The sequence below is a fragment of the Chaetodon auriga genome, chromosome 3 (genome assembly GCF_051107435.1).
Source record: "Chaetodon auriga isolate fChaAug3 chromosome 3, fChaAug3.hap1, whole genome shotgun sequence".
In the NCBI taxonomy this organism is placed as follows: Eukaryota; Metazoa; Chordata; class Actinopteri; order Chaetodontiformes; family Chaetodontidae; genus Chaetodon; species Chaetodon auriga.
The window spans coordinates 27329080-27470924 of record NC_135076.1 but is presented as its reverse complement, the minus strand read 5'-3'; the positions used below and the strand labels follow the sequence as shown (position 1 = coordinate 27470924).

Sequence of the window (141845 nt, the reverse complement as noted above, 5' to 3'; positions counted from 1 at the left end):
GAGCAAGACACTGAACCCCAGAACTGCTCCCAATGGTAGTCCAGCACCTTGCACACTGCCGTTTGTGCCTTCTCCAAAGCTGTGGCGCTAGCATGGCTAAAAAGACAATTTGACATGAAGAGCAAAACTTTGCATCTGAACACCCAAGATATGAGCTTTACCACATGATGACCTGCATTACTTTGTCTCTTTGTCTGAATTTGTTCAGTTTTCCCAGATGTACAGTTTGAATGCTTAATTGAGACATTTGCAATGCCTATTCACAAGCGCTGGGTAAAATATTTGGTCCTTGGGATGAAGCAAACTTGTATGAAAAGAAGCACAAAGGCAGGATTCAGAGGATGTTATATGAGGATATATCTTTCAAAAAATTCACACTTGATGAAAATAAACGGTTAAATAAAACCATTCTCAGTGCACAAAATCTTTGTCATTGGAGTGGGTCGAGGTTTTGTATTGATGTCACCACTGAATAAAACCTCGCTTGTCAGATTTCAACCGCTCCAAAGTTGGTGATGCTGAAAAATAGTAATTGATTTTTGCTTGACATTGTTCTCTACCGCTTCAATATCTCTAAGATACCAAATTTCACTGTAATATTGTTCAAGGCTGGTGTAAATTCATCTGCTGTCTGCTGAATGAAACAACAAAACCAAGTCAGTTGAGTATCTCCATTTAGTATCATTGCCTTTTATTATATGTATTACAATATTCTTTGCATTTTGCACTTTCAGTTATGCAGGTCTGTCAGAGGCATTCAGTGGTGCATGTAACACACTTCGTACATTATGTGTTTAGGAAGCATTCTCTCATTGAATATGATGTAAAAGTAAAGGAGCACTAAACAGTGCTAAGACAAATAGATGTGAGCGAGGTTGGACAGTCAGGCTGCGAAGAAGTCTCAGAACAAGAGGAATTTGCAGAGGTTACAGATCTTTCAGAGAGTGAAGCAGTTTCAAGAGAAGAGTAGGACAAAATGTTGCACATCATCAAGAGGATGCAGAGGAGGAGGTTTCAGAGAGTCAACAACTTCCAAATGATTATGAAATTACAAAAATTTAAGGTGTTTTTGAGGTTGCGGCGGATAAAAGCAGCAAGGCATCAACAGGTTACACAGGCCAGACGAGGTTTCTGAGTGTGAGGAGCTTGCAGAGGATGAGCTTTACAAGAGGATTGGAAAAAATGCAGCATTTTATGTTGTTGAAGCATTACTGTGAGTGCACCCACAGCGCAACAACTCGGCCTTTCTCTGAGGTGTCATGTTATTGCCTTCCAGCCATCACCGTATGTCAATTTTGTATTACAGATCAAGGCTCCTTTTTCGATACAGAGAAAGTGTCGGACAAACAGTTAGACAAAACATTTGACTTAAGACAGACAGCAAATAGAAAAACATTTGTTAATAAGAGATAATCTTAAAGGACAAAATTCCAAGTGCTTAGAACTGTTCATACAGGTTACTTCATACGGATATATTCCTGAATGCACCACTGAAATAATCAGAGCAATGACAACACATTTTGTCATATATTTGTGTGCCTAGAATTGACTCGGAATACCCAACCGCTGAACACAATTATCCTTTGGAGTGAGCTTTTGCAGTTGAGCAAATAACCACTGTCTCAGCAGCAAAACCTGGAGTACTGAGCTCTCAGGATGGAGCTAAAGATGCTTGATGGTTGGGATTGATGGTTGAGAATACAAAATGTGTGATGTGGACACCAGAGGCTGTGATCGCGTCCCATCTCGTATCAACGGTCATGTTGCTTTTTACAACCATGACCACGATCTTTCCCTACCTTTAACACCGTCATTTCATTTGCCCCTCAACGATCTGTGTGGTTGAAGATGTTCCTAGTGAAAGCAGACAATGCACTTCAATGTGCAACGTCCACATTTGTCAAACATGAATGTCACTTTGGGACTGGTGCCCTACTGTCGCACAAAAACAGATACTTGATAATTTTATGCTTGAAGCCAAAGATTTTAGAATTGTTATTTTGTACAAAGTCTGGCAATGGCAACCCAATGGTTCAAACAGCAAAGAACCGGTTATACCTTCAGTTTACATGTCCTGTGCCTTGACTTTTAAGAGAAATGTGTCCCTGTAAAGCGACCATGTTGACTTAAAAACATGATTTCACACAGTGTCAGAACATCAGAAGTCTAATCAATACAGGCTAAAGAGCCAAGTGTTTTATGTTCTTCATTCATTTATGCATTTCAGTGTTTTGTGATTTGGTTGATTTTGTACTCTTGGACACACCAATACAATAAAGATGTTTTTAACAAAAAGGATAGGCCTACTTGGTATATTATTCTGTATCCACCAGTTCTTTTTTTTTTTTTCTGACCTCCAGATCACATCTTTAAAGATACTGTATATGAAGTGCTCTTTGTGCCCAGAATCTATCTCACAATCTAAATGTCCTTTTCCCTCCTGGTATAACAGTCATAGCTCCACGCTTAGATTCCTCCAAGTCAATATTGCCTCTCTTTTCCTCCGAGTGAATCTTGGCATCTTTCACTTTATGGTGCATCAGGATCTGATATGCGACCTAGTGACAGAGGCCTTCTCTGGACTGTGTTCAGTAGCATGTTTCAAACAACTGAGATCAGCTGGAATCAGTGCTGGACGATATATCAAATTCATTTGACTAAACTTGTTTTTGTGTGAGTAAAACGTTCACATTGTGAAAATCAAGTTTTCTTAAACATGCGGAAAAGGTTTGATTTCTGTCTGAAAATAACGTAGATGATAATCGGCTACATGACAGTTGAGTCATGACAGTCCAGTAAACTGCAATGTGATTGGTTCAACAACATGTGTACAATCCTCCTATTTGTAAAGCGTTCTCGTGTTTCCAACAGATTCATCGATTTATGATGGTGTAAGGGATCTATTCCATCCAATACTTTACAGTCAGCAGCTAAACAGCATTTTATTCAACTATCTTGGGATTAGGGAAGTCATTTTATCTCTCAGTCAACACCTACTATAGCGTAGGGTGGACGGTACACCAGGTTCCTCACCGTCATTTTGAAAATACCGGCATTAACATGATAAAAGTTTAGCGTATTAAAAATAATGTGCTGTACTCTGGCTGCATGCAGGTGGAGGCCTACACGCATACTCATAGAACTGGAGTTACATCTAGTAACTACTGTTTTCCTCTGTGTAACGTCAACTCTGTTAACGGGTAAAGATTTGGAAGGTATCATTACAAGAAACGCACGCAATTCATCTGTTGTTGGCTACAAGAACAAACACAAAAGTCTTGATATATTATATATGTGAAGCCCTGATAAACTGTCATCTACTTGCACTTGAGTTCTGTTAATCTTAATCTCTCCTGGATGGCTGTGGCAGCAGTGGAGAGAGCAGCACCAGTTGATCCAGTGAGGTGAGCAGGAAAAGGCAGGAGAGGTGATTAATAACAGAGAACAGATGTGATGTTGTTGGAGGTGGAGGGACGCTTACACGTTAGATCACTCCTCAACATGGTACAAAATGACAGGAGTCAGCAGACACTGCGGGCCGAAGGGATGTTTACTGGGAATGACCCTGATTCATAACGTCACGTCTGAAGTGCTGATGAGCAGGTGAGGCCGTTTGATTAACATTGCAACTATTTCTAAGCAGTAGGTAAGTTATTTTAATGCACCATCTCCAGGTCATAATTGTATTACTTTGGCCTTTTTCAACACTGAATGGAATTTGCTGTGTGTGTTTTTGATTGGTTTATAACGACTAGCTACATTTTGTGCACTACCTTTAATTCATTTCACTCCACAGTGTATTAAATGTACTCATACAGTAGTTTGCAGTAACTGTGCTGTTGATTATCGGCCGTGCGTCCAACAGTGATCATGTGCAACAGCACAACAACAACAGAGGCTGCTGAGAGGACAGCGTTCATTATATGACTTGATTAAAGAGAGTCTTCTTCAGCTTTTATGAGAAATTTATGTGTTTAGTAAATTTATAACTCATAATGTAGTCCAGAGCAGATATAAGGACATTTTAAGTGTTTATGAATGTATTTGTGAACATGTATGAAGCTGTTGTATAAACAGTTAATGAATGAGTAAATGTCATCTGTAATGATACATGAACAAACACAGCCATTTATTGTTCTCATGTACAAATAATTCACAGAATATTTTAGGTTTCTTTTCAAATCTCACGCTGAGTGTGAAGATTTCTTGATTCTGGAAACAGTAGCTTGAGAAAAATGTTTAAACTCAAGGTCCTCTTACTGTATTTGTGTGGAGCTTTACCCAATGGTCTTCACCAGCAGATAATGTTGCTCAGATGTCATGGAGAGTGAAGAAGAAGTATTTATGAATAAATAAATACTGCATGGATAAGTATACTAAACAGATACTTTCATTTCTTTATAAAATATGAAGTATTTTAAATGATTAAAACTGTGTTGTATTATGTTGTCAGTCATTGGAACAGGAGGATAACAACTGTGAATAAACACTTTATGAAGCATTAATTGTAGCTTCTGAATGCTAAAGTGTTACCACAACGAGGGCGTACGTGACAGACAGGATGTGAGATAACCTGACATCACATTACAGGAATACTGTACAAAGTTAGAGGGAAAGTGAGTCCAGTTTGCAGGCTTTCTTGCGGCCTGAATCATCCCGGTGTGCCGGTGGGCTCCGGCTCACCAGGTCCCAGGCTAAGCACTGATCCTCAGTTATTCCACATCTCTCTGAACTTGGCTGTCCTGCGGTGGAGCAGCCGTTATGCCGGTTTGATCGACTTCAGGGGGCCTCAAGGTCGGAGCACAATGCAATTCTGAGGTGGAAATCCTAGGTCTTATCAGCGTGACCTTCAGGACTGCTGATACTACTGATTCCACAAATACTACAATCCTTTGCTTCCAAACACTGCCGCTGTGGCTTATTCTTCAGGAATTCTGTGAAACAAGCCGACACTGTGAGGACTAATGAAATGAGTCCTCTTTTCCACTTTGACTCAACGTGTTTGTCTGTCAGTGAAGGATTCAGCTCCATTTGATTTACATTCTGGCCATTTTTAAACATCGCTTTGGATTGATGATATCAGACTGTTGATACACTTTTGATCATGATCACTGATCCAACACACCTGCTTCAGCAGCCTGATTTAAGATGAACCTCAAAATAGCATTTAATTATAGTAATAAAGCCTGAATCGTCTTTATGCTCATCACTTTCTGTATGCGAGATAGACAGAGAAAGAGACAGATTCAAGAGATTCAAAATTTGCTTTTTGCTGTTTTTTTTTTACTTTTCACTCTAATCTGATTTGACTTTGTAAACTTCATTATTTAGACAGTGTAATAGTACAGCAGGTACTAGAGTACCACAGGTCCATTTAATATTCTAAAAACTGAGACAAATTATTGCCTTTCTTGTGTAAACAGAATCTAAACAACGAGGACTGAAAGCGTTTCCCTGCAGTGGAAGACAACCTTTACATCTTGAGTATTGAATATATTTTGAACTGTGTAACTGCATGAAACAAATGAAATAATCTTCCACTTTTCTAAGAGTTTCGTGACATTATTTCAGGCAGCGCTGACCTCGCATTCCGCTCTCAGCTGCAGTAACGCTTGTGGCAGTACTATAGTCGCAGTAGCAGTAGTATTGTTGGCAGACTCCCATATTTAGCCAGGTATGAACCTCATTTAATGCTCAAGGTCCATTCTTTTGAGGAGTGCAGCCATGGTAAAATACCCCTCCATAAAGCAGCTCCTCCATCCATCAGCCGTGATGGCTGCAGAGCGACTGCTTCGCCTCGTTTTGACCGTCTCTGGAAAACTTTGTCATTGTAGTAACAGTATCAATCCAGCATTTCTGACCGCACAGTAAGGCCTGAGTGCAGATGAATCATGGAACGGACGTTTCAAAGGCCTCCACGCTTACATTAACTGCAGCAGAACGCGACCTGAGGTTGCCACTTCAGCGTCAGCGTAAATGCTGCGTCACCTCAACAGGTGGTTGGATGGATTAGCGGTGGTCCCAGCGTTTGTCTGAGCAGATGTGTAAACGCTGCACAATGACGAGGATTTGCTAATCTGTCATTTGGAAGCTAAAATTCTGCCATATTTTGAAGACTGGCCTCAGGGCAACGCTGGGAACGTGTTGGACGGTCTCTCGCTCATTTGAGAAATGACCCTTGATGGAACAGACCACAGGACAGAGTCAGTGAGCTGCAATCCAGGAAGACATTCACATTCTTTAAACGGTGATTTGATTGATTCATAGCATTTCAGATCAATTATTCCTGAACCGAGTGATTCAATACAGCTACTTCTGTGGAATTTAGACACTTTATAGTTGATTAATTAATGCATGTAGTTGATGAATTGATGCCGGGAATGAATCATTTAACACCTACTAGTTTGCTGGTTTATTTCTTAATTTTGAACAGACAGACCTTCTTAAATGTGAAATTAATCCTCCAACCTACTCACATCAGGAGATGACAAATGTCTGGACGCGTTTGTCTGCTTTTTTAATGTCTTTGTTTGCCTCTTTTAATGTCTAACATAAACATGTCCGGGCACTGCAGAGGGAAATTAGCATTTTGGCTAAATCTGACACATTTATATCACACTGATGTTAATTAATGTCTGTTGTCTCAAAATAAATAAGTACGGTAAAGTGAAGTAAAATTCTCTTCTCTGCTAATGATGCACTCCATTAATCTTTAGATAATTAAATATTTTTGTAATGATTGTCCACATCCATGCATGGGTTAAATATTATTTAGCACATAGCCATGTGTTGCATGCATGACTGCGTTCATATTCTGGGTTTCAATCCAACATGGTGAATTGTTGCACTGATAATGTGGTTATGTTCATTTTTCCACACAGGGCCTTTGTGTCGATGTTAGAGACAGTAATTAATTTGAGAATATTTTCAAGGTCAGAGCAGTGTTTAAAACTCTTATATGACTTGTCAGTTGGCAAAGAGCAGAGCCACAACCTGATAAATCCATTTAATTAAACAAATACAAATGTAAGGTAAGCAAATACTAAATAATTCGGAGACATTGTCAAGAAGATTTAAAATGTGAACATGAACAAGAACATTTGAGATGATTATTCATTTCTTAAAAGGAGCACCAGGTCGCTTCAAACTGACGTAAAAGTTGTGAAATAAACTCATCAAGAATAAAACCTGATTAGCCTGAGTGTGATTTTTAGAAAACGTTCACGTTGTTCCTGTTGCTGTTGAAGTTCTCTCCAAATTTCCCAAAGAGCAAATTGATGAGCCCCTTAAAAAGTAATTAGGCTAGTCATGGCGTGAGGTCCCGCAGTGGACAGGGCTTGATGGCGGCAGTGGCGTCCTAATCCAGGGCAGCAGCTGAGCGGTTGATTTGCAGACGGTGGGCCTTGCATTGTGAGGGCTTTATGGTCCCTTTATGGTACGCCAAGAGACACCTGCATGGGCGATATGTTGCCTGGGACATTTTTCTCTCTCCCACTCTGTGACTCCTTTGCTTTTGTATCATTAGCAGAGCAAGGGAGCCGTGAATCACTCGTCTCACCCCCTTGTCCCCCCCATCTTTTTCAACCTCCTTCCACCCCCCGAACAGCCCCCACCCCTCTTCTAGGGTGCTAAACGGCTTGACAGAAGGGTGCCCAGACCGTTGGCAGTAGCCATCGACTGGAAGGGAGAAGCTGCCAGGAGTCCTTGATGGATAGGCTCATTTTCCAGCCGGCAGCAAGTCTCGGCGAAGCATCCGTGTCATTTGTAATGTCAGCCAACAAAATGTAATCAAACATTCCAGCGGTTTAATCACAGAGGGCTGCTCGAGAGATGATTGTAGTGTCAATATAATGCTATTTCATTATCTGTTTGTATTTTATATTGACAGTGTCAGATAAACAGTGTGGAAAATTAAGATTAAAAATATGGTAATTTCATTTCAATCACCCCGGCTACAGTTGCTGGCCCATTATGCGATTGATTACTTCTGAATTAAATTTGGGGCTGAATGTAAAGTTTAATCTTCTTTCTTCTCTGCAATTCAGCTCCCCAAAGGCCTCTTAGTAAGTAAGTACCCATTTCATTTGATCTTTAATGAAAAGTAATGGCCCAAATGAATTGTATAAATCAGCTGTCGTGTGTACCTAGTTGACATTCTGTTTCTTTTTCCCTTTCATTTTTAATCCAGCTCTTACATGTGCAGTATTATAACCCAAAACTGCAGGCCAGGCCGCTTCTCAGCCATTTATTTTTTCAGTAAATATCAGAAATACTCTCTGTGCTGATAAACTATTAAAATTGCAACGATCCTCATCACACTAGTTTTGTTCAATGAATCACAAACTTGGGCTCTTTTTTCTTTAATCCAGCAAAGTAAGAGCGGATTTTATTTCTATGAAAACACAAAATAAGGTCAAATACAAGCACTCTGCAAGGTGCTTAGCGAAGAAATTAAGAGGAATGTTTTATAGCCTAGAGTGCCACTTTAAGGAGAAAATGCAACCCCTAAACCAGCCGAGGGGTGATAGACATTTTAATTACATGGTAAATTTTGAGATTTTTCTCTGTGCCTGGGCAGAACTCTTAAGCGCTGTCGTGTACTCAAGATTTGGCATCAAATTCTCCCCATTTCTGCAGCTATATATGAAGTGACACAACTGTTAACGAGAGCTCAGCAGAAAAGAAGGGGTTGAAAAAAGGAGCTCTTCTTTGTGAGTCCCATTCAGCGCGATTTGTCCCCCTTTGTAGTCCTAATTATGTGCCAAAGTAGGATAACAGAAGTTCTCAACTCGGCCATTATGCCAGCACAAAAAAAGAGACGCATACAAGAAGCTGATCACTTTGGAATTAGCAAACATGATACTATACGAGGAGAAAAAAAAATCATTAATACCGTCAGGGATTAGAGGTTCTGATTAAAGGGTAGCTTCTACCGTATGCAAATTAGTGATAGGCATTTATCAGCGCCTGGGCAAGCTGTCTTAGCTGCAAAGCCACATATGTTTTTTAGCTGATTAAAAAACTGCTTGAAGTTGCAGGCTTTTTAATGGCGGGGAGAGAGAGGGAGGCAGAAAGAGGGAGAGAGAGAGAGGGAGGCAGGAAGAGGGAGAGAGAGAGGGATAGAGAGGTTGTGAGGCAACTCATTTCCTTTTGGCCAAATTCCCGCAATCGCTCAGAGCATTTGCCTTAATTCCCTCCTTTATTAGCTGCATTCTTTTGTATATAATTAAAACATTTCTCAAGTGAGCATGTGCGTGCTTGTTTCATTTCTGCGCTATATTTTTTCATCAGCAAACATATTGTGTTCCACGCAGCCCTTTTTGCACTGGATCACCATCGCCTTGATGCCTCTCCCTGAAAGAGTTGAGAATGGTGAATATAAGGGCAGAATTAGGTGAGAATTTGTCAGCAGTCTGCCATTGTGTGAGGGTCTCTGTGTTATTATATTTCCTTTCATATGGAGGTGACCCCCTTTGTGTTAACAAAGAACATGAGGATGAAACTGAGCTCTGTGTGCTTCTCACCCGGCGCTGATAATGCCTTGGTAACCCAGCACCCCCTCTTCTCCTTGAGGGAGCGCTTTAATTTATGCTTTTTCATCTCCCTGGGCGCAGGACTGTTAACCTGCTCTGTGCACTACTGATTCAGGGAAGGGAAACCTCTTATGCACAGCAGACTGCTGCGTCAAGTCTCCTCTCTCACTCCGACAGGAGAAAGTTGGTTCTTCATGCACCCTAAAAATTAGCAGTTGTGGGATTACAAGAATTAATGATGTTTCTACGTAAATAAGAAGGTTTTGTTTCTAGGATGGCTCTGCTAACTCCAGTCATCATCACAATTTTAATCCAGCACATTTGTTTTTAGCACAGCAGGTCGCTTTGTGTGGATCAGTCACCAGCAGTGGAAATCTACTAAGTATAATTAGTCGAGCAGTGTTCTTACAGTTATGAGGTACATGTACTTCACTATATTACTTAATATTTCCTCTTGAGTACATTTCAGGGCTAAATATGGTACTTTCTACTCCAAGCCAACATGACTTTGCAGATTCAAATTACACACGCAAAACATTAAGACAAGTGCATAAAATGTCATGCATTGTTACAGGTTAAACTTCCCAACAGTGTATAAAATAGCTAATAAATTAGCCATCTGATCATCTACAACATCCAAATGCTGCAAACATTTTAGTGTATTGATAATAACAACCCAATGATACAATATATAATAATATATTTTGCTGACAGCACTTTTGTACTTTTACTTAAAATTGTGATCTTTAAAATTTGAAAATTAAAGACAGTAACGCTGGATGACACGCTGCACTGTTTCCTGTAAATTCCTTGTGCACAGTTAGGCAAAGGCGGACCCCGCCACCATAATAAAAACAGAGAAATAATTACTGAACAGAACATTGGCGGGCTAGCGCTGAAAAGACAAACCATTCATAATCTAAACAACAGGTTATGATTTGATGAAAAACCTAATTCTAAGTAAAATTTTGAGTGCAGGACTTATTTTTGTCAGAGAGTATTTTTACATTGCGTTATTGTTAGTGTTACTTAAAGGGCCAGCGTGTAGGATTTAGTGGCATCTAGTGATGAGGTTGCACCCATCCGAATATCCGTCGCCTCACCCCTCCCTTGTAGGAGGCGCGAAAAAGCGAAAGGGCCTCTCGAGAGCCAGTGTTTGGTTTGTCCATTCTGGGCTACTGTAGAAACATGGTAGTGTAATATGGTGGACTCAGTGGAAGAGGAGCTGCTCCCTCTGCAGATAGAAAGAGCTCATTCTAGGGTAACAAAAACTCAACAGCTGTTATTTTCAGGTGATTCTACACTAATGAAAACATACTTGATGAAGATTAGACTCCATTTTTGCCAATTATTCTGCCAATAGATCTCCCTAAATATTACACAGTGGCACTTTACGTAAAGACCGTCAGTATTTCTTTGACCATTGTCAGAATAAAGACATTCCTCTTACTGTATGTATTCCAGCTTTGTGGTTTTAGAGCTAATATGTGGGAACTGCACAGATCAGGGACCAGTATGAATGGCAAATAAAGCTACATTATGATGACTGAAATAATGTTCATATTAAAGCACATTGATAACCACATAAAGAATCTGTGATTAGGCTGCATCTCTTCCCGTGAGTGGACCACATACTGTAAGCCTGCAGACGCACAAGTGCTGGCTTTTGTGGTCCGCAAAGCCATTACTTATTCACAGTGGACCAATAATACTGCGCAAACCAGTGATTCAATAAATGACATTGTGGCAGGGAAGCCATGTAATTGAAATATCAAGATAAGGTAACAGTGACTCTAAATGATATAAAATGATGAAGACAAAAAAATGCATGGTCCAAAGATGGACTAGTGGTTGCCTTGAACAGTCTGGCAGGGAAGGCCTAAATAGCAAAGCCATAGAAAATGATGAAAAGATCTATTGTTGCTTTTGAAGGCAACCCCTATCTCTCAAGGACATCTAATTAACAGACAACAGCTGAGTCCATTTCAAATGGTAATATTTTTTCTCTTAAATGCATCATTTTCAATGCCATATTGCTTACTTCAACAGACATTAGGCGGGTTTTTTTCAGAGGGGGTTTTCATGCTTTATTTACTACACTATATATTGTTGGTCCTTGTACAGGCATTTCTCTCTGACCTCTTCAGTATACAATAGTGAATTGGTAGTTAATGAAAAGTAAGCATTTCAACATGCTTTTCAGTCGCTTTCACACTGTTTCAATCAGGTCTAATTTGTCCATAAGGCGGGCTGATTAAAATCAACGACAGTGCGATAGCCAGAAAGATCTGGGTTCATACATTCAAGAGCAGAGCAAGTGCTGTGTGGATGCTTTCAGTTTAGAGGAAAATCATTCTGACAAGTGCATCACGTCTCTACAGAAAACGCTGGCCTGTCCTAAACCTTTGTAAAGTATGCATGGCCCAACACGCACATACCGTGTTTACGCCTGGTATTAACAAGAGTCCTGACAGCGATCCAGTAAAGCTGGAACAGCCTGTGCAGACGCACTGGAGGAGATCACAAAACCACTTCCTGTGCTGGTCTGAGACGCATGAATCCACAAGTCTGTCCGGTTTAAAGTCAAAAACGAAATTCTTTTCACTTTTTGTGAAAAGGTAGTACAAACCATAATCACACTGCAGCTATCCGGCATATTTTGCTATATTTTAAAGGATAAAATAGGTTTTGGATGTATAAGACACAGCAGCAGTTTCAAGCCTCCGGGTCATGATTCCCACGGCGGCGGATGAGGACCTCATATTATCAACCATCAGCATCCTTTAAAACATTCAATATCTGCTGGTAAATCCTGAGAGACTGCAGCTCATTCAAAACCTCTTTCAAAATGTTGGATTTTACCTGATTTGATTCCATTTTTATCTTTATTAAATATTATTTTCACTGAGTTTTATTTTCCATCTTGTGTTATGCATTCTCTTTATTCTATTTTCGTCCTTATTTCTACATTATTGTCACTATTATTCTAAACGGGTTTTATTTTCCTTATTTTTCATCAGTTTTCTATCCCTGTGTTTATGTTCATTCGATGTCTTATTTATGTGAAGCACTTTGAGCTGCATTTCATGTTTGACAGGTGCTATGCAAATACAGTTTATCATTATTATTATTACACTCAGAAAAATGGAAGCTAACTAGCTCTGCCCTGTTAGCCTAGTGTGCTAACATTTCTCATGAAGGCATGAGCAGCTCCTGCACACTCAGTGTCATGTTTGTTTGGCTAACGGCAGCTGTCTCTCCATCATGTGTCCAGTTTTTGTGAAATACAGCAAACGACCAGACTGTCAAAACTCTGGCTGTCCTGTGACCTCAGCACTCCGGAAGTTTCACTGTGATCTGAATCATGGAGTGACGTACGTGTTCAAATCATATATGAGGCTAACGGCTAACAAGGTCAGTCCACTCAGCTGGTTATCTGTTAGAACTGAAGGGATATGACACATCAACCCTAACCCAGGGGGCGCGATCAAGGCAGGAAAATTATTTTTTGGTAATTATTATTTTGACCACACGCTAAACTGATAAAACAAACAACAAATATACTGCGTATATATGTGATTATTTTTAAGCTCAAATTAATGTTGGACTTTAAATGCATCGTTTTTTAAGCCACACACGTACGTCAGGCCTCAAGCTGTCACCTGTCAGCCTCCTATAGGAGACTTCATTAGATATAATATCATAAGTAATGCATACTGTGTTTACCTGATGCTTTCAGTCTGTTGCTGCTTCCACCAACAGCCGACACACACGTTAACACACACCGAGGCGCTAACTACTCGCACTGTGCATCTGACGTTTTGTCTCTCCCGCGGGAGGAATCTAAAATCAATAGCAGCTATGTTAAAGACGTAGCTTGCCATCTGACCTGTCCTCCCCTCGTCTTCATCAGCGCCGTTTTGCCTTTCTCTCCCGATGCCCTTCACCCCTCCCTCCTTACCCCCGTAAATGATGTGCCCACATGCTCTTAACAGGGCGCAAATTGTTTAAGACAGTCGGTCCAGGTGAAGAGAGTCCGTGTCCTCAGGCTGACTGAGATTATGTGCGGGTCGGAGTTCAGACAAAAGACTTGATCCAGCCCTTTAGTTTCCGAGGAGGGGAATTGAGTGCGCTTAAACGTCTTGGGAGTCGTTTGCCTCTCGATTTTGGAATCAATGAAGGGGGTGAAAAGGGAGGGTGGAAGGTTTCTGTAGCAGAAAATGGCATTAGAGTTAATGACCAAGTTCGTCCCAGAGGGGTAGTCCATATTAAAGCTATTTCAGCAGTGACAGCACTCACCACATGACCTGACTGATTAATAACAAAACGGTGCTCAAATAGGAATAACAATAAGTGTCAGTCAGAGTGAAAGGTAAACAGTCGTTCAGCTGAATTTGTTCTGCTTTTGTGGCTTTTTTTCATGCATTTTATGACAAAAGAGCAGGATTTCAGGACTTTGTTTTTCTTCCCACCTGGAAATTTCTTTTAGTTTTAATACATTGATCTTAAATAGATTCATGTTATACAGCAGGGCTGCAACTAATGACTGTTTTCATTATTGATTAATCTGTCTTTTTTTTATTCAGTGATCAATAATTAAATCGTTAAAATGTCAATAAATTGTGAAAAATGCCCAGCATAACTTGAGATAAAGACATTAGATTTATAATTATATAAAATAAGAAAAGGAGCGAATTCTCATAGTTAAGAAATCTGAGTAGGAAAATACTTAAATTATTGTTTATTAAAATTGATTGTTTCAGCTCTGCGACACAGTTACGTCATACAAACTGATAAAAATAGATTTTTGCAATTTTCGGCAATGGATAAATTCTGTGTAACTACAGAAACGTGCTTGAGGCCACAACATCTGCAGTTTGGTCAAAGAAGCCACAACGGTTCTGCAGAAAGTTAGAGTTATGATGTGAGATTCATGAAAGCATGATGCCTTCAGGGGCGGGGAAGGTTCCTGCAGCTGCGATTTTAAGTAAGAAAATCTAAATATTGAAAAGGAAAATGTACTCTTACAACTGCGAGGTCAGAAATAACTTCAACTCCCAAACATGCAACACGCAGGTGCGACAGAAGTTCACAAAATCACAGAATTGCAGGTAAAGTCGATTCAGGTTCTGGTTTCTCTGCGGGATATAAAAGTCAGGGAGGATTTTTATCATCGCTCACGTCTGCTTGTCAGAACGGTCCCTCAGCCCACTTTCAGACCATAACCACCAATTGCAAAACTCATATTATGTGGGTATTGTTCTGAATGCTGATTATATCGTTCCTTTGCTGCAGCAGAGGCCCCATCTGATATTTACCACCACGAGTCTGCTGGGGGTGACAAGGGGGCAAGGCCAAGTCCCACGTGTCCGGCTGGAGAGCAGATTAAAGTGCTCTGAAAAGCCACACACTGCTGCCCGCAATGAGAAAAATAATAATGTGGACATGGCCTTCCCTTTATGACAGTAACAACACATTCTCCAGAGACCAATCTTTTTTTATCAATTCCAAAGAGTGACAAACCGCACACACCCAAAGCCAGAATTGTATGAGAGGATGTATGGAGTATTTATGATGCTTGTGTGTCCTGAAGGCGATGATGACAAAAGCAGTCAAACAAACTTATATTACTATCTGCCGTTTTTTATCCAAACAGGTACATTTTAGCTTGTTATTTCTTTGAAAATGAAAGAGGCACTAGCTGTACCCCACAGAAAATCCTTGAGCAAATGTGACTGAAAGAAAAAAAATGCACAAATCAGATATGACCAAGAATTATGTAAAGTGGTGCTTTGGCCAGGCATCATAATAATGCGATGAAGCTTGCAGTTCACTTTGCTTTTCAGATTTTTTTAAAGACTCAATGACTGAAAACAAAAAAAGTCATTCCACCTGCAAAGAGGACACAAGAAATACTGCAATTCAGTGGTACAACTATGATCTACTATGGTAGACTGTGTGTACTGTGAATGTGGTCACTCTTAGTGATGAACCCACAGAAAAAACAATCCTAATCTGCAGTTTCCCTCAGTTTTATGGATCGTTTCAGCTGTTTGTGTACATAAGAAACTGTTTCCTGACACATACATGTCTATATCAACCTCAAAGCTGACAATATGTCTGCTGTTGGTTATAACAGCTGTTCTTGCTGCCTCCAAGTGGCCAAAAAAACATCAGTTAGTGCAGGTTTAAAGGTGAAATGTGTAGAACTTGCCACCTGTTGAAGTTCACTCCAAACAAACAGGGAGCAGCGTATCACCAGAGTCACCGCTAACGGCTGCTCACTGCACTCTGTGCTCAACCCCAATGGCTGTGACTACCTGTGTCCGTTAGCTAGTTAGCTCAGTTAATCGTGCAGATACTGGTCCTATTGGTCTGCCTGGACCAGGAGCTCGGAGCACCGGGGGATTGTTGGTGTTTGAGCCACAGCCAAAGAAACTGGGCTCATCAGCCTTCCCACAAACACAGCTGGATCAGAAAGAAGTGAGTTTACTAGACAAGACCTTGAGGCTACATTAGCTGCTGCTAGCATAACATACTCTCTGACATGACTGTTGGCACTTGAGTTACATTGTGGGTAACACAGGCGCCAAACATTACTTTCCACCACTGGCACACTTTACTCACTTGGTCATGTGATTAGCATGCAATGCTAAAATGTAGCTTAGGTCTTAGTGAGCCTGCAAACATCAGCAGAGACACACGTCTAACTTTTGTTTCCTCACAAGTAACAAACCTGAGGACATCCAACAATTGAAGTCACATACAGTGATGAAGAAGTTAAACTTCAGCGCACAGGGTCACAAAGAATGACTGATTCTCGTCACATCAGGTGATGTACAGTAACAGCATATTTTCTGAATATTCAAAGTTGTTAAATGTTTGTGTCTGTGTCATTTGTTATCACTGAGATAAGCCCCAAATACATTTTCTATCATAATAGTGCGTGGCAGCTGTGTTGATCTTTACTTTTCATCAGTGATTTGTATCCCTCAAGAAACTGTGTGTGTGTGTGTGTGTGTGTGTGTGTGAGAGAGACTGCCATGCTGCTGTGTGTACAGTAGTCAGATAAAGAGCCTGAAATCACACTTGTAATCTGGTCTGGGGGAAATGCTTGATTTAAATGTTTCATGGTGTGTGCTGTGTTTCTGGACTCAGACTAATGTGACAGTTTGAAGATTACACTGACCACGCATTGCGCAACAACTGACGTTCTTGGGAAGATGAGCACTGGAGGCCACGTGCGCTGCCGACTGCAGAGGGAGCTGAGCAGACGGATGCAGAATGAAGCCACTGTGTTTGTGGGAACGGGGGTAGCATCTCTGCATTAGCTTGATCCACTTCAACATAAAACTGCAAAGCTACACTTTGGCATGACTTTGGTGGAGGAAATAAATTAAGACGGAATAAAAAATATCAATGAAATATACTGTACACGAATGATATTTGAAAGGGGAACGGCCATTTTCTGACTCATTTTAAATGATGTAGGTCCATCTAAACCCAGTGCAGCCACCACATCATTGGACAAGGTGTAAATTAATATTTTGATGTTATTTCTAACAACAATCTATAACAAGGCCTGAATGATGAACGAACATACAAAAAAACCATGTATGCACTGGCCAAAAAGTGAAGCAGCTGCATTTTGAGAAATATTTCTTGCATGTTAACATCAATGAACTTCATCCAGATTTAATCACAGTCATCAAGAAGACAAATGACCTAAACTGCAGGGAACATTTACGAACATTTATATTAAAGTGTTTTCAGTGGGAAATGGCCGCTGTACGTGAGGAACAGAACCACTCTGGTGAGTGTTAGCAGTATATTGAATATTAACTGTGCACGGGCTCCTAAATATTTCAGCACAATAAATGCACATTCAAGACAAAAGCTATAAATCTCTGCGAGATCTCTGCACACTAAACACAAAAGCACTTGATCCTTCTCTCATATCTCGTATTATAGAGCACCGCAGAGTAAAAAGACAGCACATTGAAGGGGTAAAAAAGAGGTATAAATAGATGTTGTTATTCTAAACCATCTAATGTGAAACAACATAATTTTCCTGACAATGCTTCCCAGCTTCTTTTAAACCGAACACAGCGCTTTAATACACGCCTTTGTTTCGCCTGTCTTTCTGTTCTATTATTGCAAAGAATTGTTGCTCCAAATCTACAGAGGAACTCACATGCTCGAGATTAAACTGGTCACCAAAATCAGGCTGCAGAATTTAATTGTAAGAGCTTCTGCTGGCACTGTTTTCTCTCTTTTTCTGTCCTCCTTGACAAAAATCTGACAGTGGCTTTGCATGGCAAACCTGTTTAATGAATGACTAATCCAGGAAGAGCGCATTATGGCAAACTGTCACACACACATTGTACCAATATTAACTTGAATTTACATTATCATCCTCTGGTAATGCTGGAATATTTGGATTTCCATTAATGCATGGCCTTTCTGTGTGAAAAGCAAACAGCAGTGAACTAAATCTGTTTTTCCCCCTCTTTTGATTGGATGTTGGTGTTAACGCTGTACAGAGGAGCTTTCTTTATTGGGATGACAGCTCCAAGGCTTCCCCACTCCTCGCAATCAAGCTCACAAACAAAAGACTCTGCTTGCATTACTCAAAACCTCTTCTCAAGCAGCAAAGCCAAACTCCTATTACACCATTGTACTGATGCTGTAAATCAACAAGAACAATGAGCAGAGGCACAATCACGCAGGCCGGCACCATCATCCATATAAAACATGAACCCAAAGAACAATGAATCAGACACTGGTGTGAAAAAAGTACTTTCCTCCTCCAGTTATTTATTGTGTTTATCTTCCAGCTCTATTCAATGTTTATATTTTTATTATCCTATTTCTGACACACCAGACTCAATGCCAAAATAAATCCAGAAGGCAGACACTGAGTTCTTCTGGGCGGGTACCGTACACGGCCATAAGGTGTCTGCACCAAAGACAGATCTGCAAAGCACACATCACACACATTGTAAATACTTTAATATATTACACATCTGCTGTGAACTTGGTGACACTGTGAACTGCTGATATCAGGAGCTACAGCGTGAGTGGCCTGTTTGGGGACAAAAAAGCTGAGCGGGAAATGTGAGTATTAGCATGTAGATTTAGCTGAGATTAAAATATACTGCGAGAGACAAACTACAGTGTGTAGTGTGATTTAATAAAATGTGTCGCTGCCAGCCTGAATTCCCTGGTGCAGATTTGGCAGCGTGAACTGGTGAATAACGTTTGTTTGGGCCTTCTTTCGTCCATCACGGGCGCACGGGTTTCATTTCATCGTCATTTCTGTACCAGAGCAGTTTGCAAAAAGGTACAAAAGCAACCTCAACACTGTATGTATGCTTGTCACATCAATAAAGAGGAAGGAGACTTATGAAGAGGCCAGTCACTGCTCTGCACCTGCATGCCTATAAAACAAACCTGTGCTGTTTGACATTAATATTGCTGGAGCAGCAGCACACACCGGACTGCCTGAGGGGCAGGGTGTTAATGTAGACTCTGTGAAAATGTTGGCTTAACCTAATAAATACATAGCTCCAAAAAAGTAAAAGAGGAAATATCATTCTGACTTCAGTCATACGTTAGTCGTTTTCCTTAAAGTAAACAAGGAACGGTCTGTGATGCTTTAACAGTCCTGAGGAGAGATGCTTAACATCTTACGTCTTGAAGCAGATGGTCATGAAAGTAGAGGAAATTAAAATTACAGAACAGCATCACGATACCTCCCAGCCCTGACTGTCAGGACGTGAATTCCACAACACGTCTAATGTTATCCTCATAAAACATTGTTTCACATATTCTCATTTGCAAATTTCCTCTTGGCACCATAGAAGTGACTGATCACCACCAGCTATAGAGTTTTATTCATCATTTCATTGTATGCGGTCCCGTAAAGTCCCTGTGTGTATGCAGGGTGTATATATCACAGCTGCACATAAGCCAGCGCTCGTACCCTATATAAATATTTGTCACCATCAATCTACGCTACTTAGTTAATAATGCTTACACTTAGTTTAGTATGGTGGCAGCTTTTCACCAGTCACACATAATGACGAAAGAGGAGGTGTGGAGAGGACATCCATAAGCCCGAGACAAGCGGAGTGGTGCCGGGGAGACGGAAGAGCAAAGCAGCCAGTTTTGAATATTACTGACCCAGCACTTGGAAAAGGCAATGCACAACAAGACGAAAAATGAATGCTTTTTAGTCTGAAAATCCTTTCACCCTCTCACATTCAGCAGATCAGATTAAGAGAGAGGTTTAAGAAGATTTTGACACGCACAAAAAAACTTCTGAGCCATGGGAGGGGGTGAGTCGGGGAAGGTGGTAGGGAGCAGTTTGTAATTCAGTGGCTTCAGGCAATTCATCACAGAAATTGAGTTTCTAATGCAGCATCTTGTGAATCCCTTTTGCCCTGTCAACGTTTTAATACATTACATTGAGAATGTAAATCATGTTTGAAATTTGGCACAAACTACACAGCGCCTACTGCACTCCCTCTCACTGTGTCACACATACTAGCCTCACGTTATACACACATATAGCACGCATAGGCTAACATGCGTGCTCATGTATGCATCATGCAAACATGCACGCTGCAGCCAGGCTCTGCAGGAAGAACATCCCTCATGTTCTGTTGTTATCTGCCTTAAAGAATAACTTCTACGCATCAGATTATTTAATATAAACCAGATATGAAGCTGTGATTTTACATAAAACCTTGCAAAGATTATTGTTTCTTTACCATTTAACTATATAATAACAAGCAACAGCTGTGTTTGTTTACAAGGAGAATGACCGGACCAACATCACCGTCACTGATAGAATATCACTGATTTTTCTGGCAGAATTAGGCTTCATTTTCAGAAAATGTTGCATTCCTAATAAAACATTTTCATATTAGCACATTTTGACCCCACAGTTAGCCTTGTTTTCAATAAAATAATATGCATCTTCTAGGCAGTTCATACATTTCCACCCTTTACACTGAGGCAGCATCGACGGCATGTCATCGCAGTGTGACAGTTCCTTCTGCAGCAAAACTATTTTCCTTGTTTACTTACAGTTATTAAAAAGGGAGGTGAGCGCAAACAGCGACTTTTATCAAAGAGATCTTCAAATTGTTGGGAGGAAGCACAGTAACAGGTGTGCGATGTTTTTGATGGGAAAGATGTAGCACAAACACTTCATTCACACATCAGAACGGGTCAGCCAAAGCTCATTCAGCTCCTCTTGAGCTGAGCGAACGCAGGTCCTTTGGAAAATGTGTGGATGTGTAACAAGTTTGTCAGATGACTAAAGTCAACAGCTTCCTGCTGCAGACGGCTGTGGAGCTTTGGCGGTCATCGGAAATCTACAGTCACATTTCTATACATCCCTGCACTCTGTTTAGCAGTTTGATGTTTGATTACTGTCACATTAGCATGGCCCAATTAGCACTTAGCCATCCAATCACAACAAATTATCAAATGAAACACAAAAACAACTGGACATAAAACCTGATGGCTCTAAACTTCACGAGTTTCAGTCCGCAGTCAGTCAGCGATGCCCTGATGAAGCTGCTTCAGGATCAGGGTCTCTGCATACACTTATGAACTCCTTGAGCTGTGAGTCTTTCATTTAAAAACACCACGTCCTGAATTGCTAATAATGATATGTTTGAATGGGACTACATGAGCAAGGCCGTTACACAAGGTGACTCACTAAACCCAGAACCTGCTGTGCATCATGTAACATGGTGCATGAATGCCTCTACAGCCAGCAGAGAGTTGCTCAAGGAGAAGCTGCTGGATGGACTCAACTCCAGCAAGCCCAATTACTGAATTAGATGTTAATTTGAGGCAAGACGAGAGAGTTTATATCCTGCATTTTTTGGTAATATAAGGCTACAAAAACAGTAAAATAAGGACATATGCAATTATACCAATAAAAAAATCAAGAATAAAAACATATCTGCAACTTCTTGGCTACACTGTAAACATCAAAAGATCACCATTATCGCACACATTCTTCATGTTCTGGAAGAGCGACTTAGCAGGGACTGAAAATCTTTGACTACTGCCCCGTCCCCTCGATGTAGAACTGTACTCCCAGTCAGTACAGCTGCAACATACTTCTGACTACACCCAACCACACCCATCAGTGACACCGGCTGTGGTCAGAGGTAAAAATGACTTGAAGCCTTCAGCCAGCGAGGGCAGTGAGGCCTTTCCTCGACCTGTGCTGCACCCTTTCATGGTCAACCAAGACCAGGTTTTCACAGGTGGATCTAAGAAATGATCAGTTACATGCTTGACTGCGTCTTTCTTTGTGTGTACTGAATATTTTTTATAGTACATATATTGTTTTTTTTATCTGTCACGTCCACACAGCTACATACATTCACCCTGGGAGAGAAATGTACATGCAGTAACCGGTGAGGACCAATTACATACCGAGTTACATACATTTGCTCATGGAAGCAGCACATCACACTCCTCTGTTGTTAGCAATGGAGCTAATCCCCCAGAGCAGCCGGGGTTAAGTGAGAGGTTAAGAGAAACACGACGGTACTGTGGGGCAGAAAGCATTACACATTCACTCCCCTACCCACATTTTTCCATTTCAGTGGCTGCGGCCCAAAGCCTGCTTTGCTAACCTTTAGGCTACTACAGGCCCAATTAAACGTAAGTATAACAACAACTCCTCTAACAGTGGATTTCTCAAGTCATTCTTCATAATGCTTTTTTATATTATCACTTGTGCAAATACGGCACTGCAAGCATGTCTTCTTTGGTGGAGTGTGCCACTCATGCTGCTCCGCAAGGTAAAGTGCACAATGAGCACATTTGCTTCAAATACGGAACTATCATTTTCAGAGTGGGGGATCATAGTATTCAAATCCGTATTTAACCTTTCAAGGCAGGAGGATTATGCAGCAAAGTCTCCATTCCGTGCGGTTTCCTCGCCCCCTACTCCCCTGCCATAATAATGATCATTATCATCATTGTGTGAAAAGAGGATTATCATATCGTTATATAAACCCAGGAACACCCCTACTATTATGAAGTAATTTCACTCTCATCAGTGGACCGGTACTGTGTATGACAGTCAGCTGAGCTGTCACAGGTGACCATGGCAGTCTTCCATCATTCTCTGAGCTGGCAGAGTCTGCTGTGAAGGAGGATCGAGAGGCAGCGTCTCCTTCGAACCGCAAAACGAAAAAGATTAGGAAGCGGAAATCATTGTCTAAAACACGGCGCCGAAAGGAACTTCTTTGATTTCCACAACAACTTTTTCTATGTTTGGTGATAGTAAACAGAAATGATTTATGAGTTTCCTTTTATGTTTAGTCGTTCTATTAATAATGATTATGCCAGAAAGGCTGTTTTCTACTCCACGGTGCTGAAAAAACGGGCTGACCAATTACATTTTTGCAATGTCAAAGCTTTGCAACTCAGGAGAAAGACCAGAAAACACGCACATGGGAGAAGTTAGCTTTTCTGACACGTGGTTAACGCTGTGAGAGAGTCTTTTTTTTTTTAACCCAAACCATGATCTTTGAATTAACCTAACCAGGCAGTCATCCACCATGACCCGCTCATTCTGTGGACTTTGTCACTTTCTGGTCCTTTGCGATGAAGGTCCTGCAGCAACATTAATTATAATGTTGCAGGAGCAATGCCAGCATGGCAGTATCACACAGTGGTAATACAGCATGTGCTCATAACTAAAGTTTACACTGGTGGGGTGGTAGCAATGAGCGTGATTTGTGACTTCACAACTAGTTTGTGAGCCAGTTCTGGTCCAACGTTCAGTGTGTGATGAGGAAACGTGACGCTTCCAGCGCGCACACACACCGAGAATTAACTTTTCAGTGAAGTAGGACACATCTTGTGTCCAACGGTTAAAGTTTGGAATTGAAAAATAATTTCATATTCATAGATTCTTGAATTTTAAATGAGGGAGAAGCAGTAGATGTCATTTTGAGGATTTAAACTGGATAACTGAACCATATCAGGGACAAATTATTATTCAAAGTATTTCATATACATCTTAAAACACATCTGAAGGGGACCTTTAAAGGACCACTGTGTGGGATTTAGTGGCATCTCGCGGTGATTATATACAAATGAAAACATGAGTTTGAATATTATACGCCAATTCTGCCTACAGATCCCAATAAATCCTCCACACTGGACCCTTATTAGGGACATTCAAGAGCTTGTTCTCTCAGTCTGTGAAGATAGAACGTTAGCTAGCATAACGTTAGCTCAGCAGCCAAAGAGGAGACTGTCACCAAATTTAGAGGATGACTAATATCTTCAGCTTTAATTGTTCAACGTGACACACTGGAAGATTGTCTTTATTAGCTCATGTTGAAAACATGGCAGTCATCACTAAATGTAATGCTACTTTTGAACGTAATGATTAATATAATGCCACGTGAGGTATCCTACTGTGGATTACAGTAAACTCGTCTGATTCTTCGATACAGATGAATTTTGACGTTGACTTCAAGTTAAATGCTGCTAAAATATCTGTCAGTAGCAGAGTTAAGTCCCGGTGAAAGGGGATCACTTGATCAACCTTTCTTCATCTATTTGATTTTACAATTTCTCAAAATGCCTAATGTCTTCAGCGTAATCGAAAAAACAAAATGAATTAAAAGTCTAATATCAGTCCTTGTGCCATTCTGTAGCCTTCACTGGATGTGCAGCTGTCACAGGGTTGTTTATTGTGCAGCTCGGATGGAGCAGTGACCCCCCTAGAAAAGGACTAAATGGGCCAGTTTAACTCCTCCCAGACAATTATGGCTAAAACACTACAAGCACAAAGGTTGAGAGGTATTCAGTGTTAATGTAATTGTTTTACATATGGAGGCAGTGTCTTTTCAGAAAGGGACACTAGCACCATATGGTGGATAAAGGCAGCACTACTGGACATTGATTACAAAAACTGCTGGTGACAAACATACAGCCGCTTGATTCAAAGGCTGCTTTTCTTTCACTTTCCTCGTCTAATTATTTAGACTGTGCTGCATGCTGTCATTTGGAAACTCAATAGCAGGGTCAGCTCCGTCACTCCCAGGAACCCCAGTGTTTCTGCATCTCCGTATGTACAGTCTTAAACATATGGACTCTTTTAATTAAATCATACCTTGACTCAGTCCTTCTCAGTCTTACTGACAGCAAGGTCATTAAACTATTAAAGGGAGTCACAGGAAAAATTGTTGTGAGCAGATTGAGGCAGGAAAGGTTAATTAAATGGCCATTGCTTCTCCTTACCTCAAGCAAATCAGCATTCTTCTATCCCAGACAGGCCAACGTGAGAGAATGTGGCTTTTTTTCACGCTGCACACGATGTGTGAGCGCACGGCTATTTTTTCCTGTACCGAGGCTAAAAAATGGTTTATCTCTAAAAAAAATATTTTTTCTCTCACAATGCTGATACAAAACTGTGGCCTCTTCCTGTGAACCCTGCAATACAGTAAAACTAAGGACACCAAAGCGGTGAGATAGCACCTATGTCTCTGGCATGGTTAAGGACAAACCATTTCAGAGTGCCTCAGAGATAATTCTAAAACATCCAGACACTGTATGTGTATCTTTCTTATTACTGTTTGGAGAGAGGGTCAAGACTTGCCATCGCAAACCTCATTTCAAATAATTAGCTTTTAATTGAACTCTGTGTATTATGAAATTAGTCTCATTTTCACTGCGGTTTGTCCATTTGTGCAAAATTTCTAACACGCTGCAAAACATAAACATGGCCTTGCAATCTTCAGGTATGTGGTGAGCTGAACAGCTGAACATCTTTAATGTTAGCCTCACTGTACTGCTGTAGCTTTACAGATCCAAACATTTACTGCAAATCAAAATACTACTGTGAAACATAAAGATATTCATTCCTTTTCAAAGAAGCCAATCACTGAAAAAATGTAATCTCGACATTCTTCTCCACCCTGCAACTTCACCTTCCTGGTACTGTGAAGATTTTGTGGTAGATTAGAGAGAAGATGGAATCTGTATTGTGGCTACAATCACAGCCCACTATTATAACCACCTTTGCATCAGACAATACAGCGTTTTAACTGCAGACAGCTCTGATGGATTTTACAACAGCTGGAAGTGATACTTTACAGATCTGGAGAATTTTATCTTCTCCATACCTGCTGCTGGAATTCCACAACAACCTCTCAGTGTTTTGTCTGTGAGTTATCTCCAAACGCTAACCCAGTCTTTGTGATAATCTGCACATACAGTTTATACTATAAACACCAAAATCTGCAAATTATTTAAGCATATGTGAATTAATTTCACAAAAGGCTGCACAACATCTTGAAGATTAGATCCAACTCGTTAAAGCAACTGTATGTAAAACTACATTCCAAAGCTGTAAGTAAACGTGATAAGAACAACATTTTTGGGCCCTCCAGGATGGTGAGGGGATGTTAAATCTACACTGTCATGTTTTGATTCTCAACACAAAAGAATGGAAGAAATGTAATTTCATTGGCTGAAAACAGACATCTGGATGACATTTCTGTCCAGGTGCAATGTCACTGGCAACTGAGTCTGCTAAATGAACACTTTGATCAAAGAATAAACTAACACGACTAAGAGTCCACAGCCTCACCAGCAGCTCTGTGAGGCTGTACTTTGGTGCAGCGCTGCTTTGAGCATTAACATCCCACAGGTTTTTACCACTGCCACCATCTTAGCTCTGCATGTTAGCATGCTAACATCTGATAATTAGCACTAAACCCAAAGTACAACTGAGGTTGATCAGGATGTCTTTAGTTTTGTTCAGATGAACGTCTGTTTAAAAAGAAAAAAAAAAAAGAAAAAATTGGAGATGTTGAGATATTTCACTGCCAGCTGGTGCTGCAGGGCTTTGGCTCATCACGCCATGGTCAGTGATCCAGCTGTGATAGCTTTAACAAGCTAAACTCAATAAACTCACTCAATAAACTCATCTAAACAACAGACAAACTTTGGCTGCATTGAGCAGTTTATATAACCACAGCGCAGGAAAAACAACATCTAGCTTATGATGTTGTGGTTAGCATGTTAGCAAACAACAGCCTGCTTAAATATGCTGCAGACAGACACCGGCACACACATCATCCAAGTCTTTTTTTCTGCTTACTTATTGAGTTTAGGTCAAATTTAAGCACTGAAGCACGTTTTTGTTAGGTTTTTGCTAAATGTCGAACTATTTCACTGGTCCGGTATGTTCACCTCTTACTTTCTGACCGTCACATCCGTGTTACCATTGCATAGCAGAGGTGTTCTCATGACTTGGATGCTAAGCATGAGTTGGGTCGGGTTTACCATGTTCACGCACGAGTCTGACTTCAGAGGTGGAAATTTTCTGAAAGCTCAGATTTCAAGAGTTGTCACGTGTTGGCTGATGTTTTCAGAAATGGCCAATGCGATGGAAGTTCATTTTCCAGTGGATCTAAGACAAGATGTTGTAACATTAGCCATGTGGGTTTTTTCTTCATAATCTTATTATACTGTGTCTGAGGAATAAGTCAACATTTCTTGGAAAGAAGCGAAGAATGACAAGAGAACAACAAAGAGTCTTCTGGCGTCCTTGTTGCTGTTACCTAGCAGCGGACTCACGACTTAACCACTTGAACATGAAAGACATTGTGTACACGACGTCCCGTGTCATTACCACCAGCTCACGAGTTCCACTTCAAGGCAGCAATGGTATTATATGATGCAGTAGATCTTGCTAGGCAGGTGCCTGACATGCAGACAAAGCTCTGAACGTAATAGCAAGAATCTTGAACCAGATTCTGAATTTTATTGTTTGATTGTAATGGTTTGGGGATGTGCGATGAAAAGGAAGTTGCAGTAATCGCCATCTTGGCTTTTAGCACAATGGACTCAAGTTTAGCATTGTTCCTCAGCTGCTAGAAACAGGAGCAAAGAATTTACAAGCTGGTCAAGACTCAAAAGCCTGGTCCATAACCTTCGGGAATGCAGTCTAACTGTATGTACCAATACTATGACAGCTTCTGTGCAGTGTGTGATTTAGCTAAATCAGCCATTAAACATGCCAACAATGACCAATGAATGGTTAAGTGAAGCTTTGCAGCTATGTGGAGACAACAGTAAAGACAGTGTCAGGTGAGGTGTTAGAACTTGTGCCTGTGTAATTAAAACGGATGAAAGTGCTGGACTCTATTATGAGATACAGCACATTGTTTGAGACACAATGTGGCAGTCTACGATGACTACACTCAGAAGATGAAGTCAGCATGGCCTCATCTTTTGTGTTCACATGGCATGCAAGCATGATCAATGAATTACTTCGTCAGGTGGAGGTGCCGAGTGGGAAAAGAGCTGCAGCATGCAGGAGGCGCAGGTGGAGACTCAGCCTCGGGGTCGATCTCACCGCCGCTCAGACTGTGGTTAAAATGCTTTTTCTGTTTCCTATTTGTAGACTTTTTCAGACTGTTTTCAGGAAATTAGATTCAGGGTCTCCATAATAGAGTAAATGACTGTGTAAGAGGTGGATTTTTGCTGTGTTCACTGGACAAACAGGTAAAAATGCAGCATCTTAATCATGTGCACGCACTCAACATTAACTGGATTGTATTGCGAGTCCTGTTTTTTCATAACGTGACTATTGCCACCTGCATTAGGGTCACACACTGACAAGGCCACTGCAAGGAACTTTAAAAAACACACAGTACGCTTTGTTTTCCTCCTCATTATATGAATTGTAGCTGGTCCATAGCTTCTTTCTCAGCTACTCCTTGACATTGAAAATAATACAGTGATTGTGCATCAGCTTTCTGCGGGTATCTTCTCTATTGTTGGAATGAGACTGGGCCAAGGTACGTCAGATACATTTTAATTACGCCATTCTTTACACGGCTAGAGAATCTATCTATACTGTTATAGAGCTGCAGCATAATTAATCGTCATCAGTTTGCACAGGGGCTCTTTATCCTCCTTTCACCAGGTATGATCATCCTTACTGTATGGAGTGAATCTGCAGCGCTCAATTCATCCTGTGAAACAATAAGCATTGCTTATCTCAGAGCAGAACAGATATGTGCCATTCTGTTGTCTGAGGACAATGTCACACCAAACTCTGTTCAAAAATGTGGCAATTTAAAGTGGCCTTGCTTGACCGCAGAGGTGGATTAATACACCATATATTGTAATAAGACTCCTTGGCCTGTACTGGAGGACAAGCTTTAAAATGGTGAACCACTGCTGCTGCTGGAAGCGGATTCTGGGGAATGCTTGGCTGGCAATGGTTGCTGTAGTAGTAAAGTGTAAAAGCTGAGGATGTTCAGCGTTTATTGCATTTTTAAGTTTGTCCAATAACTGGGGAAAAAAAACATGGGTACTGTCTGTTTTATAGACATTGTGTTTGTTGGTCTTCCTTAGAAATCCTTCAAAAATAACATTTATTTTCTGTTTTTCAAGTTATTGCTTCTCCTCTGACTTCATTAACTTGTATAATTCCTTACTAAGTGGAGTTTAATAGTATATCTATTTCAGGAAATTGTGAACATGGATGAGGCACTTCAGGACAGCAATACCCTGCCTGTGATGGTAGGCACTGTCACGAGTTCGTAGGAGAAAACGGCTGACAGTTTGTGGTGATAAAGCACCTCTACTGCATCTCTGCTGTTCTCAATAGCAACCTTAAAGTTTAGGCCCTGTGGTTTTACTAACTTTAACTTTTAGGTCTTCTGTTTCTAACTCAAGTGTTGTCTCATGCGAGGCAGCGGTTTTTGTTTGCATGGAAGTTCCAAATGAAAGACAAAAATAATCAAATGTGATGAAGTATGGTACGTTATTTTAAAGAAACAGGAAAATGTCTGCTAGGATGTACACCATGTCAACTTCATAAGGTGATAATATGTCAGGGTTTCCAGCTTACTGAGCTGCATAACAGTTTAGCTTCATGTTACAATTGTTAAATACTTCCTATTTTACTAATCTTGTTTTTAGGTGCATAAGTCATGTTCATCAGTACATCTGCCGTATTTTGTTTTTAATGAAGAGGTCACGCAGACTCCTGACTGTCCTCTCAGAGCATGTATAACTTTCTGTGTTAGTGTCAGCCCACAGCGGCGGTGAGTCTTTCATATGCTGTCTGCTGTGACCCACCTAACTTGTGTCTCGTCTGTTATTTGTTGTCTGCAACCAGACTAATCTGTCACACTGCACAGGTTAAAACTAGGTCACTTTGCACATGATTAATATCAACAGGTTACCTCTGAAAGACTACCATAACATCAGCCACACTGACATCTTTTCGGTGTGTTTCAGGTTCAGTTTCTAGTTCAGTTACGGTTGAATGGGTCGTCTTCCGGCAGTGTCTCTCAGATCAGCCTCTTACTACTAAAACAAAAACCATTTGAACATTTTTTTTCTCTCCTGCCAACACATTCACAGAGTTTGGGAAGTTTCAGAAGCAAACAAAGCTCAGGGTCAAGCTGGCAGATAGTGTCAAGTGTGGAGAGGCTGGTAGTTCGCTGTGCTGTACCGCTCGTAATTACATACAACAAAAACTGCTATCCACCTCTTTCTTTGACAGGGGACAGTGGTCGGAGTCAGGGAGTTGAGTTAAATGTGAGGAGGCAAAAATTGCCTTCATTGCTGCCCTGGCATTACCTATGCAGATCTTTATCAGGAGGGCCAGTGACTCTATTGTGACTGTTTTGCTGGCCTTACAATGGCTTTCTGTGCACCCATGCTACCAGGAGATTGGCTGAAATTATATTCTTTTCATGCTTGGCTAGGCTGCAGCTTAGAAACAAGCTGCTTATGGAAGCCAGGGGAAGATTGCTGATAATAGGAGCTTCACATCCAGTTGACCTTTTTCCTACTCTCTTTTCCTCCTTCGCAATAGCTCAATTGCAGTGACAGGAGAAAAGGAAACAATCTGTCCCGTGGAGGACACACAACCTGCACCATCTAAGCCAAAGCCATGGCACTGAATGGCAAGGTCTTGGCTCCTTGCAACCAATACTGTGATTTCCACTGGGCCTAAAAGGGATTGCCCGGGCTTACTCATTATTTATGTCTGTCAATTTCCACATCTCCTTGCATCTTGTTGCCTACAGCTGGGATTCCAGACCATCAGGTCTCGGACCTGCAAGTTGGCCACGAGCTGTTTACCGCAAGGCAGCAAAACATCTGAAAATCCTCAATTTTATCTGCCCTTTGTACAACATATAAATACAACTTTATAGGCTGGGTTACAAAAATATTGCAAAGACTCTGGAAAGCTGTACAAAAAGTTGAAGGAGGCCTTCATACCAAAGATAAATTTGTTTTGGGGAAAACATAATCAGACAGAAGCTAAATATATTTATCTTTATCTTACTTGATTCATTTCTCATATGTGTCACAGTGAAGTGGACTTTGATACAATCTGCTTACTGTCCTCTTAAAGGTAAACCTGTGACGTTTTTGACCACTAGAAGCACTATGGAGCAATGTTTTTAAGAGCAGGTCCTCCTTTGTTGAGAAAATTCTCCTCTTTAAATGAACTCTTGGATTGGCTGGAAAAAACATCGTCACAAAGCTGAAAACAGGCTGTTTTTCTGAGCTCATGAAACTGTTTAGGGAGGACACTCACGCTACAAACATATGACACTCTTATAGAATATGATGCATTACTGTAGATTAAACTAGACAATTTATCCACAAACAACAGACAAAAGAGAAAAACACTGAACATTTTACTGATGAGATTTACATGCTTTCATTAAAGTTCTGAATGCAGGACTTTTACGTGAAGTGGTATTAGTACTTTTACTGGAGTAAAGGATCTGAATACTTCTTTTACTTACCCTTCATTCAGTGCTGCAGCACAGACGTGAGACAGTTTAATAAAACAGTCACACTTTGACAGAAAATGCATTTGCTTGTTTGGGTTGTTCACACTGTCCATGTCTCCAGCTGGTTATAAGAAAAACCCATTTTTGGCACTTCTATCCACAACCTCAGTCAGTCGCCAACATCTCCTTTTACCAACACAGAATATGTGATGCTGTAGCAGTTCAGATGTTACAGCTTCTTACTATAGGTGTTCTTGGGAAATATAGTACGAACTCTTTGAACAGCTCTGCAGGGAGAAACCCACACTGAAGAGGTTATTCTATCAACAGTAGCCTCCGCAGACCGGCATCTAAAGCAACAAGCAAACTAAGGAGCATACGAACATGCACACATGTCCTAATGTTAGCTCACTAGTGGTGCTGTACTTAGCTATGTCGCTGAGCTGTCACACCACCACCAACCCCTCCATCTCCAGATGAGAAAAATCAGCTTATATACATGTCCCCGTCACTTTGATGCCTATAGAAATGTTAACATGATGCATATGAAACATACAAACCTAACGTATCCGTGGTTTACAGAATGTTAACATCAGATTCTGGTGACTGGGCTGGTAAACATGTCTTCATGTCGCAGCCACTCCTTGTCAGCTGGCACTGAACTGCACATGGAGGCCATGAGGGCTCCAGAATATCCAGTCTGAAAATGAATTTGGTGTGTCTACATGCAAACCCTCTCCATGACTGGTGGTCTGGTCTGTCCTTCCGAGCCAGAGGGTAAATTTGCGGGATTGAAAGAGGAGTGAAACGATATGTGTTAAGTCAATTAGAAATATGTATCTATAGAAACATTATTAATTCATCTGGGGGAAGTTGATGAAGTGAAAGTTGTTTTAAAGCGACATTACAAGGCCAACACTGACAAAATAATTCATGGATTTCCTTTCACTTCAATTAGAACTGCACACTCGACTTGACCCAGACTCGGTGCAAACTCACACCATTTTATATTTAAATGTGTCGTTCCTCTGAATGAAATTCTTTTGTCCTATTCATTTAAGTGATTTAGGAATCTCTATTGATGTGAACGATCTACATGCAATGAAGACATGAAATTCCATTCTTGCGCATTATGAGATGAAACCTTGCTGAACAGGCTGGACTGTCATGGCTACCAATGTGCACAAGCTGAAAGGCTTTTAACCTGGGGGAGCTGAAGAAGTCAGGTATGCAAGTGTTTTAGCTGATCGCCCTGAGTAACGTCTGAAAGTGTCAGATTTTGGACCCCAGTAGCTGAAACATACACACCAGCAGCTCTCGTGTCATTTTTCAGGTCAGCTCATGCACCCGCCCCATCACCAATACTCAATTTGGGGGGAGCAGCGAGATTTTACAAACGCTGCAGGATAAATTATATGTAAAACGAAATACTCCCAAATATGTGAAACATTCATTTCTCCCACTTTCAACACTGAACCCGACTCCATGTCAGCTTTAACGTGGAGCAGTGCCTTATCTGCAGCTTCTAAAGCGACCTCACAATAATTCTGCATCAACAACAGCTCCACATTTTACAATGTAAAGACACGACCCATCAGAATTTGGAAAAATATCCTTTCGATTTCCAGTTTGTCGAATCTTACTTTATCTGCAAGAATTTGGACACAAACTCTCAAAGAGTTAAACTGATGATGTCTCACATTTTTCCACCCTTTCAGATAAAAAAGCAGGAATAAAAGTGATCCAGGAGATAGCTCTGGCCCTCATGTGGGGGCCAGTGGTTGCAGGGGATATGTATATCTGCAGATAAAGCCTTCTGTTCCGAAACAGTATTTACCAGGCCTTTTTAGATACACATCAGCTGTGAAGCCATGGGTCCAGCCTTCATTATACTGTGTGAATCTTCCCTCATTTAGCAGGGATAGCATCTCCTTTCTTCCACCTCCAAATACCCCTATCCACATCCCCATTCGCTCTGCACAGCTAACAAGCAAGATGTTGCCATTGATGGTGGCAATATAACCGGAAACAAACGTCTTTGTTCAGTCTTTCTCTGAGACCCCCCAGTCGTTTGTGACAAACCTCGAAAGAGCCAGGCAATCAAAGGTGCTCAAACAGACGATACAAAGTCGGGTGGGGAGACTTGCAAAGGACCACCGGCAGATAAGCACGCGAGATAAGTAAGACAGACCTCTGAGAAGCTATCAGAGGAGCAAAAGACAATAAGTACCAAAAATATCCAGCGGCGATCTTTTAAAAATTGATTCAAAATCTATTCAGCGTTCAGTCTCAGAATCAGGCGGGCTAATATTTGTTTTAAACCACAGAACTGTCCAAACCTTCACATACAATCCTGCATCTACCGTAAGAAAAAAAACGGAAGTTAGGTCTACGAAATCAAACTTCCTGTGTGCTGACGACACACTCCATCACACAGTGAGTGAGCAGCAAAGGCGACGGCTGTGTGACGCTCTCACTGATGACCTCTCTCGCAGCGGTAATTAGAGACACTCGGTCCAGAGCTTACCGCCCTGCTGAACACAAGCAGCAAAGCCTTTATATCCACATGTACAGACAAGCATGTTAACTACCCACAAATGATCACATCCTGCCCTCGGCATGCATGGTTTACACAGCAAAACAGACCGCTTCAAATACCCACACGTGCAGTTTCCATTTCCTAAATTCAAATCTTGAAATAACAACGTCTGAATGAGGATTTCATGATGCTGCACGCTCTGATATATGTGGCGTTTAGGTCAGAAGACACCCTCTCATTGCCAAGATGCTCCCTGTGACACTCTATTGACATTTTTCCCTTGAGAACAGAGGGCCCGGGAAGCATAAACATTGGCTTGCTAGGCGTGCACTTGCGCTGATGTTGAGATGGGACCATTCCCCTATCAGATTTCCGTCATATTTCTCCGGCTGACTAGACTAAGCACAAGTCAGAGGTATGAGCCGATAAAGGGTGTCTTTCACACAGCAACAACACGTACCAGTGTGCTTATCACCTCAGTGCCTAACATGCAATCACAAGGAGGACAGGGGGAAGATTGTTACATTTGGTGATTTGTTTTTTTTTTTCTTTGCTTTTGGGGACTGATAAAGAATGTGGAATCTGAGCAGGAAAGCCCATCTGTGCAGGCACGACATGAGCCGCTGCTGAGGCAGGCCTAGATTTGTGCCCCTATGTCTTAATGTAAATAAAATGCTTTGCTGGGTGGTAACTGAAATAAACACAAAAGGTGCAACCCAGAGCAGATACAGCACAAAGAAAGGCTGAAAATTAGATAATGCATTTAAAGAGAAATGCCTTTTGAAAGAATTTGTTGGCTTTCATGGACAGATGTGGCGAAGAGGAGGAATGTACCATGTGTGTTTACATATGACACAAACTATTTAATAAAAGGTTAAAAGGGCTTTTATTTCCACTAAAAATGTTCTGCGAGCTTTTAGTCTGAAAGCCACTGAGGCTCAGACTCACCTTTATTCCTTCAGCTGTAATGGCAGCAATTAAAAAATATAAGGTAAACTTTTAAACAGCCTTTTCTCCAGCATGAAAAACACTGTGTAGCAAAATGGTAATAATATATTCATCCCTAGGTAAACATCCCTGCCATGTCCTTTATAAACAACGGCGGTGAACAAAATGAAAGTGATAATTTCTCTCCCTTTGAGAATTCTCTTCTTTAATTCTGACAGTAAACTCGTGGCTGTTACGGGGTGTTAAGTAGGATTTAAAACTTGTCAGACAAGACATGTTTGAAATTGCTTTAAATAAGTGCACTGTGTTGCTGTCAACCACAGGCTTAGAGGAAAATATCCCTACAATTGAAGCACTCATCTGGGCTCAGAGAGCTGTGCCCCAGCAACCGCGCCAAATTCTTCCTCCTGCTCGCCGACTCTAAGCCCTGTGAGCCAGCACCCCCTGCTGGACCGAGGCTGCACTGCCTCAGCGCTCATCTGCAGGAGGCAGAGATGCTCCCTTGCTCCTCTCGTCTGCATGGTTAACTTTGAATTCGAACATCATGATTTAAAAGCAGCGTAAAATGGCGTCAGGTGTTGAATCCAGTGCATTTTTGACCTCATAAATCTCCACCAGGAGAGCTTTTCTGCGGTTTGTGGATTTAGTTTGTGGCCTGGCTGCACCTCTTTGTTTAAAACTGCAGCCTTGAGCCTTTACTGGAGCTATCTGTGTCAAAATAAACCAAGCTCAATCATCTCCACTGCCACCGCAGAGCCAACTCCACTGGCCTTAGCTGCAGCAGCAAACTTCCACCTTCCTCCCACCACATATTAAAACGTCTGTACTGTCTATGATATTAGTGCTGCTGCGTCACCATGATACAGGATCAGTACCAGTTATTCTAACGTTGAGAGTCATTTAATTGCAGTATTTGTGCTCAAGTTTCAAAATAAATTGTGATTTTCATAAATGCTTCCTGTAGATGTATTTCCTCTTTTGTTCGTAGAGCCTCTTACAATAAATGTGAATTAGAGAGAGACTATTATCAGTTTTTCCACAGAGAAAAAGAGCAACAACATGATTTTAATTTAAGACCCCAGGAAGTTTTCAGATTCCACCTTGACTCTTTTGATTCCCGCAGCCTATAAAGCTCTGCTGAGATTCTGCAATCAGCAAAAATTGCACCAAAATGTTTTTTAAAAAGGAAAAATGTTGCACTCGCAGCGTGATAACTTCTCGGGGTGATTGCTGTGAGGACTTAATTGCTGATAAGTCAGTCTTCATGCTCACTGTGTGCTCATTGTGATTGAGAAAGAACCAGACTCTAATCTGTCGCAAGGAAAGAATACTTTCATAATAAAAAAAAAGGAAATTCAGTACAAAAGCCGGTGCCATTTGGTACATGCAATATTTTTCATGTGTTCACTATTGAAGTACCTCAAATATTAGAGAATATTTCCTTTTTTTTAAGCAGTCACACGGTTTTCTATTCTCTAAAAGGACAATTACTCGTTGAAATTAAAAGCAAACATTTGTTTAATTTCCTCCTGCACACAACAACTTTTATAGCATGAAAGGGAGTTTTTGAAATTAATATGTAAATATTTCGAGAACTGATAAATCATTTAGTGAGCAAAAAAGCCAATAATTCTTTGGTTGCAGCCTCTCTGACATGAGGAATTTCAGCTTTCTGTTTTATATTATTGTAAACTGAACATCTTAGGCGGATAGAATAAAACAAGACGTCACATTGGAAATTGTAATAAATATTTTTCAATATTTTCTGACATTTTATGCCCCAAACAATTAACTGAGAAAATAATGAGCAGCTCCATCGACAAATATTTGACTTGCATCCATATCTCAAACCCACACTGATTCCAACAAATTCCCAAACGCTCTCACTCAAATTTACCATCACCCCATTCGCTGCGAGCATGGAGCAGGAAGAGGCCACAACACGGCAGCATTACCTACATTTGTCTGCACACAAACGCAGGCTACACGCACGACTGGAAAGGGTTAAACCAGCTGTTGTCAAGTGCATCACCCAACTTTTTGTATTAGTGCAATAACTTTGCTGCTGGGCCTCATATTGCTCGTATTTCCCAGTGAAAAGAGGAGGGAAAGCGAGAGCGGGGTTGTGATTTGAGGGACTAAACCTCTGCAGCACCTTGTCCTATGATCTGGCACACTCTCCTGCCAAGACGAGTCTTTATCATACAAAGGGATTAGATTGCCCAGTGTAAGTGCCTTCAAGTTATTAGCACCTTCTTATACAAAGTATAACAGCAAACCCAAAGACATTGATTGCAGGGAACAGTTCAAATATGATTTCCTTATAGCTATTAATATGTATGCCTTAAATAGAAGCACACCGCTAAGCAGCTTATGATATTATGAAAAGAATGTTCCCTCAGGGGCATAATATGCCAGCAGTGACAGTAAGGAGAGATTCGTATTTACCCAGATTGGCTGTACTTACGTCAAGCATTCTCAGAGCTTGTGGGAGGGAAGATGGGGCAGTGGCAACAGCTCGGTTTCGATAAGCACTTACCGTGAATAAAAGACAAGCATGAAAGTGAGGTTTAGCCTCTTTAAAGATTCCCGACCAAATGTAGAGGCAGATAGGGCAGGTGCCTTTGGTTCCGGACGTGATTAGCCGTCTGTGCAGCACTGTTCCCACAGAAATGAGACATAGCAGAGACATTGTCCAAGCTTGTCCAGGTGGGGGACCTGTCATCCCAAACCAGAGCTTAGCAGTGCAGTGCTTGGAGCGAAAGATTAGGACCCAGGAATTCAGATTTTTTTCTCTTTTTTTTTTTTTTTCAATGAATGCTTAATTCAAAACTGTTTTTTCCCCCTGTTCCTTCTGCTCGTTTCACATCAGCTTTCATTCTGCTTTATTCATCATTACCTTCATATTATATTGATCATTTCTACCTTGTCTCTCCTGTCTCATGATGGCTTTATCCGCCTCTGTGTCACGCAGACATTTTTAGGTACAAATGTTCCTGACAGACACCACCTCGCTCACCAGTGAAAAGACGAGTCTGTGCTCTCTTTCTCCTGCTTTGTTCAGCAATATGCAACCTATTACAAATCAACACTGATCTGTTTAACTGTATTAATTCTTCTTTGTGACCCCAGCTTAGATCATCTACACAAGAAAATGATCCTTTGAGGTACATCAAGCACAGATCCTGTGAGCGCTGACACATCTAATTAGAGGGACCAGGTTTTACTCTGTGTGGTTCATTGTAATGTTTGACTTGCTTTGGGTTTGTGATTGCAGGACTCGTCAGCACAAATCCGAGGAACGGAAAAATTAGGGCAGGGAGACGTAACACATAACAGCTTTTCTGTCTTCAGTTAAGGTGGTTTTCAACAAGGCTCCCAGCTGCTCCATGAAGCCGCTCAGTCATCGAGCATGAGGGGTCAAAGGTGAAAGCATCGACGTGAACCAGGCCACTAATTAAAAGCCCTCAATTCAAATCAATCATTATACCTACAGGAGTATTTAGACTACAGCTGCTTTATGATTATTTTCAGAATCATAAGGAAATTATTTATGAGAAAAATGTCTTTTTCCAACACTGTCTCTTCATGGAGCTTTAAGGGGCAATGAGTCAGATTTACTGGCCCAGAGCTCAGAATATATCTGTGATGGATTGGTGGGATTATTGATCAATACCAGTGACTTCATGACTGCTTTGCAAAAGAAGCAGGAGATTTGTGGTTTTCCAAACTCACTTTCCAGCCGATAAAAGTGGAAATAAAAAAGACCTCATGTCACCTCGTGATATTGTACTGAAGGTAAAGAAGGTAAAGTCATGCATTTAAATTGTTAACCAAGTACAAAAGTATTAGTTTAAGTACCAAAAGTTGAAGTACTCATAATGCACTGCCATATTTCAGAATAAAATGTATTATATCATTGGATTATAATCACTGATGCATTCATGTGTTCATCACTGTAATGTTGAAGGTGGTTTAATTACTTAATATAGACTGTAATAATCTGCTGGGTAGCTTTTGAATTTCAATTGTAAAGTTTTATCATAATCTATAATATTATGTCACAGTTTATTTGTCGATTATATATTATTGACCTAAATCTGCAAAGTTACCAGGAATTAAAGAAGTCAAATAAATGTTGTGGAGTGAAATGAAAAATATTTGCCTCAGAATTATAGTAAAGTATCAAATAGCAGAAAATGAAAATACTAAGGTAAAGTACAAGTATGTCAAAACTGTACAGTACTGAGTAATTGTACTTAGTTGCTCTGTTCTACTCATTATATACACAGTGTGACATATTTACTATCACTGCACATGGTGTCTCTGACAGCTCTGATTGGATTTCTTACTCATCTCTACTGTGGAAACATGACTTCACTGTTTTACTCTGAAGCATCAGGATGATAAATTTTACAGACTGTGCTTTGTAGATTTGTGCAGGAGGAGATGATCAGCGCCGCTGGAGGTCACCACCAGATGTGGGTGAAAGTCATGGATGAAATGGTGCCTTTTTAAAGTTGCATCAGACCAATTTGTGCATCAGCAGCATCAAGCTGCAGCAAGATGTATCCAGAGGAGCATGCAGACAGGTGTAACACTCGAATCCAAAGAATAAGAAAAGATGGCTGCGGTCACATGCGCCAATTTCAATGGTTAGCAGGACACTGTGTATATATTCAGTGGTGAAGAATTGATCTTCTGATCATGTTGTATTACACATGTGTACTGAATATATAGAGGAATTATAATATGGGATCATCATTAGCAATGAACTAATGTGTGTCCAGCCTTCAGTGCGCCACCTCAACCTGCTGCTGTTGTAGGGCTGATTTTATCATGCAGACATTTCTGTCTGTAACTGAGTCCCAAAAAGCATTTTCTTTTTCTTCTCTCAAAGGAAATCTCTCAGTGCAGTAAGAATATCACAACCTGCTGTTCATTCAAATCAGCAAATGTCTGAAATAAGTTTCTGTAGTTTGAAATTACAAGGACTGAGGCACTAGAATTCTGAAAAATAAAGCTTAAAATGAATAAAGTGGCTGAGAATAATATTCTCATAGTGTTCCTAAACAACTGCAGACTGATCTGACTGAGCTCAACACAACATTCAGTGAAATGTTGTTAATTATGCACAGTGAACAGAAAAGATTCAGTCAGCTATCCCAAACTGTACACATGGACATTTAACCCAACATGTAAAGGAGCATGGCCAACCGGTGTCAGCTGTTAATAGCATGTTATTAGAAGAAACGCTCCCTCCAAATGGCTCTAAATGCTCTGCTGAGCTGGAGCAGAGGGAAAAAGGCTCAGAAGACGTGCACGACCGAAAACAACAACACACACCAGCTGAGATTTTACCTGCACTGTGAAGAGTTAACCTGCTTCAGACAGTGATGTAAGTTTTGTAAAAGTACAGAAATCCGAGTTATGAAACTATAAATTCTCATAGTGAGATCTGCGGCATTACATACTGTATGTAGCCCTCAGCTTATTGGCGAAATGTCAGACTTCAAGAAAAGCAGGTGAAGGCTAAACTGACGGAGGCACAGCAGCATCAGGAGCAGGCAGCCTACATGCTGGATAGCTTAGAAGCAAAGTGGCATGATGTGATGTCAAAGGAGCCAATCAACAAATAACTACAGACTCTCTGATTATGATATAAAACACAGAAAATTCTTACGTGATGCTTACAGATTCAAAATGTAGTTGAAGCTATAGAGCCTACTGTTCTCCTCTGCCAGCAAAAGCCTGTTCACCTTCTGCAAGACGAGACGACAACGGATAAAAGACAACCACGAAGTTAGCAAAGTGACTCATTAATGTCAGCTAGAAGGCTAAAGTTAGCTAACATGAGCTAACACATGTCACTGGTCATACCGGACCACAATAGATGGAGCAGTAAAATCCATAAAACTGAGCAGCGGTTTGCTTTATTGTACGTTCAACTTCCAGCAGGAGGAATGAGTAATTTCCTATTTTAAAAGTGACATCGTCTCACTTTCAACCCCACTGACCGAGAGACCTGTGAATTTATGCCAGTTTCAGTTTTCTGTCTTCTCAGCCTTCTCATTTCAAATTAAACTGCACAATAAGCATTTTTCTAATATATATTTTCATAATACTGAGTTAAAGTATGGTGATTTACTAGCTTTCATTATCAACATATGATGCAATAATGTAAGACTTGTGCATGTGACAGTGAAGCTCAGCTTGATAACCATGGCCGTCGAATGGGCGTCTGTTGGTTGGTTTGCCGTCTGTTTCCAAAAACACTTCCAGGAAGTGGAGCAGCATTGGCTTGTAGCTGTTTTTTTTTTCATTTGGATTGAAATAACTCATCATTTCAACCTTTTATTCATGCATTCACATACTGAAGCATGTATAAATACGTCATCAGAGGTTCCATCAACATGATAATTTTCTTGTTGGTGGATAAATCCTGACCTGTAACTGTGTGAAACCAAGGTACAATGGCTGTGTTAGCAGTGTCACCCAGGGCTTCATATCTTCGCTGTTCTAGCCAGCCGCTAAGTGCTGGTGACCAGCAGCGAGAGCTTCAACTATTCGGGCTGATGTGCATATTCGTAACCAATCACATCTGTCACAGTCACAACAGTCTCCGGGGTCAGATCAAGGCACATTGATATTTCATCTGGCCTATTTCTACCGAGCATGTCACAAATTATACAAATTTTCACATCATAAATGTAGTCTGGTGCAGAATTAGAGCGGTCATACTTCTTAAATTTTTCATCTCACGTATCAAAATAAATTGCACAGTGGTTGCAAGTTGCATTAGAAGATGCAGCTCTATACAGAAAATGCTTCGGCAGACAGGCAGTCACAGTGTGACCCTAAATGTCCTGTTAACTATCTCCACACAATCACAGTTTTGCGAAGGAGCCCTTCCTGGGTCAATTCTCACCGTTATGGCAAATGACAAAAATATGGTAATATGCGTATTGAGATTGGACTAAGCACCTCCTGAACAAGCCCGAACAATGATCTCACCCTGACCCTAATGTTTATCGACTCAATTATCCTTCTATCTCCACATTTGGACCGTACACTTGGACTACTTATTTGTCCTGTGTAAAAGATGAAAGCAAGTGAAAAGTGTGGCGAGGAAAAAATGAGGGATGGGGAGAGAGTCAAAGAGTTTCATTTATAAGAGGAGGGAGGTATTATGAGCACATTTATCCAAAATTGGAAAATAATGAAGAAAGATTAAAGCCCTCCCAGTATTTTAGATGTTCCAAATGGACAACCAGTCCTGTAGTTGACAATGGACCACAGAGAGTTCCAGACACTATTATGTGCCTCAAATGAGAGAGTGACAATGTGAAAGCCTCTTTGCAAGATAGAGGCAAAGAAACTTGAACAAGGTCTACTTGTGCACATCCCCTTTTATACATTTTATGCAGTGGTGACAAGACAAGAGATAAGCGCTCACTGTCTTAAATGAAGTAAAAAGTGTAAAGAGGCTTTTACATCACCCATTTTGGCTGTTTAATACTCCACCTTTGCAAGTGCAGCGGCTCCATCCAGGCTAGTCCCTTATCCCTCTGTTCCCCTGCAATATGTGGAGCCGACACAACAAACATGCATGTGGCCCGCTCAGTCGGTCCTGCTGCTGCCTCTGATTTATCTCCAAAAAAATATCCTTTATTAGTTCTGTTTTTCATTACGCTTTCCTGAATGAATCTGCTCCGTGAACTATGTGTGCAGTTTCGGCTACACATGACAGGTGGAGTATTTTGTTCAGCGAAGCTAGATGAGAAGCACAGCCCCCATCACCTCGACCTAAGCTGAGAAAATACAGACAACCAGGTCACAGAAATTCTGTCACAAGTTATTGGGCACCTAAGAGTGTGGGAAATCCTATGGTGCAATATTATTCTCTGTAAATCTCAAACTGTGAATAACACAAGCCAAGCAATTTAAGCAGGAAGGTCATAGCAAAGTAAAGCAGGAAAATTGCCAGGAAAAAAAGGGCTTTCTGAGAGAGTGAAATAGATGAGAGATGAAGGGAGATGAAAAGTTGACGGGCTACCCTGGCAGGTCTACAAAAAGTAATGAATATCCCTTGGTGTGGAGCGATTTTGAGGAACTGTCATTCTGAATGAAGTGAGATAAAAATTATATTTCGCCCAGATAAAAAAAAACCAACCGATACAAAAGCAGAAAGGACATGTGTCTGCCTGATGCTGCCCTTAATCCAAGACAAGGCCTGACAGCCTGCACCATCAAATGTCAGAGCGACTGAAGCATCAAAACAGTGTGATTATACAACACATAAGGCCAAAATAAGAACAGAGCGTTCAGGGGAAAGAAACAACTGAAAAATAGAACTTATGGCTACAATGTGGAGCGCAATCTTAAATAACTCTCACCTCAAGCAGGCCTTCGTTGTTTTCTTGGCACTTCCATGTAAAACAGAGAAATGAACCATACGCATCGACTGCCAATGACTCCCAAGACAACAAATATGGCCGATGGAGAGTACCAGCGACAGGTGTGCCGCACCTTCATTGGACGCGTTGGGCTGCATACGTTACGTAACCTCAGTACGTTAAGTAAGTTAAAATAAATCAACATGGATTTACAGTTTCATGCTGTTTTCTTGCTCTTTATACTGCAGCACCTGAATTCCTCCTTTGCTCCAGTCATAATTACTGCAGCCACTAGAGGCCGCCACCTAACAATAGGCGTAAATGTGAGTCGTACTAACCTGCTCGCATGGATCACCAACACAAGCGTTCTTCTGGTGAGGACGGGCAGGTGAAAATTGATAAGATTATGTCTCAAATGGCCCAAAATGGACCACATGGCTATCAGTTTTACCGTGTGTTAGTGCGTTAAGCGATCAAACATGTGGTCTATCTATGAATTCAGACAAACTTCTTTTCCTCCCCTCCCTCCCTTTAATCAATTCAATTTCTATTGTGAGCGCAGAATGAATTGAGCAGCCATAGATTTTGCCTTGTGTTGTAGAAAATAACATGTCCTTCGCACAAGAATACAGTCATGCTTCTCATTCCTAAGTCTTAATGCTTTTTCCTTGAATAAATCATCCACATCTATTGACTCCTTTTCATTTTGCAACACAAGCCCACTATTCAAAGGGAAAAGAAAAGAGTCTGAATTACTTCAAGCTGGAGAGTTACCTTGCATAGAGCGGAATTAAGGCCCATTTGCCAATATTGTGGATCAACTATGCCGAGAATAAAAGCAGCATTCTTGTGTTACCTGGCTGGGGAATATAGCCACAATGGACTTCAAACAAGGACCAGCGCACAATCCACGGATTGATTTTTACTTGAGGGACCTTGGACTTTCACAACAAACATTTTCCAGCAAAGACAAGCATAAAGGGAAGCATCTGAATAGTCGTTGTATTACCCTCTTGCCCTTTGTCAGGAAGAATGTAGGCTGTTCATTGTACGTCAATGGATGACCTCAATCTCATAATTTATCATTGTGGCGCGGGGAAGTAAAAAGCTCCCTTTGGAAACGGTTGTTTTGCATTGTTCACAAGCTATTTGGTGCAGTTTATAACTCGCAAAGTTTTCTTGCATTTGTGTACACTTGGCACCTTCACATGCCCTTGTCTGTTGCACAATGGTTTACTAATACAGAATAACCCAAAACAAAGATGAGCAAGGAATAAATAATGTCCGCGCTCTCCGTGGAGCCGAGAGAAAATTAAACTGCTTTTCCATCATTTTCAGCCACGCAGGAGGGGTTGTGAAAGTTTCTGCGGCTGATTTCAAACAAATCTTTAAAGAATGAGTCAAAGTGAGTGCGAGAGTCTGATGTTTGTGCGTTTCATTGTCAGTACTGTAAGCCGGCTGACTATCCCTGCTGCTCTTAAAGGTGCCCACACTCCCACCTGAGTGACACTCACTTGAGCTCTGCTCCAGTCTCTAGCCCCTCTAACAGCAAGATAAGACTCTTATCACCTCCAAGAGTGAAGATTTGGCCTCAATCCAAGAGAACCAACGGAGCAGGAAAACCACTGTCTAGACACTTAAGGTGAACTAAAAGCAACAATGCTCTGTTTGACAGGAAATACTAAAGGGCTGTCGCTGAGGCACGGCACGCCGAGGAGGCTGTAGTTCAGACAATGTCATTGTGCGAAGGCGCCTCACCAAATCCTCTTTCCTGCAGTCATTTTTCATCACCATCTACCATGAACCTTCTGCAGGACAGGGGAGGTGGGAGCACAGGCTCCCAGAATGCCATGAGTTGCAATGGTGTTAATTGCTATGACACACATGGGTGTGCCAAGGTCACGTGATGCAGTATTACATCCCAGTAGATTAAAGGTGCCCTGTGAGGTTTTATTGTAAACAAAGTTCTGTTTGCGTTCCGTGTTACTCACCAAAAATCCTGCTTTGTTCTCGTCTATTGTTGCCTAGCCGACAGTCTTCTCCCTCAGCTTTGTTGGTGCATTTTGTTTGTGTGTTACCATCACTAGCTGTCAATCATCATAATGGCGTGAAACTGTCAGCATGAATGTGCAGATGGACAATAAAAACAGAACAGGTACCCAGCTCACACAAAACGATGGTCACAAACTCCACAAGGCACCTTTAATTTTAAAGGTCCATCCCAGCGTTTTACTCCAAATCACATTTCATTTCTATCATTTTTTAGACATTTGCTATTGGTTTCCATTCTTTTCTATACAACATGGAAATCAATTAGCACACTTGCTTCAGTTTATGTAGTCAATCAAAGTCGGAGTACATCTATTGTTTATTGAGGTATCAACACTAGGTTACACAGGTATTGTGAGGTATAACAGTACAGTTCAACTGTATTCCCACAAAACGATACTGTAATATTGGCGATACTGTTTGACAAACCTTGCTTTCTAATGTGACACTGTGGTTATTGACAATGCACAGCTAAATCCACAGAACTACAATGGAAAAGAAATAGCATTATTTTGATAAAAGTATGTGTAGTTAATAGTTAATACAATTACAATGTCTTTATGTCAGTGTGAAAAAAGAGATGAGAGATTGGACAACAAACAGCTCAGTGCTGTGCCATCTCGTCTGTGCATCAGTTTGTTGTGGTAAGGTTCGTCTTAAAAACAAGGCTGAGCAGCGGGAGATAGCAGCAGCTGCGGGTTGAAGCGTGCAGGAACACGAGGCTATTTGTGTTATCTAACACCTCTTCAGTTAGGAACTCACCTCAAGCTTTTTTTTCCTTTCCACACTTTATTTTAGTAGTAAAAAACAAGTTAAAACCAGCCGGGTGACGAGCAGCTGGATGTGTTTAGGTACAGAACACGTGGCCCGATCTGGATGGACTTTTAGAAAATATTTACAGGATGATATTTTTGACAGTAAAAAATGACAGAAAAGATTAGAACAAATTTTCTAACCACGTAAATCACAGAGAGAGTAGACGAAAAAAACAGATTTTGTGGATTGATTAACTGATCGTACAAACATTAGGGATGTAAACAAACATTTAACAGCGCTAGAAAATATTAAAGAACCCCTCCACTCAAAAAAGTGTTTGCTCATTTGACTCCACCTGATGGACTCGACGTGCAGAGTTTGACACTAGAAGCTTGTTTTCAAATGCATCTGCTGAAATGGGAAAATGTGTTTGCATTAACAGTAAATTAGAGTTTGAGATGTGTACCTACGAGCCTGATTCTGTGACATCACATGCAGTTTCACAGCCAATCATGGTCCAATATACAACTTAAAGAAGTGTGATGTGGAAACCTCAAACCTCCAGAGTACACACACCGAGGATGTGCCTCTCAGTGAAGTGTGGAAGGTCCAGCAGTTAAATTAAACCTATTTACATACTCACAGATTCTGGATTTTTCTGTGTGGTAGAAGAGTAAATATGCTTTTAAGAATCCATGTTTACTGTTTAGTAGTTTAATGAACCTATTTGTGAAAAAAAAAAAACCATAAATCAAATTATTAGTCAAAAGAGAATCTTTTTATGTGGATTAAAACGAGTGTGTAGGGGATCTTTAATGTAGTAGACTGCTGTCTGGTGTTAGTGTGGCTGCCAGTCACTTGACAAACATGCAATAAATACCAGAAGTACAGAGAATACAGAGAGACAGATAGTTAAATTGTAATGTGGAGAAAAGAATGAGGATATTAGATTGCAAACATCTAGGAAGAATGATAGCAGATTGTGAATTTTGGTGGAGGGCGACCTTGTTTACATTTGGATGGCGGACAGTGCCTTTAAGTGAGCCACATGTGACCCCTACTGGTCACTATCACCGAGTCCCAGCATTAAAGCTTGCCTGTTCACATCTCTCCTTCAGCTTTCCCTGCCTTCTTTCTTACTGCAGAAGTGCTGACACAGTCAAATATATGCTTGAGGTGTGTGGACTACCCATTTGCTCGCTAAAATCTTAAGATATGGTGCTCGTGTCCTGTCAACGGATTCAAGAATGCACTGAAATGTGGTTGCTGATTTTCAACTTGACCGAGCCAAACCCAATGCAGGACAAATCAGAAGGCAAATTGGATGTTTTTCTTTTTTCTTCTTCCCCCCTTTTTTTTTGAGAAGTCTTTAAGTTCAGCAAATTTTCACACAGCCAAGCCTTTTCTGGGGAGTGTGTCGGGGAACACTGTATTCACTTGCATGTGAATGTGTTGCCTCTCATCATTTGATTGAGCCCTGCCAGTCTCCATCGCAGGGGATTCCACAGTCTGCCTGTGCCATTTACCGCCAGCGCCCTAAAATCCAAATTGACCCAGACAGACACCCAGATGGGGTCTTTTTTTAGTAAATAAAATATTAAAATTAGAGGTTCAAGCCAGAAGACACTCATGCAATTTCTTTCTTTTTTTCTGTGTCAAAACTGCAGAAAAGTTTAAGATGAATGATGCCACAGCTGCGATGATCAGCCCCTCATGGATGAATTCAAACACACAGGATATAAGGTATCACCCTCATTACTACTGCATGACGCTAATTTGTTTGATAGATCTGCTGCAGTGGGAATGTAAAATATATCCCTTCAGCAGAACCCGCTGAGGAGCCATCAATGTATCTCAAAGGGATATTCTCAATAAAATTAGAAGACGCACATTCACAGTATTTCTAAGCTGAAATACCTCTGGTGCTGAAAATATATATTCATGCACAAATCTGTTAAAGCTACAAGGAAAACAATCATTTAAATTTAAAGATTTACCCAGAAACAAGCAGTCAGTAGAGGAAAGTGGGCTTGAAATCTAAATAAAATAATCATCATAATGTTAGAGCTGCATTTAAAAGGGAACGTTTAGTGAATGCAGAAATAATCCAGCTTCTCCTTTCAGCATTTTACAACTGGCCAAATGAATAGTTTTATATATATATACACACATGAGTGTGTGTGTGTGTGTGTGTGCGTGTGTGTGCGTGTGTGTGAGTGTGTGTGTGTGTGTGAGAGAGAGAGAGAGAGAGCGAGAGAGAGAGATAAGGAGGAGATTTGGACTCTGAGCAAACTGATGGTGAGTCTGAAGGCCTGTCTGAGCAAATATCAAATTCAAGTCTATCAATGCCATCTAGTGGAGAGAGGAAATTTAACTCGATCCTTCAGCCCTCCCACTTTCCCAAACACGTGGAGCTTCTAGACTGACTATTTGATGCTACACAACATGCACTGTTATACAAAAGGTAGGATATTATGGGGCAATAGTGTAGGACACTGAGAAATGCGCAGAGAGCATCTTGGGAAAGTCTTCAGACCCCTTCACTTTCTGCATGATTTCCTATGTTCAAGATTTAATTCAAAATATTCAAAAATTCAATACAAAATAATCCACAATAAGCAACATGTTTTTAGATTTTTTGGGGGGGAAACTACATAAATTATTAAAAATTCATATCCATACATAGGTATTGATAAAAGTGCCTGTGGGGTTGCTGGTCACCTCCCAGACCTGAATATTGAGTTTAAGCTTTGAGAAGAGTGAGTTATAATGTAAGTGTTTACTAAATGGAGACTTCTGCATCACTGCATTAAAGAGGCTGTACCGTAAAGACAGTTCTGACAGAGATGAACTGTTATTAACATTTACACCCATGAACTGCCAGGTGAAGCTAACACACAGTCACACATGATCCAGAGGACACGGATGGCGTTAGCTTGCTAACATCCGCCCTGTTAAGACTGAAGAGCAGAGGAAGTGATGACACAGGGTCGACACATCTGAGCTGACCTTCAAAATGCGGTTTAATAAAGTGACACTCAATGGCCAAATAACACTAATAAGGTTAGCACAATGAGCGGTTTCACTCATTCAATATGAATACTGACTCAAAAAACACACATATTTCTCCATGTTTTCATATATAAGTAAATCACAGAGTCTTGCCCACATTTACAAAGTACAGTCAATTAGCTTTAATTCATCATTGTCTCGCTAAAACTGTTATATTTGGAACTTACACTCCAGCTAATGATGCTTCAGTGATTTACACAGTAGGGAGTTTTTGACTGCAGGTGCAACAGATGCTTCATAGCAAAGGATTACTAAAGTCTTTACTGGCTAAGACATTGATGGTGCAGCTCGACTTACTTACTTACTAACAGTTGCTAAGAACTTAGGAAGGACTTACAGGACTGCACACAAACTTAATGATGCATTCATGAATAGCAGGTGTAACTGATTCATGATGGCTTGACTTGACCTATATTTTTCCTACTGTAATGAGTCAACTGTCTGTCTCCTGGACATTATGGTGTGGTCTTTGCTCTGGACAAACACCATGAAACGTTGGACCTTATATAAATAAACATGTGCCTTTCTAAATCATGTCCAATCAGTTGAATTTGTTATCAACAAAGATGTAAATCTCAAGGTTTATGAAAGCACACAGGATGCACCTCACCTTTCTTTGGAGTGAGATAGTTAAGCACCCGAATATGTTTCCTTTTGTAATAAATTTACAAAATAATGTACAAATGTCTTTTTCTTTGTGATTGTGAGTTATTGTGTATAAACTGGTGGTCGAAAAGCTCATTTAACCCTTTTTAAATAAGTTTATAACACAACCGAGGGTGCAGAGGGTGAAGGGGTCTGAATACTTTCCAAAGCCACTGTGTGTACCCTGATCACAATATTCATTGTTTATTTACTTTGTATGAACTTTGGAAGACTTAGAAATTACAAAACATGAGCAAAAATACTTCAACAATCAAAACAAATAAAGAAATACCTCAATGATCTGAAATACTCTCAGTTATAGAAATACATTTCATATCTCTCACTGTACTGCAACTGCACAGAGATACTTATTCTCCTATTTAAAATGTTATATTCAATTTTACCTTACTTCCATCTTCTATATTATCTCTTTTTTTTTTTTTAATTCCATTTGTACGTCTTCTGTAAAGTAAGAAAAGACAAGTGTTTTCATTGAGGACAAAGTCTTGCTTCTGAACAAACACGGTATTTCATTTAGGAGAGTATTCAGCTTTATTATTGAAATATGTGTACATTTACAAGCTGCGACAAGCTAACCTCACACAGCACAGATTTTCACCCCCCACACGTAGTAATCTCACACAGTGTGTGCTGAATTTTGAGCATGGATGGAAAGTGAAAGACGGAGACAGAGGAAGACAGTGAGACACAGATAACGGGCCACTTGGCTCTTTTAAGTCAGAAGATGCAGAAGTAGATGGCAGCAGAGGCAGGTAATAAGACGCAATTGCCCAGAGACACAAATCCACCCCTCAAATGTTTCTTTCATTTTCAAAATCAAAACTGTGTTACCTTACGGGCAACCTCAATGGGCAAAGACACACCTGAGGCCACCTGGATCCCACTCCAAAGAGTTAGCCAAGACAATTTCCCTCAAATCACCTGCTATCTTAATCTGACAGCCAGACTCGATTACAAGGCGTAAAAATTGCTTTTCTCGCCACCAGCAGTCGTTGGGAAATTATCTTAATTGTGTCATGATTATGCCTCAGAGCTCTGGTGAGAGCTTTACGATGCTCCTTTCAAACACACAGGAGCACTTCACGAGCGTTGAGAGAGCACCTCGCACGGCATTCAAGAGGAGAGAGGATGAGAGGAAAATAAATTCATCTCATCTCTTTTCTGTCCAAGTATTTCACAAACAAGCACACACGAGAACCACAAAAGGCAGAAGATTTCTAAAATTCCTGATATTGAGAGAGTTAACGAGAAAAAGAATAATTGGCATCGATTACCAATTGCCCTTTAGTAAGTTTTAAGGAGTATGAAAGGTATTTAAGTATTTAGTTTGGAGGAGCAATTGCATTTGTAGCTTGTTGCCACCTAAGAATGAGAACATAATACTTCCTTTGTTCTGTTGGGATCCAACATGTACGTCATGTCAGAAAATCAGGGCTCCAATTCAACCGCTGGGGCCAGCGTTCTGTGGGGCTTCAGACATGTTTCAAGATGTGTACTGAACACTGTAGTCTGACTAATTATGTGCTTCTGATGTGGTTTTTCCACAAAATAACTTCTAATCTCTTGTTAAAATCTTTAAAACTACATCTCCTCTTTCTCCCTCTTTACAAAAATCCTGAATCCATGTGTTGTTTCAAAAGTTTAACTACTTCACGGGAGATTTCGCCTAATGTACTGTGAAGTCCGTTCTCAGTCTTTGTGCATTGAAGGCTTCTAATTTAAGTTGAATACTGGACCAGGATCGACTCCCAGACTATTTGTAAGGTCACAAAACACACCAGCAGGCCTTCAACAGAAAAGTAATAACTATATAGTTTAAGTTATTTCTAAAGGACAAATGGCAAAAAGTTGTTCATTGATGCTTCTCCAGTTGCTTTACATGTTATGAATTGAATATCTAAAAACAAAATTAGTGATCTGAAGGTGTCACTTTGGGGTCTAAGAAAGTCTAACAGGCATTTATCGCCATTTTCTGATGTTTTATAGACCAAGCTTTTGACTTGATAAAAAAAAAACATGCACATATCATAGATACATGACTTACAGACATGTACTTATGTATTTTCTTACCATACAAAAATGTATCATACTACAACTGAGTAAAATCACAGATTTAAAATCTTGTGGTCACATCAGAATGCATCAATGCATGTGTCAAATACATGACTTTGCTTCCTTGTCATATCTATAGTATATACTTGGTATACAAATATACTACAAGGCCTACAGTACTCCTTAAACGTACTCATTAAAGCTCATTACTAATAACAGCTCCGCTTGTAAATGAAAAAGATGAGTGAAAACATTCTTTCAAGCAGCTAGCAAACCACAGGCCACAAACACGAAGCATCGACAATCAACAGGTGACCCAGAAGCAACTTTACAAGCACACCTGGAGAAATGTCTTAACTGCCCAGAGTCAGCAGGCTCTGTCCAAGCTAAACATGTTAAATAAAGCCTTCATTTTCCTGGCAAACAAAGCACAATCCACATTATGACCTCCATAACAACACCAACAACACTGCGGGTAGCTAACGTTAAGCTAAGCTAATTAAATACATGAACCCAGCGTGGCGGGACATTAGCATCACGACAGAAACTAGCAAGCAAAGAGGAAGACAGACAAACAGACAGAGTGTTTGACTTACGTTTGTTGATGTTGAAGCTCACTCTTGTGTCTTTCATGGAGGTTGAAATATTCCTGTCGTATAATGTTGCAGTTATATCCTTTTTTCGTGGAAAGAACGCTTCACTCCATCGCTGCTAGCTAACTAGCATTAGCATTAGCATCAGCGGAACGGCGACGCGAAGTTAGCAAACTTTTCTGAAGCGACTTCAAAGTGTCTTTTCCTGAGACATGTCCGTCAACAGCCTCTCACTGACACGATAGTTACTGTTTATAGTTTAATTGTGACTTACTGGAAGCATGTCAGCTTCACTTTTCTGGACTGGGTGAGGGTTTTAGCATTTGTCCTCAGAGACCGGCTCACCTTTGCCCGCCGTTACGGCCCAAAACGCCGCACAACACAGACGGTCATGACCGTGAGAGGGTCACATATCAACTTTGACTGAGAGCCACCAACAGGTTTCATTACAGGATGTCCAAAAATAAAATGAATGAATGAATGAATGAATGAATAAAACAATAATTTAAAAAAATCCATGAAATTTGCTGTGGATATTCATGGCAGGTACATAATAAATTGGGCACATTTGGTCACCTTGTTTTTCCCTCCCATGAACCAATGATGCCTTTACTTGCATCACACTCAGCACAATCTAATTCTGTACATGTCATTAAACCTATGAACCACCTTAAAACCAACCCCAGACCTGCCCAGTAAGGCCACATTTGCTTTCCACCAACAGGTTGTGTGTGTGTGGTAAAAAAGCCAATCTGTATATCCACTAACAAGCTAGAATGACTCAATAAGACACAAAATAAATACAGGATATGACCAATTTTTAATTCATATTCAGTCATTTGTATGTCTTTAAATTCCTGGTACAGGCTCTGAGGTCAAGACAGCCCAAAATCTCGAGTGGATGATCATAATATCTCCTGTAGCATCAGTCAGGCCGAAAAGTAAGAAAGACCATCATACAAACCTTTCAGTACCTGAGCTCCACTGTTCACAGCTGCATCAGCATCTGTTCATTTCATTTACACTCCATGAGTTGCTCTTTACAAAAGACTCAGATTGATGCGCAAGAGATTTTCAATTTTTATTGACTTTTTGGACAATTTCTTTTCCAGTGTCATCCATAACCGTTCACTTCAATGGTATTTGCATAATCTTTCATTCAATGCTAGGAGGATATAAACCAAGGTAGGCTGATGCTAGATGTTGAATTAGCAGCTAGCAAGCTAAATCTGCACTCCTCAGGCAAAAATTAAACTAATTACAATAACTGGGGGGAAATGTTCGAAGAGCTTTCAAAGGAACAATAAACATACCTTCCAGCTGTCCATTAAAAACGCACCTAGACATCATCTCTACCTGGTTTGTATCTTTCTAGTTGTAAGGCTGATAAAAAGGGCCATTGCTATTTAACAGAACAATCTGCATAGCAACTGGAAGACAAAGGGACTGGACACTGACCCAATACAGAGGATGAGTAACACAGGACATCACTAGACAGATAGTTGGCACGAGATGGGCTGCCGTTTTGCTCACAAACACAGTCATTATATTTCATAGAGTGACTTTTCAATGTCAAAACAGTTCATTCAACAGTTAGTGTGAGGTCGATGCGTTGGAGCTCTAGGCCTAGTGTTGTAAGAAGTTTAGTTCTGGCATGGTCTCCGAGCATCTGGCAGTTTGAATGGAAGCCGTTCTGCAGTGGCTGAAACTGCCCCCCTCCCCCCCTCAGTAAAGGTGACCAATTCATAAGGCTACAAGGTACGTGCCACTACTTGACCATATTCACAGAAGCACAGCGAAGCAAATGGAAACATGTGACGGAGGACAACCACTACAGTGTGCTTGAGGGCTAACGACTGACAATTTTCACTCAGCTACATGAGTAATGCAGGAGGGGGGTGGGTGAGTGAAAACAGCTGGTCAAGCTTCATGTCTGAACATGTCACCAGCAGTATTTCAGTCCCTTTACCCCACCCTGCCAAGGCAACTAAGAGAAGGGCAGCTCAAAAAAAAAAAAAAAAGAAAAAGAAAAAAAAAAAAACGATGTCTGGCCACCATTGAATTTGGTATAACAGTTCAAACCACAATGAAATGTCAGGTCTAATAAACACTTAAATGTCAGACTCATACAGACTGTAGACTTAACCGCAACATCTGTCACATTTTTTTAGCGTAGGACAGTATCATTTAATGCAGATACAAAGCTCACAAGTCAATTACAGTATCTGAAAGCACTTTTAGACTGATGAATCTGCAAGGGCAGACCAGGATAGGTAGACAGAAGGATGACATTCTCAGAACTGAAGACTTTTAGGGTCAGCGGTCAGTCCAGGTCAAGAGGGGAGGGGGGGCGTTGAAGGGGAAGATTGTGTCCGGTTAAGTTCAGGCCCATCTGTAGCAGCACTGCTTAGAAGCGTTTGGGTCCCCAGGGAGAGGTCTTGGTTGCCACTGGGGCTCCAAAGCTGGGGAAGTCTTCAGAGCTGCTCATATCAGGGGCCTGAAGGTAGAAAAAAAGGGGAGGGGGGGTTAAGAAACGAAGGTGTGACCAATTCTAATTTCAAAATAGTGACAGGCTGGTGGGAAAACGCTCACCTTCTCATTGGCAGTGGTCCAGGGAGCCTCCCTCACCACAAAGCCTTTGGATGGGCCACGTTGTTCATCCATGGCAGCGGCGCTCCCCCCAGGAGGCCTCATGTAAGCCATCTTTGCTTCATTCTCCACAACATCTACCATCTGACAGAAGAGACACAAAAAATGCACTTAAGGAAACAGAAAACATGTCCCATCGACTGCAAAAATGATGCACCGTCATGCAGGAAAAAAAACTTACGTATTCTTCTTCCAGGTTAAGGAGGTGGTCGATGGCTTCATCCACAAGCTCAGGGCGACCTGTGACTGTGACAAGGTTCGGGTCTGCAGCTCCACTCTGGGGAAACCTGAGATCAACCTAAAAAGGACGAACATGGAGCCATGTCAGGCTGGACACCATCACACAAAGCTGAGCCGTCATGGGTCTAACCCTGCGTTCTTCCTTGAACACCTCCAGACGTGTAGGAGAAAGCCTGTTGCTAAGCTTGTTCATGTTTAGCTGCTAAGAGCAGAGATCTCATGGGATTACAAGAGTCTCAATCCACCTCCCTCAGACCAGCCCACCCCAGTGGGAACAACCGTCAGCCGGGTCAAAGTCAGAGCTGTGACACATCTATCGTCTATAACTGAGTGTGTGAGTGTGAGCCTTAATGGGATTAAATACAATGTGATCATTTTCACTTTGATAGATTTACTGCAGAAAATTGATCGTTCATGCTGGCAAAATATTAAGTCAATTAATATTACTTAAACTTATACAAGAATATCAATAATGGAGGTATTAATAAGAAGTGTAAGGGTTCTCAAACCTCAGAAAAACAAACCTAAAACTATCTGCATGACTACATACCACCAGGGGGAAGTGGAAAAATACAGTACACCATGACTTGGTTGAACCGTCCCTTTAATTATGAGTCCCTTTAATTATCCTGTCTCCCATCAGGCAGAGAGACGGACTCGATGGGAACTGTATTGAGCTCTGTTTGATCTGGGCAGAAGTTTAGTGGGTTTTTGTTCGTTTTACTTCATGATGTCGCCAACGAGCTTTGAGAGCTTGGTTACGTTCATCGTAGAGTTTGTACATTCAGAGTGGGGGTCAGCTGTGTGGACCCTGGTATACCTGCTTGCAGGGTGCCTTGAGTTGTTGGTACTGAAAAACTGTCTGTTTTAACACCATAATTCAAGGTTAATACCTTGAATTACTAATTAAGATCCACTCATGTTGCCACATGAAGTGATGTTTAGAAGCTGTAAATCAGGATTTTACCAGATAAGAATGTGTTTACAAACTATTAGTGGTGACAAAGTGACAGCTCAAAAAAAAAAAGAGCAACGTTAGCATGAAATGTTCTGCTGTTCTGTGGTTTTATTCCACTGATGAGATCCTCTGCTCTCCTCTCAGCTGCCTCACCTTAAACTCATCCATGATCTTGCGGATGCCCTTGCCGCGGGCTCCGATGATGCGGGCATGGACCCTGCTGTCCAGGGTGATGTCCTCAGAGATCATTTCCTCCAGCTCATCCACGATAGCCTGGATGGCATCTCGTGCTGCTATGGCTTTGTGCTCATACCCTGTAATAGTAATCTGATCCTGTGGAGAAACAGCAGCAAGTTCAGCATCAAACAGGAAAAACTGAATGTGAATCTTATTCTCCCGTCATAACTCCTGCAACAGTAACTACCACACGTACTTGTTGATAACTATTATTTATCAGTGTTCACATGTGGTACTGTTATGTATGAACTGGTAATTTAGCACCACCTGCTGTGCTGAGGGGGTACATAGGGTTGACTTTTATCTTTATCTTTTTTAATTGGTAATTAAAAGCAATACAAGTTGTGCAGAAATGTCATACCTGGTTTTCATCATTCTTTTCTGGGAACTGGATGTTAACATCGTGCTCAGTGCGGATGGTTGTTATAATGGCACCCTTGCGGCCGATGATTTTGGGGTGATACTTGGGGTCCACAGTGATGGTCAGCTTGAAGCTCCTGAGTGCCTGCAGAGGGGATGATGTAAACAGTGATCTGGGTTAGACCTCGCGTGACATTGACAGCTGACTCATTTCTTCTTCTGATGGAACTGGTGGTTCTCTGCCATGGCAGAAGTTCCTAATTTAGCTCTTTCCTCATTCAAGGTTATCATGACGGTGGTCTTTAAGGTAATCTCAAAGATAATTTTCTGTTCCATGTGACTCATACAGACTCCAAAGACTTCAGTGTAAGTGACTCCCCCTCAGTACACACTGACATCAGCTCTGAATACACTGGTTATAAGAGGCCATCTTCTCCACACAATACGCACCCGATCCTCCTGCTCGGCCTGCAGCTCTTTGACGCGCTCCAAGAGGCCCTCTTTGGCGCGGTCGAGGTGGTTGGCCAAGCCGGTGATGGCGATTTTATCAGACTGCTGATCAGGAGCAGGCACTTGAATATTAACCTGGAGGAAGACAGGGAGGTCACTCTGAATTAGCAGCAGAATAAAAATCTTCTGTATCTTGTGCTGACGCATATCTGTTAACACACACCTCAAATTCATCCATCATCTTGCGAATTCCGCTTCCTTTCTGTCCAATGATGTATCGATGAAGCTCAAAAGGCACTTCCACCTCAATAGTGATGGGAACCAAGGCCTAAAGAAAGGAGACCATTAGGAACAAAGCAGAAATTTTGAGAAACAGAACTGAGTTCTGTTGTGAATAAAAATAAAATACCTTCAATGCCTCCACGGCAGCCTCGCACCGCTCTTTACGACCAGAAATCACAATCACGTCACACTTTTTGGGTAAATTTGGATCAACAGGCTCCTTCACTTCTCCGTTGGCCTCTCCATTCTCCTGAATAGGGGCCTCTGCGGGGGGTACCGCTACAGAGCGAATCAGACACAGTTTGATGAGAAAATGATAATTTAAGGACCCCGCTGCCAGGTCTTCACACTGATCATGAGTTTACCTTGTGGGTCCTCGCGCTCTGGGAACTTAATCTGTACATTGTGATCTCTGGTGATCTGCTGGATCCGTGAGCCCTTGGGACCCATGATAGAACGGTGGAACTTCTGAGGAATCACGCACTCAATGGTCACTTGAGCATCCTAGAAAAGAAAATGTTCAGATGGGAAGATTGGTTACATTCCAAGACAGGACACACACACACACACACACACACACACACACACACACACACACAAAGACCTTTTTAGCAAAACAAAACCGAATCTACTCACCAAGTCATCCACAATTTCCAGCATGCGCTTTTTGGCTGCTTCCACACATTCTTTGGCTCCTTTGAGAGTGACCTTTTCGCTCTGAGAACCTGTGCGAGGGAAGCTCACCATCACCCCACCGTATTCATCAGCAAGGTCCCGAAGGACTTGGCCACGGCGAGCCACAAAGTAGCGATGATGCTTTGGATCAATGCTCATAGTATCCTCAACAACATTGTCCTGTAACCAAAGAGGACATACATTTAATACGCAGGCATGTGTAAGAGAAGCACAGCTTTATCCTCCCTCGTCCTGCTTTGTTCAAAAGTCATTTGGAGTCATACCAAACTCTTGATGAGCTCCTCCAGCTCCTTCTGGGCCTCCCGCACTGCGTCCTCAGTGCCAATCACAGTGATGAGCTCCTGGTCTTTGTCCTCTGCGGTGGGGAAGATGATCCTGGCGCCGGTGCTGTCACGAACCTTGCGGATGTTTCCACCACCTTTCCCAATGAGGAACTTGTGGTATTCTGGCTTTGCACGCAGCTCGGCAGTGTGGCTCTTTGTTTGCTGAGGAAAAACATTCGCAAAATGATTTCTACAGCAAGAAATGCGTGACAAGCCAACCTCATTAACAAGGTCAGCACAAAAGATGCTCTTATTAACTTATGACGACCAAGTTTTAACAGATGGAAAATTCCTTCATGCTCGGCTGAAACTCAAACCCCACTGATTTTAAGCCTGAATGGGCTAAACATGATTTAATCTTAAAAAAGAAAGCTGCAGCACCCAAAACAAATTTCAGCCTCAATTTCTGGCACAAGCTGGCTGTTTTTACTCTGACAGCTGAGAGGACACTGAAAGCAGTTCTCAGCATGTGGCAATATACAACCACTGAGGAACAGAGGCAGCGCTTTACCATTTTATCCCTCCCTCTATGTCCCTGTCAAATGGCTGCCAGTTTAGCAAGGTCAACAGAAGTTCACCTTTTTTTTTTTTTTTTTTTTTTATCATTCAAGACATTTCTACAAACCTTCTCCTCTGCCAAAGCAAGCAGTTGCTGCTTGGCTTTCTCCACCTCCTCGACAGGGCCTCGGATGGTGACCTTATCAATCCCTGAGCCCTCAGTGGGAAAGTGGATGTGCACGCCACCGCACTCCTCCATGATCGAGCGCACAAAGCGGCCCTTTAACCCAATCAAGGAGTTGTGCAGCTTGGAGGGAATGGAAACCTCTATCTCTGCGATGTTTGCCTGGAACACAATGAGACATCAATTAGGCTTATGTGCGAGACATAGACCCACCTGCCAACGCTTTCAAGAGACTAAGATACATGCATGCACCTGCTTACCAGCTCTTTCTGAATGGCCAAGATGCGATTTCGTGCAGCCTCACAATTTGCCTTCTTTCCAGTAATGACAATCATCTCTGAGTTGCTGTTCTCAGCAGGGAGGTCAATCTTTGTGTTAGTTTCCTCCCGAATCTAGAAAGCAAAAGAAAACAAATTATGGGATCTAACCATGACAGCCTGAAGACTCCATTCTGCAGCGAATTCTCTTAAATATACAGTACCTTCTTGATGTTTGAGCCTCCTTTTCCAATTATGTTTCTGTGGAACTGCTTGAAGATGGGGACTGAGACAGAAAAGCTGTTCTCCACCTGACAAAAGGAATCACTGAAAGTTAACACTCAACTACAAAAACGTAGTTATGGAAGCCAAATGAAACCAGGAATCTGTTAACATACCACCTTAACAAAGTATCTAAGACTACAGTAGTAAACATTTACCATTTCAGCCACTATCTTCTGCATGAATTTGGCGCATTTTTCCACTTCAGTCCGTGGGCCTCTAAGTTGAACAATGTCACTTTTTTGTGCGGGATCGGGGAAATTGATGATGACCTGGAACAAATATAACATCATTTAAGTTCATTTAATGGGTTCAGTACACAAACAGCACCATATAGCAGCTGACACCAAGAGTTTCCAACTCACCTCTGGGAATTTATCACGCACTTCCTTTATCTTCTCCCCTTTTTGGCCAATGATGGCTCGGTGAAAACGCTGTTCAATGATCAAGTCCTTTGTACGCTCGTTCTCCTGTGACAGACAGCATATTCAATAAACCCACATCTGGATCCAATTTGTCGCACCTTCCCTGTGAACTCAAGTTTGTTCTCACCATGCGTGACGCAAGCTCAAGCAGCTCCTTCTTGGCTTCCTGCACACCCTGGGGATCCCCCTCAATGCGGATCAGGTTGCTTTTCTCGTTGTCAGGGGGGATGCGGACGGTCACCTTGTGCAGCTCTTTGATACGGTTGACTGTAAATATAATGAATAAATACATGGTTTGAAAGGATGCTGATGGAGTTTTTGTTGCACTGATGAAATTCAGTATACCAGCTTTTTAGACAGTAGCGCTGTACTTACTGTTTACACCTCCTTTTCCGATCAGGTGTCGGTGGAATTTGGGATCCACACTGATCTCTGCATAGTCCATGCGGCTCACCTTTTAGGTGGAAGCAAACAAAAACATGAAAGTCACTGGAAAATATCAGCTGTAGCTTTTCAGTGTTGTTAAGGCATCTTACATCTTCTTACATTGAGCCTTGGTCCAAAAGAATACCAGTTAAAAGTCCTTTCACACAGTCTACTGTCCAGCACATGATCTTCTCATCAGAGGAACCCAAATTGGGATCAATAAAGAAACCGTCTAAGTCTAAGTCTTGATTGGCAGGCTTTGGGTCAAGGTCCAAGATACAACAGCAGAAATAACACAGTACTCACCAAATCCATAACAATGGCTTCAATCTGGCTCTGCACCATCTGCACATCTTTGGTGGGTCCTTCCAAGGTGATCTTATCTTCTCCCTCGGTGAACTCAATGTGCACCTGCAAGCAAAATGAAAAATAAGTTACCAATTGAAATCTAAAGGAGTGTTTTAAGTTTAATGGTTAAGAAAGTCATCATTAAACTGACCTTGGGCATTTGTTGGGTGATCTTGGCCAAGTTCTGCCCCTTCTTGCCAATAATGAAACGATGAAGCCAAGAAGGAGCTGAGACCGAGGAAACAGTGTAGCTGTTTGCCTGCGAAGGGAAAGACATTCTTGAAGTTACTCATTACTTTTCAACAATTACCAATAATTTAGTCGTGGTAAAATATATCATGAAGCTTTCCACACCTTGGCATAAACTTCGGTGAGGGCCTGACCCAGACGGTCTGGCTCCCCACGAAGGATGACAGTTTCTGAGCTGCTGTCAGATGGTGGGATCTCAACTGACACACCAGTTTTATCCAGGATCTCCTGCAGGGTGTTTCCCTTGGGGCCAATCACATACTTGTGCTGAGATTTCTTTACCTCCACAGCAATGGTGGTGGCATTCTTCTTCTGCAATTCCAGGACAAGTTGATCAGTAACATTTAACCTTAGGAAAGCAGTTTAAAGCTTCTTCATACCAGTGTAACCTGCATCAAGACTAACTGTAATACCTTGTCTTCAGAAACCTTCTTGATCATAGCCACAGCAAGGGCCACCTGCTCCTTTTCCCCAGTGATGACAATCTCCGTCTTGTTCACACTTGGAGGGGGGACATTGATGCGGGCACCGGTCTCCTGCATCATCTCTCCTACCAGCTTATTGTAGGCACCGGTGATGAATGGGTGGTACACCTTGTCAATGTTCACCCTCTCCACTGCACGCTTGTCCTAAAAGAGTAGACGGGGCAGGGGAACACAATTATTAAATAATCCTAAAGCTGCGTCATGCGGGGTGAAGTAAGCTGGCTGCCTGAGGAGCCACGTTACCTGCTCAGCAGAGATCAGCAGGATCTCATGCTTTGCCTTCTCCAAGCCCTCCTTGGTACCAGAGATCTTGATCTGGTTACTGGGGTCGTCAGGTCGTGGGATCTGGATTTTGGTGGCAGTCTTGAGCTCTAGCTCCTGAAGCTTCTCCCCATTTTTGCCGATGACAAAACGATGATGTTCCTTGGGGATGGCGACAGTAGCTGAAGCCTGTTAGGGTTAAAACGTACAGTTAGCATCACCGATATATCTCTTCCTAATACAATTATCATCAACAAAGACGGCGCTCTTCACCTGAGTCTGCAGTCGGGACACAATCTCCTTACGGGCCTTCATCACAGCATCCAACTTTCCGGAAACCATGATGGAGAGACCCTGATCTTTAGCCAAGGAGAGTTCCAGATGGGCTCCGGTCTTATGCATGATGTCCACACAGACCTTCGCTTGGTCTCCTTCCCCAAACTGGTTGATGTCCTTGTACTTGCGCTCCTCTAGCGGCACATGGAAAACCTGGTTCACATAGGAAAATAAAAATAAAGTTGATTTGATGTGGCGACCAATTGTTACATCAGGATCGCTTCCACAGAACTTTCAAAACAAAATCAGACCCACTGGCACCAAAGACCAGAACATGGTTGGAAACTGGGGACTATTTAGCAGCAACTGCCCATGAACTAAAAAAGGAAGGACTTTATCTTTTAATTCATGTAAAACACACACACACACACACACACACACACACACTGGCCCTTTAACACAACACCATGAGCTGAGGCTAAAACCATTCACTGAAAATGGCTTGTACTGAGGAATATTTTATAAAAAAAAGACAAGTTGCCAGCACGAAACCCAAAAGTTCCTTCATACTCTCTTAACACCAAAACAGATGCTTTGAATCATTTTTGCATGATTAACTCAGAGGCTGAATGCGTTAGATTAACTGAAAATACCTGTGCAGGTACAAAGGGCTTTAAGTTAGCAATAAACACCAGGAGGGAGAAATCCATCACAGACAGACAAAAAAACATTAGAGGGGTGCTAATACACTGTAGTGCAACATTACTATACACTATATTTTGGCAACAGGGCAGGTTTTTTGTGAACATTTTTTAATCTTCAGACCAAAACCTGAAGAAGAGGGTGGGCGTGGAAGTACAACCCAACTGTCACCATCAAACAAACAACAAACACAAAACTCAGTAAATTACAATACTTATTCACACAATAACCACAAACATTTTAGTTCATATGGAGGTGCTAACTTTGAAGTTTTACCTGGGTGATAATAGAAGACTTGAGAGGACGGATCTTGGATGTCCAGGCGTTGACAGTTTCCTGGGTCCCCTCAGGTGAGGCCGCCTTCTCAGGCAGAGGTGGGAAGGCATCCTTGTAGGTAGGAAGGGCGTCCTCCTCCTCTCCAGCACTGGTTCCTACCCCAGCAGCTGAACACATTCATAAAAAATAAATAAATAAATTTAAAAAAAGATGAGTCCCCTTCAAGCTGTGATTGTTTTTTATAAATCCAGAGCAACCTGAAGAATCCAAACACTCACCGCCACTCTGCTCTGGCAAGAGCCCACTGCGGTGCTCATTGAAGCTTTCCTGCGTAAGTACAGCGACTGAGCTCATGGTCAAAATCCCACGTTAACACAGAGTCCGAGTGTGCCACTGGAAGAAAATTCACATTATTCTCAGAGGTTTGGCAACAGAAAGAGCATAATGTTTAAAAAGGCCCAAAGACCGTTTTTCTCAATCAGCTTCAGAGCGACGTGGTCCTACATTAATACAAAATCTTCTGCCAAAGCAGAAGCAGGTTTGGTTATTTGGGACGTTCGTGTTTTTCTTACTTGTCTGATGTGGGTGGCATCTGAATTAAGATGAGAAAACTCAGTGAGTTTTGGAGCGTTAAACTCTTGTTAAATAACACCAAAGAACATTTTTTTCTGAACTCTTAACTCTGGCTTATCTTGTTGTAAATGACCTGTTAGGTACATGCTGGCTACAGAAATCTAAAACATTCATTTCTGTGCTTGTTTTGCATCAGCACAGTGACATAAGGGTATGATAGGTTCCTTATTTAACTGAGAAGCTGAATTTTGCATACAGTCATTTGTCATGACAGCCTACAGTACATAAACAAGGCCTTTGCTTGAATGATGAACAAAGGAAACAATCATCTGAAGCGTCACATGCTCAGTATAGCATACAAGCTTATCAGAGGTGGACTTTGGGATTTTTGTCATTATCTTATCGACCTTTATCACACACAATAATTACACTTTACACTACAAAACCAAGTCAACACTGTGTTAATGTGTGCTGAGACTGAGTGGTAATTAAAGAGGTTATCCTGAGCACCGCAAAGAAAACACTGGTGTGGGCAGGGCTACAGTACATTTCGTCTACCTCGAACAAACCAGTTTGTCCTCAGTCCAGTGCTATTCTACGACCTCTAGCTACGTGAGCAGGCGCCGAGGTTAAGAGGATTTTTCCCTCACTGACCCCTCTGCATATCCAAGTTGGATAGGATTAAAGCAAAAATCCACCAACAGAAAACTCAACTGTCCTGTGTAGGATCTTTGAACATGAATAACTCCTAACAAGACAGAAACCACAAAGCCAATCCTGTCATATATGACATTTAGAAAAGAAAGCCTCCAGCTATTTTGTTTTCGTAGTTATATAAATCTGCAAAGGTGGAAGTCAACAAACGAGCGCTCAGACTAAAGCTTGATTCCTCTTCACTATCAATGATGAAACTCAATATATCATCAGAAGTCACTGCCATGTTTTTCTGGCTGGCAGGGAAAATTCTGGCCAACACAAGCAGAGGAATGTGAATTGTTTTAGGGGGATTTTGCCCCCAAGCATGCCTGAAATTCATCTGAAAGCACGGAGAGGCTCCAGATGTCACAGAGAATTTGTTGATATTGAGAAGTTTTTCCATAGACCGGGCAGTTGAAGGAAATTCACTTCAAGCGTCAACATGGCGGGAGTCAGTTTAGCAGGCCGTTTCCCCCTACACATTTCAGAGCACCCTTTCAGTGGCCTCTTCCTTGTCAGGCTTCATAAACTTAAGGCTGCTCTGCACGGCATTCATTACTGTTTGCAGACCCTGTTGCCAATTTAAGTCTGCCAGTGCCTTTTATCTAAGCATTGGTATTAACAAGGAAAAAGGGATGACACTGTGTTGTTGTCACTAGAGCAATTTTTTGTCAAAAAACTCCAGTTCTCCATATTAATTTCATTATTGAGAGACATGTGGACAACTTTTCAGCAACTGTATATTAAAGCTGGACATAGATCGTCCCCGTTTTGTTGACATTTTTGTGGTACGAGATGATGCAAAACATGTCAAAGTCATCCATGAAGCAGGGAAAGAAAGCCATGCAAAAGCTAAACAGGCCAAGTTACATGTTCAAATTATTTATATTACATAACTGGTTACAGTGCACACTTAAAACTCACTGCATCAGTGTCAGCCAAAATAAATAATGAATGGTACTGTTTCAGTGTGATAACGAAGAACTATTTGGATCTTTTTCTCCAGAATGGACCAAGCGTCTCAAGAGACTGAACACAAAACAATGGTCTTTTTGCTGCCGTTTTAAATTAAATAAATACCCTCACAAAGTGGGTGCGAGGTCAAGTACTATGAAAATAGCTTGTTAAAATGAGTTAAGCTGTCTGATCAATACAGAAGACTGTGGGACAAAAAAGATTTGTCTTTTTCATGCCGTGGTTCTGGTTCTCGGCTTGCTTTGGAGACCCAACGCCCCCTGTTGGCCAAAGTTCTTACGCTAAGGAGTCAAGTACAAGGTGTAAGGAACTTGTCAAAATGTGCATATATACAGGATTAACCGTATACTGCTAACTGCTCAAGACAGCATTAGTGTCAGCGCATACAGTGCTAATAATCATAAGAACTTACCAGCTAAATGGTCAGTTACCAGATAATCCGTCCTGTAAAGATGGAAGTTCCCGTCAGCCTGCCAGCTTTTGTCTAAAGACAACAAAGTAAAAGGATCAGTTCTATAGACATCACCACTGTGTATCTTCGTTTCAAAGATCAAGAAATAAATAACTGGGCAGTCCCTTTCAAAAACATTGTTCGACTCCGATAGGGTTATGTGTGTACTACTGTACTGTAACTCAAAGTACTAACAAATGGTTACTGACATCACAGTAGATTTTTTATAAAAACTCTGATTAAACGGAAAATGGAGACATCAGACAGTAAGCACAATGTCAATCTTCACTCTGAGGCCTAACTTTTAGATATTTTTTTCAATAGTCATGGTTCCAGTAAGACCAGTAGGAAAAACTGCAGGCAACTGAAACCATTCAGAAATTAAGAAGTACTCCGATAAATTTAGTGCCAAGAAGCCCATTAGTGAAGTATTGGTGCCACTGGAGCTCAATCTCCTTGACAAGCATCTGGCTTCTATAATTGGACAGTGCTTTGTCATACAGAAGGACAAACCTGGCAATTGATGAAGCTGCTGTGGGTGAACCAGGTAAATAGGCCAATGCTCTCTTATGCAAGAGCTGGCAAATTTACACTGTGAACGTTCCTTGTTAAAAGTTGTATGATTTAGCATGGGCTGAAATTTGTGTCTCATTAGAACATTTGGCTTTATTTTACTAGCTTGCCACTGGTGTCAACAATTTCCTCTCAGTCAGAGCGTTTACTGGTGTGGGCTTATGTTTCCACTGAAGTGTGCTCAGGCCTCCATAAAGCTTATTGTTATAACTCCCCATCTTTTGTTTGGTGAAGGGCATATAATCGGTTATTATCATTTTTATGCAGACTCAATATTTACCAAATAGGCACTAAAAAGGATGACTAACCAGTTCCGACTTTCAGAATTTATTATGGTAGTGTTAACACAGACATGTGGCCTGTTTCCTTGACCAGTATTAAAGCAACTACTAATGACAGTTTGCCCCTTTATACACCAGCAGCAGCAGTCAGTTAATAGAGAGGATGACTTACAAACCCGTGAATTAAGCTAAAATACACCGATGGCAAGTAGTTTTGCTCAAACCACCATGTCATAGGTACAGCTGACAGCTGAAATTAGTGACTAATACCTTTTACATTACAACATTGGTCACGATCTCCATAGCCCACAAACACCACACAAAGTGGCCAGCAAACGTAATTTAATCAGATTTAGCGTCACGTTCTCTAACCAACGAGATCATTGATGTTGATGAGCTGCTAACAAGTTAACGTTGACGGGGGTCGTCTAGCTGGTTAAACTTGCATTAACGTTAGCTGCAGCATGACGTCCTTCGAGCCAATATAACATTATACCCAAATCCCAGATTAAGCATTTAAGTAGCTGGTTAGTGTGATTGCTAGCTAACACGATATCAAGTTAACTAGCTGACAGTTGCCAACGACACATTACAGTTAATGCTAGCAGCGGTCATGATGGCTAACGTCGATCCACCATAAAAATGTACCGCATCGAGAAAAACTAACATTATCTTAACTATCAAGGTTACTGAGAGAGCGTCGGATGATCAGCAAATATGTGTGCCTCTTCGGAGAAGTGGGATATTCAGTGGGGAAATCACTGAAGGATTAACGGCACCAACGGTAGCTTCAAACCCCCTAGCTAGTTAGCAAACTTGCTAAAAACTTTGACTAGGGTGTCTGCGACTGTGACACGTAGCTCCTCGGCTAATATGTAGCTTGGCTCACTCAAACAGCCCTAAACAGAACTTCAGGCTGTACCATAACCAGCTAATGACATTACGCTAACAGGGGGTGGAAAATTAAAACTCTCTGCCATACTCTTCACTGGGGTCGTGTCATTTTTATAGAAATTAGCCAAAGGTAACACGTTCGTAAAAAGTACAAGTTGGAGTAGCCTTAGCTAGCGAGCTCATGTTAGCTTACAGTTTGTTCTACTAGCTCGCTAAGTCCACGTAGGCATACAGCTGAGCAGGGGAGAAATGACACGGAGTCAGGCCAGAACACACTGTAACGTTCAGGGTTCACAACACGCTGTCCTCTCAACAAGTACCGCTCCGTCATGTATAAGACAAGTGGAGGTCATATGTAGTAGTAATGCAGCCACAATCAGTATAAAACTGTGAAGTACTTACTTATTTTATGTACTCGTCTGCCCTGAAGGTGCAGAAGCTGAGATGAAATTCCACTGGCGAGAAGGTGGGATTGAAGCCTGACGGATATATACCAGTGCCGCCCACCAATCAAATCCTCCGACGTCACGCCGAAGAGTCCGATTACAAATAACTTCTTTTCATTTCAGTCTTCATGTAACTTCTGAGCTCTGATCATAGCATATAAAACGTGATTAATGATTAATACCCTCACACTGCGGACTTGCCCTGAAGTAAGGATGTCTTAAAATCGTGTCTGGACCTGCTGAAGTGGCAAAATTCTGTTTTGTTTTTACGATGACACATTTCACATGTGATAATTTCTCTGTCTTTTCAGATTTTAGTGAGATCAGATAAAGGATGAGTCCATGCAAATCCTCCTCCTCTGCAATCCATTTTTAAGGTGATAAATCAAGCCCAGGCACATCATGTTGTTGTTGTGAATCTCAGAGAGCAATGTGCACATGCCAAGCAATCCTGCACTTTTCTTCTTGGACAACGTGCAGAAATACTTTCTCTAAAACGAGTTCACAGAGGCTGCATTCTCAGGTCTTAGTCATTCCTAAGCTGGTTGTTAATGGAGCGAGTGCACGAGGTCAGACTCCACAGTTTACTGTGAGAGGACTGCTAAAAATGTGAATAAAAATAAAGAAGAACAACTTGTATCTTCGTTCACAACATGCCCAGCAATCAAGTTCAGTTAGTTCTGACCTGAAACTCGGCCTCTGCCTCTCTGTCCTCATCACTGAACATTCACAAACCCCCAAAGCTGTCCTATCTTGTTTGCTTAAAGTATTTTACTGAATGCGTCACACAGTGTTTCTTTAATCTGTCTATATAAACTGGTTTTCTTGCACTTAAAAGTACTGACTGATGACATGATAACACTCATACAAATGTCCAACATCTCACGACCATATGCAAGGCCGGTCAGAGTAATTCATGAATTAAATGGAAGACATTTCATTCAGTATGGAGTAGAGCACTGATGTCATGGAAAGATTTCTATGATGCTTATTCTTCTACTTGAACTTCACATATCAAATGCATCACACTACATTTAACCAAAATGTCCATTTGTCCTCTGGAAATCATTTGATCAGGATGCAAATATGAAGCTCTTGATTATCAAACAAAAATAAGAATACAGCACTAATCCCAGTTTTATTTCTCTCCCTTGATTACAGATTATTGACCAGTCCTGAGCAGGGTTTGGGGGTTTCTTCGCGTTGTTGTTTTTCTGAATTTTAAACAGCAAACCTCGTTGTGTCTGACTGATCGTTAAACAGAAATATGTGTAACATAACATTGGGTTATAACTGCAAATCACTTCCTGATTATACAATCATGTCGGTATGTAGGTGGAGACATTCATATATATGAATGTTCTTTAGGTTTGTGCAATTTTCAATTATTTTTTTAGATTTTTATTTTTTTCAAAAGCCTATTATGCAAATTTCCACCTCGCAGGTTTCTTCAGAAACTTTAAGATGCACCTCATGGCTTTCATCAGCAAGTGGAGTTTGCATTGAAGGAGAGCGTTCAGTGAAGCATAACATGCTGTTGGCAACATAAAGTAATTCCCATTCCTGCGTAGATCAAATGCATATGTAAAAAGTGAATGTGAGCTTTTCGCTGATGGCCAAATGATTTAGATGAGCGAAAAGGGTGTTTGCTTTGCATCTTCCTACTCAATCTTGAAGACGTTTTCCGAGCCCCTCGCTGCTGCCTGTAACATGCTGGAAAGCACCTCAGATATTTGAAGCTGCTCCTCTTGTCTCCCTCAGTACTGAGACAGCAGGTGTCCAGGCTTTGACAAATGGAGGACAGCAGGAGATAACTCAGGAGAGGTATGAGTTTTTAAAAAGCATTGGTTTCTCTATTAAACAAAGGTTATCAGGCTCAACGAGGAAGCTGGAGAGGAGATACACAAGGTGTAAGCAAAATCCACAACAACAGCCTTAAAATATTCCAGCTTTGTCAAGTTTATCATCATCACTCTTTGATAAAGTGGCTTTTGTGAGATAAACAACTTCTTTTTGCTGAGCGGTTATTGTGATATAATGGATGTTGTAGCACCACAGTGTACAGCCTCAAAACATCTTATATAGTCCCCTCTGATTTAGTTTCAGCAAAAAATCCGAACCCCCAAAAGCAAGTTTAATTAAAAGACTGTTGTCTCACTACTTCACTGCACGCGTGTTGCTGTCACTGTGTTCACCCTAAAACAAACACACATCTGCTGGACTGATTTCATCACACATGGCCACCATGAGGAGGTCCAGGCCTCTTTGAAGATAAAGCATACGGATCAAAAGACAGCACGGACTCAGAAAAGTCTGGTCCAGTCTTCAGTCCAGATTCCATGCTTCAATTGAGCATCTTAATCTTTCTCCTGCACGCTTCACATCAACAGCAAATTAAAGATGGAGAAAAATCAGCAATGTGAACAGAGAAGAGCGACAAATAGAAGCAGCAGCATGCAGACAGAATGACAACCACCATCAATATGTAACTACAAATCAGGGAAAGACAAACAAGTGCATAAATATATAAAGATAATATGCTTATGTGTCACAATATATCAGATTGTTACATCAGATCAAAAACCTAAATATAATGCAACTGTGTTTTTTATTTTCAAGTAAAGAACAGCAGAGGGAGCTCCGTTATTTAAGGACTTTTTCCTCTCGTCCTGATTTTACATGCTGCTGCAAAACAATGAACCTGAATGTGTATGGCATTAAAACAGTCTCACAAGAATCCACAAACACAATGCACAAATAAATGCAGAGGGATTTGAATGTGTAAATCTGTATCTAATCTGTACCACTCGTATCCCATCATTTGTACATCAGCTCAGCATTTCTCAATGGAAATGTTTTTTGTGAATCTCCACCTGTTTGTCTGGATTGTTTTATCGTGCTGTTTCACATAAAATCCTCAAATGCACAGAGCACTTGACTCATGCTTCGTACGACACAAAGCACAAATAAAAGCAGGGTGATTTGTATGTATCATCCATCATTTGAATAAATGTAAAGTCACTTGAACGTGTCTGAAAACATTCGTACGTAAATGTCTTGCAAATATAAATGTAAAACAAATCCACTTAGAAAATATCTAAAGGTTCACATGTATATCTGATGCACACACAAATATTTCTTCGACGTAAATGCAGTAGAAATACACAAAAACATGTACTAAAACGTTTTTGCATTGACAAACTGCTTGTCATGTGTGAACATCGCTGATTTGTTTTTGAGTTTTTTGGAGCTCAGCTCAATTCACGCATGCATTTTTTTTTTCAAGAGGAAATTATCAGCAGCCAATCAGATCAGCTCGTTCCTTTGACATCACATTCAGAGACAGGACAGACAACCAAAACGGATGACATCAAATGAATCTCTACTGAGCCACACTGTAGAATACCAGAACAAGATGCTGATTTAAAATAAATGAATAAACAAACCAAATCATACAAGAACAAACCAGAGAGGAGAAGTCTGCCCTGAAGGACTTAACAAGCAGACAAAGGTGGTGCTGCTGTGGTCATGAATGAAGCTGACTGTGCTCAGGAACATCTGACGCAACCATCTGATGAGAGTTTTTAATGGACTTCCAGATGACCCAGCACAGACCAGAACCCATTACAGAACGCCTGTCTAAAAGTTGAACACCAGGTGATTCCTACTTCTTATACAAAACCAAAATACCAAAAATAAGAACATTTTCCACGTTGTCGCCAGCGCTGGCTCTCTTCTCTCGAGTCCCTTCATTTAGTATCCTTGATGTAAATGCTATAAATATATTCTTACCACACGCTGGATTTATTGAGGCTTGATGGTGTTTCTCACTCTGATGGTGGAACATTTTGATCTAATCACCATCAGATGTGCTTCTAGGGCGTGGCCTTCATAACATAGCAGAGCCTGTGTGCTATAATTGGTGAACTTGAAGAAAGCCTGAGGGCCAAAACGTCATCTGAATAAAGAGAAATGCGTATGGAACCAGACTGTGCAACATGTTTTATCTACTACCAAACAAATCCACGTCATCCCACGTGTTCTGATTCATATCAGCGTCACATTCACACTCACAGGTGTGTGGATTGCAGGTCAGACTGAACCAACAGTCTTAAGAAGTTTTTCAAAGTGATGAATCTGGTGGATGAAGGAACAAGATTTGGTTATGACTCACAAATGTTCAGTCTGGAGACTTTGGTGGCCAATGATGAGAAATCAAACTGTGGCTAAGAAAGCCTTGAGGCCTCTGTTTGCTGTATGTCAGCTAAACATGAAAGAAAGGGATTTGTGTAATTTGTATTTGTGTGTTGTAAATTGCAGGTAAAATCTCTGTCAGTGAAATCAGTACAAATTGAACAGTTCTTAAAATAAAATTCTCAATCCTGCATAACTCCTGCATCAATTCCTGGTTCTGTCCTAACAAATCAATTAATTGAGGCGTTAATTCCAATCTATTTTCCCTGTAGTTATTATTATATATGAATATCACAATTTACTGTAAACAGTATGGACACATTTCTGACAGTAAAAGTATTGTCTTACAGTGTGTATTATCACTTTGCCCAACATGGTCATATCACAAAACCCTACAGAGGAACTTTAAACACATTAAAGTGTTTCTCCTGAATGATCTTTACTTTATTCATCATACATCAAAATGCAAACAAATCCCATCATTAGCAGATCCTCATTACATTATCTGCCTTTGGTTTGTTTAACTGTATATATAGATATAATATCATGTAGTAGTTTGGCATTATTGAAAGCAGTTGCCACTTGCAAATGGATGGCATGACGCTCTGTAATACTGTTGGTGAAATTTGATGTAATTTTTGTGAGAGAAATGTAATAATTAAAGTGACTTTAGACAAACAGACAGTGTGTGGAAATTCCCCAAAATGAATTTTCCAAGTTCATCATGAGCATGAAGATCCCGCCGCAACTGCCATCTGCTGCCTGAAGGGGACGATGTGGACAATGTGATGATAGATGCAGTGTTCTCTGAGGGTGTGACTCAAATTTAGACGATAAGAATTTAAACACAGTTACAGTTACTGTGATGAGAGTAAACAGTCCCTAATGTCTGCCCTGCAGAGTGTCTCCGACCCCACGTTCCTCACCAGCACCTCGTCACCAGCCTCCTGCAAACACTGACCGCTTTCATTTCCTCTCTGACTTTCTTCTGTCTCTGTGCCTCTTGATGTTGACAACCTAAATGATCAGTACATACAGACCTCATTCATATATCACATGCAACCGCTGATGTCTTCTACAACCGTCCCAACCTTTTCGTTTAGAGCTTTAGTGCCAGCTCATCCTCAACATTTTGGCAGGGGGCACTCACAGACTCATCTTCAGGCGACCATCCCAGGCGAGGGGCTGCTTGTAGCGTTCAAAGCCATGGCAGCAGTCATTTCTGTCATGAAGAAAATTCACTTGCTGATTTTGGGCTGTATTTTTCCCATAGAGTTTCTAAAGTTCTGAATTGTTCCACATCCTATTTTTTATCTAATTTCCAGAAGTGTTACAGACCTTTAATCAATATGAACGTCTGAACTGTTTCTGTTGAGCTGTTTCTGAATGAACTGCGTTCTTCAGGTTGGATTTTTGCTTCAGGAAGATCAGGACAAATATTTATTAAATATATCACAAGAAAACACAGGCTACCTACGCTTCCGAGAGGAGATTTTCAGCAGGAAGAGGAATAAGGAGAGGATAAGAAGGACTGAAAAACACATTTAAAATCATGTGTTGTAATTCATACAGCACAATGACTATGAGTAGGCATGTATGTCCATTCTGCATCACCCAGAAACTGAACACATAACCTCAAACACTGATTGCAGCTCTAACAAGTTAAAACTCAAAGATTTCAAACTGGTGTCAAAGGTTCAGTTTTCAAGTCAAAATTCAGAGAAGTTGTATACTTCATGTAGACACCACAGAGATATCTGTAACTTATTTTTATTAAGATTGATTGCTCCATAAGTTTAAAGATGCTGTTTTCCATTGACTGCAACAGTTTACATGAGAGTACAGTTCAACACACAGTCAGAAGGTCTGTTTGCGAGCTATATTTCTGAAACTGACCACACTTCATCTGCCATGACATCACATCTTTTTAATGGACATTGGAGATTTGTTTACAGGTAACGGAGCGCGCTCCTCACAAGATGGCGCCCCCGTCCCAACGTGCAACGCGGCGTGACGTACCGTCACATTCCCAAATCCGTGAAAACAAGAAGCAGAAAGTTCAGAGGACTGTTGTCTTTTTGATTTTCCTGGAGGATTTCACACCCATTAAACCAAGTTTTCGAGGTCTCGGCTCATTTAAACCTTTCAAGATTTAGAAAACACTCAATCTGTCCACATGATAATCAATAAAACATGTGCTCATGAAGTCAGTAAGAATTTTTAAAAGAAGTTAGATTTTAATTTTGATTTTAAAATTTTCTGTGAAGTTAGTATTATTTATTATAATTAGTTATTATTATTGTATTTTCAGTTGAGAGGCGCGCGCGCGCACACACACACACACACACACACACACACACACAGAGTTCAGTTATTTGAAGCGTTGAAGAGAAAACTCACATCTTTTATTGTCTCTACGGGTCAAACTTCAGTCCAAACTTGATCAAAGGCTGTTGCGCTTTGTGACTCAAGTCAAATAAAACTAATCAGTTAAAAGACTCGTTTTATTTCCTCTGGGTGTGAACAACCACCGGCCTGTGGATTAAAAACACACATTTACCAAACACTTTTAAAACTTTCCACGACTTCTCGTTAAAAAGCCACAAAAAGCGCTTTTTCGGGCGGATACGTTTATTCTCCATCCATCAAGGTTATTTAAAGCTAACGAAGGTAAATCTTCCTCCTCAGCCTACAATCCTGAGCCACATTTGGACCAATGGGAAGCCGAACGGGACTGCTTCAGCCAATGAGGGACGAGCCTGAGTGCGCACTCCGTTGGACGACATGGACGGGAGTAGTGTCCTTTCGGTGTTACAAACTTTTAGCGTTTAGTTTGGATACGGGCGAAACGGTGAGTTTTACGTTGTTTTATGAGGATTTTGTCGTGCTTTGATGTCTTAATGTGGCGACTCTTCGAGGGGAAAGCTCGTTTTTAGGAGTTTTAATACTTCGGTTCGCTTGTGGTCGAGTGTCCACTGAGCTCGGTTTCTCCAGAGGAAAATAAACCTCAGCTTTAACTTTCTGAGGGTTTCGTGTAGTTTTGAGTGTCTTTTCGTTGTTTTTTTTCTCGCTTTAGAAATGTTAGAAACGTCTGACCCAGTTCGGCCCAGTTGAGCCGTAAGTCTCCTGAACGCCAAATCTTTTCGGCGTCGTTTCTTTCTGTGCTTTCAGGTCGTCTCCTCTGGCAGACTGCAGCCTTTGCTGCCCTTGAATGCCGCACAGAAAGCTTATATCAGCGGCTGGTCTCAGATCTGTCAGCTGTGTGTGCGGCACGTATATGAATGAGGCTCACATGCCTTCAAACAGCTTCCAGACAGCGTTGCTTTTTTTTGGGAATGAAACATGCAGAAGCTATGTTGAACAGCTCATCACCTGGAGGCGACCTGCAGCCCTAGTTTCATGACAGATGTCCTCACAACACACCACAGAGACTTTATTCCCACCAGCAAAGCTTCGTGAATTCCCCCATGTTTGATGATGATGTCTGTGTTTGCAGGAGTGAGGAGGGGGAGCCGCTCAGAGCAGAAATGGGGGAGATCGAGGGTTCGTACCGGGTCCTGCAGACCCCTGGAACAAGGCTGGGAGCCCAGTTCAATGCTGGTATCAGCACCCTGGAGCCGGGCCAGAGCCTCGGGGGCAACATGATGAGCGGGAGCAAAAGCCATGGGCGAGGGCTGCAGATCCGTGTGCAGGGGCTGGACGAGTCCCAGGAGTTCTTTGATATCGACGTAAGTTTCTCCTCAAACGCTGCACCGCCTCACTGTGTTTAACGGTGCTGACGCCGTGGTCAGCGTGCGGTTTGTTGCACAGCAAGCTGCATCTTACCTTAAAGTCGTGGGTATGTCCTGGTTTGCGTGTGGCTTGGGTTTGTGACAGCTGCCACATGGCTTTGCTGCTGAAATCCCTTCCTCCTTAATGCTTCTTATTCGGACAACTTAGTGTAACTCACCAGGGCACTTTTTAGTGTCTTAGCTGTGATTTCTGCTCCAGGCCCGAGTCGTACTGGTGTACCGTTCCTAAGCCTCGATCATCAAGGAGGTGGATAATATGGCCATCCAGGAGTCAAGCTTGAACATGTTTACATTTACAGTCTAATTAAACAGAGTTATTTACAGGTGTGGGTGTTCAATGGAAACAGAAATTGTTCGTTTTGATTGAGCAACCTGTGTATTCCTCAGTGCTGAGGATGCTTGACTAGACTTGCTTTGATGGGTTTTGCTTTACATGATCAAAACCAGGCTTTACGTTTTCAGTCTGCTGTCATGTGACTCTCTTATTACACTGAATTGATCTACAATTTAACACGAGTGAATCTATATCCAAGAGTGATAGCTGTCATTTTATTTTCATTGTATTTCCTTTGCAGAGAAGTGAACCCTTTTTAAAGATTGTTAGTTGATTCACACAAACCTCTGGACCCGTTTTGTTCCAGTGCTTTCTCCGTGTTTACTTGCCAAGTTGCTGCTGGAGTCATTCAGAAGGCAAATAGGAAGCAATAAGGAAGTCACTATATCAGAGCAAGTTTCCTGTCTTTTCTGTGGCGGGACAGATATCAAAGTGGAGTCTCCACAGTGAACAAACAACCAAGCCAACGGCTGATCGATGGAGGACTTTTAATTTGCAGTGTAATATATTTGGACTTATGGGCCACTAATTCTATTAGAATAAATTAGTGTTATTTAACTTGTGTAGACACTCTGCTCTAAATCCTCATGTAGTCGCAGCAGTAATGGTTCTGGCAGATGTAGCGTGGGGCCACTGCTGAGACAGACATTTCATAATCTTATGCACCATATGTCGTCTCAAAGTCTGAACCTAATAGAATGTGACAGACACGAGTTTTAATTTGTGCGAAGTGGGTCCCTGCACTGCTCGGTGTCAAGGAACAGAAACTTAGAGTACTTCTTTTTTAAGAAGTTTAAGGAAGATATGCAGCCTCACCTATTGAGAGACGTCTGAACTCGGCCTGGAGGGTTCAACGTAAGCTCTGGACCTGGTGTTGAGAGGAGGTGGCGGACAGAAATACATGGCTGCAAAAGGGGAATGACGGCGATCCTGTTGTCAAGCAGACTGCAGTTAGCTGAGAACAAGATGGCCTCTGAGAGATTCTGTTGTTCTCTGTCCAAAACTGCTTAATATTTCTGCTCATTCATACCCTGCAGTCGTGGGCTTGTGGGGGGGTAGTGCTTATGTCTCTGTCCAGAGCGGCTGCAGAAATATACATCCACCGCCTGCCTTATGTTCACTGAAAAGATCCGCCGGTCCAACATATCATTATTAGATTTATGTCTGTGGGCCCACAGTTGCTGAAAAGAAAACGAATGAAGCGGCCGAACTTTTCCGCCTTTATAATTGTAGTTTTTCCTCGTACACACTGTAAGCAAAAATAGCTCCCAAATTGCAGCGTTGAATGTTTGAAATGGTTGTGGCCTTCGAGCAACTGCCTCCCCTCATTGTGGCATTTTGGTTGCTCAGCTGCTCACATACCTTATGCATTTGTGTACAGTCTTTCTAAACTGCCTTCACCTGCTACTCTCACTGTATACTGTGTAGTAAAACACGTCAGCAGTGGACGTTCTGCTCCGTTGTGCACTTGCTCCTGGCTTTGTACTTTTGCAACTTATTGCATTACAGGTTTAATCTCATGCTAATGGAGAACCGCAGGAACATGTGATGTGATAGAACACGCGTATGTATGCTCACATAATGTCGTTATTCTGCAACTGCGCCTGACAAATCAGATCAGAGCGCACGTGCTTTGATCTGCAGCCTTCGTCTGCTGCAGGTACCTGGCATGGTCATCATCAGCAGACATTTGCTTGCATGGCTCTCGTCCACAGGCCCCTCCCACAGCCAGCGCAGGAGAAAGCTCGGCCTTGTGGTTTCAGGACAGAGAGGCAGGGCCGGCAGGGCAGGGAAACACAGGCTCCTTTTATCCGGCACAGCCAGCCCCTTCGCTGGCCGTAACTTCCAGCTCAAAACTCGCAAAAAGGCCGAGGGTGGGATGCGGATCTCAGCTGTGTGAAAACGCAGTACAGTCGGGGCGTCGGTGGGAGGGGATCCGGCCAGGCTTTGCTTTAGTGTTAGCAAACAAGCACATAAATAGCAAGGTTGACAACCAAGTGGGCTGGGGGGAGACGGAGGGGCAGCCCCTGGTGTTAAAAGAGCAGTTCAGAGGGAGCAGCCACAGCCAGTACAAAGTTTGAGTCGGGGTGGTGGGGGAGGGGACGCGCTCAGGGTGAAGTCCTGCTGAAAAGTTTGGAATTTCAGCCACTGGCCTGAAGCAGAAATCCACTTTTTGTTGTTGTCAGATGAAACTAGTCTAACTTAATCTAATGTGTTGGTGTGAAGGAGGATACTTTTACGTGGTGTTTTGATATTTCTGTAACATTTGGAGGCAAAGTTGGATCAGACCAGAACAGTTTGGGGATAATATGAAAGTGTATTTGTGTAATGGAGCTGAATTGGGCTTGTGTTTCGTGTGCCGGCTCAAAAAAAAAAGGAGTACTCTTGCTCTTCATTACAGCTACTACAGCTGAGCACTCAGCTCTACAAAGCACTCACACTGTCCCACTGTGTACTGAAGTGGCTAATTTAATGGCCGGGCCTCCAAGGACTTGTTTAACATCAGAAACAATCCTCTGCTCTGCACATTACTGATCTCTCCTGTCGTTACTGGTCTGATTTTTTTTTTTCTCCTCTCTTTTGCCTTTGGGTGTAATTGGCTGACACTCAGGAGGTCCCAGTTCTCCCTGTGTTTGGCAGGCTTGGTTTGGAGGTATCTAGGTTATACCTGTGACCTGAGCAGAAGGTGCACTAACACACCTGATCCTGTTTACCGCCGTTTATCTGCCAACAAACGCTGTGGCCAGCTGTCCCATGTACGTGCCCTTAAGCCCCAGGTAGTGAAAAGAAATCAGCGCTGGTGATTTAGAATGAAGTTTCCATGAAGAAAGGCATCAGAGGAACGCCGCCATCTTTGACACGTCTCCTCACAGACTTGTGAAAGTGGCCACTGGGGTGCGGAGCTTTAAAATGTGTGTCAGCAGGAAATCTCCTGGTGGCAAGGCCAAAACAATGTCCATCCCACTGTGCAAGATACAAGCCCCAACACCCCCCTGCCGTCAGAAAGAGCTTCTGCTAAAGCGTGCTGCCCTTCACCGGCAGCTGGGGAGCATCAGCTGCTGTGAACCACGTTTAACCTGTCCCGCAAGGTACGCCCAGGCCCTGGACTTGAGCTGGGCTGGATGATATTTGGGTTACCTGTGTTGTTGTTTTCCTCTCTGTGCATGGGAAGGGCGGTCCCCCCTCGTAGCTGGTTGCATTTCAAACCCTGCAGTCCCACCCTCCCTCCCCACTTCACACACACAGGAGAAGATTTGTCTCCCAGAGAAACATCTGTTTGCCATAATCCCTGCTGCTGTCAGGCCTTGATTGGGTGACCCACTGACCTGCCTTAATGGCAGGGCTCAGAGATGAGACTGCGCTCCATCCCACAAGTTGGGTGTGAACAAACTGCATGTGATCTCGCTGTCGCATCACAGATGTGCTGGAGCTAAAAAACGCCAGGCGGCCTTACATGTAGCAGCTGATTTGTGACGGCATGCAGATTCGATTCAGAGAAATGGTGGTGGAAGACGAGGTTGGAAATGTTGAAAAGAGGAGAATCTTTTTTTATGTGTTGTCTAGCATTAATTTTGGGATGACTAATTGTGTTTTCTAATCTTTTAGTCTATAAAACGTCCCACAGCCCAAGTTACCGTATTAACTCGCAATAATTCAGGTGTAATTTTTTATATGTTTTTATAAGAATCATGATATTTGGTTTCATACAGCAGCAACAAGCATGGCTGAAAGTTAAAGTAGGGCTTCTAGCGGCTCCTTGCTGATGGAGTCAGATCCTGAAAGGGGAGCGACTACAGGAGCGTGGAGGTGGTTCAGTTACAAAAGATCACGTGTTATAAACCACAGTAATATGAATGAAGTGCAGGAAGACTGTGGCTGAAAAAGTGTTTAATATAACAAACTTATTTCACCACTTCAAGCAGGAGAACCCGGTTGAGCTCGACGAGAGCCAGAAGTCGCTCTCAGAGAGCTCAACAGCTGTTCGCTCTAAACCAAGCAGACAAACTGCATTGACTCAGCACAGTATCGTCAAGTCTTTGGCAAGTTGTCCTCTGTATTTTGTCATATTGTCAAGAATTTTATTATTGCAGAAATATCCTGAAATATCGTGATACTGCTCGCCCGTACGCAAACCTTTCAATTCGCAGTAACATAAAACACAGAAAAGCAGTAAAGTTACAGCTAGAAACAGGAAATTCTTTGTGTTTTTGTTACATCTTAAACAATCAGTCCACAAAATTGTCATTTAATTTTCTCTTAATCAGTTATTGGACTTGAAAAGGAAAAACAGCATGAACCAGTGGGATCGTATACATCCTGTGTGTGATCGTATACGTTTTACATTTCTATGAAGTTTACGTGTGCTCTGTCGTTTTGTTGCTCTAAGTTCAGGTTTGCCTCGTTGCCTTTGTCACATGGCGTTATTTCTCCCTCGTCTCACTTTTTGTTCCTGCCCTTCAACGCTGAAATGCCGAGCATATGTAGATGGTGGTATCTCTGCAGTGGTGTCATAACTGTGTGTGCAGTAACCGATTACACTCACAGATAACTCGACTCGGTCAGCACAAAGAGGAAGTTATTTGAAGGGAATTCATCAGCACATGTCTGCATTGGCGTGAAGTTCCATGTAGGAGTTATTGTGGATGTGCAGTTGGATTGATCCTGTGCATAATTCACTGCAGCTGCATCGCGTGCTGTGATTTACAGTCGTAGTAACGCGTCCTCTTCGCTCGCTGTCTGGCAGCGAATAGACCTCTGTGAAAATGCCAGGCCTCCCTCTCAGATGGTGGAAGATAAAGCCGAACGTCCCAGAGGAGGACTTCACTCCGCCTCGAGACGAGAGCGCCGTGAATGCAGCGCTACATTCCTGCAGAGGGTTAATGAGTAACACACAGGGAGGGGCGTCTGAAAGCGCTGCAGTCAACACGGACTAGTTCGCTCATGACTGCGACACCAAGGGAAAATCTGTAAACGGTTTCCTCTAATTTGCCGTCAGTCTCTGGTTTTCTTGTCAAACCAGTTGCCTGCATTGTAGTTCTTCACAGCTTTGTACAGACACATTTTAGGGAAGCTGAGAGGTGGATGTATTTTTCGTTTTTATGTCAGAGCAGTGATTAAACTCATATACTTGTACATGGTAACCTAGAGATTAGAGATACAACAGTACTGATATTGGTTTGATACTGACTCCTATAGCTGGTTTGGGGGCCAATCAGGTGCAATTATTTTAATAAATAACAATTCAGTCCTTTTATATCCATGTGTTTATTTGCTACATTTAGTTTTATAAAGTCAGGAAAGCTTCGTCATCAGATCAGTGCTCAGCATGGGCCGATACCGAAGCACAGGTATCGGTATCAGGGTTGAAAATTCACATCGCTGCATCTCCAAAGCTGGTTAGCCTGAGTTTACCCTGGTTTTGTTATAAATAACATCTGAAGGAGGTTAACATTGTGAACCCTTAAGGGAAACTTATGCATGTAAATACTGTCTTACTCCACAGAGAAGATGAAGTTTCGCTCGACTAACTTTGTTTACAAAGCACTTCAGACGTTGGTTCCATCTGCTTGAAGCTCAGTCTGTGCCTACAGTGACTCCCTGTTGAACCGGCGTTCACAGAACACGTCAGACTGAGGCAGAACGCCTCAAAACGTTCCTTACATTTGGCCCCTGATGCCTTCACTCGCTCACCGATGCTGCCTGCACACTGTGTTTGGCCTGCGCTCAAAGACAACTCAGACAAAGTATTTTAACACACCGGTTTCTGCTCTGCGCTCGAGATCGGCTGTAATCAGACACTGTAAATGCACGGAAAAAGGGAATTTTACAGCAGATTCCTAAATTTATGGATGTTGTGTCAGTAGGTTTCACCTGCAATTTATAGATTTTGTGAATGCAGAACATATGATTGTATCAAAGCAATGAAAAGACTAACGACAGTAAATCTCCTGGTGCTCTGCGAGTTGTAATGCTTCGCTTTAGCCAATGCAAAGCAGTTCTTTTTATAAGGCTTTTAAAAATACTATTTTACATTACAACCAGATGTTTGAGGCTATAATTTTCTCAAAAAGTCACAGGCTAGGATTCCAAACCTCAAGTGCAGTGTGTTCTTAGTACATAGTAATTAGTTCTTCGTTTAGTGAAAACAAACCCCAGAGCGTTGAGAAGGTAAACTTCACCAGATTTCCTGCCTGTGACTCTGCTGCGCTCGGTCCGGAGCCGGATAACGGCGAGCGTACAGTAGGACACGTTTTTGCAGTTTGCTCTCTCGTCCAAGTCGAGGCAACTATTTGAATTGACAGATGGAACATCGGCGGCCATAAAACACACAATGAAGTGGATCATTTACAGATGCCAAATATTTTCTGCACCACACAGACAGACGGCGGTTATCCTGCGCCCACTTTGAACACGGCCCCCCTCGCCCCTGAAAAAACGAGCTCTCGGTCTGCTCCAGCCATCGACCTTTGCTGCTGATCAGCTGTTGTTCTTCAGCCTTGTTTCAGTCTAAACAGCGCAGTTTCTCTTTCCATTGAGACGTGTCCTCAGTGGGCTTTTCAGATCTCTGTGTTGACGTAGTAACGATAATAACCATTCCTTCCCTCTGTTGTTTTTCCTCTCAGCCAAAAGCTTTTGGACAGACCCTCCTCTCTGAGGTTTTCCTGAGAGGCAACCTCATGGAGAGTGATTACTTTGGCCTGGAGTTTCAGAACATGCAGATGAACTGGGTACGTATACCAGCAACTGTTTTCTTTTGTTTCCTGTTTGAATCAGACGCTCATGAATATCCAGGAGCGGACGTTCAGATGGATTATAAATGGAAGAATTGAGCGGCGAAGGCAGCCGGAGTTTCAAAGGTCAAAGCCCGATGACAGCGTGACGCGGCTCGGGCTACAAGCTGAACTCTGAGTCATTTCTCAGCCAATCAGTTGCTCTTCGTTAGCTTTCTGCAGCAGTGATGTAGTGTTGTTTTTGCTGGACTTGAGCGCTGTATAATCAAGGAATATTTTTAACTTATCTGGCACACGTGCCCATACACAAATGTCAGACTTTCCATTGTTTTATTCTTCCAGAAACATAAGTGGAATTCAAGACCACCTACAGCTCAAAGCTGTTTGTAAAGCAGAGAGAAGAGACGTGAAACACGCCGCTTGTCTCCTTCAAAGGGAACGAGTCGCTGTTTAGCGCTGAAAGTCGTCCTGCGCTCAGTATGTTCAGCTGCCTGTTTTAAAGAAGCTTTCACATCAGCCTAGCACCATGTTTAAAGAGCAGGCAACAGTAAATATAAAGAAGTAAATGTCTCTAACCCAAAAGGTAAATGGCAGTCTGGGTCAAAGGTCAAATAGTTTCAACTTCTGCAGCTCTGTTTTTCTTTAGCCGTCCCTTTGCAGCGTATGAGAGTCGAATTACTCCAAAAAGAAGTACAGAGGCCTCGTTTTAGCTTTGAGCTAACCCATCAGATGCAGGCAGAGGTGTCTGGAAGCTGCAGCTGATACCAGGTGTGTCAGCTGCTGCTTACCTGCATCAGGTAACACCTTTAACATCCTGTAACTCTACTCAGAAACCTTTAAAGTGTCAGTGAGTATCCTGGTTCGTTTGGCACATCTTACCAAAGTTCTGTGCTTTGCTGATTGTAGGAAAGTAGATTTAGTCATGAACTTAAAAACACATATTATGGGATGTTTGGACCTACTGCTAATGTCAGTTTAGAGGAGTCAATGATGTTTGAAATAGACTGTCCAGCTGCAGCTTTCTGAGAGAAATGACACCACTTAACGTCGTGTTTACATGAGTGAGGGATTTTTTTTTTACTTTGATCCACTAGTATTGTTCCCTCAGTTAATCCATTTATCATTTCATCTTGAAAATATTGAAAAAAGTCCCAAATTTTAGCATTTTTTTGTCTGACCCTCAGTCCAGAACCCAAGAACTGAGTGTTCAGGCTGCTATGAAGTACCGAAGGGAGAATCCTGACACCTGAGAAGCTGGACCCACCAAATGTTTTGCTCCTTAAAATGTCTGAAACAATTCATTGATAATCAAAATAGTTTCATGCGTACAGTGTGTGCTGAGAGAAGGATTCAGGCAAATATCAGCTGATGCCAGTTTCTCAATATATCTGTCTGGATCGCACACATTCCTCGCTCAATCAGGCCCAGATGGAAGAGGGCAAACAGGCTCCTGCCGTGAGAGCGTGGAGCCACTTCTTGCCCACAGCATTGCTTCATGCTCTGCTATCATCTCCACGCTGACACAACGTACAATCACTGTGCAGCGAGGCGTCATTTAGGGTGGAGCTGTCACCACCTGTCACATTCTGTAAAAAGTTCTCAGAATATTGTGAAGATCGTATTTCTTTCTCCTCAGGTTTGGCTGGAACCTACGAAACCCATCATGAAGCAAGTCAGAAGTAAGTGAGCGTTAGCGTTAGCTCGGTATTAGCTCCTAATGAGGATTCGTGCGCTGACGATCCGCTTTCGTGTTTTTCAGGACCAGCAAATGTGCTTTTTAGACTGTCGGTGAAATTCTTTCCTCCAGACCCCGGTCAGCTGCAGGAGGAGTACACCAGGTCAGTCACTGTCATTTCCTACTGGATATTACTTTCCTCTCAGCGGCTTTAGGAACGATGGTTTTTTTCCTCTTCTCGTGAAGCTCATGATTCTGGTTTTCAGGGCATCATGATATTTCCTCTCCTGAAAATGTTCATGAGTCAAAGAAATAAAAAGACTACAAAGAGCAGAATTTCAGTTCAAGGTTTATTGTTTGTTTTTATATTAGAAAGGCCGACAGGGAGCGAAGACTCTGATGTGCAAATCTGCAAGAACAGCGACCATGTGTGGATGTATTTCCAAAACTATTAGAGTTTCACATGTGGATGCGAGTAAGAGTGTAATTACATAGATGAATGATACGTGTGTATTTCTGTTTGCGAAGCCACACCTTAGTTTGTGTTACAATTATACCAGTTCTCCCATGAAACCACCGAGTAACAACTGGTTTCTGTAGAAGTCTGAGCAGCTGATGTGTCGGCCTCCAGGGCTGCTGGTGCTGTGAATGTGTACCGTGATGAAGAGTCATCCTATTTGTGTAATTGACTATGTTTTGCCATTATTGAGCTTTATTACCATTTACAGGAGTCTAAGATGTTTGACATTTGTTCTGCAGGGTTAATGAAGTTCCATGTGAAGTGGGCCAGCAGTTTTTCTGTAATCCAAACAAACAGACGTGAAACTTAACTTTTATTGACTTTTCACGAGCATAAACAGATGAACACTAAGCCTGTGTTTGTGTTTTTTTACAGGTACTTATTCTCGCTGCAGATGAAAAGAGATCTGATGGAGGGCAGGTTGATCTGCACTGAAAATACTGGAGCCCTGCTGGCCTCTCACCTGGTCCAGTGTAGGTTTCAGCTGAGATTTTTCCTGCAGTATTCGTTTTGTTTGTTTGGCGGGGACGTAATCGATGTAGATATATTGTGCCAGATTAAGCCGACTCGCTCCGTGGCTCCATTTCAATGTCATGCTTCATTATTTCCAGCATGTTGCATTAGGCGGCTTTGATGGAGCACACACACACAAACAGTCGCGCTAATGCACACATACAGGGATTCACATGCTAAGCTAAGTTATTTTTCTCTGTATTGCATTACACAGAGAAGTGTTTATGTATTTTGTCTTCATAGATATAAAGGGGGTGGACAAAATAATAGACACACCTGTCAGTGTAATGCAGTATAATACAACAGCACCACAAGCTGCAGCCTCCAAAATGGTCAAACAGTTGAAGCAACAGTGCAGCTCATACTGAGTGTCGGTGGTTTAAAATCCTTTTAACACCAGTTTGCACACACTCAGGATAAAGTCGGTAGACCTCGCAGAGGACACGTTTACCTTGATGTGCGCTGAGAAACTGAAGTTTTGCTCTTCCTTAACCCACAGCGGAGATCGGCGACTACGATGATGCAGCAGACAGAGACTTCCTGAGGACAAACAAGCTGTTGCCTTATCAAGAGAAGGTGCAAGAGAGGATCATGGAGCTCCACCGCAGGCACCTGTAAGCCCCCCCGCTCTGTCCTGCTCCTTTTTCATGTTTAGCTAAAGTTGTGTGACGTCATGTTTGTATTTCTAATCATGAATCTGTCTTTCCATCACCTGTCTGCGCCTCTTCGGTTGTGGGTGCGTCTGTCCTTTCATTCGTGATACATCCCGAGACGCTGCGTAAAACATAAATAAAAGTGTGATCATTTGGAGTTTTTTAATCCTGCATAAGCACTCTGAACAGGGTGAGTCAGGACGTATGGCAGTTTGATCTGAGCCAGCAGTTCTCAGCCTTTCCTTAACCTCAGTAACGTCGTCAGTCGACTTCCAGCTGCTTCAGCCCAGCGCCCGGCTGCCAGCAGGCTGCTCCGTCGCAGCTGCTGACTGGGCACTTCTGCTCCACTCTCTTGTGCACCGTTCACATTTTTTTCATGGTTTTCTTTTGTTCTGATGCCAGTTAAGCTATAGCAAACTTAGAATAAAAGTGCTGTGCTCTGGTTACATTTGTTTGTTTGTGGAGTGCAGGTACACAAACAGCAGCTTCTTCAGAGTAAGCAGCGTAAAAGTGGCTCATTTCTCTCTACTCCTGAGCACACGTTAAGTCAGTTTGAAGCCAGTTCACTCTGTGACGTGGACACAGCTCGGCCCTCTCACAGGAGCGAGGTCTGTAATATTGTGGGTTAAAGTGATTCTCTGCTCTGAATGCAGTGGAAGTCACAAACGAGCAGCTTCGCAGCAGAGCGGTGTCACTGAGCAGCGACAGTGAAACATTTGGGCAACACTCGCCGTTAGAAGAAGTGGTGAAAAAAGCAGGTTCTCCCGAGTTTACATAAACCCACTTTGAGTGAGTGCATTTGTTTTGACTTGTGGATTCATGCGAGCTGAACGTTTGGAGCCACTCTTTCCTGAACATTTTTTAGATAAACGTTGAGCGAACCACAAATATTGAGTCTTAACTGCACGTCGCCACTTCCAGCGTTTTTCGGCCGTCTCAGATTCACATCCCACAAAAGGCATCACACGAATCACCGTTTCTGGAATTTATAAACAGTGGCACATTGTCTATGCCCCCTTTCAATGTGGCTTTAAACACAAATGTTTAGTGTTAACTATGACGAGGTAACTGAACGAGACAACTGTGTTCTTGCTAAACAACCATAATGAGAGGGTTTACCCCGCTCCACCGTCCCGGCTCGGACAAAACCACTCGCTGCACTTTTCCCACCACCAGCCTCGCTGTTAGCTCAGGACTGTCCTGTGGCCAATAGGGGCTCTTTTCAACCCAGTGTATTAGGTGGCTCTAAAGACCTTTGCTAATCTCTTCCCTTGGTTGCCAGTGTGGAAGCGCAAGCGGCGAGTTCCCTGGCCTAATCCCCAGCTCTGGCCGGTCTATTAGCCATAAGGCCAGTGGGGCAGGGGAGGGCCCTAAGGAGATTTCACCGCTTAACGGATGAACAAAATTAGAATGTGGTGATGATTGGATGGATATGTCCTCCTAACATACTGTTTGGTTGTAATCACATGGTTTTAGATAAGATGCCTCTCAAATCCTGGAAGTTATAAGAGAATTAAGGACACACGTCTCCAAATGTGAGTCGTGATTGTTTGAATTAAATCAAAGAGAAAGCAGAATGGACACGAGGCTCCACACTGCTCTGTGTGCGAAGGCCTGGCCGCCTGTGATTATCAACACAACTAAAGCATTCAGTAATTATGCTGGAATCCAGTGCAGACAGAAGAAGGCCAGTTCCTCTGCTGTTGACAGGATGTTGCTGTTATTGGATGAGATTGAATTAAATTTTGGTCAGTTTACACTAAGAATTCCTGCACGTGATCAGCACTGAGTTTTTGTGTGTTCTCAGTCAAGCTCACGCCGTGAATGTCGCTCGAGTGAAGAGGACATGTTGTGTGTCTTTGTCCGCTCCAGGGGCCAGACTCCAGCTGAATCAGACTTCCAAATCCTGGAGATCGCCCGTAAACTGGAGATGTACGGCGTGCGCTTCCACCCGGCAGCCGACCGAGAAGGCACCAAGATCAATCTGGCTGTTTCTCATATGGGCCTTCAGGTCTTTCAGGTGACTGCTGCTCTCATACCAGCCGCCTCTTCTGTGGTTTTGACTGCGAGTCACTAACGGTGCTGCCAAAGCTAATTTCTTTCTCTTTGCTTTTTCTCTCAGGGCTGCACCAAAATCAATACCTTCAATTGGTCCAAGATTCGCAAACTGAGCTTCAAGAGGAAACGGTTCCTGATCAAACTCCACCCAGAGGTTCACGTACGTATCAATGAGGAGATTCACGGCCTTATTCAGAAGTTAATGTCTTATTTTAACATCCGCCGTGAGGGAGTTTCACTGAGCGACTTCTTTCTCTGCGTTTGTTTTCAGGGGCCCCATCAGGACACACTCGAGTTCATGATGGCCAGTCGAGACCAGTGTAAAATCTTCTGGAAGATCTGCGTGGAATACCACTCGTTTTTCCGTTTGTTTGACCAACCGCAGCCCAAATCCAAAGCTATCCTCTTCACCAGAGGCTCTTCCTTCAGATACAGGTGATAGATTACGACACGAAGACGAGGGCATGTGTCAGCTTTAATGCTTCTTCAGAGGAACCTCTGGGTTTCTTGTTTCAGCTGTTTTCTTATTCAGTGTTTTGATTAAAACTCTCTCCGTCAGTGGAAGGACCCAGAAGCAGCTCGTGGAGTACGTCAGGGAAAACGGAGCAAAGAGGACGCCATACCAGAGGTGTGTGTTTCCATATGCAGTACGCACACTGTGTGTAGGGAAGACCAGCTGTTTGCTTTACTAATTCTTCTTAAGTGTTGACTCAGAAATGTTTCCCTGCTGCATTCATGACAATAACTCTGCCATTGAATTGCTTCTTGTGCAGGAGGAACAGTAAAATACGAATGTCTGCTCGCTCCCTCGCCACAGACGTGCCAAAACAGGTCAGTGGTGCTGCAAGGATGATGCATTTGTGCAAGAAATGACAGACAAGTCCACATATTGTGCTCTAATGAATGAAGTAATACAGTTGTCCTCTTTCTCCTTCCTCCATGGCTGTCTTCCTTGTCCTGTCTGTTACTTGTTTCAGAGCTTGTCATTCAATGACAGTCTCAGGGCCCCAGGCTCTCCTTCCTCTGCTGCTGTGTCCTTCTACCCAACACACATCTCAAGCATTCTCCCGCGAACTGAACTCCAGCCTCTGCCCCAGCCTTTGTCCACACTGAGCCAGTCTCCAGCGCCTCCCCAGCAGCACCAGCACCAGCAGCAGCAGCCTCAGTCCCCTCTGCAAGCCACCAGACCCCCCAGCCCTCCGAGGGAAGATCCTGTCAAGGCTGCTCCCCCGTCTCACTACGCTTTTCAAGGTGCCCCTAGCAATCAGGCAGCAGGACACTGCAGCCCCTTGTTTGTGTGTGTAGAGAGCGGCACTTCCCAGTCACAGCCCTCCAAAAATGGCAATGAGGATCATGAGCACGGTGGGAGGAGGGGGACCGGGTGCTCGGTGGGAGGGGGTGGAGGGAAGAGGAAGGGCGTCCTTACACCTGAGGCCTTTGAGGCCGAGCTGTTGCGTACGAAACAGAATCCCTTGTTCTCGATGTCCAGCTCGCCGCTGCATGTCACCGAGGAGTTCATAGATGACGATCCCACCGAGATCTCCTTTTACGGCGGGGGGGCCGAGGCCTTCTCTTTTGGGCTCGATGGTAAAGTAGATCAGTTTGATTATGTCGAGGAGTCTGACCTCAGCAAAAACAGGATCTTTAGTGTGGGCATTGAGGACCTGAACGGGAACACTAACCCCTTCCCTGACAGCATCGTCGGTCATTCAGAGACCAGCTCTTTGGTCAATAACCGCTCCGAGTGCAGCTCCCTGGACAACCTGGGGCTCAGCTCTGCGGGCGAGTCCATGTCCGTGGGTTACGGAGGCAATGACTCCTCCTCTCTTCGCCTGCCAGGCTCTGACATCCAATCAGAGGCCAGCTCCATGGTCAACTTCCCAGCGTACTCTGTGCGATCTGAGAGCAGCTCCGCTGTGCAATTCAGTGACCTGGTGGAGCAGCTGGAGCAGCTCAGCTACCCGCCCACAGCCACCGAGGGCTCCGGGAACGGCACCTCGGACTCAGACTCCGACTGGGGCTCTGACAGCGTCCTCCCCCCCGAGCAGAACCTGTTTTACAGTAATCCGCTGACGGGGAGCAGTGGGCTGGAGGGGTTCCTCCTTCAGTGCCACAACCTGCAGGCTTTGGCGCTCGCAGACCCCTCAGGACCCCCTCACGTTAAAATGTAAATCACGTATCCTTGTAGCACTTGAGGCCTCAGTCCGGGGCTGTACAAATTGTAATTAATAATGATAATAAGCAGCATCGACGTCCTTCACTCTTTCATGCAAACAAAGCTTCGTCTTTTGTCCTTCTCACAGAGCTTCAGATTATCATCAGATAATAACAAAGATGGTTTCACGGTGAAGCTGTGGAGCTGGTGCAGTTGGCGTCCTGCACTCATCTGCGCTGATGCACGTCTTCGTAGCGTTCACTTGTGAACTGTCACGTGCTTCCTCTGCTGCTGCACGTTGGTTTTCTGCGGCAGCTCGTCTTTTTGTTTGTCAGTGATCGGACGTGGTGTCAGTTTGTGGTGCTTTTTTCTTCCAATCACTCCGTCTTCTCATGAAACTGGGCAAGATTTCGCCTCAGTTTTCACGACACTCTCGAGTGAAATAGTCTTCTTTCATTTTTAGAGCAAATGTTGATGCATTTTGGGGAAATGCAAAACATTTTGTGCTTTTACTTTTGAAGCTTTACATCTTTTAATGCACACTTCACATCCTTAAACTCTAATGTACTCATTAGTACTCATAGGAATGTCTTGTTAGATTTTTCTGAACACATAATGTAACTCAGGATGTCAGAAAAATGATGTTCTGCATCGACCTTCTGATCTGATCGCTCAGTAGTTTCAATTTAATGAAACAGAAGTAGCTAAAGAAGGAAATTTGTAATTAATGTAGAGTTTTTTATGATGATTTCTACCAATATTTTAACTCACTTGACCAATAAGTAAGCTTAGAAATGTGTTACCTTAATTTACAGAGTACTTAACAAATGCTTAACTACTATTTTCATTACTAGTGATCGTCATCATCATCATCTGGCTTTAAATTCTCATTTCTTAGATTCTTCTTCTTGTGCGGTTTTCCCAGTAGACGGTAATCATTAATCGCTCTCTTATCTAACGTGTCCAATCTCAGGGTAAAAATAAATCTGAAAGTCGTCCAGGTTCAGTGATCCTCTAAAAATCAGGACGTGCCACGGAGCCGTTTGCACTCGTGTGCTTCACTGACACCTGCTGGCTGAAGTCAGCGTCCTCACAGCAGACGTTCAGGAGGTTCATGATGTCTGAAGGATAAAAAAAAAAATTATTTCACCAAAACAGACACCAACTAACACTTTTGCTTTATGCTGAGCTCAGTTGAAGAATGTAAGCAGTGTGCTGATGAGCCGCCAAGCTCACTGTTAACACCACTTTCTACAAAAATGAATGTATCCTCTTACATGTATGTGTGTAAGGCCTTGTGCAACAGTTAGTACAGCTTGTATAAAAGTGTTTGACACTTCCTGATTATTAACACTCAGAATGCAGAGCATCGAGATGTAGCGCTTTTCAACGTGAGAAACCTTCAGTAACTTCCAGGAAACCCTTTGGATTTAGTCAGTGAGGCTTTACTGAAGCCTTCGTCCACGATCAGAGACGGATGTCGCTTCGTCTCTCTTCTGGCATGTGGCCTTTGGCGTGTTTTGGGGTTTTGGCATTAGCTGTCTTCAGGGTGCTGACGACACGCTGTTCTGTGTGTTGGAAGGAAACGGGGGTCTTTTGCACATTAGTTATGAATTTCTCTTTTATGTTAGCTGGATTTTTGTCACATTGTTTTGTAAGTATAGGAACAAAAGGCTGCTGTCATGTGGTGAGTTGCTAACATGCTAGCATGCACAACGCTCGGCGCCTCAGAGACGGATCTGTGGTGCCTGACCTCGTCCAGTCTGCGTTAGAACTAATTTACTTGTGCCGTAGAACAAAAAAGCGAATGTTGACTCGATATCAGCCGATCAGCAGCGTTTGGTAACTGATGTCATTTTCTTCTCCGGATTTCTGATTTGATTAAATTTTTCACGCACGAAGGCAGACTTCACTCGGCTTTTGCAGCGCTTTCTGTCCTCGTCACTTTTCGTCTTGCACCGCAGTGCCTTAAAGCACCTTCACTCTGTCCATGCAGCGTGCCTTCATGTGCATCTCAGGCGTACGCTCCTGGTGAGGTGTGTCCGGTGAGCATCAATGGGGAAAAAGGGGCTAATTAAATCAAGAGCTTAGCAATCAAGAGACAACTGTTAAATACTCACAGTTCTCATTGTCATTTTAAAGGATGGCAGGTGGCCATTTTTATTTTTCTCCTCACAGAAACTCTCTTCAGCCTCGAGTGTGAACAGTTGTTTCTGTGTCACCTTGGAGAGTTTGGAACATGATTCTGTTTCCGCTGCCATCAGTTGAGCCAGCAGACCGTTTAGATTTGGTCGATCTGATCAAGGTTTGTCTCGATGGCTTTTTCCTTATTTTCACCTTGAGTCTTTTCCTGCCATGTGATTCTTCCCACATCTCAACGACCGACAGGGCTGACCGTTACGACCAGCTAAGCTAACTGCACTTAGGCATCAAGTAATCATCACTTAATCCTGAACATGTATACTGACTTATTATAAACAACCTGTACTTAATGTTTGTATGTTTTACTCTCAAGAATAAAGTAATCACTTTTGGGTACCATGAATGTCAGACTTAAACTTCTTTTTGGGATTCAGACTGAGATCAAACACTCGATGGTGATGTAATTCCTTCAGCTGCTTTAACACAAACCTCAGCGGTGACACTCGTTCGTTTATTGGCCAGAATGAAAGATTGTCCAGATCATTTACCGCTGTCTTCACACCAAACGCTTACGGCTGTGTTGTAGACATGAGAGAGAGGAAAAAAAACCTTTGAGGTTTTGGGGCTTAGAAACCAGAAAATATTGTGTGTAGGTGCGCTGTTTTAGCTTCATGTCCCAAAGCATTTGAAACTCCTCAGGACCAACTCATGACATCAAGTCTTTAAAAGCTGGTTTCACAGGCCGGAGCAGTTTACTGCAAACTCAGCCCTTTATAGTGTGAATGAGCGGATCACATGTCCCTCAGGAGAAGTTAATTATTCTTTAAGCGTGGCGTGCTGCTCGGCGGATCAGAAAAAGAAGCCTGTATGCAACAAGTCAACACACACGCCGTCGTTTTCTAATCGAGGCAGCGAACTGGCGTGTCGTTGGGGGCTGGGTCGGCCTCGTACACAAGATTCCTCAGCCTAATTCCAGCTGAGTGTGTGTGCTCCCTGTTTGGACAGGCTTTGTGCCAAGTCATTCCACAGCGGACCTCGTCCTCCTGCTGTGGAGCCCGACGTCCGTCCTCCTCCCCTCTCATGTCGGCCCCCGTGGGCCACTTCACATAAACTATAAACAACTGTTTGCCCTCCAGACGAGCCGCATTCCTGATAAGTCTTAGCGTGAGCAATTATTTCCGGGTCGAGCCGTGACTTTTTTTCCTCCCAGCCTTCCCCCGCTCCTTTTTTTTCTCTCTATTAGAAGTGGAAGAACAGCTGTGGTGACCTGTGACTCAGAAAAGAGGATCGCCCGGCGTTTCATCTCCCTGTTTTGTCTCCTGATTTGTTGTGCAGCAAAAAGCTCACAAGCAGAACAAAAGCAGCCGAGCCCGTCCTCTGAAACGAAGCGGGCTCGTATAAGTTGGCAGTGAATCATTTGTCCTTCTTGCAGAGGGCTCTGAAAACAATGGCAGGGGAAAAAATGTGGGAACCATTACTCGCCTTGGTCCGCTCCGCCGTCTCCCCTTTCATTTGTGGCCAACGTGTGTGATGAACCGTTCACTTGTTTGTCTTTTAAAATGTGCTCCACTTTTCGGAGAGGAAATGGGATAATGGTGGAAAAACAGGTTAGGTGAAGACAAAGCTTACTGTTCGATGTTTGACTGGATGCAGCTCGTAGCACCTTCACAGATTGTGTTAAGTTTGTTTGTTCGAGTCCCTGAACCTTTGTGACTTTACTTTTCACTGTCCTGACACTCATCTGACTTTAGGATGTCATTTTTATGACTTGGACGATTTTAAACCAGTGTTTTTTCTTTCTGTCGTCCTTCCTCCACAGATTCAGTCGTGGACAGCCCTCAGCTCTCGCCCCTCAACCTCAAAGGCCCCCTCTGCCTCTCACCCTCCTTCCAGATGTCGACCCTCAGCCTGCCGGGCCAGGCCCCGTCGCCCCTGCAAAGCCCCATCCTGAGCGAGGTGGGCAGCAATGCCAGGCTAGAGGAGGAGGAGGAGGGCAGGAGGAAGGTACACTGCTTACATGCCACCCTTCCACCCCCTGCCTCAAAACCCCTTGTAAGAGTAGAAATCACTGAAGGGCGACTTTTTTCAAACTTTCTGTAGTGTGTCAGAGGAGAGGGAGGAAAGGTTAAGCTCTTCTCATGGTGGGAATGTTGTCCATCACTCAGCGTTTAAACTCATGTCCCTCCTCTTCCTCAGCGATATCCCACCGACAAGGCCTACTTCATTGCCAAAGAGATTCTGACCACAGAGCGAACGTACCTGAAGGACCTCGAGGTCATCACTGTGGTGAGTTTCTCTAAAAACGCTTTTTAGTGTGGATTTACCAAAGACGTGCAAAACGATGTTGAAACAATGTGGTTCAAAGGATAACAAAATGCTTTTAAACTTTCTATGGAAGCAGGCTCTTGGCTGTCACTTTAATGATATTATGTAATGCACAAGATTGACCTTTCCCATCGTAAAGATCTGCTAAATGTTCATCAGTCATCGGTTGAAGGTTTTTCAGGCTTTAGCCTCTTTCCAGCAGCGGTCTTTTAGCCTGCAACTCTTCAAGATTTGATGCCGGAGTTGACAATTTCTGAAGGCTGTACGAGAACCAGAAATTCCCAAGTTGACCCTGAATTGTCAGTTTTTAGAAATATATTCTATAGAAATATTGCACATTATTCACTCCTCAGCACAGTTACAGGACAGTAGAGGTCCAAAAATTTTGCTCCTGAACACAAAAAGACCTTGAAATGTACAACCTGGAACCGAACGGGATCCGTCTATTATTTGAAAGATGGGACCCGGACACATGCTGGACCTAAACCCAGTGGGGAGACACAGACCCAACCTGACTGCTGTTAACAGTGTAACCTAGTGGAACATGAGTCGCTCTCCCCTCTTTGCCTGGCTGTGACACATAATCCCTCCTCTTTACAGAAAGTAGGTAACAATCATCCAGGTTTTCTGGTGGTCCTCTCTTCTTGCTGACTGACAGTGTGTCTAATCCACTCAATATTAATATTTCAGCTTTAAAGTCCACGTCTAGCCACAGTGACGGAAGACAAACACGACTCGCTGGAATCAGCTTTGTAGTTTTGCTGTATCTGTAATAAGAAACACGACTTTGACTGTTGATGATCGCTTGTTTTCTGCTGTGGATGCTAACGCTAATATTGCTAATTTGCTATCATTCGTGCTTTCTGAGACGAGTCTGTTCTGGCTCCTGTGGTTTTTGAGGAAGCCTGACTTTTTCATCCTGGATCATGTTGACAAAGCGTTCTGTTCATGAGGAGAGTGCATGCACCAATGGTCTGTCGTCCCTGTCCTGCTCCCACTCAGTGGTTCCGCAGTGCTGTGATCAAAGAAAACGCCATGCCCGAAGGCCTGATGACCCTCCTCTTCTCCAACATCGACCCCATCTATGAGTTCCATCGAGGCTTCCTCAAGGAGTTAGACCAGAGGCTGGCTCTCTGGTGGGTGCTGCTTCACTGTTTCCTCTGTGTTAAACTGTGTGGAAGCCTGCAGTGAGGTGATAATCTGCCTGTTTCCTCAGGGAGGGACGCTCTAACGCTCACGTCAAAGGGGACTACCAGAGGATTGGTGACGTGATGCTGAGGAACATGTGTGCTCTTAAGGTGACGACGCTCTCCTCGCTCTCCTTTACATGTTCAATGCAGAATGTCCTGGAGTTCACGCTGCACGTGTTCATTTGTGTCCTCAGGAATTCACCAGCTACCTGCAGAAACACGACGAGGTGTTAACGGAGCTGGAGAAAGCCACCAAGAGGCTGAAGAAGCTGGAGACGGTCTACAAAGAGTTTGAGCTGCAGAAAGTCTGCTACCTGCCCCTCAACACATTCCTGCTCAAGCCCATCCAGCGCCTCATGCACTACAAGCTCATCCTGGAGAGGCTGTGCAAGCATTATTCTCCCACCCACCGCGATCACGACGACTGCAAGGGTCAGTTTCCCGTAGCTTCCTGTCAAACATCGCACAGGAAAACAAAGAGCGTTCACGGTCGAAGCAGGTCCAGGCGGTACATTTTGAACCCGACTGTCTGCCTCTGAACTGTGACTCGCTGTAATATTACAGTTTTTCCGGTTCATCTTTCATAGCAAACAAATAGAAACAAGATGGTGACCTGATGTGATCAAGCTGTTATCAGACTGCTTATACTGTAAATTAGATTTTTATTGCTTTCTGTCACATTAGGTCATCATAGTGATAAATTCTTCAGTCATCACACACACCTTGGACCCCTTTTATCACGTTCATGGCGTCCACAGGTGGTCATTAAGGTGCCGGGGAGCGGCTTTACAACAGACATTTACTTATGTGTCATAGTTTTATGAATGAAAGGGAACCTGGAAGCTTCCTTGTTCCTTGACCGTGAAGGTGGACTCCATCTTTTTCCTTCCAGTCTGTAGACAGAAGGTGTGTGTGTGCACCTGCGTGTGTGTGTGTGAGTCAACCATCATACTGTGATCCATTCGGTACAGTCCTGACGCAGCGTACGCGGTCGAATGGCTGCAGAGACATGAAATAAATCCTCATTGCTTTTGTTGCCTGTCATGTTAACAGTAGTGCAGGGGCGACAGCGCTGTGCTCCTATTGGTTAATGTCTCAGAACACGTCGCAGATGTAAAGTCGTCATGTGAACCTGTTGACACGCTGCGACAGACCCGGCACTCATTTTCACTCCAGACGCTTTCAGAAGACTCTTCCCTGTTGAGGTGGTTTCAGAGACGCTGATGAAACCGTTCTGGACTCACACGCTTTGTTTTTCTTCCAGAGGCTCTGAAGGAAGTGGCTGACATCGCCACTCAGCTCCAGAGCAGTCTCATCCGGCTGGAGAACTTCCAGAAGCTGACGGAGCTGCAGAGGGACCTGATTGGTATAGAGAACTTAACGGCGCCGGGCAGAGTGAGTGCAGTGGCGCCCGGCGGAGGGCAGGGGGTGCTGGGAAACCGGCTGAAAGTGTGACACGCAGGTCTGACTGGCTTCTTGTGTTTTCAGGAGTTCATACGAGAGGGATGTCTTTACAAGCTCACCAAGAAAGGACTGCAACAGAGGATGTTTTTCCTGGTTAGTGCAAAACTACTCTCACTTTAACCGCAGTCGAAGCTCCGACACTCACAGCTCGCTGTCGTCTTTTCAGTTCTCCGACATGCTGCTCTACACAAGCAAAGGCGTGACGGCCACCAATCAGTTCAAAGTGCATGGCCAGCTGCCCCTTCACGGCATGATCGTGAGTATATAAGCTCCAGTTCACCTCCTCTGACGTGTGTCCCTCGCTAACCTTCATCAGCTCCCACTGCAGCTCTGGTGATGGTGTTGTCAGTATGATCTGCTGAGTGTGTTGAGAAGGGAGGGCCTGGGTCTCCTAACTTTGCATGTCTCTGCTTCACTCCTGGCTGCAGCTCATAGTGCTGGATGCACCGGTAAGTCCTCTGAGCTCTGCCAGCTTGGATGCCCAAACCCTACCCTTCTTCTCCCATGCTTGTGTAGACAAATCACTCAAAAAGCACACCTGGCAGATTGCTCAAGATGCAGAGTCACGTCAGTCCTTGCAGCCGTTCGTGGTTGTATAACAAGCCCGAACAAACCACGGACGTCTCAGATGGTGAGACTTAAGCAGGGCGTAGTGATGTGACGATCAGACAAAACTGATAGGTGTGTTTTGGCTAAATGAGACACGAGCTCATCGTGGCTCTCCACAGACATAGAGCTCCAGTAGAGTCTTTGGCAGGTCTGTCTGTGACTCCAGTCAGACTCTTGTTTTCCCTTCACTCCTCAGATCATTTGTACGTTAACAGATGTGTTGGGACTGAATGCGTCCAGTGTTTGGCCAATGCTTTCTGGATTCCTCTGTTGTTTGCAGGTGGAGGAAAGTGAAAACGAGTGGTCGGTGCCGCACTGCTTCACCATCTACTCTGCTCAGAGGACCATTGTGGTGGCTGCCAGGTGAGGAGTGAAGCTTTTCTGTTGGACTTCAAGTTCAACTGTCGTGTTCCCGAAATGATATACAGAGAATCACTTATATCATGTGGATATATATGAAGCTTCAATTAATCTCTTGTGGAAAAACATAAATTTGGATAATTTGAAGCTGCTTATTTCATGTTAAGAATGATGTTCGTAATAAGAAGCGCAGCTCAAGAGAAACCACCCAGTTGCATCGTGTTGTTTGTTATTTTATCTTAAACAGCTTCTCAGCATGTGTGCGTCAGTTCTGTCTGTGTGTGTGTGTGATTTCAGCTCTAAGGTGGAGATGGGGAAGTGGATCGAGGATCTGAACATGGCTATCGACATGGCCAAGAAGTCACAAGAGAAATCCAGCATCTTCCTCGACGCTGGACTCGGCGATCACTCCAACCGTAAGACCTTCTGTTGACCTCAGTTTTATGTGAAGATGGACAGCAGTGAGAGGACTTAATGAGTGGAAACGTGTGTTTAATGTGACGTTTGTATTCATTTATAGAGAGACTGTCCTTTGGTTAAAGCATCCACTCAAATGTACAGTTGATCCCTTTCCCCCAAACAACTTCCTGTCCCGCCTCCTCCCCTCCTCCTCCCCCAGGATCGTCCGATGAGGTCTCTCTGGAGCAGGAGTCGGAGGATGACATGAACTCTTCCCGCACTTCACTGGACAAGCAGACACACCATCGTGCCAACACTACCATGCACGTGTGCTGGCACCGCAACACCAGCGTGTCCATGTCTGACCACAGCCAGGCTGTGGAGGTACTCCTCCTCTGCCCACATGACCACACACACGCACACACACCGCCATTTACACACGCACCGCAGACATGTGCAGACGTCAGGCGCTCACGTGGAGATGACCTGCGTCCCCTCTGTGAAGGTGGATTCACTGGTCTGGGGTGTTTCACCTTCTAACCCTTTTTTCCACTCATGTCCTCTTTTGTTCTCCTGCTGACTGTTAACACTGTGTTTCTCTTCTAGTCGACCGCTGGAGGCCTCTGTTCTCGTTTTCTTGTGCTCTGACAGGATGTCAGCGATGTGCATGCGAGCGCTTCGGTCATAATTTCTCTGACACTAACATTCTGGCTCCACAGATCTGGACTCGTCTTTCTTTCCCATTTCTTCCTCTCGGAGCTAACATGCTAACACTTTCTCTTTCCTCCTTTTGTCTCTTCATCCTCTCAGTCTTCGGCTCTCCGGCCGTCTCACCAGAGCTTCCTCCTCGTTATCTCCTCGGTCAGGGCCAAAGACCAAACACCATCACACACGTTTGTTGGTACCGAAACCAGAACCTGTCTCTCACTGATTACCTGCGCATGAACCAGGTACTCGAGCCGGTCGTGATGGATTACAAGCAGAGGTCCAGTTACTGTGTGTTCTCCCTCCAGCCTCAGTAGAACGTTTCAGTGGGTGAAAACAGCTGATTATGTATTTAATCGCATGTTGAAATTCAGTGAAAAACAGACACAGTCAGTGTTTCATTGAGATTTCAGCCTGGTTTATTTATTGATGTGTCATATTTTATCTTCCATATCTCAGGAGGTATAAAAACAGATTGCAGCATCTGCACAGAAACCAAAACATCCAGTCCAGTCCAAAATTAGCCAATAAAACAAAGTAAAATAAAGATGATCATAAAATAAAGGAAGGAGAAATAGCCCTGAGGTTTGAGATGTAAGTAAACCGACTGTGCTGTGCTTTACAAACATCCAGGAAACAGAAAAAATCTAGAATTTAAGAGTAGAAACAACCAAACCAATAAAAATAAAAACGCTTTTCATCTGATAATTCAGCATCTTCTCACTACTGAAAATCCTCCAGATATTAAAAAATATGTTAAACACAAACATGAAAGACGATTCAGTTGTATTTAACTTCAGATTCCTGCTTTGTTCTGATGAGCTGCAGAAATATTGAAAGGAAAACGTTTTATTTAAACGTTCGCTCTGTCAGTTATGCTAACAGTTAGCTCGTTGCTCTGGTGGACCTGTTTGTAGAGATGGTTCCTTTACGTTCGGGATGCAGGTCGGCTTCGTCTTCTTCTTCTGGGCTCATCAGAAGTTGCAGCAAAGCTTCCACAGAAAGGACAAATGTCCAGCGAGAGGAACAGGAAAACGTGATTAACCTGAACAAATGAACCCACTTTGAGTTTTAAAGTTAGAGCATGCATCAACATTTTAACAGCTCTGATTAACACACAAACATCATCTGTGTACGTCACAACCAGGCTGTCACACACACCCACAAACCAGTTTACAGTGAGCGTCAGTTCCATCATGTGATTCTCTGTGTCTGACCTTCTCGTCCGCTGCTCTCGCTCTGTGTAGAACCAGCTCTCAGGTTACCTCCTGAGGAAGTTCAAGAACAGCAACGGCTGGCAGAAACTTTGGGTCGTTTTCACCAACTTCTGCTTGTTCTTCTACAAGACTCACCAGGTCAGCAGGCCCGTCCTGAAGTGCATGATTTCATTTAAGACGTGGAACTGAGGCGAGCGGGTCCGTGTTCACAGAGCGTCTCCGTCTGTGTTTGCAGGACGACTTCCCGCTGGCCAGCCTCCCCCTGCTCGGCTACACGGTCAGCACCCCCGAGGAGTCCGACAGCATCCACAAGGAGTACGTCTTCAAACTGCAGTTCAAGTCCCATGTTTACTTTTTCCGGGCAGAGAGCGAGTACACCTTTGAGAGGTACGTGATGCGTTCGTGGTTCCCAGAGCGTTGCCTTTAAGTCGTGCAGCGACAGTTTGAAAACTGCAGTTTTTGTCTCCTCAGATGGATGGAGGTGATCAAGAGCGCCGCCAGCACGACGGGCCGGATGAGCCTGCTCATACCCAAAGGAGGTCCCATGGAGATAAACGGAAACTGAACCGAACATGGTGGATCTGGAGGCTGGGCCTCCGGGACATCAGGAAACTGTCCGCTCGGACGGAAACAACTGGAGACTGAAAGACGCTGCCAGTTTAAGTGTTAACGTTTCTCAGCTTAAGGATTTAATTCTAATGGTCTGTGCTTTGTTTTCTTCATTAATGATGTAAATGATAACGTCTGTTCCTGTATACAGGATATAATGAAAGGGAGACATGTATATTTTGATCTTTTTTTTTTTTTTTTTGCATGTGTAGTGCTCAGTTGTTCATATACACTGATGGGAAATACTGTTGAACGGGACCAACTCAACACAAAGGGTTTAATTTGAAGGACGTTTCTCTTGAACTCACGACTGAAGCTGTGCTGGGTTCAGCGCTGTGCTGCGACTGGGACACAGATGATAAACAGTATGTGGAAAGTGAAGGTACAGGAGAGTGTAAGAGTCAGAGATGTGTGTGAGATGGAGGCGAGCAGAAGGTTCACAGAACGTTGAAAGTCAGTCGGGTTTGCAGATGTTTTAAGAAATTCACGCTGCTGTCGGGACGTCGACGCACTGCGATTTGGGCTTCAGACATTTGGCAAAGTGCACATTTCTGCATGAACTCTTCATGTGCAGCATTTGCTTCTGAAACACCATCTGAGGCTTTATTTGCCTGCGAATGGAAAGATGTCTCAGATGTTCAAAAGGGAGCTGCTCTGCTTAAATCCCCTGATAGTTAGGCAGCGTTACGGCCAGCGTGGTGCCACGTTTCTCTCTTTAATATCAAATGTAATCCAGTGTATCCTGTTTTTATCGTTGCGTAGGGATAACAACTTGAGGAAATGCTGTGTAGTGTTGGATCTGTGTAAAAGTTGCAGGTTTTCCTTCTAAACGAAGAACATTTTGAAGTAACTGTACTTGGTGACGAAGTCCTGCTGTGTGTCAGACTGTTTTAGACACCTTGCAGCTGACTTCTGGGAGACACCGGTGACGCTTACTGTCAGTTATATAGTGCGCTAACTGCAACCATGGTATTATTTGGTATATTTTTTCATATGAAGACTGGAATCTTTACCCTCTGTGTGTGTGCGTGTGTGCGTGTGTGCGTGTGTGTGCGTGCAGAGAAGCCACTGGAGTCGTAACTTAAGGTGATGATGGAGGTCATCTCCAAACCATCTGACATTCTGTGTGTAAGAGACTGACTGTTGCACAGTTAACATACAGTGTGTTCCTCCTATTTATTGTCTAGCATGTCATCGGGGCGCTGAAGGCCCTCGTGTAGTCCTCATGTTATTCCATTGAAAACCTAACAAATAAAAACGGTTCAGTTACACTTTCTGTGGCTTTGTGTCGGCAGTTGGTTGTTTTAGAAGATGCTGCAGATGTCTGTATTTGACATTTTGTCAGAACAAGAAGCTCCAGTTACGTTAATGCTGCGAGAAATTTCATCTTATCAGACTGTTTTTAGCCGCCAGCCTGCATCATCTTATTAAAATGAGCCATTTCCAATTTCTGTCTCCACATTCAACACAAATACAAATTCATTTCATTTGTGCGTCACCTGGTACAGGTTAATGTTATTCAGAGTGTTCTGTAGATGACTGACAGGCTGGTAAGTGCAAACATTTGAGCCGAATTCACAAGAGAAATGAAAATGATGAACACTTGATGACAATGAAAACAATAAATGATTAAATAAGTAATGACTGATGCAGCAGATCAGAACATCAAAACTAAAAAGTGCTTCACATGATGTTTTAATCCTGGTCTTTAAAAACAACTAAAACGTGCAGACTTTAAAATAGACGTCATGTGTTCTCCGTCAGTTTTCTTGGTTTACAGATTTTTTGGGTGGACCACATCTGAGCGTCGCAGTAATCTGTCCTGCTGGATATGAAAGCCTGGATTATTCTCTGTGTGGCTCAGAGTGAGAAATGGCTGCAGTTAATCTGTATGTTGAGAGGATAAAAAGCAGATTTTGGTGACATACCCGCCACGAGCCTTCAAGTTGAGTTCAGAGTCAAAGACCACATCAAGGTTTCTTACCTGCCCGGAGGATTCAGGTCTGTGGCCTGTTTCTCTCTCTGAGCTTAACTAATATTTCAGTTTCATCCTGGTTAAGCTTGAAACAGTTTTGGACACTGATGTCTTTAATACATCTGGAGGAGTAAAGCTCTAATTATGCAGAAAAACTATGTTTATGTTTCATTTTACTGCTGTAGAGATTTAAGTTTGAAGTACTTTATTGGTTTGTTTAATCTACAGCAATGCATCATATTATATAAGGTCATCTTATGTTTGTAGCCGTCCTGTGAGAACCACGTATCTCCATGAGGGCAACTTTTCACGAGCTCAGAAAACTAAAAAAACTCAGTGAAAACTGAAGCAAAGTGAAAGTAAAATACCGCATCAACACCTCAGCTGATACGAAGTGTGAGGATGCTTTCACCTGGAAGGTTTGGTGCTGTGAAGATCAGTCAGATGAAGGTAAGGAGGAGGAAAACGTCTCACAGCGCGGAGAGTTCCTGCTCATGTGCTGAGCAGTCACTAACAAAGCAGGCCATTCCTCAGGCATGTCCCAACAGCGTGAGCACAGGGCGGGGCGGCTTCCCCAGAAGTGACATTATCACTCCTCTGCCAGGGAAATCTGCTCACACACTTCTCTGTTTGGGTGCGGAGGAGGCGTGGAGCTGCCCCCTCACTGCTATCAAAACATGCTTTTATGTCCAATGTTTTTAAGAGTTTAACATATTTTTGTTTAATTCCCTCTGCTGTTATGAGTAGACCCAAGTATTTCCTGCAATTGCTGGACTTTTGCTCCATTTCCTGTATCTCTCAGGTCTGGTTAATAGACGGCGTTGCGTTCAGGGTGACAGACCTGAGCAGCAATGTGCTGGTTTCACATCTCATCATGACTAACTCAAATCACTGCTGGATCAGGCTGTCGCTTAGGGAACATAACGTAACACAACAACTGACCTTCCTCATTTCTAATGTATCATAATGCGACTGCGTGCTTTCACTTTATTTCCTCCTGTTAAACAGTAGAACACCAGAAACGCTGAGTCATCCAATGCTCATCCCCACCTATAATGCCCGCTGATAAACATGTGATCTCTCATTTGTTTAATCCAGGCTAGCTGTTTCCCTTCCCTATTTTGCACACAGATTTGTATTTTGGTCAGTATAATTTATAGAATTAAAACACACAACAAAAAATCAAACATACTGATCCTCCATAAACTGCTCTTATGGAGTAATTTCTAGTGTCTGTATTCACTGGTGAAAGCATTTCACCTTCTAACAATTTATAATCTCTGCTTTCAATCTCTGTTGCACTTCTGTGTGATTCATGTTTAACATCTGGCCGTTACATCCAAACAGTATCTCGAGCAGTATAACATATATTTATATATATTTACATACACTTACATATATTTTAACTACTGTGCAATAGTACAAAAACACTGTACTTAATGATCCACATCTATCATGTGCAGTTTCTCCATCCAGCAATATTATTAATTGATTTTTTATTTTGCATGTCCTATTTTTAATCTCTTCTTCTAAAGTAATTGATTAGAGATGATTAGAGATACTTCAAGACCATGTCCTCCCTGTGTGTGTGTGTGTGTGTGTGTGTGTGTGTGTGTGTGTGTGTGTGTTATATGAGTTGGAGAGGGGCGGGGCTTGTGTTGGTGCTCTTATCTCCGCCTCTGGACTCCACAATAAGTGCCCTTAGAAGGAAAGCCTGTCAGACTGAGAGCGTTTTAAAGTCACTGATCAAAAGCACTTTTCTGCGCAGTGACAAGTTACAATGCAGCCCGCTTAGCCGAGCTCGATCTGGGGAGAGTTAGCCTGTTAATTCTGGGTAAGTGTACTTTAATTATCTTTACCTTCATGAAAGTCGCACTAAGTGTAACTTTATGGTTTCATGCATAACTTCTCTGGTTTTCCTCCTTCTCTGCAGACTTTGCATCGGACAGCTTTTTATCCAGGTCATCAAAAGATGTCCATAATCTAATCTGCGTGTTTGTTATGCAGGATAATCTCCAGAGGACTCCACAGAGGGAAGGAGGAGGGGGGACGTGTGAGCGGAGAAGCGGCCGCTGTGCGAGGCGGTGGAGGCGGGGAGGCGAGCAGCGCAGTCCGCGGCGGATGACAGGCGGGCATGGAGATGCTGCGCCGCTCCTCTGTGTTCGCGGCCGAGGTGTTTGACCGCTCGCCCACCGACAAGGAGCTGGTGTCCCAGGCCAAAGCACTGTGCAGGGACTACATCCACTCCAGGCTGAACCGTGCCGGCATTGGCTGGTCCAAGCCTGAGCACGGACTGGCTGCGTCAGGTGGGACGCTGGGGGAGATATCGTCGGTTCTGCTGTGGCTGGGTGAGTTCTGGGTGTGATCTAACAAACACTGAGTGAAGTTTATGTAGAGACTCATTCTAACATGAGTTCAACGACATTACAATATTTAAAGGCTTGAAGTCCTCTGAATAAGACTTCTTGCTAAAGCGCCCATGAGCACACAGAGGACCAGGACCTGGAAATTTGGGGGCCTGAACTGCACTTCACATTTGATCCTTTAAAGTTAGACACAGTGGGCTTTTAGAAGATAGACGCCAATATTTTTGGACTCAGTGTGATTAAATTTCACCAAGTTTAAGTAAAAAAAAACAAAAAAACAAAAAAACGAAGAAGCACAAGAAAACAAAGAGCGTTTTAACAATAAAGAGACGTAAAAAGAGGAGATGTGAACTATCTGCTGCTAGAACGGCATTTAGAGAGAGTCGTGGACACACAGAAACGATAGAAAAGCTCACAAATATGACTACATTCCACATTAGAAAAATGTCAAAAATCAACAAAATGTCACTGAATTTGCAGAACTGTATGTGGCGGTGGGAGGTGGGGGGGTGGTTTGGACTTCTGACCTCAATAATCCAGAGTCTGGTCCTGTCTGAGGTCACAGCTCATCATTCAGAAACGCGTTGATGCTTTGCTTCACGTTTTCACTGGAAGACCTCGAGGAGATTCCCAGGAATCCCCCAAAAACACAGGACTCAGTTTCATTTAAGTAATGCTTCACTGCCTGGAAGTTTGCCCAGTGCTGAAACTGATAGACTGCAGGCGGCTCCTCCAGTCTGAGGTTCCACTTTACCATTTGTGGTTATCACCCATCCTCCAGTTTAGGTAGTTATGCAATTCACTGGAAATTCAGATCAAAGAAAGACTGCGTTTGGGAACACTCTCCAGCAGAGAGGCTCTCAAGTCGGTTCAGGAACGGTGCTCAAAACACAGCTGGCAAACCTCAGAGCCCGTTGAAGAGATTAGATCAGTCACTTCTGGACTTTGTTCCCTCTTAAGTTTACTGAACAGGAAGTTATTCCAGGCTACGACAAAGCATCTACAGCTCTGAAATTAAAGATTCAAATCTGATTTTTAAAGCAATAGTGTGACATTTTGGAAACACTAATTGATTTAACTGCTGGGCGTTAGATGAGATGATGAATATCGGCCTCATGTCTCTGTGATAAATATGTAGCTGCAGCTTGTTAGCTTAGCACAAAGACTGAAAACAGAGAAGCAGCTAACCTCAAGGGACTGCCTCCAGTCTTTATGCTCAGCTCAGCTCCAGCCACATATTCAACAGACATCAGTGGCATCAAACCTCTCATCTAAAGTCGTGGATGCACCCAGAACTTTTCGTCCCAGGAGCTTCTTATCAAGGAACTGAAAGGTTCTGCAGCTTGTTGACCTTCAAAGATGAACCAGATGTTTTTACAAGTCCCTTTTTTTTTGCACAACTGCCCATTTTTAAATACGGTGACTGAAAGAAAAAGCTGCAAGTTCTCGTCCAATCAGAGATGTGCCGCGCTGCACCACCTCCCACCACCAAATGTCCTGTACTACCGCCCGAATATGGGCATTTTGGCGGGTAAAATAATGTCGCTGGAACTTATTTTAGACCCTAATCCCTGTGGTGGAAGCACACTGAGGTCCTCCAAAGGTTCTCGGCCCCTCGGGAAACTTCCTGCAGTGGAAACGCAGCTTAACTCTTGGCAAGAAAGCGAATGAGTGTTTCATAAAAAGGTTGATCAGTTCAAGTCAAAACAAAAAGCAGATAGCATATTCAATTAAAGTTAGCTAAAAGTAGCTAGCATTAGCTACTGTAAACTGCTGGTCAAAACACAGCATGTCAGACTGTAGCAGTCAAACCACTGAAGGGACTGAATGGAGGAAGGTTGTGTTATTGTTTCGTTCAGAAGCTGCATGGCTGCTTTAACTGTGTCTGTGGCTGAAATGCAAAGCCAGAGTCACCACAAACAGTGAGTAGAGGTTTTTTCTGCCTCTGTTGTTTTGATCAGGTGACGAGTTGGAGTACCTTCGACCAAACGTTTACCGCAATGTGGCCCGACAGCTCAACATCACGGTGGCGTCAGAGAGCATCGTGTCTGATGCTTTCCTCGCTGTGGCTGCAGACATTTTCTCCACAGGTGGGTCCACATTGAAGTCCTCTCGTATTTTGAATCAAGTCAGACACGCAGGCCTGGATCATGGGGATCGTAGTGGATCATAGTGCTTTGTTTGCAGGTTGATCTCTGAGCTGGACTTGACAAAAAAGGAAGAGTGTTTGTCCATTTAGGGAAGTTCTTCATCGAGCAGGAGGAACTTAGAGCTCGAGTCAAATACAATAAACATATTGAAAGCTTAGAGAACTCATGTTGCTGCTCATATTCATGTTTTTTTTGTTAAATTACTACAGAAATTCACAGTTTTCCCTCTTAAAAAATCCAGCCTACCTTCTAATATAAACAGCTCTCATGCAGGGCCACCACAGCACTCTTCAGTCAGTCAGAAGCTTTTTTTTAACGGTCATTATCCCCTTACAGGAAAGGAACCGTAGGGAAAACATTCAGTCCATATTAGGTGAACTCGTTGCTCGAGCGAGTGATTGTTACAGACAGTTTGGACCCCACCCAGAGAGTTCAGTCATGAGCCTCAGCTGGATTATTCCTGAGGGAATGGAACAAAGTGATCTGAGTCCAAATCAGGTTAGTCTAGTCTTCAGTGAGTGTGCAGAGTTACTGACAAAAATCACTGACACCTCCAAACATTAGGATGAAAGAAGATCTACCTCAACCCAAGCACGCTCTTCTGGAGCATGAGCGCAGTGTTTATTTAGTGGTTTACAGGAGGAAAGACACATTTCAGTGAGGCTTTAGTTTCAGTTTGTGGGTTGAAAATGTCACTCAGTGGTTACAGTGTAAATTCGGACCTGATGAAGCTGACTGTCTAGACATGTCACTGTGTGAAGAGGAAGTCATGGCTAGCAATAGATTATGACCACAAACCGATGTGTTTGAGCTCCATCACGAGGTGCAGATAAACTACAGCTAAAACATCCTGCATGTTGCATCATGCAGCAGAGGAGGGATGAGACGCCTTTTTTAAACCTTTATTCAAAGCTGTTCTCATTAATAGTTTCACATTAACAGTGGGTCAGATCACTGTGCATCATCTCAGTCCGCCTCAGCTCTACGGAGCGTTTCAGTGTCTTTGAGCTCACTGTTTGGGTTCAATAAGATGCATTTTTTTTCTGTTAAAAAAAAAAAAAAGGTTTGATAAACCTGTTGTAAACTTAAAGCTTAAACTTAAGATTGTGGAGCATTTAGCAGCTAAAGAGTCAGATGTTTCCCTCAGGAGTTGGTGGAGACCAAACCAGAGGGAAACATCCAGTGGCAAGACACACGACTCCAGACGACTCCACTGTTGCTCCACAAGTCGATTACTGGAAAGCTAAACTACTGGAGTACACCTCTGATTGGGCCTCGGGCAGAAATGAGGAATCGTTTTCCTGCCGCAGGGCTGCTGTAGTGCTGCAGGACCATCACTTTTCCACCTAACCTAATGGGACACTTGCATGTTTCCCATTTGAAGCATGTTTTTTCTGTCATGGCGGCACCTTAAAAGCATGTTAGTCTGTAAACAGTGTCAGCCATAAGCTAGCTGCTGGGGTGGAACCACATGTAAGGCCACACTGAAGGTATCAAGGTCCATTTATTGTCATTTTACAGCACAGGCTTGCACAATGAACTGTGAAGGGGCATTACTCTGATGTCACTCGTAAAGGTCAGCGTACAGTCAAGGAGAGTCCTCAGCCTGTGTGACGTCTTCTGTTCAGCTTTAAAAGAGCTTCGTCAAGTATGAGACAATATCCACGATGATGAGGCGTTCATTACGTTAAGAGAAACTCTGTTTGTTTGGAAGATGTGGTTGTATCAAAGCACGCTGTTCAGCTGCATTATGGGAGATTTTCAGAGCTTACTGGGAGCCAGAACACCTCGGCCTGTGCTTCAGGTTTACATTTTCACTGAAAGACCTCGGGGAGATTCCCAGGAATCCCCAGAAAACAAAGGACACAGTGAATGGTTTTATAATCTGTTCATCCACCTTTGAAGAGAGTCACAAAGAGCAGAGTCGCTCCACTTTGCTTTCCAAGAACCCTCAGGTCATCTAATAGTAATGTTCTTGCACACAAATGCCTTGGCAGCGTTTTCATCAGACAGCAGGACACAAAGCTCTGAGTGCAGACAGCGTTTATTTTCTTCTAATATTCCCCCAACGTGTCTCCTGTCAGGTGTGACCTGGGGGAAGGTGGTTTCTTTGTACGCCGTGGCCGGAGCCTTGGCAGTGGACTGCGTTCGCCATGGTCATCCAGCTATGGTTCATACCATTGTCGACTGCATGGGGGAGTTTGTCCGCAAGAGCCTGAGCTCCTGGCTGAAGAGGAGAGGCGGCTGGGTGAGAGAAACGTCTTCTTCTTTACCTGATCACTTGTTTGTGAGGCCTCTGGTTTTGCGGTGGTCAACTGAAGGCATCATAGCGATATTACACACATGAAACAGGGACTGAGATGATAAAGTCAGTGAACCAGTGCTCTGAATCCTTTCTACAGTTTAGATGTGTTAGTATGGAATCTACTGGTTATTTTCTGATTATTCAATGATTGATTAAATCTGGGAAACATCAAAAAAGAGTGAAAAATGCTCATCATCATTTTCCAGAACCCAATGTGACGTCTTCAAATTGCTCTTTTTGTCTGACATGGAGTCCCAAACCCAAACATATTCACTTCACAAAGATATAAAGCAAAGAAAAGCAGCAAATCTGCACATTTGAGAAGCTGGAACGATCAAATGTTTCGCAGTTTGGCTTGAAAATGACTTTTGCTTGATTACTAAATCATCAAAATTGTACTGATAGAAGTTAATGTGGATAAAACCATGAGTTACAAATACAATCGTGAATATTTTAGAATATTTGACTGTTAGAGTTCATGTAGTAGATCTGAAGATGTTAATATCAGTGTAGAGAACTGAACTCTATCAGACAGGCTCCTGTTGGATATTATAGAAATATTATACACATAAATGACATGGCTAAGTAGACTGAATGACAGTCTTAGATCTTTCTCCATGTAAGCGAGTGTTGTCAGATACACTGCAGCTCTCAGAAAAATCAGATCGTAATTACAACGTGGAAGGTGACGTGGAGTCAGAAACTCAGGACAACCAAACCAAAAAATGACACGAACATGTAGTTTTTTGGTCTATACATACAAACAGACAGACATAACATGGAGCCACTGTTTATCAGACGGGAAAAGGCCCGTTTCATGCAATCCTGCAGAAACAATTAAGTGAAACTCAGGGACGAGGAGGACGCGGAGGGACGAGGAGGGACGAGGAGGACGCGGAGGGACGAGGGGGGACGAGGAGGGACGAGGAGGGATGAGGGGGGACGAGGCCTGGTGGCGTGCCTCGGTGCATGTTCGGCTCCGCTCTGCTGGAAAGAGCAGCACAAATGAACGCCCCTGCACTCAGAGACACGGCACCCAAGTCGGCTTTGTTTTGAAGAGAAGTGGAGTGTGACAAAACGAAGAGGGCCGCATTGTATAACCGACCTCGGCAGCACAAACGAGTCGCGGTGTGAACTCAAACTGGGGGACGATGTCAGCGTGTCAGAAACCCGAATAACCGTCAGTGACGTGAGGGAGCATCTGAGGAGGGACGCGGGTTTGGTGTCGGCAGTGACACGTCGCTGTGCTCTCTGAGGAATCTCTGTGTTTTTCGTTACACAAGTGGATTTTTGAATAAGCATTGCTGAGGTTGCAGTGTGGGCTTTGGCTTTGGAATCACATATCTGTGGGCAGGTTGTGACTGCACAGTCTCAGAATATGGACAAATCAAGAACACATGTGCTCTTTTTGTTGCATGTGCTGCCTATGTGTGTGCTCACGGTTTATCCGGTGACTCTGCGTCCTCTCTGCTCTTTCAGGTGGACGTTATCAAATGCGTGGTGAACTCTGACCCCAGCTTTCGCTCTCACTGGCTGGTGTCTGCTGTCTGCGCCTTCGGACACTACCTGAAGGCCACCGTGTTGTACCTCCTCAGGGAGAAGTGAGACAGAGTCACACACTGGATGCCGAGCAGACTGACCAGGACGCCACCACTCCACCAGAGCATCCGCTGCTTTGGATTATGTTTACACTCGTTTGCACTGAGCCTTCGTTGATGAACACCGATCCCTTCACAGAAGAAGACTTTGAGTGCTCCCTCTGCTAGATCGTCTATTTATTGTTAATGCTTATATTATAGTGCACATTTGATGTGAAAAATCACTCCTGTTTTTAGATTTTCATTTTCCCACAAATAGCAGAACTGCTCCTTCTGTGGCCTGTTTGACAGGCAGAGGTTTGGCTGCCCCTAGTGGTTGAAAATGGTAACAACTGTATATTGACACGTAAATTGAGAACATTCCTCAGGATCCTGAGGCCGCTCAGGAGGACTTGGTGTTACAAAAATCTCCATTTCTCACCTGGATGACATTTATTTTCCTCTAACTGAGGGACTGTGGAATCATTATGCGGGGGGTGGGATCCAGAAAAGGGGAAGTGTTTATGTATTTTTTCTTTTTCTGGAAGGAAAGATGGTCTGAATTTTTTGAGGAGAGCAGGGGAGGGAATTTATTTTGCAAAAAATAATTCAAAAAGGGACCAAATGGTTACAACATGTGGTTTTAATGAGTGTGACTGTGCTTGTTATCACAATCAGCTGATGGCAAACAGGCTCAACATTATCTTTGTGGTTATTGGTGGTTAAATGTTACCCCTGAACAGTTTTTCCTTCATGTTTTTCTTGCATCACAACAGAAAGGAAAATGTCCACTATAAGCCTCAGCCCTCTCTTCCCTCCCCTGTTGTTTTCATGCAGTCCCTAATGAGCGGGCCTACAGTTACTACACGCATGTCTTTCAAACTTCACTGTATGTTTAATGCAGCTTTTCCCGCCCTGCATCGTTCACTGTGACGCAGTCTATTGTAAAGCTCCACTGTAACTGCAGCAATGCAAGTTCCAGTATATTTTCTCTGAGTTAGAGCACTTTGATAACATTTCATTTTTTGAATTTATTCCATGAATAATGTCACTTTTATGAGGCGTGTAGCACAAGGAGGCCGAGAAAATAAACAAATGTTTGTTGTGAGTCGTCTGCAGCTGTAAATATCATCAACAATAAATGATTCTTTAAATAACCTGTCAAGTCTGCAGCGGTAAATGGTGATCAACTGTTAATGAACAGATCTGTTTTGCAGCTGTTTTCTGGAAGGTTAGTGGTCAGACGGTCCACTGGAGGACATGAAATCCCAGAATGAACTGATATGGTGATAAAATGTCTTGGAATAAGCATTTGAACACTGTGCTAATATGAAGTAGCTGTTTTCAGAGAGCAGAGGTTGTGATTTTGTACTTTATACACCCAGATGTTTGTTTTCAATGGTAATCAAACAAGGCCGTTTAGAGTTTTGCACACTGAAGCTAAATGAGTGAAAGCAATCTAAAGATTATGTTCCAGACGTTTGTGGAGTTATCTCAGTGTGAGACGTGTCAGGACTATTTTTCTGTTACATCAACTAAGATATGACATGATTTGCTCATTATTTTGCACCTGATTATTCATAATTTTGAGGTTTGAAACCTGTCAGCAGCACAGTCCATGTCAATTCCACCAGCTAGCCAGCAACACCGTGTTGACAGATGTTTCTCCGTGAGCGTCTGTGTTTACCTCATAGGTCAGCTGAACCTTGGTGTATAAGGTTGTATTTACCGACTGCAAATAATAAGAGGTGGCAGAAACATTGATGGTTATTTGTTACCACCTAGTGGCTGAATCAGAGCCACTAGACTCAAAGTGGATGACAAATTTAACCAGGAGTCCAGGAAATGACAGGATGAAATGTCAATTAAGTAACGTCTTCAGTTGAGATTTTTTAAATTTTGCCTAGTCATTGCTATTGGATCTCCTGTATTGGCCAATTTCAAATTTTAGAGCACCCACAGATGACCAAATGACTATTATTTACAAGCTTTGATCTCCAATTCTGATTTGTATTTATTTATTTATTTATTTTTATTAATTTCTTTTATTAGATTCTATCTAAAAGCTCTAGGAATTTGTTGAATTGGAGGGAAAAAAAATCTCATGTTCTGTGTGTGTGTGTGTGTGTGTGTGTACATACATAAATAAATACATAAATATTTATATAAACATATATATATATACACATATATACACGTATATACATATATACGTGTATATGTACACATACATACATATACATATACAAACACACATGCAAATATATATACAGATATACATACAAATACACACACGTATATATGTGTATGTATATGTACATACAAATACACACAGTACGTGTATATATACTTCATATCAACGTCCCTTAATCTGTAACGTGAACGCACCCTAAAGTGTTTTCAACGGGACGTATACGTCAGCCGCTACTGATTGGTGAGGACAGAATAACTCCCTCCCTCCCAGACGTTATTGGATGTTGTGAGAACTATCCCGCCTCTCTCCGAATTCCACAGCAGGACTCTCTTCCCATTGGTCCAGCGGGTCAGCGCAGAGAACAACAAACAAGATAGGGTGAAGACCGTCGGGATGGATGCAGGTAAACGAGATTTTATAGTAAAATAACAGTTTTTCTCTTCCATAACAAGCTAGTGTAGCCACAAAATAATCACAGCAACGCCATTTCATCCCCGGTAACAAATCTCCTGCTCTGTCTTGACAGGATTACCAACTCCAGCTGCCAGTCCAACACAGACCTATATTGCTTTGTAGCCTCGGTGACGTTAGCTCGCTAAAGTGATGACTAAAGCTAACTGCTAACTGACGTTAGCCTGCTGTTATTGCTAAATGTGGTGGATTCCCCGCTTTGACAGCTCGCTGCACAGCCGTATAACTTCCTGTACGGTGTCCAGATGCCATCTGTGTTCACGTCATGAGTCGCTGTAAAATTTCACTCTTAATAATTTGGCTTTTGTCCTTGGGCTGACTGTTTATGCCAACGGTACGTTACGCCCAAGATGAACATCTCAGCCGATGCACTGTCACCATCACATCAGTTTTAGGCTACTGTTAGCAGCTATTATATGAGAGAGATAATGTGGTGTGCTCGTGCAGTTGAACAGTAGCACTCAGAGATGTCAGACTTATTCTTACATTATCTAACGTTAACTGTTAGCCCACCATCATTCTTTAGCTATGAACCGGTAAATCACAGCTTTCTGCGTCCAAGCTAACTGACAGGTAGTGAGCTAGCTAACTTTTCCCCTCTGTTGTCAGATATGTAGATAACGTGTTGCGCAAATCGCAGAAATCTTAAATCGAAAAGGCATTTTTCAGTGTATACCTGGCACCAATTGGCCAAACTGTGATTTTTCTCTCTCTTACGAGGAAGTGTACCCTTTAACGGTTTCCATCACTGTTTTGGCCAGTTTCGTAACTGGCTTTCAGCCCAGAGTCTGCACATACTGACTATTACTGTGATTGCTTTCTACCGTCACACTTTCTGAAAGGCATCCACTTATTTTCGTGCTTATTTATTAACAGTTAATTGCACAAAGGCTTTTTTCACATACTGAAAAGTGTGATATATGTGTTTGATTTAGTAAGTTTGTTTTGAAGTATTCTGAGAAAATGACCCCAGTGATGTCATAGTGATGTCAGCCTGGGTTTGAAGACCTAAAACTTAAAACACAAGGGCTGAATTAGAAAATGGCATTCTGAAGTCTGAAAGATGTCAGTATACAACAGGCAGGAAGGGTCAGGGAACAACAAGTAACACTATCCAGTTGCATTGTGGGAAGTGTAGGACTGCTGCAGCAGATCTGACCAAAGTCTCTCAACTTTATGGAAGTACAAGACTAAATTGCTGGAGTTCCCCTTGAAATGCAGTCAAAGTTTGATCTAACTTTATGCAGCTGGTCTGTGAAGTGTGCTCATTTCACTATGAGATGCACATGGCAGGAACCTGAAACTTGAGACTTATCCCACAGGGAGATTCCTCTTTCACTTCTTCTGTTGCATATAACATGAGGCGCAGCTTCATCCACACTAACAAACATTTAAAGTGCTCCATACTTCTTAAAGATGGATGCAAATATGGAACAACCTGACTGCCTGGCTCAATCAGCTAAACGAGACTCCATCTTTACTCGCTGACTTTTATTAGAAAGATGTGGTTAGTTAATTTCTCCTCTGTGATTTCCCACATACAGCTGACTTTGGTCGTCTTTTTCAGCTACCTTGACATATGACACACTTCGCTTTGGAGAGTTTGAAGATTTTCCTGAGACCTCAGATCCTGTGTGGATCTTAGGGAAAGAATACAATGCACTCACAGGTAGGACTGAGTTATATAAAGTGTATGTGAGACGGAGAAACGAGTAACTGTTGATAAAGAATCATATTAGCAAGTATGCACTTTTCTCTGTGGGCGTGTTGTAACATAGTTATTTCTGGTCTTCGTGTAGAGAAAGAGGAGATTTTATCAGATGTCACATCACGACTGTGGTTCACATACAGAAAAAATTTCCCGCCAATTGGTAAGTGAAGAAATGAGTGTTTTAGCTGAGCCCCTGAGCTGCATTTGATGAGGTTTGATCAACCTGGGATTTCACATCTAATTAAGATCTCCTGCGTGCTTCTTGAACGTGTTACAGGCGGGACAGGGCCGACATCAGATACAGGATGGGGATGTATGTTGCGGTGCGGCCAGATGATCCTGGGTGAGGCTTTGGTGTGTAGACATTTGGGCAGAGGTAAGACAGCTTTAAAAGAGTCAGAACGAATAAATCCTCCGTGAATGTGGACTTTCTCACCGTGTGGCACTAACAGCTCCTCTCCAGTGGCAGCAGACAGAGCCTGTTTTAAACAGTCTGATAACTGGCTTTTTGTTCTCAGACTGGAGATGGGCCAGAGGCCAGAAACAAAGAGAGGAGTACATCAGTATTCTCAACGCCTTCATTGACAAAAAAGACAGCTATTATTCCATCCATCAAATTGGTAAGTAGTGTCAAACCTTTCTAATTGTATCAAGGACTCGCTCAGACAGTCCTGACAAGACTTTCCTTCACAGCTGTTTCTTACGTCAGTTTATTGGTGATTATTGGCGTCTAACATTAGCTCTAACCTAATTATTGTAGCTTTAAGAGGACATTTACTGCACAGCATCTACGTAATCAATGAAGTTAATGGAAATTCTCAGTGGAACTTTGTAAATTGAACCTGAGTTTTTTCAGTTTAAGATGTTGCTTAATATCTTCAATGGACACGGTGTAAGTGGAGGTTGTGTCTGTTTACAGTTCAGTAGAATTAAGAAATTGTTTCTCTTCCTTCTTAAATGCTGCAGCCCAAATGGGAGTTGGAGAGGGAAAGCCTATCGGCCAGTGGTATGGACCAAACACAGTTGCCCAGGTTCTAAAGTAAGTCCTGTGAAGAAGCTACAAGTTTCACTGGTTTCCAGAATTTTAGATTTTAAGGCTGGAAGAAATTCTGTTTTTTATTATCAGTTCTTTTTGTAAAAAATGTTTGAAAACACCTGCAGCAGGTTTGAAGAGCCAAAGGTGACGTTTTCAGTGAAAGCACCCAAAGATATTTGACTTACATGGATATAAACCTGATGAATATAGCAAACCAGTGATTAAAGGTGCCCGGCAGAGCTGCCTTCTAGATAAATATATATTTGCACTCAGTGTTTCTCACCTGAACACGTTGTGTGTATCTTCTCTGTTTCCTTCCTCTCAAAACATTTGCAAAGCGACTTTTTGGATATTTCAAACCATGCAACATTTCCATCTGTGTTGACTGGCTTGCAGTTTTCTTTTCGGTGCCTCTGTGGGCACATTGCTAAGTTTATTAGCGCATTAGCATTACCAGCAGTCAGTCAGTATAATAGTGTGAAAGTGGTGGCAGGAATGTGCATGGCGTCACGCTCGTGAGTGCATGCCTGCGCTCGAGCACGATACAATGATGCCTTTCTTTCTCAGTGTCACCGTGTGTTCATCCATCCCGCCGTCCAACAATGAACAGAAAAGACATAACACGATTTCAAGAAATGTCGTTCCACTTACGTAAAACACACAGTGACCGTGTCGATGTGCTGTCCTGCTTTCAGGAAGCTCGCCGTGTTCGATACGTGGAGCCGATTAGTCGTACACGTGGCGATGGACAACACCGTGGTCATCGAGGAGATCAGTGAGTGCTCTCGAGTTTGAGTGTTTTCTTCCTGTTATCGTTCGTTAGCAGCAGCAGTTTAAGTGTCACTCCTGGTTAAAGCACGGAGCGGCTGAGAGTGTCTACAGAAGCAGTTTTTCACCTGAATCTTAAAATTACTACAGGAAAACGATTCAGATGTCAGTGTGAGTAAAGAAAGCAGGTTCACTCAGCAGCAGTGCTTCTCTTCTCTGTGTGCAAATATACAAAGCAGAGATCAGCGTCTTTATGTGGAAAGCTTCCATTAGATGGAGTGCTGTCTTAAATTACATAAAGTCGCTGAGTGGTCAGTGACTGTATTTTACTCCAAAGCAGATCTTCTTGATCCTTTTCCAACTTGAGTCGACTGTATGACCTTTCAGTTTTTCTTAACACAGAGCACAAACTGAATCTCAGACATGTTTTTCCTTCTTTTTGCAGAATAGATGAATCATTTTTCGGTAATTCTGAGGTCGTGTCTTTCCCTGCAGAGCGTCTCTGTATGCCCTGGCTGGACATGGCAGGAGCCTGTGCTGAACCGGAGGGAGTGGGTGAACTCAACGGCTGCCTGGAGGGGGCGTGCGCCCTGGCCGAGGAGGAGACGGCTCTCTGGAAGCCTCTGGTCCTGCTCATCCCCCTCAGGCTGGGCCTGAGTGATATAAATGAGGCCTACATCGAAACCCTCAAGGTGAGAGTGTTTTTAATTGTGTGTGTGGGATTTAACGGCCACTATATCTGAGCGTTGTCACTGGAAAGTGGAAAGGGGAAAACTGAATTTACCGATGTAGGCCTGGTATGAATCATGGCCACCTGCTAATGGCTAAAGAAACACTGACTTCACTGGTTACCTGATTTATTTTTATTTTTTTCAGACTTTGTGGTTGTCTTTCTGGTGTGCTTGTGGTAGATTTTCCCACACTGCAAATTCCTGAAGGACCTAAATTTCCACTAATAGCCTTTAAAAAGTCTGAAAACAGGTATTTGAATGATCGCTGTGGCGAAGTCGGCGATAGCTGGGGTGAGATAAACCCTCTTGTCTCTCTTCACAGCAATGCTTCATGCTGCCTCAGTCGCTGGGTGTTATTGGGGGAAAACCCAACAGTGCCCATTACTTCATTGGTTATGTCGGTATGTGTGTCTCTGTGTTTGAGAAATAAGCACTCAGCTGTGAACCTCACGCTCGTGCTCGCCATATTTATTCTACCCACGCTAAGAGAACGACCTGATTCCACACATGCTTTTTGTCTGGTTCAGGAGAGGAGCTCATCTATTTAGACCCACACACCACTCAGCCTGCAGTGGAGCCGCTCGAAGACGGCCAGGTCCCCGACGAGACGTACCACTGTCAGCACCCCCCCTGCCGCATGCACATCTGTGAGCTGGACCCGTCCATCGCAGCGGTAGGAATGCCGGGGGCGGGGTTTCGTAGCGCAGAGCTGTTGTGTCTCAAACTGAAGGCCATTTTCACGTGAGTTTACAGCAGCTCAGATGTTCCACAGCTGACTGCTTTCTGGTTTCTGCCAGGGCTTCTTCTGCAGAACAGAGGACGAGTTTGACGACTGGTGTATGCGCATCAGAAGGGTAAGCCGCCGTGAACGCTGCTCGTCCGCTGCTCCGGTCACATAAAGCACCGTTTTACTGTTTGAGGAATCTGTACATGATGATCCTTTTTTTTCAGCTGTCCTGCAACAGAGGGGGTCTGCCCATGTTTGAGCTGGTGGACAGTCAGCCGTCTCACATGGTCAGCGTGGACGCCCTGAACCTCACTCCTGGTGAATGAACTGCTTGTTTTTTTGCTGAAGATATTCCATAAATGCAGCTAGTGAAAATGAATTTTAATGTTTTTATTGTGCTTCTCCGTGTTGACACTCACTTCACAGATTTCTCGGACTCGGACAGGTTGGAGCGGTTCTTTGATTCAGAAGACGAAGAGTTCGAGATCCTTTCCCTGTGAGGAACATACGGACAATGATTTACTGTTCTCGACAGACGGCGAGAGATTCTTTGTCTCTTCTCTGATTCAGAAGGGAAGGAAGCCTGAGGGGATGAACATTAACTGGAGACCTCTTGAGCCAGTCCAGCTCCAACGGTATAGTCAGTGTGCGTCACAGCGTTCTTCTCAACAGCCACTGAATGCTCTCTGTATCCAACATTGAGACTGCCTGGTGGAAGCCGTAGCAGGAGCTCAGGATAAATTCAGTATGCACATTTTCACATACGTGTTTCCATTGAGTCTTAACACTTTAAATGTTTATTCTGAAGTGATATGGTGCCTTTCCCTGACTCCATAAGTAAAATTGCCATAACAGTTTTATGTTGTATAGGAACACGACGGTTCATGATGCCCATGGCTTACGCAGTTTGTCACTAATAACTGAAGTCTGTAACAGCCTGTAATGAAACCAAATTAAGTCAAATCTGCAAGCAAGTTGTATTAATTGTTCATGCAAAGTATCCTTGCCAAGTCTAAAACATATACACTAGTTCATTTGAAGATTATTTATTTAATCAACACAATATATAGACAGGTGGAAAAAAAAAAAAAAAAGACCATGTAAGAGGATTAAAAAATCTCAAAATAAAGTCAGAATCTGATGGACGATGGTTCTACTCAATTCCAAGACAGGATTAGGTCAGAATCTCAGCCTTCTGTATGCAGACAAACGCTGGCAAGTGAAGAGGTGGCTGAAGCCAAGTGTGACGTGCAGGTCAGTCGTTCAGTTTTTACAAAACACACGAGATCTTTGTGTCAAAACAGTTTCACTCAGACCGGTTCAGGTTCACTTCCACAGCTCTCCTAACGGGAGGTTCTGAGCGGCGTTGATGGTGTTGAGGCTGCGCGTTGTGATGTCTTCGTGCACGTCGTCAATGCTCCGGGAAGCATCAATAACCTAGAACAGAGCAGATCACCAGCTGTTTCCTGTGCTAGATTTAACAGACACCTGAGAATAGATCTTCAATCCAGACCTGCCTCATACCTGCCAGGGGACTGAAGGATCCTTCATCAGATCCTCAAACTTCTGCTGAACCGCTCTTTGGAAAACACTGGTCTCATATCTCTCCTCTCCAAACTGACCCCTGAGAGCAGCTTCAGACGGACTGAGCTGCAGAAACATCACCAGGTCCGGCTTTGGCAGTCCCACGTCAGGTTTCTTGCACCAGTCCAGACAGAAACCCTGAACATGAATACATCAAATTCATGCAACACACACACACACTAACAATACAGTCTGATGGATGCAGAGGCTGAAAGGCTGAGAAGACTCACTGGCTTGGCACTGGTGAAAGCAACTCCAGAGAAGGCGTAGCGATCCACCACCAGGGTGGTGCCCTGCTCCAGCTTCTTCTTCATTAAGGGCCTGCGGTCAGAGAGATTTTATTATGCTGCACAGGAGAAATCAGGCTATTCAGTACACAGGAGAGATGTATCAAGGCTAATAACAGAAGAATAGATTCAGTGACACCTGACTGCAGCGTTAGGTCAGTGATGATCAGACGTTGACCTGCAAACAGTTTTTATGCACAGAAACGACCAGATGAAACTAAACTTCTGTTACTGAAGAAAAACCAGAAACGTCACTGTCAGTTATAATTGGGACTCTTTCTTCTAAAGAGGAGACACGTGACTTCAAATGTAACTTCTCAACGCGACCCTTTAAAAGGCCTTCAGCTGAACGTGTCCCTCTTCGTGACGAGACTTGTTCCATTCTGGAGAGACTTTTCACAGCTGACATTTTGAGGTACAGGTAGGTTTCCAGGGCCTGAGCTAAGCCTTCATTAATGTTATGACATTCACCTGAGCTTTTTCTCCTCTGACGTGTCAAAATGTCTGCCGTGGAAAAGGTCAAGGAACACTGCTTTCACTCAACGTGACTAACGCTGGATGGAAAGCTCTGAAATCCGTATTTTTTTTAAACATTGTTTCGCTGGTACTTGAACGAAGCAGTGCAGTGATTGTCAGCAGTCACGTAAGAGTCTTACACCATTTCCCAGCGGTTAGCAGAGAACAGCAGGTGCACCGTGTGGTCCTCCAGATCACTCTTCTTCTCCAGGTAAGCGCTGATCAGCTGTCCGATTGTCGTGCTCCTGTCTGCCCCAAGAGACCACAGCGCGGCTCACTTTAGCACACAGCAGTGAAAAGTTATCCTCAAACTACACAGCTGCAACTGAAAGCAGCACCCATATCACGGTGATGCTAACGTTAAAGCGACAGACGCTAACACGGCTCACCGGGAAACCTCATCATCTCCGCCGGCCGGCCGCTCTGCTGCAGCGCCTGGAGCAGCCTCTTGCACTGCGTCGTTTTTCCGGCCTTGTCGACTCCCTCCAGCACGATGAGCGCTCCTCTTTTACCCGCCATCACCGCCGAAGGTTTGTCAGCGCTGTGCTGGAGCCGACAACACGAACTTCTGCCCGGAGCTAAACCTCAAACACAGCGGCTGGATCCTCTTCAACTTTTACCCGCCTTTTACTGAAGCGACTTGTCAACACGGAAGTGCTACGACGCATTTCCGGTTTTTTTTTTTTTTAACAACTTTATTGGACGAAAAGAACCATGGATGACAGACGGGCCTCTGCATGCTGCAGCTCCAGAAACATAATGTAAGTCTCTGACATTATAAAAACAAATAGAATTAGTTAAAATATATGTAATAGTGTTATTTAAATGTTTTTATATGTTGTATATTTACACTGTTTGATGTGATAAATGCAAAAAACCCCCACATATCTAAAAAGGCACAGACTTGTGGGGATGTGCAGTTGTTGAATGAGACAAACAGCATTTTTTTCCTGTAATTTAATGATAAGGTGTTGAAAGTTAATACTATAATTAGTATAGTGAAAGAAATCCACTTGGTTTCATGTATGGACAGAAAACAGGAACATGTTTGAAGTAAGGATGAAGTAAGGCGTCCATCATGAGAAAATCCACTTAGATAAAAATACAGTTAAGAAGAAAAAGAAAGACATGTCTTATTAATCCCTCCTGGAGAATTGTATAAAGTTCAGCTTTGTTGTATTTTTTCTGACAACCCCATTCTTCCCATTCAAGTAGTGATTGAGCAGCACAAGAGAATTTCTGAGAATAATGCTTTATTTATTCCACGCAGTCTCTTCTTTGACAGTTGCATTGATTCAGGATTATCTTCACAGCATCAGACATGTCACACTTTGCTTTTATGGCAGTGTTTCAGAGCGTCTTTCAGTGCTGCCAACACCATGTCAACACTGGCCTTGCTGCTGTTACATCCCATCAATCCCACACGCAGCACCTGAAAAGACCAAGAACATCTGGGAGTGAGGCTGCAACAGGACTTCAGCAGCTTCTTGGTGGGCATAAATAAGCAGTAACGAACTGAACACGTGATGTCTTACCAGACCAACTGATGGTCCAAGCCCTCCGGAAATCTCTAAATTATGTGTTTTCATGATGTAAGTTGTGATCTCCTTCCAGTCATACCCATGAGGAGCAACAATGGTGGTCACTGTGGGCAGTCTTGCTTTCTGTAACAACCACTGAAGTCAGAACTGGCACATTTCCCCCTTTTATCATTTTATGTTATTATGATGTTTTTCTCGTTAAAGCAGCCACTTCCACTGCAGCTTATTATAAAAACAATACATGATTGTGTTAAAACTCACTTTTTCTTTGACAAAGAGTTTGAGACCCATGTTCTCGAGGCCAGTGTGGAAATACTCTGCCACTTTTTCATGTCTGTCCCATGAATTCTCCAGACCCTGAGAATGACAGAAACAAGGCACAAAAACAGACATCCAAGCATTATATAATAATATATGTAAAACATTAGAATTTTCAAGGTACTTATCTGAGTTTATTCATGTAACAGACTGCTACAGCTATGCTATGCTTGGGCTAAATGCTAACATGCTCATGATGACAATGCTAACATGCTGATGCTTAACAGATGTAATGTTTACCAGGTCCACCATCTTAGTTTAGCATGTTTGAATGCTAGCTTTTACTTATTAGCACTAAACACAAAGCTGAGACTGATGGGAATGACATTAGTTTTGCAGCATTTGCTCAAACATCATAAACTGAAATTTTGAAGTCAGAGGATCACCAAAGTCAGCAGGATTCATCCTCTGGGGACAATGAAAGTCTGAGCCAAATTCAACGGCAATCTGTTTCATAGTTGTTTAGCTGACAGACCATCACTGTAAAACTCTGCAGCTATCTGAACAGAATCATTTCAGCTGTAGAAATATTTCATCCCATGTCCCACCTCTTCAACAAGGACAGCCAGACTCTCCCTCAGAGAGTAGAAAGCAGTGACCGGACCTGTGTGGTGATATCTATAGACAGGAAACGGAGAGGCAGTGTTCAGAAACTGTGCAGATATGGCTAAAAATGAGACGGCACTTTGAAATGTGATCAGTTCCTGTCTGCAGGGCAGAAAGATGTCTCACACTCTCGCCGGCTTGTCATCACATCCCCAGTAGTTTGCAAGCCAACTCAAATCCAAGAAGAATGACACAGGCTTTGTCCTCCGGTTGAATATTTTCTGGCTGTGGACAAATTCAACCTTCAGAACACGTGTTCATACATCCTAAACCATCGCTTGTACATTCATCTCTCACCATGCTCTCTCGCTGAAGGAGATGGGTGCTGTGCCCGGAGGAGCATTCAAAACCTTTTGGGAGCCTGTGTACAGGATGTCTATCCCTGCAAACACACACAGCCACAGAAATCTGTATTTGGTCCCATCAGAACAGGGTAGATGGTTTCATGGACTGGAAACATCTGATTTAATACTAAACCTTGCTGGTCCATGTAGAGAGGGGCACCTCCCATTGACGCCACAGAGTCAACAAGAAACAAGCAGCCGTACCTGGAAGCACAAATCATGACATGTACATTGACTTCCCTTGTTCCTGTTACAGGTGTGATGATGACAGAGGAGCGAACGCTGCGTCTTACTTATGGCACAGCTGTCCGATGCCGTCTAAAGGATGCAGGACTCCTGTAGAAGATTCTCCGTGTGCGAGGAAGAAGACCGCCGGTCTGTATCTGGATAAGGCCTGTGAAGAGAAATCAGTATGATCACACAGAAAATGACTGACAGAATTAATTTGAATGACCTGAACACTGCAGAGACAACCATACCGTCTCAATTTCTGCATTAGTGAAGAAGCCACCAGGGGGCGCCACAATGGTGTTTACTCTGGCACCTGTTGGATTGACACATGATGTATTTTATGGTTGAATCGCATCAGAATATTTTCTATTAAATCAATTAAAACTGATTTTTAAAGGATGAAACTGGTGATACTCTTGATATATGATATTTGCTAAAAACTCCAGCTGTTTCAGGAGATTTATTATTGATATTCCTTGAAGTCTGGTTTTAAAGATGTGCATATTCAGTAGGAGCCGGTGGGCTTGGGGTTGACACCCACAGACAGGGAATTCAGACGGTATTGAGAGGATGTGTTGTTGGTTTTGGTCTTTTTATACGATTTGTTGACAGAAAAATCCAGAATACCACCGCACTTACCAACCCGCTCAGCCATTTCTGCTGCTCGCTCTCCCCATATGCCGTTGACGGCGCTCAGCACGCTGTCACCCGCCTCCACCGTGTTGAAGATGGCGCACTCCATGGCGGTGTGGCCGGTGCCGCTCACAGCTAAGGTCATGCTGTTCTGAGTCTGGAACATGTACTGGATTCCACTTTTGATGTCACTCATTATCTGTGACATAAAATGATCAAATGTTGGTGAAAAGGGAGATGAAACAGAAATATGTTTTCTCTAATTTACTGAAATGTTGTCATCAATGAGTGACTGCGACCGGTGCAACCAGAGGTGAGCTGCAACCCTTTAAAACTGTCCAATCAGCAGGAATCAGATTAGTCCACTGACAACATTTCTGATAACTGAGTTATTGGAAAGTAAAAATGTCAACAATTGTCCGATTTACAGCTTCTCAAACATGACTTTCTGTGGTTTTCTCAGTCTTCTCTGATATTAAACAGAATAGCTTTTTGTTTTTGAATGTTTCTTGGTCAAAATTAGACTTTTAAACATGTCAACCTGAACTTTTTTAAAATTGTAATGGACATTTTTCACTAATCAATCCTCACTGATACAGTGCATTAACTTGCCCCTAAGCTGGACCGCATTCTAACCTCAACCTGAAAACCAAGTCTTTAACCTTCAAACCCTCTGTTGAATCAGTGCAGACAAGCCAAAATGTCCTCATAATGCTGGACTGTCCTCACTACGATGATTTAACACTGAAATTAGTCCTCAGAAATGCAGCAATACAGTCATCTGACACATTGAAAAGGACGTGGCTTGGCTGCAGTTCACCAGTTTCCACTTGTGGAAGATGTACTTGGATCATTTACTTGAGAAAAAACAGCAAGAGAAAGTAGAAATCCTGCATTCAAAGTGTACTTAAGTACAAAAACAGAAGTACTGTGCAGCAGAATAACATTCCTTATGCAGAATCAGCCCTTTCAGAGTGCTACATTATCATATATATACTATAGTACTTGGTTATTATCACTGATGCATTCACATGTGAGCAGCATTTTTATGTGGCAGCTTCATGGAGGTAACTGCTTTATATCCTATTAGGTCACTTAATCTATCAAAAATAATCAACATGTCAACATTTGTTGCTGCTATGTTTTCTATTAAAAATCAGAATCATACACATTAACCAGCTGTCAGACTAATTTAGTGGTGTAAAAAGTACAATATTTTCCAATGAGACAGTCAGATTAAGTCAAAGTACGGGACATGAGTACATGTACTTAGCTGCATTCCAGCACTGGTCATTTCTAATAACTGCTTTGCTTTACTGAACTCAGGATGTGGGATGGAATATAAAATTGATCTAATTGCCTTCTGATCAGAAAGGAGTTTGAAAACCTTCATAAAGTGACTACATGACTTTACACTGTTTGGGGTTTGCCTCTGTTTGTTCACAGGCTGCTTCACGTGTGTTAAACCCTCTGAGTTACCTCAAATATCTCTGGATGCATGTGTCCAATGACAGGCTTGGCCCCCGCCTCCAGGATTCGTGGAGGAACGTTGGAAGGTCCCGGTCCAAACATGTGACGATGTGGAACCGCCAGCGGTTTCTGCAGGCATTTTGGTGGCGGCACAGAGACGGACGACATGTTCCCAGCAGCGTGACGAGCGCAGTAAAACCGCAAAAATCCGAGGGAGAGGGTGAAGTAAAGCCTCCGCTGAGCCCACCCCCCTGTCTGACCAGTGAGGCCTTCAGGTCAGCAGTCTGTCACAACATTTCCTGCTTTTATCTCGCTCGTCTTCTGTCAACACTTGTTGCTTTCTGTGCAGCGAGCAGGCAGCTTCCCATTTTCAAAGATAGGTTAGTCACCGAACGTGTCCTCAGATGTTAATCATTGACTAAAGTCTCCCCAGAGCATCAGGCTGAACTATCACACTGCTACAGAAGGCTCTATGTGCCCTAATAACCAGGATGACATGTCTCACCTGTTTTCCTCTGCTAACACGTGTAAATGCTCTTCATTTTAAGTTAGTTAATTACAGCTTCTGACCAGTTAAAGTTTGTAAGATTCAAAGGTTTCACTTAAAGTATTTGGACAGTGTATTTAAACTTGAACAATCTCTGGAAAAGTCTGGTGAAGATGGCTTGAAAACATCAACCAAAAGCAAGATTAGAGACACATCATGTGCCTGTAAAACAAAGTATGGCCCTGAATTACATCTCAACAGATGTGGACTTCACTTTCTGCCTCTGGGTTTGCAGATGCAAACATTTTCAGAACAAAGACTGTGTGGGCTGTGTGATTTGGAAAATGAGCCTATTGTCTTTGTATTTTCCACACTGTGATGATTCAAGGATGTCAGTTCTCCACGAAATGGCTCGACAAAACCCTGAAATGTTCCGACTTACAGATCATCAAAAAGTGGAACCATTATTTTGATTTTGATGCATTTAAGTGTGTGAACCTCGTCTCAAAAGCCCGAAAAAGAGGGCACTTATACTTTCAGTCTCTGAATGTTTTTTGACAGGTTTTTATTGACTCTTTTGGCCCTTAAATCAAATTTTGACAGTATCATCAGGATATAAAAATGTGTTAAAGCAACAAGGTAATAAAACGTAATGAAAGCAGTGTGAGAGAGATGAAGAACAGCATGGTGCATTAGAACAGCGCAGTAACTCAGACACGCTGAGGTTTACTCCAGCTTGTTGTTGTTGTTGTTGTTGTTGTTGTTGTTGTTGTTGTTGTGTCACAGCTGGGCTTGATTTGTCCTCTGAGGGACGAGCAGATGCTTCCCCAGCGGCTCAGGCCAGAAGGAGCCGTCTCTGTACACCAGCCGGCCCCTGACGACGGTGGCACACACCGCACCTTTCAGTGTGATGCCGAGGTATGGAGTGAGCTGTGAACACACACACACACACACACACACACACACACACACACACACACACACACGATAAGCTCAGGCATAGACAAATGTCCCTACATCACACCAGTCACACATGAGATGTGCTTTACCTTGTTCTTATGATGTATGCTTGTTTCTTTTATCTGTGATGATGACAGAAAACACAATTAAGATTTATATTGTGTCAGTTTGTAGCTTTTCTTTGTCCAAAAAGCCCGACATACGCAAGCAGATTAAGGGTGTTTAATAATATTAAACTTTATTTGTAAAGCAATGAACATAAATTAGGGATAGAAAATGAATGGTGGAGAATGAAACCCACTAGAATAAAGAGAAGGCATAACATCAGATGGAAAATAAAGCCCAGGGAACAATAATAATAGTACAATAAATAAATTTTTTTAATGCTTAACATCAAGTAAAATACACCAATTTAAAAGAAGCGCAGCAGTGCATAAGTTTGAGGAAAAATGCCAAAGTTTCAGGCCTCTCTCAGGACGTCATCGCTAGTTAAAGGCTACAGTGAAGGGTGTGCTCAGAGCTTCACTGACAGAGCTTCAATGTAATGGATCCCTCATACGTACTTCAAACTCCCTCTCTGGGTCCCATATGACCAAGTCAGCATCATAGCCGGGGGCGAGGCTGCCCTTCCGGTCATCGAGACGGCACAGCTGGGCTGTTCTCCGGCTGAGGAGCGTCACCACGTCGGGCAGCTGAAAGCCTCTCTGACTGGCTGAAGTCCAGAACAGAGGCAAACCTGCACAGGGTGAAGAACAGGGCGGAGGGATGAACAGGCCTGTAGGACATTTATCCCCTCCCGCGTTCAGGAGGTCTGTCTGATTGTGTGCAGATTCTGGGAGGCGGACATTGTGGGTCAGCGTCAGTCTTCCTGCTCAGACTTTGACCGCTCTGCCTCCGAGCGTCTGAACAGTAAATGATTGTTCTGTCCTCTAAACTGGCACTCAGCTCCTGTTTACCTCCCGGTGAACTTTGCCCAGTGTGAGCGACTGTCAGCTGGAAGAAGGGAAGACTAATCCCCCCTAAAAGAAAATGTGCTTATAAATACCCTGTAATGTTGCGCAGGCCGGGTTTAAGTTGTGAATTTTAACCAGCGTCTCCTTCAGCCGAGCGGCAGAGAGGATTTGTCATGTCGACACTGATCCTGGAGCTGCTCCACAGACACTGAATTATGTGAAAACTGGCATGTCTATGACAGCCGTGGAAATTTTACAGTGACGCTGGTGCATTTTCCGACTCACAGCCAAAAGCCCGACATTCAGATATTAAATATAAATTCACACACAGGGACCTCTGCAGTCAGCGGTGGAATATGTAAATGTCACCTGACGTCATTAATTCTCTGATGTGCCTCAAATCACCCCCAGAAAAATGAATCATTCAGCGAATTAACTCAGAGCAATGACCAGACAATGACCTTTGACCCGATTTTGGGACACAGAATGATAATGTCTCATACATACTTATACTCTCAGGGGTGAGCTAACATGTAAACACTCACTGACAGTAAAAGAATTACAGTTTACACTCTGCTTAGCATTTGCAGGCCTGAAAGTGGTTGTTCATGAATTAAACTGGTCGTAAACAGACTTTGCTCCTGTCATAACTGAATCTAAGACATTTCTTATTGCCTATTTCTATTGTATTGAAGTATTTTGATTCTGATGATCTTTACAGTCCCAAATCATTGGAATATAACAGTGTAATGTTATGCTGCACTGAGTTTCAGCAGTCGTGACCACTTGATCGTGTCAGTAGTCTGCAGTTACCAAACTGTAGAGAAGAAATTCCTCCCCAAGCCTGCATGAAGTCTCCACTGTCCAGTTTCTTCAGATCAGGGGTGCAGGGCGAATGATCAGACACCACCATGTCAATCTGTCCGGCCTTCAGCGCCGACCATAACTGCTCCTGTGGGGACGAACTCAATCATCCTCTCGCAATCAAAGAATAATAAAGCGAGTGAGGTGATTGTTCTGCGGTGCACGAAGCTCTGATTACCTTGTTAATAGATCCTCTGATGGGGGGGCAGCACTTGAATTGTGTGGCCCCTGCAGGTATGTCCTCTGCACACAGGCTGAGGTAATGGTGGGTGGTCTCCACGGTCAAGGGGGCTCCGGCCTGTCGTGCTTCCTGGATCAGCTTCAGTGGCTTTGCAGAGGACAAGTGAACAATATGGCAGCGCACCCTGAAGCAGAGAGTCAACTGACTGCAGCATCAGCGCGACAAACACAAGCGAATCCATCCAGGTTCATCACTATGACGTCATTGTTATGTGTCATGATGCTCTTACTTGAACTCGAGGCAGAGCTCTGTGACGGTGCGAATCGCCTCTATCTCCATGACATCTGGCCTGGACTGCAGGAAGGTGGAGTACAGACCAGGGTCTACACCGAAAGGGTGTGGGCAGCCATTTTCCAATACAAACTTTGTTGTTTCAGCATATTTCAAAGTCTCAAAATATCATGAAAATACTGGTATTGGGTCAAAATATCACATTTGATTTTGTGTTATTGTTCTTTAGATGATTCTTACCTCCATTCTCCTCTGTTGCCTGCTGAACATCCGTCTCTGCGTGAAACTACAGCAGACACAGCAGACGGTATTTATAGATGCACATTTAATAATCAAATGCTATGGACGCTCTGCGGTCGGTGACTCACCAGCAGGACACTTCCTGTGCCCTGCAGCTGCTTCATGGCTGCGTGGAGATCACAGTCAGTCACATGGGGGAACTCGTCCACCCCGCTGTGGATGAGGAAACACTTGAAGCCAGCCACTCCAGCCTGGATCATGGGCTGAAGTTCCAGCTAGAAGGACACATCCGTTGTTTGTGTTTGCCTTGAACTTTCAGAATTCGGCACAGTCTGGCTGAGAATGTGTTCATTTAGTCCAAGCCGTTCCACTGCACCTGATTGCCAGGGATCACGCCTCCCCAGAAGGCCGTGTCCACGAAACACTTCCCCGTCGCCTCCCGCAGCTTCTCGTGGAAATTAGCAAGGGTGGTCGTGGGAGGGATGCTATTTCTGTTTTTTAAAAAGAAACAAACAAAAATCACTGATGGCAGCTTAAAATCAAATCTCTCCAAACCGTTTCTGTCCTCGGCCTGTTTGTTAAAATATCCAGCGGTTAAGATGATCTTACACCCAATGTAACTACGTCACGGGCTGAAATCATCAAAAATATTGTTGTTCCAGGTTTCAAGTTTTATGAAGCCTGAGAAAGACTTGTTATAAAAGTAAACTTAATGCAAGTATGACACACTTTCACCTGTATGGTCACAGTACTTTTTGCTCATCTGGGCAACTTTAAAAGTAAAACTTGACTGAATCTGCAGTTACACGTGAAATAATCCACAGACAGTTTTCACTAAAATAAAAGAATGAAACCACTGTCATGTACTGTTAGAGCAACATAAAGATGACCTAAACATGAGGTTATCACATCAATGAATTCCAGATGTTTGCTTTTTCCTCTTTTCTTGCACAAAAGCCAAACGTCAGATCCACAGTGTGAGATACTTGTATTACCAGACCTAACAACTGAATGTTTGCCTTAAAACCTGTTATTTCACAATCTGTTTACTCTGCAGCCTCGACCTTCCACCAGCGACACCGGTATTTATTGATTCTGAGAAGGTGAAGTCTTCAACTTACAGCGGCATGTCCACAATCGTGGTCACCCCTCCGGCAGCAGCGGCCCTGGTGGCAGTCCAGAAACCCTCCCAGGAGGTGCGGCCTGGTTCGTTCACATGCACATGGCAATCCACGATGCCTGGCATCACCACACTGTCACCCACGTCCAACACCTGTCACCACAGTGGGGTTACATGCTGGATATCACCATTGTTTAAGTGCAAAAAGATGGTTAGGAGGGTTAGACCAATGCATCTGACGTGCACAAATAGCTTACCTCACAGGCAGCATCCCCAGAAAAAGCCCCATCTGAGAGTATTTGATGGATTTTCCCATCCTTTATTACGATGACAGCAGGGCGGACTTCGTCACCAACCAGCACCCTGTTACTCCTCACCGCACTGACCGTTGATCCAAGCTCCATGTCTGTCTTTATTGAGTGTTAATGAGTACAGCAGACCAACTCTGCTCCCACACTCAGATACAAGCTTTGGCAGTGGCCTAGTGCTGAGGCACCACCCCCTGCTCAACAGTCCAAAGGATAACCATTTGTTGACTTTTCTCCTCTGTGTGACATGCTGGGTTTCAGATCCAACCTGTGTAAAAGATCCAGGCGATAATTCACATGAGGGACGTTAATTACATGCATATAAGATTTAATCACATATGAGCAAATATGGAGACTGTGGAAATGTGTAAGTGTGGTGAGGACAGGGTGATGAGTGTGGGAAACGCTGACCCTCAGCTTGCATGTTAGCATGTTATCTCTACCAGCTTGGACATTTGTATGAGCTTAAAAACATACAGGATCAACGTCACAAAGAGCAGAACTAACATGTTAAGATTCATTATTTTTCTAGATACACTTGCGTTTGTTATTCTCAAATATGAAGCCGTTAAGTCAGACTCCTCTGCATTCAGCAACCTCAGATAACTCCACAGCTCTGTCATGCACGCCCGCAGGCGGATGAACGATGAGAATAACCCTTTTAAGAATAATGAAATGAAGCGCAGCCGCGGCTCCGTCTCGCTTCTCCTCACCTGCCTGTCATCCGTGTGGCTGCAGGCTGCTCCCTCTGCGCGCCTATTGGCTGACGGGTGGAGGAGAGGGCTGGGTTTTTTGAGCCTGCGGATGCGGAGGGAGTGTGAGGGATGGAGGCTGACGGGATGCAGCTTCGCCTCAGCGGGCCTCGTCCCTCCATCCTCCCGGCGGTGCGCTGTGCGTTATGACGCCAGGCCGTTTGACGAGTGCGTTACGTGGGACTGGCAGAGCGGCACAGCAGCCTGGATGCTCGTTATGTAATGCATCGGATGCTGCTGCACGGGAGGGAGCTGCAGAGGGAGAAACTAACGTATGGATGATTTAGGGACAAATAACGACTTATGAGTGCGCGTATAGACGTCTACTGTCTGCAAGTACAATGATGTGTGATTGATCCCGTCTGGGCATCAGTGGCCTATCCCTGAGGTGCACAGACGTCTGGAGCCTGCGGAAGCTGCACCGCTTCTTCTTCTTCTTCTTCTTCTTTTAGCCGACCAGAGGCGCGTCTCTGTTTAAATTCGTCTCCTCCATCAGTGGAAATAAACCAATGCGGGTTTGTTTCAGAGCAGAAGCAGCTTCGTGTTTTGTTCTCCATCGCACTGGTCCGATCCAGCAGCCGCTGAGCTGTGGTATAAACAATGGCGGGTCCCGAGCAGTCCCAGCAGCAGCAGCAGGTAGAGGAGAAGGCAGAGCACATAGATGATGCTGAGATGGCCCTGCAAGGTATTAACATGCTGCTCAACAACGGATTCAAGGAGAGCGACGAGCTCTTCAGGAGATACAGGTAATGATTTCATGATTGATCACAGCGTGTTGATGCCTGAAATATCAGCAAGAGCAGAAATGATCCGAGAAAAATGTGGAGAAAACAAATGGAGAAAACATCAAAGTGCCTTCAGAGCACTGAGTACAGCTTGTACTGCAATTATACAAACAGTGAAAGCATTGCTCCTCAGATAGATCAGCAGAATTTAAATCAAGTGCTGCTTTGGATCCATGTTTCCTGTTTCTCAGGTGTCTGTCTCACCTGTTTTACCAGACGCACTGTAGACCACCTCTGATCTAATGTCTCTAGCAGTGAGGGGACATGGAGACAAGCTGGAGCAGTATGAACATCCGTCCACCCAGTGTTTATATTCAGAATGTGGATTATATTCACTGCACGTTCACGTCATTGTTTCCCTGCACATCAGATTTGTCTCTGATAGCAGATGTTTGGAGGTGGACACCCCTCGTCCAACAGGCAGACAGTGGTGAGACCCCTGAACATGGGGACTGTGGCTGCTCCTGGGCACGCTCTGCTGGAAAATCTGCATGCACGGCTCCTTTCAGTAATGCAAATGATTCATTCTCTTTGGCTTCCTGAGAGACAGAGACAGAGCCGTGCCAGCTGTGGGAGGACAGTGACTGAGATTTTGTTGTTGTTTTGAGACCCAAGAAAATGTTCAACTTAGTTTGCTTCTGTTTTCTCTCTGCAGGACCCAGAGCCCACTGATGAGCTTTGGGGCCAGTTTCGTCAGTTTCCTGGTGAGTTTCCTCTCAGCTGGTGATAAAGTGATCAAATAAAATGCCAGAAGAAGAATCAGCCTGTGCTAGGACACAGCAAAACCGCGGAATCACCCAATCTGTGCAATTGTTTGCATCATTGTCACCACCGGCACCGTCTCCCTCGATTTTCCGTCCATTAACATAATGGATGCATCTGCCTCTCAAGCACAGCGCTGCTCTTGCAGAGAAGCACATTACTGTAACGCGGTGGCCATCGCTGATGGGAGTGGGAGATTTTTCACAGCACGGTGGTCACACACACACACACACACCCACACACACACACACACACACACACACACACACATGCACACTCTGTTGCTGCCCCTCATGACGAAGGTCACACACCATGAAGCCAGAGATGATGTCATCCTCTGAACCAAGATACAAAATGGCCCTGAGGGCGGTGGGGGGTGGCGACATCTGACCGTCATGTTGGGCAGTTGTACATGCACAGCAATGCCTCAAAATGGTTTCACATCAAAATGTGAAACCATGAAGCTCTAAACGTCACTCAGATATCACTAAGTGTTTTGTTTTAGGAGGTTTCAGCAACACCAGAGCGAAGATGTTCTGATCTTTTCAGCACTGAACACACAGCTGCACAGATGTCACCGTGTTCCCCCATTCATTGTTATGCAGAAAGAGCCCTTTGTCCTTTTAAGACTATTACATAACACTCCTTCCCTCTAATTACAAGATGTTCCTGTTTCTGAGCCAGGTCAAGCACAGATCTGATCTGTAAAACAAGACATTTTAATACTAGAATAATAAAGCAACGCGTCACCGCTGCTGAACCGCGCGGTTTTGCTGCATTGCGTTGCAGAATGCCATGATGACATTTGAGGAGGAGAAGATGCAGACGGCCTGCGACGACCTGAGGACCACGGAGAAGCTGTGCGAGAGCGACAGCGCCGGAGTCATCGAGACAATCCGAAACAAGATCAAAAAAAGTGTGAGTAGAATTTCAAAAAGTGTATTACATGGGCTGTTACAAGGCAATAAAACACCTACAGACTACACTCTGATAACAGAGCTGCTGTCACAGAGTGATAAAGCCAGTTTACACAGAAGATTTGTGCATAGATGTTTCACCTCCTTCTCATGGTTGCTGACTTGTCCCAGTAGCCAGAACAGGCTGCATACATCAGGCCTGATGATGCAGGCGGCAGTGAGATCATGCTAAGCCCACACACAGATTCAATTAGTACTTCTGTGAAATGTAATCAGCAAAGTGAGTGAGGAGCGCGGGGGCTGTCGAGCAGCTCGGGGTCATTCAGGAAGCTCCTTGTTACTTTGGCTGCCAGCCTCTGGGGAACGATTCCGTGTGTGTGTGTGTGTGTGTGTGTGTATATACTGATTACTGAGCGTGTGTGTCTGTGTTGCAGATGGACTCCCAGAGGTCGGGCGTTGTGGTCGTGGACCGCCTACAGAGACAGATCATTGTCGCTGACTGTCAGGTGTACCTCGCCGTGCTCTCCTTCGTCAAGCAGGAACTTTCAGGTGATCAAATCTCACCCACAAGCCAGAGAGTAGGACGTCATGGCCACCAGTATATGAGGCGTTATGTCATCGTGGTGGTGTGTGTCTGTATGACTCACGCCACAGACGGTGTATGAACACATTATTGTGAATGTTTTAAGTCAAGTGTGCAGCGCAGTGCAGATGATCAGACTTTATTTAGAAGCAGCTCGATAAATGTTAAAGATTAACTGAATCAATCTTCCACTTGAGCATCTCGATGTAAAACCTCAAAAGCGTCTTGTTTCCTCCACTGACAGCTTACATCAAGGGAGGCTGGATCCTTCGTAAGGCGTGGAAAATGTACAATAAGTGCCACAGTGACATCAGCCAGCTGCAGGACGCCTGTCAGCGGAGGTCCTCCGTCCACCAGGAGTCCCTCTCAACGGACAACGCCAACCACAACGCGCCAGTGGAAAACGGCGTGACGGCCGAGGCCCTGGACCGCCTCAAGGGCTCCGTCAGCTTCGGCTACGGCCTCTTCCACCTGTGCATCTCCATGGTACCGCCGCACCTGCTCAAGATCATCAACCTGCTGGGTTTTCCTGGGGACCGTCTCCAGGGCCTGTCCTCCCTGATGTACGCGAGTGAAAGCAAGGACATGAAGGCGCCGCTAGCTACGTGAGTGGGCTCAGGTTTTAGCATTTCCCACAGAGCTCCTCGTGCCCCCCTACTGTGATTGGCCAGCCATCAGTCCAATGACTACGAGTGATGTTCAAGGTGTCGCTCGTAGTGATAAATTCCAATCATCCTCTGCTTTCGCTTCAACTCTACGTTTTAGCGCGGCTCAGCTCACTGTTTTGGTTTCAAGGCCTGCAGCTGACAGACACAGTTAGAGACTAGCTTGTGAAGATGTTGGTTCACATGTTAACGTGTGACCTTTAACCTGCCGTCAAAAGTTTTGTTTACTCAGCCAGATCAGCTGTTTACCTTGAAAGCAGTAGCTGACAGAATAATCCATACTGACATTATTAGTATATTGAGCTTGAGGTTCACTTTGAGGCGGTCAGACTGAGCTGAATCTCCCCTCGTTGCTCAGGTTGGCCCTCTTGTGGTACCACACAGTAGTGCTGCCGTTCTTCGCTCTGGATGGCTCCGACACCCACGAGGGGCTGCTGGAGGCCAAAGCTATTCTGCAGAGGAAGTCGGTGGTTTACCCCAACTCGTCCCTCTTCATGTTCTTTAAGGGCCGCGTCCAGAGGCTAGAGGTACGTACAGCAGGCTCAGGTTTGGTGACCGATAAGCTGAACTTTAACGAGTCCGTTGAAGCTGTCGATGGTTTATCTGGATAAAGATATCGGTTCTCTGCTCTGTTCAAGCACATGTAATTAATACGCATGTCAGACTGTTCATCCACTCACCAACGTCTGATCCACCCTCGACTTTTCTAACTCTCTCACTCAACACATGCATGTAGTGTGTGTCTAACATACAAACCTGTTGGTGTGTGCTCTCTCTGTCCCCAGTGCCATATCAACAGTGCTTTGGCCTGTTTCCATGATGCATTAGAGCTTGCATCAGACCAAAGAGAGATCCAGCATGTGTGTCTCTATGAGATTGGTACGTGTGAACTCATCAGGTTGGTTGCGACATACTGACGCTCGGCGTGCAGCACAGGGGAGGGTTCATGTTGTTCTCTCTGCTTGTCTTCGTGTCAGGTTGGTGTAGTATGATCGAGATGAATTTTGAAGATGCGTTCAGGTCGTTTGAAAGGCTGAAGAACGAGTCGCGTTGGTCGCAGTGTTACTATGCCTACCTGACCGGAGGTAAGCCCGTCGCACGCTAACATACGCTCACGCTGCTGGGATGTGTCCACGCCGTGTTCCATGTTGTGTTTTTGGTCTTTTTGCAGTGTGTCAGGGAGCTTCAGGTGACCTGGATGGAGCAAGTGGAGTTTTCAAAGATGTGCAGAAGCTGTTCAAGAGGAAAAACAATCAGATAGAGCAGTTTGCTGTCAAAAGGGTGGGTTTCGCTGCAGGTCTGGCCCTTTTGTAAGTCTCTCTTTGGAAAGTGTGTCACGAAAGTTTCCCTCCTCTGTCTGCAGGCGGAGAGATTGAGAAAGACCTCCCCCAGCAGAGAGCTATGCATCCTGGGTGTAATTGAAGTGCTGTATCTGTGGAAAGCGCTTCAAAACTGCTCCTCATCTAAACTGCAGATAATGAATCAGGGTGAGTGTGACCTTCAGGACCCGAGCCAACACGACCAAGTAGGCTGGATTTCTAAGAGTTTCACCTCACTGTGTGATTTTTCCTCTCTGTTTGTTCAGTGTTACAGAGTTTAGATGAAGCTTCGTGCAGAGGCCTCAAACACCTTCTGCTCGGTGCCGTTCATAAATGTCATGGAAATATCAGAGATGCTATTCAGGTATAAGTTTACCCCTGAGCACTTTCTGTTACTCTACTCTTTCAATGTTCCCCACCTTGCTCTCATGTCCATTTTATCTTTGCCTCCAGGCCTTCCAGCTGGCAGCCAGAGACGAATACGGACGACAGATCAACTCGTATGTTCAGCCGTACGCCGTCTACGAGCTCGGATGTATACTCCTCGCAAAACCAGAGGTCTGCTCTGCACGATGCGCTCAGATTTTTATTCATTCCCATTTTTATTTTGGTTGTGCTGATGTGATCGCAGACTCACTTGTAACCCTTTTCTATTGAAATCCAGACAGTGGGAAAGGGGAGATCATTGCTACTTCAAGCTAAGGTAAAATATTTGGATAGCAATCCTTTGAATTAGAATAATAATGTTAGAAATGTGTTATTCTAATCTATCTGTCTATCTGAAATGCTTCAGGAGGACTTCACAGGCTACGACTTTGAGAACAGGCTTCATGTCCGCATCCATTCAGCCCTGGCCTCTTTGAAGGAAGTAGTGCCTCAGTGACTCCAGGAAGTGAAGCTGCAGTGGCTCAAACTGTGCTCATGGCTTTTCACGTCGAGTTTCAAGCCATTCAGAATAACTGTCTGACATCCCAGTGAACAGACTCCTGTGTTTTCCATTCTTAAAGGATTTGGGGAAATATGCTTTTTTGCCATGTTACCCAGACAGACTGATATTGTCATCTGCATATTGTACAGACGTAAAAATGGGTGTGTGGTCATGCGAGCCGAGCACAGTACTTGGAAATGGTTAGCCTAGCCATGGCTAGCAAGTTAAAAAGTACGCCTAAAAACAGGGTCTAGTTTTTGTATTTCTGTTTTATGGCGCGTTCATAAACAGTAGAACTTGGATAAATAAGACATCTTTGGGCTTGTTAGAGGCTGTTTCCCGTCGCTTCCTGCCCCAATGCTAAGCAAGGCGAAGCATGTCCACGGCCTGTTTCTGAACAGGATGCACAAAGATGAAGCTGGTATCAGTGCTCGACCCTGAGCTGAACAGCAAACAAGCATGTTTCCCCAAATCTCTAACTGCTCCTTTAAGTGTTTTCTTCACCCACATGTATTAGCTAGCTAGTAGGCTAACAGGTTTCCTCATTAATTTGTGTATTTGGATGATTTCAGTCATATCTCCCTTCTCTAGTGAGCAACTCAGCACATAAAAGGAACTTTTTAATGAACTCATATTTCTCTTCATAGTACCTTTACAATGATTCATAACAGGAAATAATGTTTTTCACATTGGATATTTGAGCATCTCACTTCAATAATAACATAGAATTGATATGACCAGTTCTTTGCATATCACATGAATAGATGAGGGAAAGATTAACCAAATTTAATATATGATTTTATATATTCTTATAAAGGACTTCATGGATTGTTCATTTTTCAGCAGTTATATCAAAATTGAAGCTTTTCCGAATCCAGTTCTCAGTATCTGCCTGTTAAATTGCAAATAGACGTTGAGTCACATCAAAAGAAGGGGCCACTCGCTGCACTCACGCCGGAAATAAAATTACAAACCTGTCGTCTAATTAGTTGGGTAGTTAAATAACGGCAAAAATATTCACTTGTCACCTAAAATCACACTAAAATGATTCACATTAGAGTAGGTAGACTTGATGCATTTATAGTAACGGAGGAATCACCACGTCACAGTGCCCTAATGATGTTTTTATGATGAGACACCAGGCGTTGACCCTGTGCACTATGCATGGTACGGCAGGTAACTGTGACTTTAAGGCTGCACTGAAGTCAGATGTACCTGCGTGACATCCCTGCGAATACATTAAGGTGTTATAATACAGTACACTTGGTACTTTAATACTACCGTTGAAAGGTGCTGCTAAATGTCAGCCTAATAAACATATTATTAGTGACTTATTTTAATAGTGTTTTAGTGATTCAAGCTTTTGAATTAGTTCATAATCGTGACAAGTTCATTTATTACATAGCAGAAGTTGTATTTTACACGTGTCATTTCCAGTATGCTGTTTTCGTTTGAGCCTCGAGCTCAAAGTGTGGTCTTTAATTGGACAAAGAGTAATTTTTCTGTCATAAGAGTGATTTTAACAAAACGTCAACACAGTTTCACACTGTACATACGACTTCTTCTGTGCAGGGTATTGCCCTTTATTAATGAGCGCTCTGGGTTTTTGTCACGCCAGCAATATAAGTAAAAGGAAGGCATCTTCTAGTCGTTTCAGGAGGCTTTCAGCAGTGACCGTCTGTGTTTTCCATCCCATGTTCGAGGTTGTGGACGTACAGATTCGTTGTGGTCTCACTGAGCTGGTTAGACAAACGCAGTCATCCCCTGTGGCTGTGATGGATGTAAACTAAATGTTGAGGTGACCACTGTGAAGGTGGCCTGCACGTAACGTAACGGTGAAATGTCAGTAATCTACCTGCTGTACCAAATACTTCTGTCACTGAAAGATTTTTTCCTTTTGTCCTGAGGTGTGGTTGAAATCGAGGTTAAATGTCAGGATGGTGGTGTTCCAATGTGTCACTGAACTCTACAATAAACGGTTCTCCATTAATCTAGCCGAGCATGCAGTGTTTGTCTGTGCCTTTAGACAGTCAGACCAATGCTACTATGTTGAGCGTGTCCGGATGGATTCGACAACATGTTGGAATTGTGTACAAACCACAAGTTAGCCAACACCGATTCCCTGAGACATCTTAGCTTCTGCTTACCAACAGAGAAATGGCAGCAGCCATCGCTCAGTCTCACACATTTGGAGCTGCCAGTGTCATTGTGGCACTATTAATTTCATCACTTTTATTTATGTAGCTGAAAATCACAGAATTGCCTCGAGGGGCTTTACAGTCTGTGCAGCACACAACACATTTGACCCCTAGACCCTCAATTCAGGAGAAAAACTCCCCCCCAAAAAAAGCC

General features: G+C 43.1%; 8 protein-coding genes across 15 annotated transcripts; 4 read left to right on the top strand and 4 right to left on the bottom strand.

Moving 5' to 3' along the window:
• Window positions 1–53508: 53508 nt before the first annotated feature.
• hdlbpa (high density lipoprotein binding protein a) lies at window positions 53509–68225 on the bottom strand. Its single transcript, XM_076726672.1, has 28 exons — window positions 68150–68225; window positions 65961–66032; window positions 63583–63697; window positions 63305–63471; window positions 62324–62539; window positions 62033–62239; window positions 61718–61933; window positions 61410–61616; window positions 61207–61314; window positions 61014–61118; window positions 60657–60735; window positions 60409–60548; window positions 60222–60326; window positions 60015–60128; window positions 59799–59885; window positions 59578–59709; window positions 59261–59479; window positions 58576–58797; window positions 58253–58471; window positions 57982–58120; window positions 57744–57895; window positions 57558–57662; window positions 57335–57469; window positions 56886–57029; window positions 56441–56620; window positions 55271–55387; window positions 55033–55173; window positions 53509–54937 (listed from the first exon to the last, which is right to left on the bottom strand). Exons 3-28 carry the CDS (start codon window positions 63656–63658, stop codon window positions 54848–54850), a joined length of 3822 nt encoding a protein of 1273 aa, XP_076582787.1. The 5' UTR covers window positions 63659–63697; window positions 65961–66032; window positions 68150–68225; the 3' UTR covers window positions 53509–54847.
• Window positions 68226–75142: 6917 nt separating this feature from the next.
• farp2 (FERM, RhoGEF and pleckstrin domain protein 2) lies at window positions 75143–103113 on the top strand. 4 transcript variants are annotated; one of them, XM_076726671.1, is made up of 28 exons: window positions 75159–75238; window positions 75884–76115; window positions 83136–83240; window positions 84880–84922; window positions 85003–85081; window positions 85814–85911; window positions 86451–86565; window positions 88477–88624; window positions 88727–88822; window positions 88934–89097; window positions 89222–89290; window positions 89436–89493; window positions 89640–89913; window positions 94779–94915; window positions 95156–95245; window positions 96287–96420; window positions 96501–96582; window positions 96669–96906; window positions 97739–97869; window positions 97963–98031; window positions 98105–98194; window positions 98367–98387; window positions 98828–98910; window positions 99205–99323; window positions 99527–99690; window positions 101259–101366; window positions 101464–101615; window positions 101700–103113. In XM_076726671.1, exons 2-28 carry the CDS (start codon window positions 75915–75917, stop codon window positions 101791–101793), a joined length of 3162 nt encoding a protein of 1053 aa, XP_076582786.1. In that variant the 5' UTR covers window positions 75159–75238; window positions 75884–75914; the 3' UTR covers window positions 101794–103113. The 4 variants fall into 4 exon arrangements, with proteins under 4 accessions (XP_076582785.1, XP_076582783.1, XP_076582786.1 ...); XM_076726667.1 differs by having other exon boundaries at window positions 94779–94963; XM_076726670.1 differs by lacking the exons at window positions 98367–98387; window positions 99527–99690 and adding an exon at window positions 100117–100256 and having other exon boundaries at window positions 75143–75238; window positions 94779–94963.
• A 2392-nt stretch (window positions 103114–105505) lies between these two features.
• On the top strand, window positions 105506–113319 carry boka (BCL2 family apoptosis regulator BOK a). The gene is made up of 5 exons (XM_076727224.1): window positions 105506–105646; window positions 105820–106160; window positions 108140–108268; window positions 110413–110576; window positions 112113–113319. Exons 2-5 carry the CDS (start codon window positions 105947–105949, stop codon window positions 112236–112238), a joined length of 633 nt encoding a protein of 210 aa, XP_076583339.1. The 5' UTR covers window positions 105506–105646; window positions 105820–105946; the 3' UTR covers window positions 112239–113319.
• Window positions 113320–114739: 1420 nt separating this feature from the next.
• Window positions 114740–120994, top strand: atg4b (autophagy related 4B, cysteine peptidase). Of its 2 annotated transcripts, none has more exons than XM_076726887.1 (13): window positions 114740–114807; window positions 116443–116544; window positions 116675–116746; window positions 116864–116962; window positions 117105–117206; window positions 117553–117625; window positions 118318–118397; window positions 118886–119082; window positions 119444–119522; window positions 119649–119794; window positions 119919–119975; window positions 120073–120166; window positions 120275–120994. In XM_076726887.1, exons 1-13 carry the CDS (start codon window positions 114798–114800, stop codon window positions 120346–120348), a joined length of 1185 nt encoding a protein of 394 aa, XP_076583002.1. In that variant the 5' UTR covers window positions 114740–114797; the 3' UTR covers window positions 120349–120994. The 2 variants fall into 2 exon arrangements, with proteins under 2 accessions (XP_076583002.1, XP_076583001.1); XM_076726886.1 differs by having other exon boundaries at window positions 114763–114807; window positions 120260–120493.
• dtymk (deoxythymidylate kinase (thymidylate kinase)) lies at window positions 120881–122891 on the bottom strand. Its single transcript, XM_076726888.1, has 5 exons — window positions 122625–122891; window positions 122376–122484; window positions 121663–121753; window positions 121373–121570; window positions 120881–121285 (listed from the first exon to the last, which is right to left on the bottom strand). Exons 1-5 carry the CDS (start codon window positions 122752–122754, stop codon window positions 121175–121177), a joined length of 639 nt encoding a protein of 212 aa, XP_076583003.1. The 5' UTR covers window positions 122755–122891; the 3' UTR covers window positions 120881–121174.
• Window positions 122892–123559: 668 nt separating this feature from the next.
• On the bottom strand, window positions 123560–127546 carry agxta (alanine--glyoxylate and serine--pyruvate aminotransferase a). Its single transcript, XM_076726664.1, has 11 exons — window positions 127388–127546; window positions 125915–126107; window positions 125524–125588; window positions 125338–125438; window positions 125178–125248; window positions 124998–125082; window positions 124827–124925; window positions 124643–124712; window positions 124034–124133; window positions 123771–123895; window positions 123560–123667 (listed from the first exon to the last, which is right to left on the bottom strand). The coding sequence occupies exons 1-11, from the start codon at window positions 127544–127546 to the stop codon at window positions 123560–123562; spliced, it is 1176 nt and encodes a 391-aa protein (XP_076582779.1).
• Window positions 127547–128413: 867 nt separating this feature from the next.
• LOC143318383 (allantoinase, mitochondrial) lies at window positions 128414–133670 on the bottom strand. 3 transcript variants are annotated; one of them, XM_076726661.1, is made up of 12 exons: window positions 133496–133670; window positions 132732–133050; window positions 132476–132627; window positions 131731–131845; window positions 131483–131629; window positions 131355–131400; window positions 131113–131206; window positions 130821–131007; window positions 130592–130730; window positions 129389–129561; window positions 128915–128947; window positions 128414–128795 (listed from the first exon to the last, which is right to left on the bottom strand). In XM_076726661.1, the coding sequence occupies exons 2-12, from the start codon at window positions 132876–132878 to the stop codon at window positions 128646–128648; spliced, it is 1383 nt and encodes a 460-aa protein (XP_076582776.1). In that variant the 5' UTR covers window positions 132879–133050; window positions 133496–133670; the 3' UTR covers window positions 128414–128645. The 3 variants fall into 3 exon arrangements, with proteins under 3 accessions (XP_076582776.1, XP_076582777.1, XP_076582778.1); XM_076726662.1 differs by lacking the exon at window positions 133496–133670 and adding an exon at window positions 133440–133461; XM_076726663.1 differs by lacking the exon at window positions 133496–133670 and having other exon boundaries at window positions 131113–131246; window positions 131383–131400; window positions 132732–133151.
• A 433-nt stretch (window positions 133671–134103) lies between these two features.
• LOC143318382 (tetratricopeptide repeat protein 39C) lies at window positions 134104–141492 on the top strand. Of its 2 annotated transcripts, XR_013077002.1 has the most exons (15): window positions 134104–134280; window positions 134975–135023; window positions 135871–135999; window positions 136433–136547; window positions 136826–137186; window positions 137605–137773; window positions 138032–138125; window positions 138224–138331; window positions 138418–138527; window positions 138610–138733; window positions 138832–138929; window positions 139019–139123; window positions 139230–139268; window positions 139359–139553; window positions 139952–141492. XR_013077002.1 is itself a non-coding variant. In XM_076726659.1 (14 exons), exons 1-14 carry the CDS (start codon window positions 134135–134137, stop codon window positions 139446–139448), a joined length of 1737 nt encoding a protein of 578 aa, XP_076582774.1. In that variant the 5' UTR covers window positions 134104–134134; the 3' UTR covers window positions 139449–141492. The 2 variants fall into 2 exon arrangements, 1 of the variants encoding a protein (XP_076582774.1); XM_076726659.1 differs by having other exon boundaries at window positions 139359–141492.
• Window positions 141493–141845: the final 353 nt, after the last annotated feature.

Coding starts and splice junctions, on each gene's coding strand:
- dtymk (XM_076726888.1), bottom strand. CDS start 122,754: ATGGCGGGTAAAAGAGGAGCGCTCATCGTGCTGGAGGGAGTCGACAAG. Junction 122,485..122,624: donor GGAGATGATGAGGTTTCCCG/GTGAGCCGTGTT, acceptor CTCTTGGGGCAG/ACAGGAGCACGACAATCGGA. Junction 121,286..121,372: donor ATCCTTCAGTCCCCTGGCAG/GTATGAGGCAGG, acceptor GCTCTGTTCTAG/GTTATTGATGCTTCCCGGAG.
- LOC143318382 (XM_076726659.1), top strand. CDS start 134,135: ATGGCGGGTCCCGAGCAGTCCCAGCAGCAGCAGCAGGTAGAGGAGAAG. Junction 138,332..138,417: donor CTATGCCTACCTGACCGGAG/GTAAGCCCGTCG, acceptor GTCTTTTTGCAG/TGTGTCAGGGAGCTTCAGGT. Junction 138,528..138,609: donor AGCAGTTTGCTGTCAAAAGG/GTGGGTTTCGCT, acceptor CTCTGTCTGCAG/GCGGAGAGATTGAGAAAGAC.
- LOC143318383 (XM_076726663.1), bottom strand. CDS start 132,878: ATGGAGCTTGGATCAACGGTCAGTGCGGTGAGGAGTAACAGGGTGCTG. Junction 132,628..132,731: donor CTGGGGATGCTGCCTGTGAG/GTAAGCTATTTG, acceptor CTGTGGTGACAG/GTGTTGGACGTGGGTGACAG. Junction 128,796..128,914: donor GCATACATCATAAGAACAAG/GTAAAGCACATC, acceptor GTGTGTTCACAG/CTCACTCCATACCTCGGCAT.
- atg4b (XM_076726886.1), top strand. Junction 119,083..119,443: donor CCTACATCGAAACCCTCAAG/GTGAGAGTGTTT, acceptor CTCTCTTCACAG/CAATGCTTCATGCTGCCTCA. Junction 119,523..119,648: donor TTACTTCATTGGTTATGTCG/GTATGTGTGTCT, acceptor TGTCTGGTTCAG/GAGAGGAGCTCATCTATTTA.
- agxta (XM_076726664.1), bottom strand. CDS start 127,546: ATGTCGTCCGTCTCTGTGCCGCCACCAAAATGCCTGCAGAAACCGCTG. Junction 125,249..125,337: donor ATCGGACAGCTGTGCCATAA/GTAAGACGCAGC, acceptor TTGTGCTTCCAG/GTACGGCTGCTTGTTTCTTG. Junction 124,926..124,997: donor TCCTTCAGCGAGAGAGCATG/GTGAGAGATGAA, acceptor ATTTGTCCACAG/CCAGAAAATATTCAACCGGA.
- hdlbpa (XM_076726672.1), bottom strand. CDS start 63,658: ATGAGCTCAGTCGCTGTACTTACGCAGGAAAGCTTCAATGAGCACCGC. Junction 62,240..62,323: donor TGTCCCGACTGCAGACTCAG/GTGAAGAGCGCC, acceptor TAACCCTAACAG/GCTTCAGCTACTGTCGCCAT. Junction 61,934..62,032: donor TGCTGATCTCTGCTGAGCAG/GTAACGTGGCTC, acceptor CTACTCTTTTAG/GACAAGCGTGCAGTGGAGAG.
- farp2 (XM_076726667.1), top strand. CDS start 75,915: ATGGGGGAGATCGAGGGTTCGTACCGGGTCCTGCAGACCCCTGGAACA. Junction 89,494..89,639: donor CCACAGACGTGCCAAAACAG/GTCAGTGGTGCT, acceptor TACTTGTTTCAG/AGCTTGTCATTCAATGACAG. Junction 99,324..99,526: donor ACTCGGCGATCACTCCAACC/GTAAGACCTTCT, acceptor CTCCTCCCCCAG/GATCGTCCGATGAGGTCTCT.
- boka (XM_076727224.1), top strand. CDS start 105,947: ATGGAGATGCTGCGCCGCTCCTCTGTGTTCGCGGCCGAGGTGTTTGAC. Junction 106,161..108,139: donor GTCGGTTCTGCTGTGGCTGG/GTGAGTTCTGGG, acceptor TGTTTTGATCAG/GTGACGAGTTGGAGTACCTT. Junction 110,577..112,112: donor TGAAGAGGAGAGGCGGCTGG/GTGAGAGAAACG, acceptor CTGCTCTTTCAG/GTGGACGTTATCAAATGCGT.